Source organism: Schistocerca nitens, chromosome 6 (genome assembly GCF_023898315.1).
Source record: "Schistocerca nitens isolate TAMUIC-IGC-003100 chromosome 6, iqSchNite1.1, whole genome shotgun sequence".
NCBI classification, from domain to species: domain Eukaryota; kingdom Metazoa; phylum Arthropoda; class Insecta; order Orthoptera; family Acrididae; genus Schistocerca; species Schistocerca nitens.
The window spans coordinates 661,658,936-661,803,114 of NC_064619.1; the positions used below are offsets into that span (position 1 = coordinate 661,658,936).

Below are 144,179 nucleotides of genomic sequence, written 5' to 3' on the forward strand. Positions count from 1 at the left end.
CAGAGAAGCGCCAAGGCGGCGGCTGCGGGGGGGATAAAGATTATATAAAGCCAGCATCCATCAGAGATATCAATTAGACACCAGGAACGCCTGAAGATGGCAAGAAGTCGGCTTGCCAAAATATCGCGCGTATTGGATGACGCCACTCGGCTGTATACCGGAGAAATTTTCAAGATTTCCATACGCTGTGAAAACCTCAAATCAAACATCTTCATCCATTCGAGTCTGTGGGTCTTAAGGTGCGTTGTTATCAGCCTGATAACACGTAACTTTCTTTCGTCCGCCTTAAGCGGAAATTTCCATGAAAAAGTTTTGCATCTTTATGCACTCGGGAGAAGTTGCATTACCGAGAAAACACACACGTACGCACACACACACACACACACACACACACACACACACACATAAATATCCACACATAAACACACACTATTCGAAACACCTAATACTTCTACATACAGCAAGTGAATAATTTTGGTACTTCTCTCCTCTAGACTTATTATTTAGAAAATAAAGAAAAAGAACTTTAAACACTGAAAATAAAGAAAAAGAACTTTAAACACTGAAGAACGTCAAGCTCTGCTCGTGTTCTTATCCTACAGATCCATTACATGACATGCAATCTTTCAGGCGTGTATGAGCCAGCACTGGGCAGATAAAGAAAAGCTCATCACTTGGTGGAGTACGAGAAATCATTTAAGAATTTGTGAACCACACGTTGCTGGCAGTGACGAAACGTACAGTTTCGGGTTATGTAAACTTTGAGCTGTGAACAGGGCGGGGGCGAGAGGCAAAGAGAGGGCAACAGACAGAAAAAGAGAGAGAAAGTGAATGAAGAATAGAGAGAAATAGAAAGAGAGGAAAAGAGAAAGGAAGAGAATGAGGTGGAGAAATAAAAAGAAATCGAAAGGAACATTCACATCTATTCTTTCCACTAATTCAGTTGCTCTGACAAGTTTTGAACTTATCTATGTCCATCTCATTTCGGTCTTCAATTCTACCTGTGTTAACAAATACGAAATTCACAAAAAAGTGTCTGCTATCTTTTTTCTCGAGACAATAGTGAGTGTTTGGTTACCCTAGGTGTAATTCAACAAATCACAAAATTATTACAACGTGCAGTGCAAACTCAATTTGTTACGTCGATATGGATCCTGAGCGTGGTAGGAACTTGACCTCTCAAATTAGCTTCAGCAGAATTATTTACAGTCATGACAGAATTTACATTACACGGTTTTCGTATTGAATAACTGAACGCCATGAACAAGTATTTTACTCAGTTTTTGTTTCACTTTATTTTAATCATAAGGAAGTTTGTGTTTCCTACTTCATTCGCTACAACTGTAATTGAAATATTTTCGTTGAGTTTCTGTTGTAGATAAAACTGTAAAGTATGTGCGGCTGCTCCTCACTGTTGCAAAATGTCAGAATTTAAAAACTACTGCAGTGATAAAAGCTTATATGTTACTTCCAAAATATGCATGCAAAAATAGGAGCTGACTAGATACATGTGATAATGTTATCAGAATGCAAAATTCTTGTATTTCTTCTTTCGCCTTTGAAATAACTAGCTTTTCCGTTCCTTGTCGCTCTGTGTCCGATAGAGAAAGTTGAACAGCGTGTAAGACCCATTCAGCACCTGAAAGAACAAAACAAAATGCTAGTTCTACAATGAAATTACTATAAGACAAGTTAGTTTTGCAACAGCACACTGAACGGTAAGGAGCAGAGTATGTAAGATGTGAAAAAGTTATATGCATTCATCATTTGAACATATACTCATCAAATGGTATTCTGTGTTAAAGAGTAATAAAAGAGGACAGCTCATCAGTAGCCTAAAAAGCGAATAATCACAAAGGAGCTTTTTTTATATTGTAAGCACTATCTAGCAGTAATTTTCAAGAGCATCGTATGAGTATGTGTGACGAAATCCTGCCACATAATGCAACCCAAGTACAGAAAGTAAGTGTAGTGTATTTCTAACGGACGAAGGAATTTTGTTCGATGAAGTTGCTAGTAGACTACTGCATTCAAGAACAACGCATGGTGAGCTGAAAACTTGTTGTACTACCATGTTGAAATGAGCGTCTCTATTCCTACTCCTCCTAGATGGGAGCTGAGGAGCGTAATCCTGTTACTTTTTGCAAAGAGAAACGTGCAGCTCCAGATTTTTAACGGAATCGGAACTGTTTGTGGGTTGGTGTGATGAACCAAACTGAAGTGTAGAAATGGCGTCGTGCACTAAAATTTGGCAGAACGAATGTTCATGATGAAAAAATGAGTGCTCGTCCGTCAGGCATGACTGATGAGATGGTGAATGAGATCGAAGCAATGACTCGTGTCATCCGTTGACTGACTTCGGACGAGAAGGAAGTTCGTGTTTACAGAAATTCCAGATCTCTTCTGCATTATTACTGAAAGACTTGATTTCCGAAAATTGTATGCGAGATGGTAGAACCCGAACACTGTTTATAAAGTACTGAAAAAGTCAAAATATTGGTAAGTGGACCTTCGGTGGGATGAATTTTTGCCATATAAAAGGACTTCTTCGTACCCACAAGCTTCCTACTAAACAAAACAGAGCTTAACATTTTCTCATTTCCACTGAATGCCAAGCCTCCTGAAGTCATATAAACCTTAATTAAATTTAGCCCTACGTTCTATCACAAAGACCGTGCAACTGAAATTTCAATACCGGACTTCAGATTAACTGCTCACAGAATGAACTTCACTAAATGCTTCTTAGCATCTTTTTTTTACAGGGTAAATTAGGTAGATTAGGTTAATGACCACATGACGTGGAATGACGTGCTGGTATGCACGTCGGGGATACGTTTAACGGAATAAGTTGATTCCAAATTGACATTTATTCACAAAATGGAGCTTTGTCCTCAGCTTCAGTAAACATTTAATGCGTATAATATCCTGACACTCTGATCTTGTATGGGGAATATGTTTGTCATTATATTAATCATCGTAATTAAGCGAGCATTAGTTTAACTAAGGAAACCAACATCGATTCAAACATTCACAGAATAACCATATGGAAATCACCATTTTATAGTTAATGCAGAGTCGCGAAACCTAGAGTGTGACACACGAAACTTAGTCGGGGGATCGTGACCAGATAAAGAAGAAAGTTGATCCTAGTGGCATCTAGTTAAATGATAGCAAAGTTATCACTCAAGAGAACATCATAATGCTTCTGATAAATGCTTCAAAAATTATAGACAGTTCCCAACACAAAAATCTAAACTTTCTCCGATCCAAAATCACTTTCAAAGTGCGCACAGAAGTGGTACGTCATTCTCACCGGACGCCAGCACAGCGACTGAATAACTCTGCATAAAAACCAGCCTGCCTCGCTCTGTGAACAGAGACAGAAAGAAACTTGGAGGGGGCAAATTGGCTAATTAACAAGACGAATTTTTCAGTGGTACCAGGCGTCTCCTCCAATCAGATGACAGCGGGTCTGAAAAAGCGCTTATCTGGCAGAACCAGTCATGGAGCTGTGCTTTAAGAAAGTCCAGGCAGACAGATGCGACTCTTCGAAAAATTAAACTCAACGGCCTTTCCCAGGCCCTGCTACAATGATGAATCAAGAAAGTCCACCTGAATTTACCAACGTGTACTCGTTTGCAATCCATGTACAGGAAGGTTGATAAGGGTTCATAGGGTTCAGAATATCAAACGTAATAAGAATAAGATAAAAATCAAATCCAATAATGATATAGGCTGCAGCAATGAATCAAAACTTGTAGCAGTACTGAATCCGATCTCAGGTCTCCTACTTACAAGGCAAATATGCTAAACACCGTCACACCGTGGCACTAGACTTACCACACCTGCTCCGATTATCTTAATACATTTGCTTCCCTGATAAAAATTATAATTCATGCCTCAGCCCATTTCGGTCATCGGTAAGGTGCTATTGTAATATTTGAGAGCCTTTGCAATATGGATCAGAATTTAGAAGAGGAACAGTAACAAGCTGAGGCGTGAATGGGAATTTGTGTCAGCGAGGGAGACGTACTAGGATAATCCGTGCAGCTGTACTAGCTGCAGTGCCGATGTATTGCAGTGTTTAGCGCATCTGCCCAGTAACCAGGAGATCTGAGTTCGAATCCTGAATGGGTGCAAATTGTAATTCATTGCTTCAGCCCACATTATTAACGTAGATAAAGGTGACACAAAAATATGTCTCAGAAGCATTAACTGTAAATGATCGATATTTAATCACTTCGGTTCCCAGAGTGATCTTCCTCTCCCATCCATCGCCCAACCCCCAGGGGGTAAAAAGTATGAGACCACGTAAGCAGAGAAAAATCACGTGAAATGTGGATTGACTGCCGCCTTTGAGTGGGCGCCAAAACAGCTCACATATCAACAGAAACTCAACGGAAATGCATGTCCACAGGAATTCAAAATGGAAGGTGAACAGTTCCTTGACTTTTGTGTGACAGACGACTAAACGTGGATGGGCCACTACATCCCCGAGACGAAGAGTTAACGTGGTGACGACGTCCATATTCATTCTCAGCGAAAAAATTCAGACTGTTGTTTCCACCAGAAACATCATGGACTGTCTTTTGCGACAGTAAAGGGAATCTCATCAATGAATTTTTGCACCAGAGGAAAACAATTAATGCTAAGCAGTACAATGGAACCTTAAAAATCTGGAGCGCGATCTAGAACAAAAGAAGGGGGACATTAAGGAAGGGAATGTGCTTGTGGCATGGTAACGCTCTTTCCCACACAAGTACGCCAGAAAGTAGCTATCGGATTCATTCGGTTGGAACATCAACAACCACTCCGCCCCGAACTCTGACATGGCAATTTCAGCTTTTCATTTTTTTTTCACCTCTATGGATTTGTTTACGGGTGGAAAAACCTTCCCTACCGACTGTGAGATCAACAGTGTCATTAAACAGTAGGCCAAAGAGGTGACAGGAGACTTTTCTGAGTGCAGCATAAACAACAACTGAGGCGTCTAGGTCGAAAAACAGTGATGTACGCTTTTGAACTTTCAAATTGTTCATTAATACAGGGTGAATCAATTAAACCTTGCATCGCAGATATTGCGGGAATGTGAAGTGCTATTGATGTGTGGTTTTCACAGAATGGATTGATGGTCAAGGGCTACCACTATTATAATAAACAGACTGTAGTAATACTTAGAAACTGTATTTTCCTGCAAACATACTAAATGTAGGGTGTTTGTTGCAGGATTCCAGTGTGGGTCGTTTACGAGGTATTGTACACTCCTGGAAATGGAAAACAGAACACATTGACACCGGTGTGTCAGACCCACCATACTTGCTCCGGACACTGCGAGAGGGCTGTACAAGCAATGATCACACGCACGGCACAGCGGACACACCAGGAACCGCGGTGTTGGCCGTCGAATGGCGCTAGCTGCGCAGCATTTGTGCACCGCCGCCGTCAGTGTCAGCCAGTTTGCCGTGGCATACGCAGCTCCATCGCAGTCTTTAACACTGGTAGCATGCCGCGACAGCGTGGACGTGAACCGTATGTGCAGTTGACGGACTTTGAGCGAGGGCGTATAGTGGGCATGCGGGAGGCCGGGTGGACGTACCGCCGAATTGCTCAACACGTGGGGCGTGAGGTCTCCACAGTACATCGATGTTGTCGCCAGTGGTCGGCGGAAGGTGCACGTGCCCGTCGACCTGGGACCGGACCGCAGCGACGCACGGATGCACGCCAAGACCGTAGGATCCTACGCAGTGCCGTAGGGGACCGCACCGCCACTTCCCAGCAAATTAGGGACACTGTTGCTCCTGGGGTATCGGCGAGGACCATTCGCAACCGTCTCCATGAAGCTGGGCTACGGTCCCGCACACCGTTAGGCCGTCTTCCGCTCACGCCCCAACATCGTGCAGCCCGCCTCCAGTGGTGTCGCGACAGGCGTGAATGGAGGGACGAATGGAGACGCGTCGTCTTCAGCGATGAGAGTCGCTTCTGCCTTGGTGCCAATGATGGTCGTATGCGTGTTTGGCGCCGTGCAGGTGAGCGCCACAATCAGGACTGCATACGACCGAGGCACACAGGGCCAACACCCGGCATCATGGTGTGGGGAGCGATCTCCTACACTGGCCGTACACCACTGGTGATCGTCGAGGGGACACTGAATAGTGCACGGTACATCCAAACCGTCATCGAACCCATCGTTCTACCATTCCTAGACCGGCAAGGGAACTTGCTGTTCCAACAGGACAATGCACGTCCGCATGTATCCCGTGCCACCCAACGTGCTCTAGAAGGTGTAAGTCAACTACCCTGGCCAGCAAGATCTCCGGATCTGTCCCCCATTGAGCATGTTTGGGACTGGATGAAGCGTCGTCTCACGCGGTCTGCACGTCCAGCACGAACGCTGGTCCAACTGAGGCGCCAGGTGCAAATGGCATGGCAAGCCGTTCCACAGGACTACATCCAGCATCTCTACGATCGTCTCCATGGGAGAATAGCAGCCTGCATTGCTGCGAAAGGTGGATATACACTGTACTAGTGCTGACATTGTGCATGCTCTGTTGCCTGTGTCTATGTGCCTGTGGTTCTGTCAGTGTGATCATGTGATGTATCTGACCCCAGGAATGTGTCAATAAAGTTTCCCCTTCCTGGGACAATGAATTCACGGTGTTCTTATTTCAATTTCCAGGAGTGTATTTTGAAAAGTTTCCACAACCTGCGTTGTTGTTAGGTACGATGTTGCTATCTTTGCTGACATATTGTGCTTGTGTGTTTTATAAACGCATTGCCAGTTGTCAGTCGTTAGTGTGTGCCAGTCCAAGCAATAGGTCGTGTGTGGACGATGGGATTTACCAACGCGGCAAAAGCCGACATGGTCATGTTGTATGGATAGTGTAGGAAGAGCGCAGTTCGTTCTTGGACGATGTATGCGGGTATTCCAATAGACGTCAACCATCTTGGCAGTTATTTAAAAAGCGTCTTCAACTAGCTACTCGAAAGTGGTAGCGTGACACCTAGGCAACGTAACAGAAGGAAACACGTGACGACAGATGCAGTTTATCGGCACGTTAGCTCCCGCGCAATCGTACTAGGAAGTGGCATGACTCAGGAAAATGTCCTACGAATTCTCCATCGAAATAGGTTTCATTCCTATCACATTTCTCTTCATCAAGAGCTCCATGAAAATTATTATGAGAATCATGTGAACTTCCGTGCTGTATCATGTATCTTGTCGAGTGATGAAACCAAATTTACTAATCATGGCCAGGTAAACCGCCGAAACTTGCACTATTGGTCTGTTGACAGTTCTCGCTGGCTTTGTCAGGTGGAACGTCAGCGTCCGAGGAGTGTAAACGTGTAGTGCGGGATAATGAATCATCAGGTCATAGGCTCGTTTGTCAGAGACAGAACACTGAACGTGCACAAGTATCGCAACCTTCTGAAAGGCCGTCTTCCACGGATGCTCGCAGACGTTCTCTGCAGACTGGAAGGAACCTGTAGTACCAATATGATGGCTGCCCAGCCCATAGCGCACAATATGCTACAGCATGTCTTTACGAACTGTTTCCAAATCGTTGGATTGGACGCAAAGAACATGTACCTCGGCCGATCTGTTTACCGGATTTGGCGCCTGTAGACTTTTTTCTGTGGGGAACGCTGAAAGACGCTGTCTACAAGGACATACACCCGATGAGAGGCAGCAACTTATTCCTGTAGCCCTCTCGGACATCTCCACTGAAATGTAGCAGTCGTTCCGTACCGTCCTGGAAGCGTGTACTGGCGCTGCCGGTGGTCATTTTGGACACAACCTGTCAAGTTCAATTGTCTCTTTAGTCGCCAGAATCCAGATGATGTATGTATGCACTTGAGTTGTTTGCTACCACAGGTATTGTACAATGGTCGGTATGGGAACTTTTCAAAATACGACACGCTCCAGAATCCTGCAACAAACGCCCTACTTTATGTACGGCAATGTCAATAGGCATTGTTCCACGTAAAAAAGTGTATGTTTGCATAATACACTTTCTAATTATTATTACAATTTGTTGATTGGCTAACAATATGATTAAAAATGAATCACTTCGGTTCCCAGACTCCACTTCCTGCCCCCCTCCACCCGATCCCCCACCCCCCACCCCCGGGGTCTTTCCATCCTGTCAAAACCACACATCAATAGCGCTTTCAGTTGCCTCAATATTTGCGGCGTAAGTTTGAAAGTATACACACAGGGTAAATCAATTCAAGTTTTGTAAGAAAGAACATTGTGCCAGAGATGGTCAAAATGTGGCATCGATTGTGTAGTAGCGTCGCTGTTCAACAACGATCGCTGATGGGTAATGTGTTAGACTAACTTTATTTTGAGAGATGTATAGAGGACATCAAGTGTAAAGACGTATCTGATGTGTGCTGGATATATCCTTACTCGCTACGGGCAGCAACTAGTTTATTTGCAAGATATTATGCTGTTAGCTAACTGTAAAATGAATCTCAACGGAAGTTGGAAATAATTAAGGTAAAGAAAGTTGTTTTGTTACTAATGCAATGCGCGTATTCATAAGGGATTGATTAAGACAATGTATAGCACTCACATCCATTCATTTTGTAAAGCTAATTGTTAATGTACAATCAGTTTATTGACTCTGTCAATATTAAATGTTATTAATTTTCAAAGAACCAAAATACAAGTTTTAAAGGTGGTGCCACATTGTTACTAACCGAAAACCAATACCACTTCCCAGATCCATGTCATTTTTGATTAACTATTTCTCCGAAGAAGTTATTGTCTCAGCCATATTCGATTTAATTAAAATGTATGCTAAGCAACAGTCTTGTATAATAGCTGTTTGCTAACTACAAAATTTAAAGTACTAACAGAGAGCACTCCGAGGGGACACCATTCATTAAGCACAGGGACTATTATTTTACAAACTGATTAAGTTTTGTTTTATTTCCAGGGTCAATTTGAAGTCAATAGTGTTGCATCAGATTCAGTTTTGTATTACGTAAATTCATGCAGTTTTAGTTTCATTTAAAGTTATTGACAGTTAACAACTTTACACTTCGCAGCTAAATTAACTTCACATTCTCGTAGACATGAAAGTTCAGTACAGAGCGAAGTGACAAGATAAAATAAACGTTCACATGCCGTTCCTGTTCTAACGATTGTGTTTCAAATTACAGTCAGTAACGTAATTTCAGTCATATATGAAACGTACATGTTTCACGTTTTAGGTGACGCGCCGTGCTTAATGCTTTTTGAATTGAAAACTATTGAACACTCTTAACTTTTGGACACGCCTCGTATGACGACCGTTACTGTAATCGTAGAAGGCAGCTTACGGCAGCCGAATGCAGGGAAATGCTGGGAGTAGTGTGCGCCTCAGACCTGCACGAACGTGGGCTTGGACAGCACGCGCATCTTGCCCACGGTGATGCTGAGCGGCTGCGAGGCGCGGACCATCAGGATGGAGACCGTCCTCCGGAAGGAGGCGTCCGCGCCGGTCCACCCGCTGCTGTACACCGCCTCTGGCAGCTGCTCGCTCTGCACACGAGACACAGTACGTTACTGCTGGCCGCGTGCACTGACGAACCAAATCAGACACACACAGTGGTTACGGTTACTACTAGCCACACCACAAGTTGGGAAACGGGGCAAAATTCCTAGTAGTTTACTGTCGAGTTGAGATTTTTACAATTTTTTATTTGTATCTTACAGAAACTAGAAGTACGGCAATAAACAGCCTTTTAAACACGCCACTAACGGGAATCAAGTAATTTATAACAATACAACAATTAAAAATTATTTTTTTAAAAAGCACAGAAGCTAGCATTACGGCAATAAACAACCTTTTAAAACACGCCGCTAACGGCAATCAAGTAATTTATAGCAATACAACAGTTTAAAATTTAAAAAAAAACACAGAAGCTAGCATTACGGCAATAAACTACCTTTTAAAACACGCCGCTAACGCCAAAGAAGTAATTTATAGCAATACAACAATTAAAAAAATTAAAGAACGTTAGTAAACAGGCTACTAAAGTAAATACAGAACTTTGTTAATAAAGTACGGTGAGGTAGTGAAGTTACCAACACCGCCATTAAAAAAATTAAATAGGTCTCAGCACACACACGATTAATGGCAATAAAAGGAATTTACAGACTTGGAGGAATTTAAAAAAATTTTAAACAAAAGTGTCCTGGGATATCATTAGAACATAACAGATAGGACGGACCCGTGTAAGGCGGCCACAAATCACCCACTCAGGGATGCTCAGGCTAGACAGAATACTGACCAATTTAAATACGCCCGTAAACACAATTGCCACTCTCAGGCTGGTCACTGCACCGACTTTCAGCCAGCGAAAACTTGTTATAAGATGGCTTAACTTGCTGACAGAATTAGAGCTAACATCGTGCAAGGAAACATTACACCACACAGTCCTGAATGAGCGACCACATGATCAACCAACAAGAAGCATGAATTTGCTCATAACCCACGTCAGAATAGCGGAACAATTAAACTGCCCAAAACTACACCTCCCATCGGACAGTAACGAGAGGAGGAGGAAAGATCACTGTCTTCAATTACACCGGTGCCGGGGACAGGAAACCCGGTCGCCGGAGGCCACAAGGCAGAAGAGACGCTAGTTACATAAAATTATTACTTAATGATTGTGGTGCACCCCCAGACACCACACTTGCTAGGTGGTAGCCTTTAAATCGGCCGCGGTAAGTTAGTATACGTCGGACCCGCGAGTCGCCACTATCAGTGATTGCAGACCGAGCGCCGCCACAAGGCAGGTCTAGTCAAGAGAGATTCCCCAGCACTCGCCCCAGTTGTACAGCCGACTTTGCTAGCCATTGTTCACTGACTACATACGCTCTCATTTTCAGAGACGACAGTTTAGCAAAGCCTTCAGCTACGTCATTTGCTACGACCGAGCAAGGCGTCATATTCACTTACTATATGTCTTCTGAACAGATAATATTGTAAATCATGTACCGTAAAGAGCGACGTTCATCATTAATGGATTAAAGTTAAGTATCAAACTAATTATGTCCGCTTTCTGAATTCTAATTCCTTGTCATGTTCCAGACCTCACGCCAGTATAGTTCTTCCCTCCTCACGCCAGCCTGCGTGAGCTAAAACGCGTGCATTTCGGCCTCCTCTAGTAACACGGTGTTGGCTCTTCAGCCAACACAAGAATGATTGAACCTTCCACGAACTTAACTTGCAATTATGCTCGAACAGGCAGTACACGACCTCCGATGGCAAGGATCCACACATCCGACCGCGCACGCGTCGCCAGCGTACCCAACACGCCACGGTCACGCGACAACACGCTCTGTCACCGGAGTTCACATCTTCTCTGCCACGTTGACGGGTAGTGACCGCTCCTTCATGTTAGGTGTCTCCTTTTAAACTCCAGTATTGAAACGGAGGATTTAAAGAAGCTTGTTAACGTCCCACCAAGGCGAAATGAACAGCAACTAATCGTGGGGCGATTCTGTATACAACCAACATGCGGGGAGCTCTTCCGTCAACTCGACCCGCTCGTTACACACAACCGACATACATCACGTGGCGACTCGGTACAACCGACCACGTCTGCTTCGCGCTGGAGAGCCACACTGCCCTCCCGTGTCCACCACACTCTCACTGCGCGCAACCCCGTACTTCCGCGCCACCACACGAGGTTACCACCGGTCAAAGATTTCACTTCCTCCATAGCAGTTTCCCGAAGGCAAAAACGCATATATCGTTAGCAGAGGGAAAAGACAACAAAGCAGCCACTTAATGACAGACAACATATCAAATAAACATGTGAGGGGAAGAAAAGGAAAACAATGCAATCTAAACACAAGGTGTAGCACGAGTCGATACACGGCTGAAAATCATTGTGACCACTTTCCACCGCGGCTCTGGTGGCGTTGTGGCCGCAGTGTTGCCGACTCTCCAAAACGAAATATGCTGCGGTGACGAAAGTCATGGGATAGTGATAGGCACATATACACTGAAGAGCCAAAGAAGTAGTGCTGGAGGCAACTAAAACTATTAATTCTGCAGGGCTGCCTGTAAATCTGTGAGAGTATGAGGGGGTGGAGATCACTTTTGAACAGCACGTTTCAAGGCATCCCAGATATGCTCAGTGATGTTCACGTCTGGGGAGTTGGTGGCCAGATGAAGTGTTTAAACTCGGAAGAGTGTTCCTGGAGCTAATGTGATAAAATTCTGGATGTGTGGGGTGTCGCATTGTCTTGCTGGAATTGCCCAAGCCCGTCAGAGTGCACAATCGACATGAATGTTGTTGTTGTTTTTGGGGAAGGAGACCAGACAGCGAGGTCATCGGTCTCATCGGATTAGGGAAGGACGGGGAAGGAAGTCGGTCGTGCCCTTTGAAAGGAACCATCCCGTCATTTGCCTGGAGCGATTTACGGAAATCACGGAAAACCTAAATAAGGGTGGCGGACTCGACATGAATGGATGTAGGTGATCAGACAGGATGCTTAAGTACGTGTCACCTGTCAGAGTCGTATCTAGACGTATCAGGGGTCCCATATCACTCCAACTGCCCACACCCCACACTATTACAGAGATTCCATCAGCTTGAACAGTACCTTACTGGCATGCAGGGTCCATGGATTAATGAGGTTGTCTCCATACCCATACACGTCCATCCGCTCGATACAATTTGAAACGAGACTCGTCCGACCAGCAAGAATGTTCGTCATCAACAGTCCGATGCCAGTGTTGGCAGGCTCAGGCGAGGCGTAAAGCTTTATGTCGCGCAATCATCAAGGGTACAGGAGTGGGCCTTCGACTCCGAAAGCCCTTATCGATGATGTTTCATTGATTGATTCGCACGCTGACACTTGTTGACGGATCAGTGTTGAAACCTGCTGCAATTTGCCGAAGGGCTGCACTTCTGTCATTTTGAACGATTCTCTTCAGTCGTCGTTGGTCCCGTTCTTACAGGATCTTTTTCCGGCCGCAGCGATTTCGGAAATTTGATTTTCTATCAGATTCATGACATTCACACTACCCTCGTGAAATGGTCGTACAGGAAAATCCCCACTTCATCGGTACCTCGGAGATGCTGTGCCCCACTGCGCGTGCGCCGACTGTGCCACCACATTAAAACTCACTTAAATCTTGATAACGTTCCATTTTAGCAGCAGTAACCAATCTAAAAACCGCGCCAGACACTTGATGTCTTATACCGGTGTTGCCGATCGCAGCGCCGTATTCTGCCTGTTTACATATCTCTGTACTTGAATGCACATGCCTACACCAGTTTCTTTGGCGCTTCAGTATGCAAATAGCGGTAGTATCGCGTACGCAAGGTATAAAAGGACAGTACATTGGTGCAGCTGTCATTTGTGCTCAGGTGATTTGTGTAAAAATGTTTCCTACGTGATTTTGGCCACATGGCGTAAATTAACAGACTTGAACGCGGAATGGTTGTTGGTGCTAGACACATAATTTCGGAAATCCTTAGGGAGTTCACTGTTCTGAGATCCACTGTGTCAAGAGTGTGCCGAGGACACCACATTTCAGGCATGATCTGTGACCACGGAAAACACAGTTTCCGACAGCCTTCACTTGACGACCGAGAGCAGCGGTGTCTGCGTAGAGTTGTCAGTGCTTATAAACACGTAACACTGCGTGAAATAACCAAAGAATTCAATGCGGGACGTACGACGAACGTATCCCTTGGTGCCTTTGCTAACAGCTTGACATCATCTGCAGCGCCTTTCCCGGGCGTGTTACCATATCGGTTGGACCCTAGACGACTGGAAAACCATGGCATGGTCAGATGACTCCAAATTTCAGTTGGTAAGGGTTGATAGCAGGGTGCATGTGTGGCGCTGACTCGACGGAGCCACGGAGCCAAGTTCCCAACAAGATATTGTGAAAGTTGGTGGTGACTTCAGACTGGTATAGGCTGTGTTTACATGGAATGGACTCGATCCACTGGATGTTCGGCTACTTGGAGACCGTTTGAAGCCCTTCATGGATGTTATGTTCCGAAACGGAATTTTTGTAGATGACACTGTGCCATGTCACCGGGCCACAATTGTTCGCGATTGGTTTGAAGAATATTCTAGACAATTCGAGCGAATGGTTTGGCCATCCACACGGCTCGACATGAATCCCATCAAACATTAATGCGACATAATCCAGAGGTCAGTTCGTGCACAAAAAAAAAGTAAATGTCGTGTGACTATGGCCTCTCATCGGGTAGACCGTTCGCCTGGTGCAAGTCTTTCGATTTGACGCCACTTCGGTGACTTGCGCGTCGATGGCGATGAAATGATGATGATTAGGACAACACAACACCCAGTCACTGAGCGGAGAAAATCTCCGACCCAGCCGGGAATCGAACCCGGGCCCTTAGGATTGATATTCTGTCACGCTGACCACTTTTTTTTTTTTTTTTTTTTTTTTTTTAAAGAGTAGGTCAGGGGGCAGAGTGGGCAGGGGTCGTACTTGGAGGCCTGGCCACGGTGTCCCCATCTCCTGACAGGATAAGGGAGAGGCAGCAGGAAGGAAACATTGATATTGTATTTTTTTTAGTAACAATATTTTATTTATTCATTTAATTTTAATGTCCCAAAAGAAAAATCATATATAAAAAAGAAGGGAAATAAATATAGGGCCGAAGTGACATCCTCGTCACTTCACTGGGAGTAAATCCTATCCCTCGAAACAACGTAAACCTGGGACTCCCCACCGCTTCGGGGGGTTATGAAACATGCTGCCTAGAAAGTTCGCAAAATGCGTTTTATATTTAGAGTGGCGTCTGATGATTTCGTGTTGTTCTAGTAGATAATGCCAATAGTCCATGATCGATATCAAGGTCCGCGAAAGCACGTAGTGCGATGCGTGTCCTCCAATCCATCGGATTGCCGATGTTTTTTGTGAGGGGAAAAAGACAGGGTCAGGGAAAAATAAAACGTCCGTCGTCATCGTTGATTCGTCGGTGTGTCGGAGGAGGGCCATGATGCGTTGCGTCAGCCGCCAAACATCCTTTGCCTCACCGCACTGCAGAGAGTGTTCGTCGGTGTCCTGCATGCCACATCTAAGGCAGAGCGGGGAATCCACCATGCGAATGTCGTACAATCGTTGGCGGTTGACCGTCTTTCGGTTGATTAATGTATACCATGACGATCGCGCTGCTGTGGTGAGGAGTGGTGTGTGGACAGCTCGCCAAATCTGTCGCCAGTTTCGTGTTGGGTATTTAAGTTCGACAACATTGCGGCCATGATGACGCCGCAAGTATCGATATATCTCACGGGTAGTGGGGATTCTGGTAGAAGGTATCTGTAACTGAACATAACTAAAATCAACAAAAAATCGCGCGACGTGAGAAAACGAGGGCGAGATGGTGCCTACTGCTACCGGTGGTTCAAAGGACGTTGGAAGAAGCACATCCAGGATGGCCGACGTGATGGCGTGTTGCCGCTGGTTCCAAGTTCGTAGCGTCGCTCGCAGGTATAGAGCTAGAGCCTTGTTCCGCACATCCGTGAGGTTAAGTCCTCCAGAATGGTGTGGGAGAGTTAAAGTCTCGTATTTGATCTTAAACAACATTCCTTGGCTGACATAGTATCCAAAGGCCGCCATTAATCTGTCAGCGATACCATGTGGCATTGGCAGTACCTGTGCCAAGTGCGGCAGTCGCGAGGCCAGGTGAACATTAGTGTAGTCCACCCTTTGGAGCAGGTCATGCGTTCGGAGTGAATTGTTGCGTATGTGCAGTCGGACGTTCTGGAGGAGACGTCGATAGCTCACCGCCGCTGATTGGCGTAGCGATCGGGTGAACAAGACACCTAAACATCGCAAAATGTCCACCGTCGTAAACGGACTTCGCAGAGCGTCCAGCCCACGACCGATGTGCATGATCTTGGTTTTATTCGTGTTGACCCTGCTTCCCGCAGCTACCCCGTACGTATTAAGAAGGGTAACCACCTGACTGACTTCGTTCTCCGACCGGACGAGTATCATCAAGTCGTCGGCATATGCACGACACGTGAAGGAGCTCGCACGGAGTCGGACGCCTGTTAGAGTCCGTCTAAGAGTCTGCATCAATGGTTCGAGCGCTATTGTAAACAGTATCATCGACAAGGGACATCCTTGCCTAACTGAGCTGCGAACAGGAATCGTTCCTACCTCCCTGCCATTGACTCTCACCGTCGAAGAAGCGCCGCGAAGGAGGCGCATGAGGACGGTAATAAAATCCTGTGGTATCGCCATGCGTCTCATGGTCGAGTCAAGGAAATCATGGTTGATCCTGTCAAAGGCACGATCAAAATCCACCGATACGAACGCCGCTCGCATGCGACAAGCTTCCGTCAGGGAAATTACGTCACGGTATTCGCCGAGGATAGAATGTATGTTGCTCCGAACCCCTAGACAAGCCTGGTCTGGTGGTATTGTCTTGGATATTACAATCTTGAGCCTTGCCGCCAACATTCGCGCAAAGATCTTATAGTCAGTATTGAGCATCGTGAGCGGTCTAAATTGATGGGCGCTGTCACTCGCCGTCGATTTCGGTATTGGTATAAGCAGTCCCGCCATGAACTGCGACGGAACGTCCGTGTCAGGGCTCAATAACTCGTTATACATCAATACCAACTGGGACATCATTAAATCCGCAAATGCGCGCTAAAATTCGAGTGTCAACCCATCTGGCCCAGGGGATTTATGCACCGCACCCTTCGCGAGTGCGCCCCGGATGTCATCTTCCGTTAGGGGTTCCAATAGGGCCTCTGCATCCGGACCATCCACCTCCGTTTGCATCTGTCGCAAAATTTCTTCTTCTGTCCGATTGTCCGTCGGCGTCCCAGTGAAAAGGAGGCGGTAATGCTCCAGAAACTCAGCAGCAATGGCCTGTTGTGACGTCAAGGGCCGACCATCGTCATCATGGAGGACTGTGATTAGGGATCGGCGATTACGCGCATTTCCCTTGGACACATGATGCATGCCAATACGTTCTCCATCGACGTTGTCCAAGCACCGAGCACGGATCGAAAGTCCCTCCAGTCGACGTCTCGTGATCGATAAAATGCAGGCCTGAATGCGATGGACTTCCGCTTGACGTTCGGGCGATGGGGCCCTGGAGGACAGGTCGCGGAGCACCATGTAGTAATAGTCAAGTGTATCTCGGAGCCATTTCGCTTTTTCCTTGCCATACGTTATGAGAGCTCTTCGTATCGCCGGTTTTGCACACTGCAGCCACCACGAAAGAACCGTACGGTGCAGCGGCAGACGGCGAGTGCAAGTCTGCCATGTTTCTTCGATCCGCTGGCGACATTCGAGATCCACCAATAAGGAAGAATTAAGTTTCCAGGAACTACGACTCCGCCAGACCCGCTGCCGTGGGAGGGTTAACGTGCATAAATACGCAAGGTGATCCGTAAAAGCTGTGGGCCAACGTTCAGCAGCCAACACGTGATCTCTTAATCCGTCAGAAACATAAATCCGATCCAGCCTGCTCGCCGAGTGGCTAGTAAAATACGTGTAGCCCTCTCGCTGCCATTGGATCTTTTCCCACGTGTCCATAAGGGCCATGTCCCGGCAGATCGTGTTCAATGCGTGGCAGGAGCTGAAATTAGGAGTTTGATCCTTCGGTGTGAGTACACAGTTAAAATCCCCCCCTACCAAGATGTGGTCATACCTCCCATGGAATAGGGGGGCAATCTCCTCCGAGTAGAAGCGTGCACGCGCCTGTCGATTGTCAGATCCGGAGGGTGCATAGATGTTGACGATACGAATGCCGTTCACGGTCATAGCCAAACCCCGAGCCGAAGGAAGGTAATCGAGGTCACACATCGGAATCCCTTCCCGGACTAGTATCGCTGTGCCACGTCCTCCATCTGGAGTCTGCGCTAGATAAGTGGTGTTCCGTGCACGTCGGGAAAAGCAGCATTGAAGGTTTCCTGCATCAGCAGAATATCAACGTCTGTGGCGTAAATCATGTCCCGGAGAAGTTGCATCTTTGCAAGCGAACGTGCGGTGTTAATGTTCACTGTGCCCACCTTATATGCTTGGTTCGTTGGCGTTGTCATGCTCGTGTCATGTCATTGAGAACTCCAAGGGCTTTAGTCCACTATTCGTGCTCAGAGGGGTGCCCGCCAACGGGCTGCCCTCCTTCGTTGTCGTTCCGTGGTGTGCATCCTGTAGGTGGGTGGTCATCATTTGGGGGTGGCAATTCCTGTAGGTCTTCGACTGGTTCCGCCCAGTCGCAGTGGTCATCCATCCGAGAAACGTCCTCTGATGTATTTCGACGTGGCTGCCGGGACATTGGTGTCCCTGACTCCTTCGTCGGCAGTGCTGGGTCAGTCGGTGTCAATGAAGAGGGACCATCTGAAGGGCAGGACATCCGGTCACCATCGGACGGAATCCTGTCAGCGTCCTCTAAAGGCACGTGTTGTGTGTCAGACAGTTCTTCCGCTAGGATACCTTCCGTGTCCCCTAGGCTAGAGGGGGACGTGTCACCCGAACTATGGCGACGCTTTTTGCGACGCTTCGGCGATCGCTGTTTGCGTGCCCTGCCCTCTGCTGCCTCACTGTGTTCGTCGGTCGTTCGTTGGTCCGTTGCCGGCGCCACCGTCTGGACCTCCACTGCCACGTCGCGTGCTACATGTGAGTTTTCGGAAGGTTCCTCCCTCAACTGTCGTGACATGGGTGTAGGGACATTCTCCGAGTCACCTCCATGCTCCCGTAACTCGGTCTGCTCTTGCATAAACACGTCCTTGTCACGCTCCGAACTTGGCAACACTTCCCGGCGGGCCACCGACACGTACGTCATCGGCAGTTGCGTGGGAACTTCTCGCTGTGACGCGTCTCCATGTGGCAGTTGCACGACGCGGCGTTGTATGCACTCCGAGCGGATATGTCCTTCTCCACCACAGCCAGAACAGGTGCGTGGCTGGCCATCGTAGATCACAATAGCTCGACATCCGCCAATGTATAAATAAGACGGGATATGTTTAGTAAGGACGATCCGCACCTGTCGCACGCCGTTTAGCACAGGATAGGTATTAAAACTAGCCCAGCGTTCAGGCGTATGACTAAGTACCGTTACATATGGTCGCAGCGATTCAGTAACCATCGATTCTGGCACCTCAAACGGCAATTCAAAGATCCGAACGACCCTCACACCCAATCCTGAAGGAGCTACTGTTACATCGCTTATATGTCCATCAGAGTGTCGAAATTTAAATCCTCTTTGAGCAGCGGAGAGAGTTCTTTCACACGCAGCTTCATCGGTCATCTTTACGTACATTGTACTGCTTACAACGGACAGGTGTATTCCAATTATGTCTGCAGCAGGTAAACGAACTTCGTCCCTCAAAAAACGCTCTATTTCGAAAGCTTTGGGTCTGGCATATTCGTTGTCGAACGTAAATTGGAGCGTAGTCTTTCGAAAATTATGTGCCATGGCGATCGAGTCAGACAACAACAGCCCGCATCTCGTGGTCGTGCGGTAGCGTTCTTGCTTCCCACGCCCGGGTTCCCGGGTTCGATTCCCGGCGGGGTCAGGGATTTTCTCTGCCTCGTGATGGCTGGGTGTTGTGTGCTGTCCTTAGGTTAGTTAGGTTTAAGTAGTTCTAAGTTCTAGGGGACTTATGACCACAGCAGTTGAGTCCCATAGTGCTCAGAGCCATTTGAACCATTTGAATCAGACAACAACACGCGCGAGTACCGGCGGTGTAAACACTTCCTCGTTCACGCGCGCCCGCGGCCGGGACAGCAGGTCCGTGCCGCGCCACTGCCTAAAGCAGACTTCCACTCAGCTACCAGGGGCGGACAAAATCCTGCCCCGGCAACACTTCCGCAGTTATGGACGACTGTAGAGACAGCATGGATCAGTATTTCTGCAGGGGACTTCCAATGACTTGTTGAATCCATACCACGTGGAGTTGCTACACTATGCTGGACATGTATATTCTTACATGCCTCTAACTGTATGAAGAACAATTTGATCAAATTTTATATAGAGCCAAACACAGGCTATAGCGTATCGTACAGCCACCCCTCCATAACACCCTCCTCAAATTGTCCAATGAAATCTCTATAGGAAACAAATAACCGAAAATGACAGTATATTAAGTAAGACTTTCACTGGTATACAACAGTTAACCACCCTGAAGAGCGCCGCAGTAAATCGGTCGAAATATCGGCGGTTTAGTTGTTTTAGTAGTTACAATGACGCGACCCAATACCGAAAATTATTTGATCCAAAATGACATCGACTGTGGAAGCCTTCGAATTTATATAAGCTATAAAGTAATCAACACTGATATTATTTTGATGGTTATTTTTTTATTTAGAAATCGAGTTTTTGAAAAATAATGTGCTCAGGTATGTAGATTAATTTACAATACAGCTTCAGGAATAAGTGTTCTATGGGGTTTTACATCATATCTTAAACGCGTGCACGACGTTTCATTGTAATGGCTTTGATAGCTGGAGACAAAATGTACAGATGTTCAAAAATGTTAAGCTTCTGTAAAGCACTAAGAATAAAAATTTAGAGACGCGCCTTGTGAATCCCTTTAGAGAAATGATTTCTGGGTGCTCTTTCGCTTCGGATACAGATACAAATATCTGAAATCTTTTTTCTATGGTACGTGCATAAAAATATCAGACTATTTTTACAATTTCGATATTCTGACGCAAAAATTTGTTTAAATAAACATCTTCTTGTCAGTTTCTTTCGAATAACTTTCTTCTTCTCATAATAAAAATATGAATAATGTTTCTTCTAGGTACTTACAGGCCATACAAATGAAGAAACTTACGGGGCAGATTTCAGTATATCTGCTCTGTAAATTACATTTATTCTTATGCTTAGCAAACTACTGTAATGCATAGAAGTTCGCTGTTCCTCTCCTCTCCTGGAACATTGTTTATTGCAAATGTGAAATGGATGACTTCTGATTCATCCCAGTCAAATCAAAGTCTGCTTAGTTTAGAATAGCTGCCTGCCTTATTCTGAAGCTCCAATATTTGCCTAATGTCAGCAATGCTATAACAGCGTTTCCAGTTAGGCTCTTACTGTTTATATTTCGTAGTTATGTTTTTGGTGTTGTGTGTGTGTGTGTGTGTGTGTGTATTTGCGTGTTGATGACTACGGAGTACACACCTATGCAGCTTCCGTCTGCTTTGTTGTGCTTTTTAATTCAGACTAGCAAGCGCCAAAGACACTGGATAAGCATGCGTATTCAGATACAGAGATATGTAAACAGGCAAAATATGGCGCTGCGGTCGGCGACGCCTATACAAGTGTCTGTCGCAGTTGTTAGATCCGTTGCTGCTGCTACAATGGCAGGTTATCAAGATTTTAAATGGATTTCAACGTGGTGTTACAGTCGGTGCACGACTGATAGGACACATCATCTCTGGGGTAACGATGAAGTGGGGATTTTCCAGTACGACCATTTCACGAGTGTACCGTGAATGTCAGGAATCCGGTACAACAACAAATGTCCGACATCGCTGCGGCCGGAAAAAAACTCCTGCAACAACGGGACCAACGACGGCTGAATAGAATCGTTCAACGTGACAGAAAGGTGCAACCCTTTCGAAAATTTCTGCAGATTTCAATGCTGGGCCATCAACAGCGCCAGCGCGCGAACCATTCAACATACCATCATCGATATGGGCTTTCGGAGCCGAAGACCCACTCGTGTACCCTTGCTGGCTGCACGACGCAAAGCTTTACGCCTCGCCTGGGCCCATCAACACCAATATTGGACTGTTGATGACAGGAAACATGCTGCCTGGTCGGACGAGTTTCGTTTCAAATTGTATCGAGCGGACGGACGTGTACGGGTACGGAGACAACCTCATGAATCTATGGACCCTGCATGGCAGCAAGGGACTGTTCACGCAAGTGTACCAGTTTTTTTTGGATCTTCATTGTAGTAAGACACTGATCGCATTCGGAAACAAAGAGTTCGAAATGAAGTAATGTCTGATAGGTATACAACACACCTAACGTACCGATAACGCAGTTACTATCTTACTGACCGCGGCTACTCGCAAAACTGTCGTAGTTTACCATTACTTAGTCTACACTAGCCTACAGTAGTCTTAGACTCTACTTACGAACAATCATTCTTCGTAAGGTGGCTTGCTGATTATAGATGTAGACGTAAATGAACAGGGAGCCAGCTATCTCGCGAAACAGTCTCGCCCAATTGTTTCGCGAGCAAGTCTCATCCTTCAGAAACGTAGAATGCATTTTCGCGACAGGACATATGTACCCGTCTGCCTCTCTCTCTATATCTCTACCTCTGATTATAAAGTACGAGAAAAGAAACAAATAACAACAATTCAACATACCCACCTGGTCGATGATGGTGTGGCCGATGATGCAGTACAGAGCGATCCCACTGAGAAAGACGGCCAGACTGGAGGCCGTGGACACCACTACCGCCATCTCGTCGGTCTCCAGTAGCACCTGCGCAAGCAGGCGTCAGTTTGTATTTTTGATTTGGACTCAAGCGTGCTGAAGCTTTTCGTGCAGTTGGAGTCATTCTTTCTTCTTGTATGGCTAAAACATCTGGCGATTATTTTCTCTTTCTGTAATTTTTGTATTTTACAGTGGATTTATTGTTTCGATTTTTCTATGAACGTTCTAATTTTGTAGTTGTGGCCCAGTATACAGAGAGGTGACGAAATTCATGTGATATCTCCTAAATCGTATCGGTCCTCCTTTTGCCTGGCATTGTATTGTGTATTGTGTATTGAACCGGGGACCTAGAAACAATGGAGAGGCTTCGTCCCACCATAGCCCTCAGTGGTTCACAACCCCACAACAGGCCACAGCAGTCCACCCACCCCACTGCTGCCCCACACTGAACCCAGGGCTATTGTGCGGTTCAGACCCCAGTAGACATCCCCCCCCTACCCTCCCTCCCTCCCCCCCCCCCCCACACACACACCGGGAACGTCTCATAAGCCGCACGGGGTGGCCCCTGGTCTGAGGCGCCTTGTCAGGGTCTGTGCGGTTGCCCCCACTGGAGGTTCGAGTCCTTCCTTGGGCATGGCTGTGTGTGTTGTCTATAGCGTAAGTTAGTTTAAGTTAGATTAAGCAGTGAGTAGACTTAGGGACCCATGACCTCAGCAGTTTGGTCCCATACAACATTACGACAAATTTAAAAATAAAAGTCTCATACCAGACATGGGTATCACCAAATGTTTGCGTGGTAGAGTAATAATAGTCCACGCATAGGTGGAGACAGTGTTTGCGCAGCAATCACTGACATAATGTACCTGAGGCGGAATAAGGAGAACCAGGCTGCATTGGGTGAGGTAGATGGAAAACCGCCTTCAAAACCATCCACAGCCTGGCCGTCACACTGGACCTCAACAGTAATCCGCTGGGCTGGTTCGTGGAGTGGACCGGGATGCCATCCCGCTCGGGAAGCAGAGCGTTAAACTGCACTGCTAGCTGGGTGGGCATCATTGTCTTATTAGATTTCCCTTAAAAACCAGAAGCACTGAACTATCTAGAAACTAAGTAGGGATACATAAAGGGCTGCATAAGCTACGGAATATTTTCGCTCTACATAGTTATCCTCCGGTCTGCCTACAGCATTATGGGGCCACCACCAGTCTCTACAGTGCCTTGTTGACAACTTGGGTCCACGGCTTCGTGTGCTCTGAGCCACACTCGAAATGTACTGTCAGCTCTTACCAACTGAAATTGGAAGTCGTGTGTTTAGGCCACGATTTTGCAGTCGTCTAAGATTCAACCAATATGGTCACGAGCCCAGAAGAGGAGCTGCAGGCGATGTCGTCCTGTAAGCAAAGGCACTCACGTGGTTCGTCTTATACCATACCCCATTAGCCCCAGATTTCGCCGCACTGTCCTAATGGATACGTTCGGGGTGCCTCCCACTGTGATTTCTGTGGGTATTTCATGTACTGTTGCTTGTCTGTTATCACTGACAACTCTACGCAAACGGCGCTGTTCTCGGTCGTTAAGTGAAGTCCACTGGCTACTGCGTTGTCTGTGGTGAGACGTAATGCCTTAAATTTGGTATTCTCAGCACATGCTGGACACCGTGGGTCTCGGAATACTGAGTTGGCTAACGATTTCTGGAATGGAATGTCCAATGCGTCTAGCTCCAACTACCATTCCGCTCTGAAACTCTGTAAATTCCCGTCGTGCGGCCGTAATCATGGCGGACACTTTTTCACATGAATCACCTGAGTACAAATAAAAGCTCCACCAATGCACTGCCTTTTTATAATCCGTGTACGCGATACTACCGCCGTCCGTATACGTGCATATCGCTTTCCCATGACTTTTGTCACATCAGTGTATCGTATCAGAGGTGTACAAATTCTCCTTTCAGTCTGCCTGCTCCTCTTACCTCCTCCGCAACCTGTGAAGCGGCTGAACCTGCCACAACCTGAGGCACAGTGGTTACAGCACGCCAACTTGGGTTTCTGCAAGTGTGCCAAGCATCACAGGGCGCGTACAGCCTGCTGCACTTGATATCAGGTTGCGCTATCAATCTAACGTGAGTAAATAATAGCCAAATATATGTTTGCGTAGGAAGTTTCACTGCAGCTCAGCTATGTCAACGGCGGGAACAACAAAATGAACAAACCAAACTCAAAGAAGATTGAGGACAAATTAACATTTGGGAAATATATGCCAGTCACGAAACAGAGCCCAAGTTCAGCATAACAGAACGTTTCATGTGTTTATGAGGCATCTTCAAATAAGTAGGTCGGCGTCTCGCAATGCAAACTGTGTAAAAAGTTACTAAACACTCACTCGGGAACCTCAAGTATTTTACTACACGTTTTTAAATTTGACCATCAGTTTCCTCACTCAATAATTATTTCGAAAGAGAACGAAGACAAGTGTGTGGGAATGTCTTAAGGACCTGAGGCCATTTAGCAGTACACAGGCCTTGTAAATTCAGAGTAAACATTAATTCAAATATTTAAAAAAAATGGCTCAGTGGATATTAAAAACTACATTCTAATGGTATGCAACATAGTGCGAAGAAAGCCTAGTACGAAATAAAAGCTTCTTCTTTCAGCTAAGTACATTTTAGATTAACAGAACATGAAAAACGAACTTTGCGTTTGCTGAAACACATTTGGGGAATTTAGAATGAACTATTTTGGCCGCTGGATTCATATTTAGCTGAAAAACACTAAGATTAGAGAAACTACACTTTCAAAACCATACTTTAGTCGGCGTTGCAGTTTAACAGACATCTTGAGTTCCTATGTGCAAAGGATCTCGACTTTCAGAGATGCTTACTACAGAAAACATGTATTAAAGGTGATTGATAGTCGTTCAGAGTGAGAACAGCCCGTACTAGTCGAAACATGGTGAAGTTGCAGAGCAAACCGTTCATACAGAAATAAATAAATAAGCCCAAAATACGACGAGAAGGAGAAAAAGGACTCGTCTTGCGTTACTTGGGTAAAGAGTTAAGTTAAATTAATCTTGAGTTAAGTTAAATTAATCTTGAAGAATCAAGCTTTCCAAGAGTTCTGGCAATTCCTATTATTATGGCCATGTTCGACAGATCTACACTGTCATCATCGGTTCTGAAAGTTACAAAAACAACCATACCAAATGAAGCTCACTTGAAGATATACGATTTCATATAACCACTGTGTACACTGCTTCAATGTTAGAAAGTATCTTGTAACATTATTAGATGTACATGCTTGTTACAATACTAAAAGTCACATAGTGATGTTGCATCAAATACAACTTGGCAGGGAACATCAGCTTGTCACAAATAAAATAACAAACAGTTAAAACATACAACACGTTGTACTGATGTCTCTGCACTAATCACTTGACACCACAATGGCGACTTAGCTAGTATAATATTTTCACAGATAAGGAAGTACACAGTTGTTTATATAGTGGTGACCGATAATCAATAAACTTGCCACCCTGCAATTATGTCTTCTCTCCATTTCAATAAAATTATTTTCAAGATAATTTACATAACATTTTAAATTGAAACTCTAAAATACCATTGTCTTTGAAAATATACAGTTCCACTTTTTAAGAAGTAAAATATGCAATGCTCCAATAAAAAGCCCAGGAACTACACCACGAGCTCCACAATATTTTTCAATAATCCGCCTTGCGATTACACTGACAGGTTAACCTGTGATACTTTAATAAAGCCGCTGTACTTAGACCACAAGCACCACATCACTGGCGTATAAAAATAGAGTTGCTCATATTATATGGTGCAGAGAATTATGTGATCCTGATAGTATTTCATGGAGTCTTGTGTATGATGACCTCCTCTGTTAGGACTTTTGATATGAGTTTGTACTGATGAGCTATGATTATTGTATGCTATGTTTATTGTAAATTTATTTTTATAAAACGACAGTTTATTATATGTGTCCAATTATAGGTGAGAAAGTATATTTCGTTGTAAATTTTACTTTTTAAAAATGACACATATATTTTCAAAACACAATGTTCTTTTCAAGTTGCGATTTAAAACTATGTGAATTGTCTTGAAAACAATTTTAATGAGATTGGACAGAAGAATTAATTGCAGTGTGGCACATGTACCGAAATTTATCAATTGTCGGAGGCTACCTTTATTGCCACTGTGGTGTCGAGCGATTAGTGTATGCTGGGACTTCAGCACAACATGTTATATGTTTCAATTGTGTGTTATTTTATTTCTGGCAAGCTAATGTCCTCTGGCATGTTTTATTTGACATAATATTACTATGTGTCTTTTAATGTTGCAACAAGCACATACATCTAATAATGTTACAAAGTATGTTGTAGCATTGAAGTAGCATTCACAGCAGTTATAAGAAATCATGTAAGTTCAAGCCACCTTCCCTTGGGATGTCTGTTTCTGTAACTTTCAGATCCAATGATGACAGCGTAAATCTCTCAAAACCAGTCATAGTAACAAAAAGAATTGCTTGCCATATTGACAAACTTGGTTCTTCAAGAATAATACAATGTTTTCATGTTTACGTCACATGAATTTCAGCTCTCAAATATCAGTAAGCCAGAACACTTCAATGCAAGTCTCAAAATTCTAGAGAAAATGGACCATGAAGTTTTCCGAGCGTCTTAAATACCCTTATATAAGGTCGAGTTTTTGTGTCAGGCAGTATGGCTTCGGCACAGAATGCTCACTTACCGTATAGGTGTCCTGGGTTCGATCTCCAGCCAATGCGAACTGTTAAACTGCGGTGCATGTTCTACTAGCATTTTCGTGAAGCGTAGGACACATGAGGAAGGAAAAAAAAAATCAGTGCCGCTTGAAAGTATAATCGCTTGTTCGAGTCTCATTTCGAGCACTATTTTCATCGTTTTTTATCTTTTAGTTCGAATAATTGCGTCATTTAAATATAAAATTCATTAGAAATAGGCTATTTAACACATATCAAACGGTAATTATTACAAAATACAATTTTTGATCCTTAAGTGCTCTACGCTTCATGGAAATTCTTGTGGAACTTGTAGATATGTTTGAAACTTTTCCATTGCTGGATAACGAAGATGGCCTTCCTTTAGGGTATCAAAGTTGCTCAGAAAACTTCGAAGTCATTTTGCGTTGAATTATTTTGGTCGACTGATTTTTAAGTTCAAACTTAGAGGTGCCATAAATATAAAAGTGCCATAAATATAAAAAAAAATCCGAAAGCGCGATTTCCGTGTGGCCTCCTTGCAAGTAGTATTAAACAGATAAATAGATACACTGCTTTTATGGCAAAATTATAGCCATGAGTTGTGGAATTCAGGCGAAAGTGCTTCCATTTTAAATGATTTGTGTGGTTTGGAAAGCTAAATGGTTCTTAAAAGCTAAACAGTCTGTTTCTACACCATTCTCCTTACAACCATGCCTCCAAATGTCAGTCAGAATGGTACCAAACGTTGTCTGTCTACAGAGTATCAACCAATACACCAATATAGTTTGTGCTATGCATTGTCGTCTGGGAGAACATGCATAAACGGTAAGTAATATGTACCACATGACCTATGCAAGTAGGATGTTTTTGTATGTTCTGGGCCAATAAACCAATGTTACAAAAAATAAAATATTACTCGTTAACACTCGCATTTTTTATTTTCTATAAGATTGATCTAATGACCCAGAACATATAAAAACATCCTACTTTCCCTTTTACCAAATAATAATATAATATAATTATAGCTATAATGAAAATCATTTATTTTATATGCATTTCCCATAGGTGAATGTAATAAAATAAATAAAATGAATTAGTTATCAAAGTACATTATTTAAGAAAATCATATTGTGAATGTAAGTAAATAATTAAAATGTATTAGTGAATAAAAGTAAATTATATTAAAAATTTTATTGATTTTCAAAAACTGCAAAACATCCTCACAATGTCCTACACACATTTTTCTGTGTTTCAGACTCCTCTGACCCTATGTACACAGCGCTACATGAAGAATAAGTTCTGAATTAACCAAACTGCTCCTTTTGTTTGGGCTGTGTGTTGGATGTTTTAGCCAAATGGCTAGCACTCTTCACACAAATACGTTATAACGACATTTGATATGCGCACTATCATTGGTCAACGATTGAGTGAAGTTTGGCTGAAGTAAAGGAACTTGAAGAATGTATATATAGTACTGTTCTACTGACAAAGTATCTTCTAAAAATCAACTTCTTCATCAATTTATTTCAGGCCCAAATTCATTATTTTCTTTACATTATACCATTTTAAAATTGGAGAACAATCAGAACAATTGATGAATATGATTTTGAACAACAAAATTAAAAACAAGAATAGAGAAAATTACATCTAAAGTGAAGTATGTTCCCACATAAAAGTAAATAGAATTTACTTCAGTGCCTTCTGTTGACAGAAGTTAGAATCTAGGGAGTTCACACTAGCAATCATAGATGTCTATACTGTACTGAAAGTAGAGCTTGAAACATATAAAATACAAGTGGATAGCTTGAAACATATAAAATCCAACAAACCCAATTTTTTATTGTAAAATGCAAAACACCGAATTTTTTCTTCAAATACTTTCGTCCATAAACTACAGTAGGCCATATACCAAATTTCATCAAAATAATGTAATAAACAAAAAAGTTCATTTTCATGACTCAGCACTTTTTTGCTGTAGATTAAGTGACGATTTCTCAGTCAAATATTAATCGATTTTAAAAATTCAAATTGCTAACATAATGTACATTAAAAGAGCTATCCAGAAAAATATAATGAAACAAATCAGAAATCATTTAATAGGTAAGATACTAAAATTTTCAGTTTTAATTTTTTCTATCTTTCTTAAAATGTTTCAGAAATGTGTATAAGCATGAAGTTCACACTTTTATAATTTTTTTTTAGTTTTTCATTCATTTATATAGAAGCCAATTTTAATAATTAAAAATTTTCAGTAAGTAATCTATGTTCTAAATCATATGTAAGATTCTTTTTGCCATACATAATTACAGGAGCAAGTGTATCATTTGGAATTTTATCATTAAAAGTTGCACAAAGCTTCATAGTAGTTTTCTGTGTAGTTACAAGATACTTTCTATCAGTATCTGATTTTAGTAAAGTAATTCTTTAAAAATCTAGAAAAGCATCATATGCTTTCCAAAAATTATTTGGTGGATTAATATTCCACATTTCTTGAGAAAAAACTTCATTTCTATCATTTGGTGTTAAAAAAGGTGAATAAAAGCCAACTAGTGAAACATTAGTATAACTACCACATATTGGAATAGTTAATCTTCTTATAAGTATTGAAGATTTAGCACTAAGTTGAAATTATCTACTCATTTACTACTGAAAAAATAAATAAATGAACAAAACAGATTGGGAACCAAAAGTAAGAATTCCAGAAAATAAGTTAAAAAACAGACATGCAAAATTTTTACCACATTCTATTAGATGTGCAATAATTGGACCACGTGGTTGTGGAAGAACAGTATTAATGATTGATAATTATATTTTAGCTCCAGGATGGTTAAATTGGAATAAAATTAAACATTTATTTTTTTATTCAAAAAGTTTAGAACAACCAAAGTATCAAGAATTTATAAAACAATGTAAAAAAATAAAGATAAAATTAATGAAAACATTGTTAGTTTTATTGAAAATAATGAAGAAATTATTCCATTAGATGAATGTAAAGAAAATTCTGTTGTTGTATTTAATGATTTTTTTCTAGAAAATCAAGATGTTGTAAGACAATATTTTACTAGAGGAAGACATAAAGGAATAGACTGTTTTTACTTAGCTCAAACTTATTCAGAAATACATGAACGGTTAGTTAGAGACAATTTAATTTTTTAAAATATTTTTAGACAACATGATACAAATTAAAATCATATTTCCCATGAGTTTGTTGGTGGATATTTAAAGTTTGATAATTTTAAAGAAATGTGTAGCAAATGTTGGAAAGATGGGTTTGGATTTTTCACAATAGATATATCTTGAAAATCAAATGAAGGTAAAAACATAAATGTAAACATAAATGTAAATGTTAAACATAATGTAAATGTAAACATGAACATTAAACATCAATATAAATATAAACATAAACGTTAAACATAAACATAAACATAAAAAACATAAACATAAATGTTAAACATAGCTAATGTATTTTCTTCCTTAATAAATTTTTGCAAAGTATGATCAAGAAGTTGTTAAAAAAGGTAAACAAAATAGAAAGCAAGCTGAATAATTAAAAGAAAAATTTAAGCTTTGGAAAACCAACCAACCAGGAACAGAATATGAAAAATTTAAAAAGGAAAATCAACCTGTTATTGATGCTATCAAACAAGTAAAACAAGGAATTGAAGGTTTAGGTGATAATGTTTTGAAAGCGATTGCAGAACATAGAGAAGCAGAAAAACAAATGGTTCCTTATCACCATAAAGAAAGGATGATGATATTTTTCCTATTCCATCAACACCTTCAGAATTTTTAGCTGAAAAAAGTTTATTTAATACTGAAAGTCCATCACCACAAACATGAAAAAAACTTAAAGACATGCTGAAAAAAGTAGAAGAAAAGGAGAAATTAAAATTGAGTCGAAAACAGATTTTATCTCAAACGAATTATATTGGTCCAACAATAACAAAGTATATTAGTTCTATCAATGATAAAGTTTGGGATTCCGGTTTGAAAATGGCAAACACTATATAGGAGATTCTGAAGTTAAATTTAACAATGATAACATCTTAATCAATGGAAAAATTATAAAGCAACTCATGACTAAATGGAACTCTTGCCTGATGGTAATGTTGAAAATGAATATGAAGAAGATACATTAAACAACTATGAAGACATCTTAATATTAACAAATGCTATGTATCAAAATAATGATCCGAATTCTAAACAAGTAGAAGAGAGAAATTAAGAAAAATAGAATCCTAACAATATCGGTCAAGGGTTAGTTAAAAAGTATACAGATAAATCAATTGAATATGTTTGGATGAATGATGTTAGACAATTAATTGAGAGATTAGCAGTAATTCATAGTGAAGGATTAGCAGGAAATGGAAATTATCATAATGAAAAAGTTAGTATTGCACAAATGTTAACAAATAAATTTAGCGATTTTTATAATTGATAATCCAAAAGAATTCCATATTTATTTAGATTTTTAAATCGCCTTCCACATACATTTTGGAAAAGGGTTAGTAAATAATTTAATTAACAAATTACCATTTGGAATGCATCTTCCAGGTTATAATTATTGTGGTCCAGGCACAAAATTAGAAGACAAATTAGCAAGAGGAGATCAAGGAATAAATCCAATAGATGAAGCTTGTAAAAAACATGATATTGCTTACAGAGATAATAAAGATTTAGAAAAAGACATATAGCTGATAAAGAACTACAATTAGCTGCAAAAGAAAGATTTATGCAAATGATGCTTCATTCGGTGAAAAAGTTGCAGCAACAGCTGTTACAGGAATAGTGTATGGAAAACGAAAATTAGGAATGGGATTTGATGTTGATGGAAATGGTTGGTGATTATAAAAATCTTTAAACTTTATAAAAAACTTTATTAAATGTTTAACTACAGAAATGGATAACTTTACAATTGATCATACTTTGCTACCTAGTGCCAAAACAAACCAAAATCAATTAAATTAAAGTTAAATAATGAAAAATTAATGGCATTTTAACAGATGTTCAAAAAAGGAAAAACAAAAAGGAGGTTGGTGGGAATTTATTTGTTATGTTAGGTATTCTTGCTGTTAAAAAATTTTTGAATATCTAACAAAAAAGAAGGTAAAAGAATAACACAACATGAAAGAGATTTCTTCTGTTATTATTAGCTGCATTACCATATTTAGCAAGAATTGGTTCACTAGCTGGTGGATCTGTAGCAATTGCAAATGCAGTTATAAATAAGAGGACAGCTGATAAAAAATAAGAAGAACAAAAGGGACATAATTTGGAAATGGTGAAAAAGGCAGGGACTGGAATAAAGAAAACAAAATAAATTTCAAAAAGTAATTCATAAATAGCCTAATGCATTAGGTAATTTTGATATAGAAGAACTTACTAAACAATTAAAAATGAATAACTTTCGTAGTGTATATATGATTGATGAACTGCCAAATAAACCATTTGAAATTGAATGTGGTACAGTAAAGTTACATACATCTAATATTCCTGGTACACATTGGATTTGTTATTATAAAAATAAAAAGTTGTTTTTGATTCATTTGATGGTAATATACCAAAACAATTATTAATTATTTAGGAAAAGATGAATTATATTACAATGCAGAAAGAATACAAAATATTGATGTCGCCATTTATGTCTATTTGTTTTAAAATTGCTTTGTGAGAATTACAATTTTAATGATATTTTAGATTTAATAAATGGAGATTTTTGGAAATAAGATAGATCTACGAAATGAACAAGTAGTTAATACATCTACACTCGATTTAGAAAATATTGAAAGGAGGATTAAACTACAATCATCAATAGATCCAAAGATAACTAATGCAATTTAACACTTTCAAAAAGAATTTAATGTTATTTTTAAAATAACAATAGGTTTTAAAAATAGAAGACTTTACTACTGTAAATGATCCAATTGATCCAAAAGATGTAGTTAACAAACAATCCTTAGAAAAATAATATGTTGGAAAACTAGAATACAACAACATTTTAACACAATTTAATAATTATTTTACCAAAAAGGAAGTAGGAAAAACTTTTTCAGATTATTTCTCAAAGCAGATTGAAATCCATACTTACAACAGTGAAGTAATCTAATGAACTAGATAAACCAATTAGAAAGAATTTTAAAAGAAGAAATGTTTTTCTTTTAATATAGATGATTTATGGCAAGCTGATGTAGATCAAATGGATTCTGGTTATTTGAAGGTATTTTTAAAATAAATAAAGGTTATAAATATTAATATCTGTTATTGACGTGTTCTCAAAATTTGCTTGGGCTGTTCCTATTAAAGATAAAACAAGTAAGAATGTGGTTGACACTTTTCAAAAAAAATTATAGATAGAAAACCAAATAATTTACAAATGGATAATGGTATAGAATTCTATAACAAAGAATATAAATAATTAATGAGAAATTACAACAATAATCATTATTAAATTTTTTCAAAATTAGAAACATCTGTTGTTGAAAGATTTAACAAATCACTTAAAGTAAAGATGTGGAAGAAATTTGCTTTATAAGGATATTACAAATGGTTAAATTTAGTTAAAGATCTAATTGATGACTAACACACAGTTCAATGAACTATAAAAATGAAACCAATACAAATTAATGGGAAATATTTACAAATAAGTGTCATTGTATCTAATGAGAAAGCTAAATTTAAACATGAGATAAAGTTAGAATTTGTAAACATCAAGCTCTTTTTGAAAAAGGATATAAAACTAATTGATCAACAGAAATATTTGAAATTGAAGACGTTATTTACTCTAATCCAATTACACATAAATTGAAAAATATAAAAGGAAAGTTTTATGAACAAGACCTACAGAAAACAAAAAATCCAGATGTTTACTAAGTTGAAAAAGTTTTAAAAAAGAAAGATAATAAAGTTTATCTTAAATGGTTAGGTTTTGACAATTCACATAATAGTTGGGGAAATGAAGCTAAAGCTGTAGCAGACTAGTCTGCTTCAGCTGACGGTCATTTTATATAAGTTCAGATTGACGAAGCCTAATCATATCATTAACCAATTTTTCTTGTGTATAGTTATTTAAAATATTAAAATACTTCAGGTGACAGACAATCCTTAAATTGTCTTTCATTTGTATGTACAGATTCATTGAATTAGGATTATAATTCAATCTTAATATTTCTTCACAATTTGCATGTCTATCTTCGATTTTATATAGTTGTTCATGTAAATAATTTCGTTGTGTTCTAATGACATAATAGTTATATTCACATTCACCATCAAATAATTTTAAAACAATAAATGTTGGTTTTAATTTTTCATTAATTGTTTTAGGAATTGCAGCTGGTAATAAAGTATTTATTTCTTCATTTCCTTTACCTATCATTTCTGATGCAGTGTTAACTGTTTCTCTCAAATTTTCTATATCAATTCTATCATCTTTTAATTGAATTATTTTTGTGTTTGATTTATTCAATTCTTGTAGTTGTTCTATACAATAATGTTTGGGTTTTATTCGACCATTGTAAAAAGTTTTAATTTTATATTCCCCATGTCTTCTAATTGATGGTAAAACTTCATCAGAGACCCATCGTTTAAATAGTTTAGCTTCTTCTTTGTATGATTTTAAAATTAAAGAATTTAATCCAGATTCATTGATGGAAATAGTATGTTTATCAATACTTGAAGTGGGCTCACAAAACTCGATGCTCAAAATATTAGCAAAATGTGCTTTATTTTCTAAATAAACATGTTTAATCATGGCATCATTTGTGTTTTTGAATTCTAGAATCACAGCAATAACCTTAATTTAACTGAAATCTTGCTTATTGATGTAAGTAAGCTTATTGTTGACGATATCTACAATCAGTTTCATTTAAGAGCAATATTTTTTATTAGATTTGCACAAAATAAATAGTAGCTGAAATTTATGGTGTCTACTTATGATTAAATTTAATTGTAACTAAATAAACTTTTTGTATTATATTTTTTAATTCAATTTAAATGAAGATACTTCCATTGTTACTGTTTGTGAAAATAATAATAGCTGCACCAGGCTTACAACTGCAAAACAACAATGTTTCTACATATTTATTTGATTGTGGTTATTTAGATATTTCAGCAAAAACTGAAATAACCCAAGTTAGTGATGAATTATTAAGAGAATCATTAATGTTACTTCAAGTAACACACTAACTTGAGGTTACTGGTCAATTATGTGGAAAAATTTTACGTTTTATCAACAAACCTATATATATTGTGTAAAAGATTCATTTGATAATTATAGAACTAGTATGTCTAAATGGAATAAAAAGAATGTAAAGTGGAGATATAAAGAAGCAAAAAAAGAGTACAGGAATTAACAGATACAGCTTTTAGTTTATGTAGGAAATATAGTGGTATTCAATTTATTCATAATATCAACTATCCTGATATTTTAATTACAGGTAAAAGACGAATAAATTTATATGAATTTAATGGTCAACATTGTCCAAAGGAGTTAGATGGAAAAGGTAATGTGTAAGGTCATTCTTTTTTTCCTAATAGTAATAATGTTCCATTAGAGATATATATGGATAAAGATGAAAACTGCTATTAGGAAATTGACAAAAATTCATCAAACTATGAAACAAATCTATTTGAAATTTTGGCTCATGAAATTGGCCATGCATTAGGTTTAGAACATTCAGATGATTTCGAAACAATAATGTATCCTTATTATAATGATTCACATTTAGAATTATATCAAAATGATATTGATGCTATTAAAAGTTTATATGGAACCCAAACAAACATATCATCAACTACAACAACAACAACAATTACTACTACTGCTACTATATCACTAACACAAATTGAACCAATTGAATCATTATGTGAACTTAAGAAATTTGATCACCTACTATTTGCAAACGGAATTAATTATATATTTCATAATAACTGGGTTTCGAAAAATAAGAGTAAACCTAAATTAATAACTAATTGGATAACCTTTTTCCACAAGATTTACAAAAATATATGGAATATATGAAAGACAAAATGGTAAAATTGTAATATTTGTTGACAATTTGGTTTATATGGTACATTAACACACATTACAATTAATTTCAGGATATCCAAAGTCAATTAATAATATAGGATTACGAAAAAAAATTTTATTGAATAGTATAGTAAATACTTATTCGGGTAGAACATTTTTATTTTTTAACGAATATATCTATGTAGAGTTAGATGAATGCACTTCTACATATAAATCAAGGGGAAATATAACTAGTGAATTTCCAGGATTACCTTTAGATACACAAATGGTTTGTTGTATTTTTTCAGTGATGTTACATTCTAAGAACATAGTGAATTTACAGAAAAATAAGTTAGAGCTGGTACAACTGATTTATCTTTATTTGGTATTGATTGTTATAAAACACCTGACATAATTCCTAAAGTAATAAATATATTGAAAGATACAGTACGAAAGCTAGAGAATTTTACTTTTTTCTAGATCTCATAAAAATTTTTTTCGTATAAATGGCAAACTACACTAAAAGTAACTTATGTACTAATTAAGGTATGTGAAAAAAAATATTGATCTTTTATTTGTCTGAGTGATGAAAATAATCAATTTCTTAAAACAAGTTGAATTCATATTTTTCATAAAAAATGTATTGATGAATCCTTAAAGGAAAAAGAAAATTGTCCATTTTGTAGATCTATTATTAAAAAATAGTACCAGAAAAATTTGAAATAATTGATCTTAACTCTATGTTTGATGCTTTAAATGAAGCAGGATGTTATGGCGATTATGATGATTATTAATATACTTGTTTACAAGTAAAATAAATTTTATTGTATATAAATGGAGCAAGTTCAACAAGAATGTTCTGTGAAAATTAAATTTTGTAAATATTGTAGTACAGAGAAATCAATTGATAATTTTACTTTACAAAAATACACTAAACTTGGTTATAGAAATAAATGTAGGCCATATTTAAAGAACTAAAATGGAGAAAATTACCTAAAAAATCGAATTCCTTAAATAGGAAATATCAAATTTGTCAAGAAATGAAAGATTTAAATTGTTTTTATATAAATCCATCACATACAGATAAACATATTAATAAATGTAAGAAATTTACCTTATAATATATTAAGAATAAGGAAGCTTTAACATTAAATAATAATCCTTTATGTGTGAATATCTGTCCATCTATTAAATAATTATCATTTTATTAATAAAAATAATGTATACAAATTTTTGTAATACATAGGAGGGGAAAGGAATTGATCGTTAAACTAAGTAGTAAACTATTTTATAAACTAATTCATTTAAAAACTAAATGTTTAAAAACAAATTGTTTTAAAGATAAATAATAAACTAATTGTTTGTTAAATTAAAAGTATACTAGTTCATTTTTAAACTAAATATTACATTAATTCTCTTTTTGATTAATTATTTATTTAACAATAATCCTTGTCCATCTATTAAATAATTATCATTTTATTCCAAAAATATTGTTTACAAATCTAATAATTTTTTTGTAATAAATAGAAGAGAAAATGGGAAGCAACATTGCTGCTCAACTACAAAAATTAAATGTTGCTAGACATCGTGAATTTTTTTGAATAAGTAATTCACGATTATATTCAAGCTTTTGTAAATCTGATTTAATTACATTTATTATTAGTAGTCATTCAATTATTATTAGTAACCATACAAATATTGTTAGAAATAATACACCTGTAGTAAGTGAAAATAATACATCTAAAAATAATACAAATATTGTTAAAAATATTATGTCTACAATAAGTGAAAGTAATAATAATTATGTAACTGAAGTAAGTAAAATTTTTAAAAATTTTGTTATTATTTATATACCTGAACAAGATAATAGAAATATTGTTAAAAATTATAAACCTGATGTAACTTTGGAAAAAGTTACCATTTTGTGATATTTATGATGTTTTTCTACTAAAGAAGATACCCCATTGAAAGGCATATTTAAATTTTCTACAAATATATTTGAAAAACCAAGAGATAGAAAATGTGTTAAAGATTTCTTAGTTGAAAAAGAATTTGCAGATAGATTATAAACTATAAATTTAGAAAATAGTAGAGATATACGTGATCCTAAACATTTCATAGATGCAGTATAAACAAAATTTTTTAAAATTGTTAAAGGATATTTGTATGTACATTATGATTAAAGATAAATTTTAATTTCTATTCTGAATATAAATTACAAACAGATGGAATAAATAAAAAAGTTAAAGAATTTAGACAACAAACACCAAACTATACTATTTGAACAGAAAAAGATTTTTAAAAAATTAAAAAACATTAAAGACATAGTTTAGAAAAAATATTTAATTTTTAAGCAGAAGGATCAGGATGCTAATTAAATAGAATTATTGGGATATAACTAGCAATTAAAAATCTTATTTTGAATTATCAGATAAAATCAAGATTAAGAAAGCATGTGTAAATGTAAAAAATAATGATCGGATTTGTTTCCTGTGGCCTTTGTTTCCGGTAGATGATCAATTTGATAGAATAACAAAAAATAAAAATGTTTGTCTAAATCTTGATAAAAAACTTTAAGAAATGGTATTTTTCTCTACTATTCGATCATATTTCAAAAATAGGAAATAGAAATAATGTATCTATTAATGTTTATTCATTTGATGATGATAATGAGGAAAATTATCAAGTATATCCATTAAAAATAAGAAACTCGAAAAAAATGTAATTCTACTCTATCTAGACTTGTATTAAGTCAAATGACTAAACATACCGAAGTAAAATTTATTTGTGATTTATGTTTACTACATTTTGATACTAAAGGAAAATTAGATAATCATACAACAAACAGTTTAACTAATAAACCATTATAAGTTGAAATGCCAGGTGAAGGAGAATATGTTTATTTAAAAATTATCGATTTACATAAAAAGATCCATTTGTTATTTATGCTGATTTTGAAAGTTTACTTTTGAAAAGGGAGTATTAAGAACTAAATCCAGAAACACCATTTACACTGAAATATCAAAAATGTGAACCAAGTGGATTTTGGTATCATATTAAATATATATATATACATATGGAAATTATAAAGATGCTGTTGTTTATAGAGGACTAAATTGTCATAAAAAATTATAGAATGTTTCAAACAAGAAGTTGAAGAAATTGGATGAATATATTCTGAAACTGAAGAAATGAAACAACTTACAAATGACGAAAATAAAATACATAATAATTCTAAATATTTACATTATGTAAATGTCATTATAAAAAAACTAATAAAAAAGTTTGTTATAATGATCATTTAACTGGAAAATGTATTGCTCCATTATGCATTACATGTTATTTAATACAACAACATCTTGATTTTGTTCCTATTTGGTTACATAATATATCTTGTTATGATTCATACCTTTTTGTAGAAGAACTTATGATATTAAAGAAATAGAATATGTACAAAACAATAAAAATAAATATATTAATTTTGGTAAACATCCGAAAATTTTAAAATGAGGTTTGTTGATTCATTTAAATTTATGGCTTCTTCATTTGATAGACTTCCATCAAATTAAATAAAAAATCAATTAAGAAGTATTAAAATGTATCTTTCTCCACAAGTATTTAATCTAGTAATTAGAAAAGGTGTTTATCCATATGACTATATGGGTTCTTGGAAAAAATTTGAAGAAACACAAGTTCCAACAAAAGATAAATTTTATAGTTAATTAAATGGTTGTGACATAAGTGATGAAGATTATGAACATGCACCATTCGTTTGGGAAAAATTCAATGTTAAAGATCTTGGTGAATATCATGATTTATATCTTTAAGCTGATGTATTATTGATAAGTGATGTTTCTGAAAATTTTAGAAAAACACATATACAAACATAATATAGATCGTTCTTGGTAGTTTTCAGCACCAGGTTAATCTTAGGATGCAATGTTAAAAATTACTGATCAAAAACTTTTAATTATTATATGATTATGATATGCTTATAATGGTTGATAAAAGAATAAGATGTGGAATTTCACAAAATTGTACAAGATCTGTAAAAGGAAATAATAAATATTTCAAAGATTTTAATACTACAGAAATATCAAATTATATAATGTATCTAGATGCAAATAATTTATATGGTTATGCTCTGAACCAATATTTACCATATGGTCGATTTAAATGGGAGGAAGGAAATAATTTTAATTGTACAAAAATATATGAAATTTCAAACAATAGTTAAGATGGATATACAACGTATTACAAAAAGGTACAGCAAAATTTTCAGGAAACATTCCTCACACACAAATAAAGAAAAGATGTTATATGGACATATGTCAAGAAACGCTTAATTTCCATGTTAGAGCTCATTTTAGTTTCATCAGTATTTACTGTACTTCCTCGATTCACCACCAGTTGGCCCAATTGAAGGAAGGTAATGTTGACTTCGGTGGTTGTGTTGACATCCGACTCATTGCTCTACAGTGCTAGCACCAAGCACATCAGTACGTAGCATCAACAGGTTAGTGTTCATCACGAACATGGTTTTGCAGTCAGTGCAATGTTTACAAATGCAGAGTTGGCAGATGCCCATTTGATGTATGGATTAGCCCGGAGCAATAGCCGTGGTGCGGTACGTTTATATCGAGACAGATTTCCAGAACGAAGGTGTCCCGCCAGGAAGACGTTCAAAGAAATTGATCGGCGTCTTAGGGAGCACGGAACATTCCAGCCTATGACTCATGACTGGGGAAGACCTAGAATGACGAGGACACCTGCAATGGACGAGGCAATTCTTCGTGCAGTTGACAATAACTCTAATGTCAGCGTCAGAGAAGTTGCTGCTGTACAAATTAACATTGACCACGTCACTGTATTGAGAGTGCTACGGGAGAACCAGTTGTTTCTGTACCATGTACAATGTGTGCTGGCACTATCAGCAGCTGATTGGCCTCCACGGGTACACTTCTGCGAATGGTTCATCCAAAAATGTGTCAATCCTCATTTCAGTGCAAAAGTTCTCTTTACGGATGAGGCTTCATTCCAATGTGATCAAATTGTAAATTTTCACAATCAACATGTGTGGGCTGACTAGAATCCGCACGCAGTTGTGCAATCACGTCATCAACACAGATTTTCTTTGAACTTTTGGGCAGGCATTGTTGGTGATGTCTTGATTGGGGCCCATGTTCTTCCACCTACGCTCAATGGAGCACGTTATCATGATTTCATATGGGATACTCTACCTGTGCTGCTAGAACATATGGCTTTACAAGTACGACACAACATGTGGTTCATGCACGATGGAGCTCCTGCACATTTCAGTCGTAGTGTTCGTTTGCTTCTCAACAACAGTTTCGATGACCGATGGATTGGTAGAGGCGGACCAATTCCATGGCCTCTACGCTCTCCTGACCTCAACCCTCTTGACTTTCATTTATGGGGGCATTTGAAAGTTCTTGTCTACGCAACCCTGGTACCAAATGTAGAGACTCTTCGTGCTCGTATTGTGGATGGCTGTGATACAATATGCCATTCTCCAGGGCTGCATCAGCATATCAGGGATTCCATGCGATGGAGGGTGCATGCATGTGTCCTCGCTAACAGAGGACATTTTGAACATTTCCTGTAACAAAGTGTTTGAAGTCATGCTGGTACGTTCTGTTGCTGTGTGTTTCCATTCCATGATTAATGTGATTTGAAGAGAAGTAATAACATGAGCTCTAACATGGAAAGTAAGTGTTTCCGGTCACATCTCCACATAACATATTTTCTTTCTTTGTGTGTGAGGAATGTTTCCTGAAAGTTTGGCCATACCTTTTTGTAACACCCTGTAATTTTGTAGACAATATGTTATATTTCAAGCTAAAATTTATGAAAAGAAATTATTTTATTTTCATTGTTACAATAGATACGTACTATCTCTGAATGTACAATGAAATTTCTTTTAGAAACATTTGAAATTACGAAATATTTGGCACACTTAAAATTTTTATTATTGATGATGCAATCTAGTACGGTTTATTATGTTTATTTATGGATTCATTTACGAAATAATAATCTAACCTAATAGAAATTCATTTGTCAAGAAAAATGGTAAACCCTTGGAATATTGATATTACCGCAGTGAGGTAGTAGTAAGCATGCCCCTGATGTGATCGGACGTATTAATTTACTCTCGACGAACAATGTAATTTCGGCTTTGTTAATGTGAAAAACCAAAAGGCAGTGTGATATAGTAAAATGTGAGACCATAAATTATCGTAAAAACAAAAATCCTTCAACGACATTCTTGAAAATTATATGGATCAATTGAACCATGAGAACCTAAAATCTCAGAATTTCAGCTTCAAGAATCAGACCCCTAGACATGAAGAACTGGAGCTAACTGTGGGAGAGAAGATAAGTAAAGAATTTATTTTAAATCTTAGTACTCTAGGATCTTGTGAAAAGACTTTACCATAGTGGACAGCAGCATCAACAAAGAAGGGAGGGGTGGATTACAAGGCAATGAATCCATCTGGGAAACCTCTGGAGGTAACGTGTTCGTGGAAAGTTGCATTAGGCAAATCTTTCACTGCGAGAGCGACAGGTGTTGCACCATCTTCATGAAAGCAGAGGTTATCAAGCAGTTGTGCTCTTCCACAGCTGTGGTACAGCGAGCACAATGGCTCTTCATGCACAACATGCCGTATCCCGAATTCGGCTGTTCTGTGTATTCACCGCACCATGCAGTGTAAAATGCGCCTCGTAACTCCACAGAATATTGCCGGGTCACAAGTCATCAAGTTCGATCCGTGTCAGAAACTGAAGAACAAATTCAGAATGTTGCTGCGACCTATGAGTTTTCAGCTGCTGCACCCTCTGGGTCCTGTATGGGTACTGCTGCAAAACTTTGAGTGCTGTTCACCATGGGATGGACACTTATTGTGAGACTGCACGATCACTAGCGCTATCTGGGGCATGTGCTGCTTGTCAGTCACAGCAACAGCAACCTGCTCCGGAATAGGACGCCTTTTTCTTCCTGGTGGCACACCAAACTCAATCATGTATTAGATTCCTTAAAACATTTGATGGTATCAGGCATCTCGCCAGACTTTAGAATCGGCGATACTCTCTCAATGCAGCACTGTAATTGCTGCCGTTCATATAAAACAGTTTAGCAACAGTGCACTCTCTCTCTCTTCTCGATAGCCATACTCATCACTCACGTTATGGCTTGTCAAATGACAGCGCGGATGTCATAAAAACTGTGGACAGCGCCAGATTTGTACCTAGTGATCCAAATTGGAATAAATTTTTTTCCAGCGTATTTCGGTTCCGCGTTAACGCATTAGCATATCTACCAAGTTTCGCCACCACACTATAATTACAAAGCGCACTGGACCTCCACGAGTAGCTGCACTTTAATTATAACCATCCGATACTTCAAAATATTTCAAATTCTGGCCATAATGAAATTTTCACATTTGTAAGCAGATATGCTGTATTTAAATTTGTCGTGCAGTACCTACCACAGAAATGACGAAGATATGAGAGCAGACGTTAATCATGTTGACGAACAGGTGGATGTAGACTGAGGTGCTCATTATCTGCTCCAGCTCGCTCACTGCCCTGAAAAGTAAGCGAAGTTCTTATTTGGTAAAAAGAACTTTGCTGAAATACTTACTTATTGTAAATAAAATATGCGAATGAAAATTTACATAGGAAGGGGATAAGACGTAACTATTATTGTTAGATAGTAATGGATGGCTACCGTACTGATTAAGCTATAACATCCACTTACACATCATAGCTTACTGACATGTAAACAATGTGAGTCGCGTGAGAGGTACCACCCCTTTTATTTCGTGATTCGTTCAAGATATCGAAATGAAGTTTTTGATAAACGAAGTATGCAGAATAGCACACAATTTGCGTTACTAATCCTCTTAATCTGTGTATCAACCGAGATATTTAGCCAGGTATACTATTTTTAAATGAACGATGTACTCGGAAAGCTCTTTGAAAAAGACTGTGGTATTGTCTAAAGATCGTGGTGCCACACCAAAGTAGGCAACGCGAATCGGTGCCACAGACATTCCGCAGCAACCAATGGGAGGCACTTCAATATCGTGTCGTTCGCAAGTGCTCTGCCCAGATCGTGACGTCATCTGACGGAGTCAGCATCATACCGTAGGACTAACGAGATGTTAAAGTTTCTATGGAAATGTACTTTCGTAAATGTTGCACGTTATACTTCAAGAGAATCGTTTGTTAATTAGTGCATCAAGTGTTGCTTTAATGGTCACTTAAAGTTGTACATCGTCAAGCGCTCCTGTGTCAAAGAACCGTGACAAAGATAAGTAAATCTTTTATTCCTTTATGTTATAAAGTGAACTAATACTTCGTGTTTTCTAGTTTGATGAGCCTCCGGCCAGAAAAATCAAAGAACTCGCAGCTATGGCTGGACGAAAGTAGTTTCGTCCGGTCGCAACAAAGACGATCACAGTGACATAATGCTTAATGTTGGTGTTGAAACTTTTCACATAAGTACCGATATCCGAGAAATTATTAAAAATGAAGGCAGCTATCGCAGTGGAAACACCACCGAATGGGGCTCTAATGCCCGACTCCGCCGCTATATGAACCCAGAAGATAGGTCTACACTCTGAGAACTAATGTATTCGTTTCTTCTTGGCCCTACTTTGTACTATGTAGATACCAGATCAGCTAGGATGTGCTAACTATACGCTAATTTGTAGTGTACCCGAAGGGGTTTAGGCAAACTATATAAAATCTGTGTACATACTCGTGTTTAAGTGGACAGGTTTCGTGGAAACAAGTAAAAAGTCTAAATGCTTATTGCAACGACGGAGGCTGGCATGAAATGAAAGCAAGAGATATGTGCTAAAATTAAAAGGCGAGGCACCTGAAATCGGCTATTGCGATATAAAAAGGCGAAGCGCCTGAAATTGACTATTGCGATGTAAAGGCATTTACATCGCCTTCACATCGCAATAGTCGATTTCAGGTGCCTCGCCTTTTAATTTTAGCACATACCTCGGATACTTAAACGAAAAGTTTCGACGCCAATTTTAAGAAGCATCATATCACTGTATTCGTCTTTGGAAGAGTTTTCGATTGTCATCAAAATAAGTATATTGTTCAGTTAAATAACTATACTTTCTTAAATATCTAGGGTGATACAAGTGTTAAGACGGTTAAAAGTAAAACAAAATTGCGTGCCCCTCGATGTTGTATCATTTGCTGAAAACCTCGTTTCGATATCTTGAACCATTAAAGTAATAAAAGGAGTTTTTCTGAGTTACGACACTGCCCATGCCACCACTTGCAACAATCCATAGAACTTTCAAAGCTAGTTAAGATTCTCTCTGTATGTAGTTTTCCTCCGGGTGCATTTAAAATTCGAACGATTTCTTCAATTATTATACAAGTTTGGTAATTAATTGGTCTTCTGCCGTCTTATCATTCCATTTCTAACACACTGTGGGCTGGAGTAAGCGAACTTTTCTACGTGTATAACAATTCTTCTGTTGTAATAATTTCTCGTTTATGAGTGCATTTTTTATACAGATAATCCATTATTGTGGATTAATGGCTGCCAAAGCGAAAAGGCTGCTTCAGCTTTCAATCGTACTGAAGAATACGTTCAAATTATGCTAAAATTGTACTAAGTTGAGAGGTGGCATGAGCCCCCTCTCATGTTTCTATCTTACGACTCTCCTCTCTATTTGCATGCGGTGGAGGGCTGCTATTCCTTCACACGCAGACTTCCCACGCAGCGTCTCTCGTCACCCGGGTGGTCCGGTGACAGGCGGGTTAAGCCGACGTGTGTGAGGCAGTCGAGTGAATGCTTTGCAGACGCCGACATTGTCAAGAGACACGCCCGCTGGGGTGTGAAGTAGCGGCTGGGCTAGAGGTTCCGTTACTTCGGAGAAACTTAGCGAAAACACTTTCTGGCGGGCTACCAGCGAGGCGTGGGAATGACTTGTGTACCCAGGCAGTTGTGGCGGGAAAATTCCCGCACTTTCTGCAAAATAGTAACGGTGATTGGTTTGCTCAGGGCATAGCGCCGTGACGTAGCAAAATCAGCACAGAAATTGGCGCCAAGAATCTCCATTGGTGGAATGGTAGTGCTCCGGCAATGGAGTGGAATTTCCGCCGGTTTTCGAGTTGCTGATTGGAACGTTTAACCACGGCCACTGTCGTGGGGGCGGGAATGTTCTGTGTTCGGCCTGTACGGGTGCTCTTGTAGAGTCGGCAGTCGCCTTTTGGTCGAGGACGTCGAAGCAACCAGCCCTCGCCTGCGGTACGCCAGATCGTGTTCTAGCAGTTGATAAGGCAGTTTTGGTAATGTATGTCCGCAGCACCGGCAGATAGGGATTTTCCTAGGTGATAATCAGAGCTCAGCAGAGCGCGCCTGTTCGTCTTTTTCTAACTCTGTTCTGTCTTGAGTAGCAGCAATTACTGTTGGGTTAGCTGTGTGTCTCTCTTGAGATTTGAGTGGCAAGGAATTGGCTCCACATACCACTTCGTCTTAAACCTCACGATCTAAGTTAGGGACAACTTCACCTTTATAGTGTTTGTATGAATCTCCAATTTAGCCAATTTGATGTTTTATAAATATTTCCTGTATTTCTTTTACTATTCTGTGTTTAATCTTAATAAATCATATTGTTATTTTGGACAGAACTTTCATTCTGTTAATCGATAGAGCAACCCCATCATTCCTCCCTATGTTAATGAAACCTTTGTTTATTTAACTTATTTATCAAATTAAATTATTGCAGGTGCCAAACTCTGTTCTACTCCACTGGCAGGGTTGATTAGAATCAGTTCGCGTATTTTTTTTATCCTTGTGCAACAGCAAAAGTCGGAGTTAGAATAGGGGGGGCTTAGAGCATGATTTACATATGTGGATTCTAGTAAAATTTAGTGATAAATACACTGCTAGCCCCGGCACCTCGCAAAGTGTTTCTTGTTTGTTAACGTCCCGTCGGTATATTCATACAGCAAGATTTGGTTAGGAACACGTGCAGTAAGCTAAGAAGTCTGACGCTGTTACGGTTATCTCCTCTGGAGGTGAGATATTACTTACGTATGAGAAGCGAAGAAAGCAACACAAAAGCCGTCCTCTCACGGGACTTGAGAACGTACGTGGACTAGCAGCTGGCGACGTCATAGCGTGGAATTCCACTTATCACTGCACTGTGGAGCGAAAAATAAAGACCTGTCGTGTCAGATTTTTGCCTCGTGGAGAGGGACGTGGCCAGTGAGATGAGACATCGTTTTATTTTATAAACAGGACATGGGAGCCACCAAACTATATAGCGTTAAAGAATGTATTTGGTAGGTTTCTCTCTAACAGAGTCCGTGGTATAAATATTAGCTGTTTCAGAGCATCAGAAAACTGAGGATCTTTCGGAAACGCCTAGTTTTAGCTACGATTTTTTCTGATAAACTTACGGCAAACTACATATTCATAGGTAAAGGTTTCCTATAGTTGATGTTTTTAGTGTTAATAACTTGTGTGCTCCCTTTTTCTAGTCAGGTTTTGCCACAAATTTCTTTCCTCCAGGATTCTATTCAGTACTAATGTTAATAACTTGTGTGCTCCCTCTTTCTAGTCAGGTTTTTCCTCAAATTTCTTTCCTCCAGGATTCTATTCAGTACCTCCTCATTAGTTACTTCAATCTTCAGCATTTTTGAGTAGCACCACATTTGCTGTTTATCTTCCACGTATAACTTCCATACATGGCTACACTTCGGACAAATACTTTAAGAAAAGACCTCCTGTCATTTAAACCTATATTCGATGTTAACTAATTTCTCTTATTCAGGAACCCTTTTCTTTCCATTTCCAGCCTACATTTTATATCCTCTCTACATCACTCATCATCAGTTATTTTGTCGCCCAAATAGGAAAACTCAGCTACTACTTTAAGCGTCTCGTTTCCCAATCTAATGCCCAAAGTATAACTTGATTTAATTCTACTCAATTTCCTTATCGTTGATTTGCTATTGTTGTTCATTTTATATCCTCCTTTCAAGTCACTATCCATTCTATTCATCTGCTCTTTCAATTTCTTTGCTGTCTCTGGTAGAATTACAATCTCATCGGCAAACCTCAACGTTTTTATTTCTACTCCCTGGACTTTAATTCCTACTTCAAAGTTTCCTTTGATTTACTTTACTGCTTGCTCAACGTATAGATAGAATTACATCGGGGATAGGGTACAACCCTGCCTCACACCCTTCTCAATCACTGCATCCCTTTCATACCCTTCGACTCTTATAACTGCCGTTTGGTTTCTGTACAAGTTGTGAATAGCATTTCGATCCCTGTATTTTACTCCTGCTACCTTAATAATTTCAAAGAAAACATTCCAGTCAACATTGTCATAAGCTTTCTCTAAGTCTACAAACGCTATAAACGCAGGTTTGCATTTCCTTATCCTGTCTTCTAAGATAAGTCGTAGGGTCAATATTGCCTCGCATGTTCCTACATTTCTCCGGAATCCAAACTTATCTTCCCCGGGGTCAGCTTCTATCAATTTTTTCATCCTTTTGTAAAGAAATGGTGTTAGTATTTCATTTATTAAACTTCGGTAATATTCACACCCGTCATTACCTGCTTTCCTTGGAATTGGAATTATTATATTCTTCTTGAAGTCTGATGGTATTTCGTCTGTCTCATACATCGTGCACACCAGATGGATGAGTTTTGTGATGGCTGGTCCTCCGACGGCTATCACAGTTCTGACAATGTCATCTACTCCCCGGGCCTTGTTTCAACTTAGGTCTTTCAGTGTTCTCTCAAATTCTTCTTGCAGTATAATGTCTCCCATCTCGCCTTCATCTTCATCTTCTGTTTCTATAATATTGCCTGCAAATTCATCTCCGTTGTACAGACCCTCTACCTTCCACCTTTCAGCTTTCTCTTCTTTGCTTAGGACTGGTTTTCCATCGTAGCTCTTGATGTTCATACGGCTGCTTCTCTTTTCTTCAAAGGCGTCTTTGTATTCCTGTAGACGGTATCTATCTTCCCTCTAGTGATATATGCTTCTAAATTCTTACATTTGTCATCTAGCCATTCCTATTCAGCAAATTTGCACTTTCTGCAGATCAAATATTTTAGACGTTTGTATTCCTTTTCGCCTGCTTCACAACCGTATTTTTATGTTTTCTCCGATCGTCAGTTAAATTCAGTATCCCCTGTGTTATTCAAGGATTTCTGTTTGGCCTTGTCCTTTTATCTATTTGGTCCGTTGCTGTCTTCATTATTTCATTTCTCAAGGCCACGCAAGGTTCCCAGTGTTCAGCACACTGGACTCGCAGTGGGAAGGACGACGGTTCAAACCCGCGTCAGGCCATGCTGATTTAGGTTTTCCGTTATTTCCCTAAATCGCTTCAGGCAAATGCCGGGAAAGGGCACGGCCGATTTCCTTCCTCAACCCTCCAAAAATGGCTCTGAGCACTATAGGACTTAACATCTATGGTCATCAGTCCCCTAGAACTTAGAACTACTTAAACCTAACTAACCTAAGGACATCACACACATCCATACCCGAGGCAGGATTCGAACCTGCGACCGTAGCAGTCGCGCGGCTCCGGACTGAGCGCCTAGAACCGCTAGACATCCGCGGCCGGCTCTCAACCCTCCATAATACGAACTTGTGCTCCGTCTCTAATGACCTCGTTGTTGACGGGACGTTAAACACTCTTCCCATCCTCCTCTCTCAGAGCTTCCCATACGCCTTCTACTGTACTGGTTTCCCCTGTTCTTGTCAATCGTTCCCTAAAGCTCCCTCTGAAACCCTCTACAACCTCTGGTTCTTTCAATTTATCCAGATGCCATCTCCTTAATACACTGCCTGTTTGCAATTTCAGTTTTAATCTACAGTTCATAACCAATAAATTTTGGTCAGAATCCACGTCTGCTCCTGGGAATGTATTACAATTTTAAATTCAGTTCCCAAATCTCTGTCTTACCACTATTCAATCAACCTGAAACCTTCCGGTGTGCCCATGTCTCTTCCATGTGCAAAATTCTACCAAGCGGCTTCCTCTTTCATTCCTTTCCCCCAGTCAATATTCACCTACAATTTCTCCTTCTCTTCCTTTTCCTACTATTGAATTCCAGTCATTCATAACTATCAAATTTTCGTCTCTCTTAGCTTTCTGAATAATTGATTTTACCTCATCACACATTTCTTCAATCACTTCATCATCTGTGGAGTAATTTGGCATATAAACTTGTACTACTGTGGTGGCTGTTTTGACTACAATAATGCGTTCACTATGCTGTTTGTAGTAGCTTACCCGCATTCCCATTTTCTTATTCATTATTAAACCTACACCTGCATTACCCCTGTTTAATTGTGTATTTGTAATCCTGGATTCTTCTGACCAGAAGTCGTGTTCCACTTGCCTAACTTCATTAATTTCCACAACATCTAACTGTACCCTATCCATTTCCCTTTTTAAATTTTCTAACCTTCCTGCTCAATTAAGGGAATTCCACGCTCCAATCCGTAGATTGCCAGTTTTGTTTCTCCTGATGATAACATTTTCCTGAGCATTCGCCGACCGGAGGTCCAAATGGGTGACTATTTTACCTTCGGGATACTTTACCAAAGAGGATGCCATCACCATTTAACCATACAGTAAAGCAGCATGCCATCGGGAAAAACTACAGCTGTAGTCCCCCCTTGCTTTCAGCCCTTCGCAGTGCCAGCGCAGCAAGGCCGTTTCGATTGACGTTACAAGGCCAGATCAGTCAATCATCCAGACTGTTGCCCGTGCAATTACTGAAAAGGCTGCTGTCCCTCTTCAGGAACCATCTACATCTACATCTACATCTACATTTATACTCCGCAAGCCACACAACGGTGTGTGGCGGAGGGCACTTTACGTGCCACTGTCATTACCCCCCTTTTCTGTTTCAGTCGCGTATGGTTCGCGGGAAGAACAACTGCCGGAAAGCCTCCGTGCGCGCTCGAATCTCTCTAATTTTTCATTCGTGATCTCCTCAGGAGGAATAAGTAGGGGGAAGCAATATATTCGATACCTCATCCAGAAACGCACCCTCTCGAAACCTGGACAGCAAGCTACACCGCGATGCACAGCGCCTCTCTTGCAGAGTCTGCCACTTGAGTTTGCTAAACATCTCCGTAACGCTATCACGGTTACCAAATAACCCTGTGACGAAACGCACCACTCGTCTTTGGATCTTCTCTATCTCCTCCGTCAACCCGATCTGGTACGGATCCCACACTGATGAGCAATACTCAAGTATAGGTCGAACGAGTATTTTGTAAGCTACCTCCTTTGTTGATGGACTACATTTTCTAAGGACTCTCCCAATGAATCTCAACCTGGTACCCGCGTTACCAACAATTAATTTTATATGATAGTTCCACTTCAAATCGTTCCGCACGCATACTCCCAGATATTTTACAGAAGTAACTGCTACCAGTGTTTGTTCCACTATCATGTAATCATGCAATAAAGGATCCTTCTTTCTATGTATTCGCAATACATTACATTTGTCTATGTTAAGGGTCAGTTGCCAATCCCTGCATCAAGTGCCTATCCGCTGCAGATCTTCCTGCATTTCGCTACAATTTTCTAATGCTGCAACTTCTCTGTATACTACAGCATCATCCGCGAAAAGCCGCATGGGACATCCGACACTATCTGCTAGGTCATTTATATATATTGTGAAAAGCAGTGGTCCCATAACACTCCCCTGTGGCACGCCAGAGGTTACTTTAACGTCTGTAGACGTCTCTCCATTGAGAACAACATGCTGTGTTCTGTTTGCTAAAAACTCTTCACTCCAGCCATACAGCTGGTCTGATATTCCGTAGACTCTAACTTTGTTTATCAGGCGACAGTACGGAACTGTATCGAACGCCTTCCGGAAGTGAAGGAAAATAGCATCTACCTGGGAGCCTGTATCTAATATTTTCTGGGTCTCATGAACAAATAAAGCGAGTTGGGTCTCACACGATCGCTGTTTCCGGAATCCATGTTGATTCCTACAGAGTAGATTCTGGGTTTCCAGAAACGACATGATACGTGAGCAAAAAACATGTTCTAAAATTCTACAACAGATCGACGTCAGAAATATAGGTCTATAGTTTTGCGCATCTGCTCGACGACCCTTCTTGAAGACTGGGACTACCTGTGCTCTTTTCCAATCATTTGGAACCTTCCGTTCCTCTAGAGACTTGCGGTACACGGCTGCTAGAAGGGGGGCAAGTTCTTCAGCGTACTCTGTGTAGAATCGAATTGGTATCCCGTCAGGTCCAGTGGACTTTCCTCTGTTGAGTGATTCCAGTTGCTTTTCTATTCCTTGGACACTTATTTCGATGTCAGCCATTTTTTCGTTTGTGCGAGGATTTAGAGAAGGAACTGCAGTGCGGTCTTCCTCTGTGAAACAGCTTTGGAAAAAGGTGTTTAGTATTTCAGCTCTACGCGGGTCATCCTCTGTTTCAATGCCATCATCATCCCGGAGTCTCTGGATATACTGTTTCGAGCCACTTACTGATTTAACGTAAGACCAGAACTTCCTAGGATTTTCTGTCAAGTCGGTACATAGAATTTTACTTTCGAATTCACTGAACGCTTCACGCATAGCCCTCCTTACGCTAACTTTGACATCGTTTAGCTTCTGTTTGCCTGAGAGGTTTTGGCTGCGTTTAAACTTGCAGTGAAGCTCTCTTTGCTTTCGTAGTAGTTTCCTAACTTTGTTGTTGAACCACGGTGGGTTTTTCCCGTCCCTCACAGTTTTACTCGGCACGTACCTGTCTAAAACGCATTTTACGATTGCCTTGAACTTTTTCCATAAACACTCAATATTGTCAGTGTTGGAACAGAAATTTTCGTTTTGAGCTGTTAGGTAGTCTGAAATCTGCCTTCTATTACTCTTTCTAAACAGATAAACCTTCCTTCCTTTTTTATATTCCTATTTACTTCCATCTTCAGGGATGCTGCAACGGCCTTATGATCGCTGATTCCCTGTTCTGCGCTTACAGAGTCGAAAAGTTCGGGTCTGTTTGTTATCAGTAGGTCCAAGATGTTATCTCCACGAGTCGGTTCTCTGTTTAATTGCTCGAGGTAATTTTCGGATTGTGCACTCAGTATAATGTCACTCGATGCTCTGTCCCTACCACCCGTCCTAAACATCTGAGTGTTCCAGTCTATATCTGGTAAATTGAAATCTCCACCTAAGGTTATAACATGCTGAGAAAATTTATGTGAAATGTATTCCAGATTTTCTCTTAGTTGTTCTGCCACTAATGCTGCTGAGTCGGGAGGTCGGTAAAAGGAGTCAATTATTAACCTAGCTCGGTTGTTGAGTATAACCTGCACCCATAATAATTCACAGGAACTATCCACTTCTACTTCACTACAGGATAAACTACTACTAACAGCAACAAACACGCCACCACCGGTTGCATGCAATCCAACCTTTCTAAACATCGTCTGTGTCTTTGTAAAAATTTCGGCAGAATTTATCTCTGGCTTCAGCCAGCTTTCCGTACCTATAACGATTCCAGCTTCGATGCTTTCTATCAGCGCTTGAAGTTCCGGTACTTTACCAATGCAGCTTCGACAGTTTACAATTACAATACCGATTGCTGCTTGGTCCCGGCATGTCCTGACTTTGCCCCGCACCTTTTGAGGCTGTTGCCCTTTCTGTACTTGTCCGAGGCCATCTAACCCGAAAAACCGCCCAGTTCACGCCACACAACCCCTTCTACCCGTGTAGCCGCCTGCTGCGTGTAGTGGACTCCTGACCTATCCAGCGGAACCCGAAACCCCACCACCCTAGCGCAAGTCGAGGAATCTGCAGCCCACACGGTCGCAGAACCGTGTCAGCCTCTGATTCAGACCCCCCACTTGTCTCTGTACAAAAGGTTCGCAGTCAGTCCTGTCGACGATGCTGCAGGTGGTGAGCTCTGCTTTCATCCCGCTAGTGAGACTGGCAGTCTTCACCAAATCAGATAGCCGCCGGAAGCCAGAGAGGATTTCCTCCGATCCATAGCGACACACATCATTGGTGCCGACATGAGCGACCACTTGCAGATGGGTGCACCCTGTACCCTTCATGACACCCGGAAGGACCCTTTCCACATCTGGAATGACTCCCCTCGGTATGCACACGGAGTGCAGATTGGTTTTCTTTCCCTCTCTTGCTGCCATATAACCTAAGGGGCCCCATTACGCGCCTGACGTTGGAGCTCCCAACTACCAGTAAGCCCACCCTCTGCGACCGCCCGGATCTTGCAGACTGAGGGGCAACTTCTGGAACAGGACAAGCAGCCATGTCCAGCTGAAGATCAGTATCAGCCGGAGACAGAGCCTGAAACCGGTTCGTCAAACTGGAGAGGCCTTCCGTTCAGCCCTCCGGAATGTCTTTCGCCTCCTGGCACCCCTCGAGACGACCTCCCACTCTACCATGGGTGAGGGGTCAGCCTCAATGTGGGCAGTATCCCGGGCAGCCACAGCCGTAGTCCGATCGGGGGATGCATGGGACGAGCTGGCCGTCCCCGACAAACCCCCATCCGGACCCCCACAATGATGCCCATTGGCAACAGCCTCAAGCTGTGTGACCGAAGCCAACAGTGCCTGAAGATGGGAGCGAAGGGATGCCAACTCAGCCCGCATCCGAACATAGCAGTTGCAGTCCCTACCCATGCTAAAAACTGTAGTGCAAAGAACGTCTGAACTAATCTACAGAGAGTACAAACAATTCGAGACAAAATTTAAACGGTTATTAAAACACAAGATTACCTAATAAATGTAGTAATGCTGCTACTTGCGTACTGCTGACACACTGTTCCGCGGCGGAAGGAGACTACGCGGGTTTACACTATTCAGGTACTAAAACGCGATGCAACAACTCTCAAATACTATAATTCGCCAGAAATTTATGAATTAAACAATGCAAGTACCCAAAAACACGCAAAGAAATTAAGAATTAAACTACGTAACAAATAAGTGAGCTAAGAGTATACGACTTGCTGCTGGCAGATGCTTATTCAACGGCGGCAGGGAGCACCATACGCTTGTCCGGCCCCTCAACAGATAACACTGCATTGTGGTTGCACTTGTCTATCCGTATAGCTATCTGTATAGCTGAGACACACGAGTCTTTCCATCAACGGCAAGGATCGTAGTTTGCCCAGTGGCCAGAAATGTTAACGTGACAACCATCCGACATCTGGAAGTAAACACCCAGCGATATATATACAGGGTGAGTCACCTAACGTTACCGCTGGATATATTTCGTAAACCACATCAAATACTGACGAACCGATTCCACAGACCGAACGTTAGGAGAGGGGCTAGTGTAATTGTTTAATACAAACCATACAAAAATGCACGGAAGTATGTTTTTTAACACAAACCTACGTTTTTTTAAAATGGAACCACGTTAGTTTTGCTAGCACATCTGAACATATAAACAAATACGTAATCAGTGCCGTTTGTTGCATTGTAAAATGTTAATTACATCCGGAGATATTGTAACCTAAAGTTGACGCTTGAAACCTCCGACGTTCAGTTGCGTGTTGTAACGAACACGGGCCACGGTCGGCGAGCAGCATCTTCATGGACATGTTTACGATGACGACCGTGTTTCTCCTGATCTTACACTGTGGACTTCTTTCTGTGGGGTACGTTAAAGGAGAATGTGTACCGTGACGTGCCTACAACCCCAAAGGATATGAAACAACGTATTGTGGCAGCCTGCGGCGACATTACACCAGATGTACTGCGGCGTGTACGACATTCATTACGCCAGAGATTGCAATAGTGTGCAGCAAATGATGGCCACCACATTGAACATCTATTGGTCTGACATGTCGGGACACACTCTGTTCCACTCCGTAATTGAAAACAGAAACCACGTGTGTACGTGTACCTCAGCCCTCATGGTAATGTACATGTGCGTCAGTGAAAAAGACCAATAAAAAGGTGTTAGCATGTGGAAGTAATGTGCTGTTCCAGTCTCTTCTGTACCTAAGGTCCATCACCGTTCCCTTTGGATCCCTACGTAATTCGGGGCTCTCCGATACACACGATCGAACAGCGGAGGAGTGGTACTCAAGCGTCAACTTTAGGTTACAATATCTCCGGATGTAATTAACATTTTACAATACAACAAACGGCACTGATTACGTATTTGTTCATATGTTCAGATGTGCTAACAAAACTAAGGGGGTTCCATTTAAAAAAACGTAGGTTTGTGTTAAAAAACATACTTCCGTGCGTTTTTGTATGGTTTGTATTAAACAATTACACTAGCCCCTCTCCTCACGTTCGGTCTGTGGAATCGGTTAGTCAGTATTTGATGTGGTTTACGAAATATATCCAGCGGTTACGTTAGGTGACTCACCATATATATATATATATATATATATATATATATATATATATATATATATATATATATCGCTGGGTTTTTGGCTTGGTTCATATTTGCATCTTGTGAGTAAATATCTTTTTCAGTGATGGTGTACTGTTTCGAAAATATCTTTTCTTCCGTTCAAATAAAATTACGAAACTAATCTAGATCTTGAGTTCTATGTAATGAAGTACGTTATTTCAAAGTGTCGGTAATCAGTGCAACATCGAGAAATGGATATTATGCATGCTCAAACTGACGTTAGACACTATACCTTTCTTATATTCAATTTAAAACCGAAAATGGGATAAAAATCCAGTTGAGTTAACGAATGACTTCTACTATCAGAGTTGCCCAGGAAGTAACGCACCGCACTTTTTTCTCAGCGGAAAACAATGCTGCGAATGCGAAGCGTGACGTATGTAATTTTTGAAGCCCCTGAGTGAGCGCGCCAAGTTTCCGTCACTGCCGAAAGATGGCATAGCTTCAGGACAGTTTCAAAATGGAGTCTGTAGGTGATGTACGTTACAAGCAACGTGCCGTCATTGAATTTATCACTGCAAGGAAGGAAACAGTGGGGAATATTCACAGACCTTTGTGCAAAGTCTACGGAGCATCTGCTGTCGGCAGAAGTACAGTTAGTCGCCGGGCAAGGAGGGTGAGGTCATCAGAAGGCGGTTCGGCGGACCTCCACGATTTGCAGTGGTCGGGGAGACCATCCACGGCTGTCACACCTGACAGCACTGACTTAGCCCCCTCCGACTTTCACTTGTGTGGGTTATTAAAGGATGCTATTCGTGGAAGACATTTTGAGAACGGGGTTGGTAGCGACATGGCATACACGCCCTTGTTTCGCGCTGGAGGAAGGCCATAGAACGGGATGGAGATTACGTGGAAAAATAGTATGTGTAGGAAAAACACCATTCTTTCGTGTGTGTAATTCTCATGTTCAATAAAAAATTGTTGAAGAAAAAAATGCGGTGCATTACTTTCTGAGCAACCTTCGTAATATGTATCTCAGATCGTTGTACAACATGATGTAGTGTTCTTCACCCAACAAGCCATCGACAAGTCCAGAATCTCCTTCGTGATTTTCTCCGTTCTTATTCGACAATCGCTAACAGAATTAACGCAGCTATTTTGCGCGGCTCCATTTTCGTAAAGAAACTGTGCGGTTTGCGAGCCAAACAAATGTGGCCACGGTCGCTGGGGAGCGCTGAGAGCGCAAATCACGTTAGCTAGTTCGTCCCGTGTGTCGTCGGTGCTGTCTCTCGTGAGGTCGGATGGCCCATCCGCGTCTACCTCAACGTTAGCTGCCTCGTTCAGTGCAACGATGGCTTTAGGGAAAGACTACAGCCAAGATTTACAACTAGGTCAAATGCTCGTCACTAGCGGTTACAGATGATGCTGGTACTTAAGTCCGAGGAGTTTTTGTTTTGCATGTTGGTATTCCGGTTGCTATGGGTTTGTTTATCGATTACCATGTTTATTTGTAGTAGATTGTCGATATCTGAGTTTACATACCGTCATTTTGTCATTTGGAGATAGTGAGTGGAGATGTGGACGTTCGGAAATGGAGTGCTAAATGGAGAAATCGGAACATTTCCGACATCGTCTTCTGTTTGAGTACAATAGAGGGATGACAGCAGCGGAGGCAGAAGGAAACATTTGCGCCGTGTACGGGGACAATGCCACTGGACACAGCATGCTATTAAAATGGTTTTCTCGTTTCCGGTAGGATCATTTTGATATTAGTGACTCTCGACGTTCACGAACATCTTCGCAGTCTGATGAAGCTCATTAAAACGCATTTATCCACAATGATTCACATAATTCTGCTCGAAAAGTGGCAGATGTGATGAACTGTCATCATTCCACCATCGCGCGACATTTTAATTCAATGGTGAAGGTTCAAAACTATGGTGTATGGGTAGCGCATGCTCTATGCCAAATCACAAATATCGGCGGGTGGCCATTTGTGCTTGCTCCTCATCAACTGCATCGTGAAAAACACTGTATCGCTACTCGTGACGAGAAATGGTGTCTTTATGTTAACATATTGGAAAGAAAGGAATGATGGAGTCCAAACAAAGCAGCAACTCTCCGTTCAAAGAGTTGCGCGCATCCGCAAAAGAAAATGTTATGCATCTGGTGGAACGGCGATGGTGTGGTGCAGTACGAATTGCTTCCCCGAGGTGTAACCATCATCTGTTGTCAACAACTGAGACGTCTTGCAGACGCAATTCAAGAACAACGGTCAAAAAAATGTTCAAATGTGTGTGAACTCTTATGGGACTTCTGCTAAGGTTATCAGTCCCTAAGCTTACACACTACTTAAGTTATCCTAAGGACAAACACACACACACCCATGCCCGAGGGAAGACTCGAACCTTCGCCGGGACCAGCCGCACAGCCCAGAACTGCAGCGCCCTACACCGCTCGGCTAACCCCGAGCGGCAACAACGATCGGGAAGACTGCGTGAAGTCATGGTACTCAAGGATAATGCCCGCTCGCATTATGCTAGAGTGGCACAAAATACTAAACAGGAGTTTGGTCGGGAAGTCATACCGCATCCACCTTATACACCTGTGCTCCCTGCCGCCGTTGGATAAGCAGCTGCAGCAGCAAGTCGTATACCCCTAGCTTACTTATTTGTTACATAGTTTAATTCTTAATTTCCTTGCGTTTTTTGGGTACTTGCATTGTTTAATTCATAAATTTCGGGCGTATTATAGTATTTGAGAGTTGTAGCATCGCGCTTTAGTGTTTACTTCGTAGACTCTTACTTAAATTGCGTGTGAGTTTCGTATAGGAGTTGTAATTTCGAGTTTTAGTTACTGTAATCGTAAATTCAGGCAGATTGTAGCGCAGTCGTTAGACATTTGTACAGGTTAGTTAATACATTCTTTGCGTGTTTCCCCTGCGTTATCTAGGCACGGACTCGTGTTTCAGTAACTGTTGTTCAACATCGATTAGAATGGACAGGGACTGTGATTGCTGTGTTCGGATGAGGGCTGAGTTGGCATCCCTTCGCTCACAGCTGCAAGCGGCGCTGACTTCGGTCGCGCAGCTTGAGGCTGTTGCCAATGGGCACCACTGTGGGGAGCCGGACTTGGGTATCACGGGGATGTCAACCTCGTCCCGCCTGTCCCCAGATCGGTCTGCCGCTGTGGTTGCCCCGGTTGCTGCCCGCAGTGGGGCTGAGCCCTCGCCTGTGGTTGATTGGGAGGTCGTTCCAAGGCGTGGCAGGCAGCGAAAGACGTCCCCGGAGGCTGATCAGAAAGCCTCCCCGGTGCGTCTGACAAACAGGTTTCAGGCACTGTCTCTGGCTGAGCCAGATGCAGCTGCCTGCTCTGTTTCAGAGGATGATTCTCAGCCTTCAAGGTCCGGGCAATCACAGAGGGTGGGCTTATTGGTAGTTGGGAGCTCCAATGTTAGGCGCGTAATGGGGCCCCTTAGGGGTATGGCGGCTAAGGAGGGGAAGAAATCCAGTGTGCACTCCGTGTGCATTCCGGGCGGAGTCATTCCTGATGTGGAAAGGGTCCTTCCGGATGCCATGAAGAGCACAGGGTGCAGCCAGCTGCAGGTGGTGGCACATGTCGGCACTAATGACGTGTGTCGCTTTGGATCTGAGGAAATTCTCTCTGGATTCCAGAGGCTATCTGATTTGGTGAAGGCTGCCGGTCTTGCTTACGAGATGAAGGCAGAGCTCACCATCTGCAGCATCGTTGACAGAACCGACTGCGGACCTTTGGTGCAGAGCCGGGTGGAGGGTCTGAATCAGAGGCTCAGACGGTTTTGCGACCGTGTTGGCTGCAGATTCCTTGACTTGCGCCATAGGCTGGTGGGGTTTCGGGTTCCGCTGAATAGGTCAGGAGTTCACTACACTCAGCTGGCGGCTACACGGGTAGCGGAGGCTGTGTGGCGTGGACTGGGCGGTTTTTTTAGGTTAGAAGGCATCGGGAAAGTACGGGGTAGGCTGCAATCTCAAAGGGTGCATGGCAAATACAGGACGTGCTTGGATCAACGAACAGTCGGAATTGTAGTTTTAAATTGTTGTAGTTGTGCTGGGAAAGTCCCTGAGCTTCAAGCGCTAATAGAAAGCACAGAAGCTGAAATCGTTATAGCTAGAGAAAGCTGGCTAAAGCCTGAAATAAGTTCTGCAAAAATTTTTACGAAGTCTCAGACGGTGTTCAGGAAAGATAGATTAGGCAGAATTGGTGGTGGAGTGTTTGTGTCTGTCAGTAGTGGTTTATCTTGTAGTGATGTTGTTGTGGCGTAACAAGCTAGCTACGCCACACTGAGAAGTAGCCGAAAGGGCACGCGTCAACTCACGCCGTCTTGCGTTAAGTCTGAAACAGGATTCGTAATGAATGTAATAAAGAAAAGAACGTAGCTACTAGAACACTTAACTTTTATATCGTCCTTTGGTATACAGCATTCTTGATGATACAAGTGAGACTATCTTGAGATACATGCAATGGTACAAATGGCGCCTTGCTAGGGCGTAGCCATTAACTTAGCTGAAGGCTATTCTAACTGTCTCTCGGCAAATGAGAGAAAGGCTTCGTCAGTGTAGTCGCTAGCAGCGTCGTCGTACAACTGGGGCGAGTGATAGTCCGTCTCTCGAGACCTGCCTTGTGGTGGCGCTCGGTCTGCGATCCTGCCAGTGGCGACACGCGAGTCCGACATGTACTAATGGACCGCGGCCGATTTAAAGCTACCACCTAGCAAGTGTGGTGTCTGGCGGTGACACCACAGAAGTCGAAGTAGATACTCCGTGCGAATTGGTATGGGTGGAGGTTATACTTAACAGCCGAACTATGTTAATAATTGGCCCCTTCTACCGACCCCCAGACTCCGATGATATAGTTGTTGAACAGTTCAGAGAAAATTTGAGTCTCGTAACAAATAAATACCCCACTCATACGGTTATAGTTGGTGGGGACTTCAACCTTCCCTCGATATGTTTGCAAAAATACTTGTTCAAAACCGGTGGTAGGCAGAAAATATCTTCAGAGATTGTCCTAAATACTTTCTCCGAAAATTATTTTGAGCATTTAGTCCACGAACCCACGCGAATTGTAAATGGTTGCGAAAACACACTTGACCTCTTAGCCACAAACAATCCAGAGCTGATAGCATCATGACTGATACAGGAATTAATGATCAAAAGGTCGTTGTAGCTAGGCTCAATACCGTTTCTTCCAAATCCACCAGAAACAAACGCAAAATAATTTTATTTAAAAAAGCGGATAAAGTGTCACTAGAAGCCTTCCTAAGAGACAATCTCCATTCCTTCCGAACTGACTATGCAAATGTAGACGAGATGTGGCTCAAATTCAAAGATATAGTAGCAACAGCAATTGAGAGATTCATACCTCATAAATTGGTAAGAGATGGAACTGATCCCCCGTGGTACACAAAACAGGTCCGAACGCTGTTGCAGAGGCAACGGAAAAAGCATGCGAAGTTCAGAAGAACGCGAAATCTCGAAGATTGGCTAAAATTTACAGACGCGCGAAATTTGGCACGGACTTCAATGCGAGATGCCTTTAATAGGTTCCACAACGAAACATTGTCTCGAAATTTGGTAGAAAATCCGAAGAAATTCTGGTCGTATGTAAAGTACACAAGCGGCAAGACGCAGTCAATACCTTCGCTGCGCAGTGCCGATGGTACTGTTACCGACGACTGTGCCGCTAAGCGGAGTTATTGAACGCAGTTTTCCGAAATTCCTTCACCAGGGAAGACGAATGGAATATTCCAGAATTTGAAACACGAACAGCTGCTACCATGAGTTTCTTAGAAGTAGATACCTTAGGGGTTGCGAAGCAACTCAAATCGCTTGATACAGGCAAGTCTTCAGGTCCAGATTGTATACCGATTAGGTTCCTTTCAGATTACGCTGATACAATAGCTCCCTACTTAACAATTATATACAACCGCTCGCTAACCGATAGATCTGTACCTACAGATTGGAAAATTGCGCAGGTCGCACCAGTGTTTAGGAAAGGTAGTAGGAGTAATCCATCGAACTACATACCTATATCATTGACGTCGGTTTGCAGTAGGGTTTTGGAACATATGCTGTATTCAAACATTATGAATCACCTCGAAGGGAACGATCTATTGATACGTAATCAGCGTGGTTTCAGAAAACATCATTCTTGGCCGCTATCGACAAGGGATCTCAAGTTGATTCCGTATTTCTAGATTTCCGGAAAGCTTTTGGCACCGTTCCTCACAAGCGACTTCTAATCAAGCTGCGGGCCTATGGGGTATCGTCTCAGTTGTGCGACTGGATTCGTGGTTTCCTGTCAGGAAGGTCGCATTTCGTAGTAATAGACGGGAAGCGTCCTGGGACCTCTGCTGTTCCAGATCTATATAAATGACATGGGTGACAATCTGAGCAGTTCTCTTAGGTTGTTCGCAGATGATGCTGTAATTTACCGTCTAGTAAGGTCATCCGAAGACCAGTATCAGTTGCAAAGCGATTTAGAAAAGATTGCTGTATGGTGTGGCAGGTGGCAGTTGACGCTAAATAACGAAAAGTGTGAGGTGATCCACATGAGTTCCAAAAGAAATCCGTTGGAATTCGATTACTCGATAAATAGTACAATTCTCGAGGCTATCAATTCAACTAAGTACCTGGGTGTTAAAATTACGAACAACTTCAGTTGGAAAGACCACATAGATAATATTGTGGGGAAGGCGAGCCAAAGGTTGCGTTTCATTGGCAGGACACTTAGAAGATGCAACAAGTCCACTAAAGAGACAGCTTACACTACACTCGTTCGTCCTCTGTTAGAATATTGCTGCGCGGTGTGGGATCCTTACCAGGTGGGATTGACGGAGGACATCGAAAGGGTGCAAAAAAGGGCAGCTAGTTTTGTATTATCACGTAATAGGGGAGAGAGTGTGGGAGATATTATACGCGAATTGGGATGGAAGTCATTAAAGGAAAGACGTTTTTCGTCGCGGCGAGATCTATTTACGAAATTTCAGTCACCAACTTTTTCTTCCGAATGCGAAAATATTTTGTTGAGCCCAACCTACATAGGTAGGAATGATCATCAAAATAAAATAAGAGAAATCAGAGCTCGAACAGAAAGGTTTAGGTGTTCGTTTTTCCCGCGCGCTGTTCGGGAGTGGAATGGTAGAGACATAGTATGATTGTGGTTCGATGAACCCTCTGCCAAACACTTAAATGTGAATTGCAGAGTAATCATGTAGATGTAGATGTAGATCTTGCGCTGTCTGATTTTCACCTTTTTCCGGTCTCTTGTCGCACAGCCTTCAATGAACTTCCTTCGCGGATGAAAATACGCTGCGAACATGGCACGACGAACTCTTCGCCTCAAAACCACGTGATTTCTACAGTCACGGAATCGAAAAGTCACCCCAGCGTTGACTGTTGTACATAGTGAAGGGGACTATGCAAGGTATTTCAAAAAGAATTATCTGATTTCAAAACTGCGTGTTTATTGACAAAAACATATTACGAACATGGGATGGATTGCAAAATACTCACAAAAACTTAAATTTTTAGCTTTTCTGTTACAAATGCTCTAAGTGTCCACCAGTAACAGCATGAACAACGTCTAGACGATAGCTAAATCCGTCATAAAATTCACAAAATGTATCTCCTTTTACAGAAGTTATGGCAGGTTTTGTTCCGTTGTTCACTTGTTCTATATCACACGGTAAAGGAGAGATGAACAGAATTTCTTTCACATACTTCCGCAAGGAAAAATCGCATGCGGTCATGTCTGGCGAGATAGGAGGCCAAGAATGCAGGGCACATTTTCGGGGTTCCATGCGCCCTATCCAGTGTTGAGGCAGAGAGTGACCCAGAAACTGAGGTACGATGTTGTGCCAGTGTGCTGAGACTTCCCGAAGTTGTGGAAAAGGCCAGTTCTGCAGTATTTGAAGGTAGCTGAACGCTGGATAGGGTACACTGGACCCCGAGACACTGCCCTTCATTCTTGGCCTCCTAGGTTGCCAGACATGACCCTATGCGATGTTTTCTTGTGGGGACATGTGAAGCAAAGTGTGCTCATCTCCCCTTTACCTCCTCGAGTAGAAAAAGTGAAGAACAGAAAAACAGCCGCCATAACTTCTGTAAAAGCAGAGACATTGCGCAAAGTTTATGACGAATCTAGCTGTTGTTCATGCTGCTACTGGTGGACATATAAAGCACTTGTAATAGTAAAGCTAAAACTTTTAACATTTTATGAGTGTGTATTTTGCTGTTCACCCATGTTTGTAGTATGCTTTTATCAATAAATAAGGAGTTTTGAAATCAGATCATTCTTTTTGTAACACACTGTATTTTTTATTACTAAAGTCTGTGTTATATGTATTGTTATGACTTCCTTTGCACGCTGTGGGTTCTTTAATGGCTACAGTATCGGGGAACAGATGCTGTTCATGAACAGAGAATCCAGGTATTAATTTATTCTGCATCTAAAATCAAATAGGAACAATAATACATAGATTTGTTGCTGTTTTCCAGTTGCTAATAGTAGGTCTGAATGTAGAAATATATACAGATACAAAAGATTTATAAATCTGTCACCGTTCAGTACAACGTCTATTCAGAAGATGTCGAGCCCTGGCCACTATGGAAGTCTGTAAATGTTATTCAACTGGAAGAACACACGGCTGCTTTCTGTGACGATGTTGCTGGAAAGTTTGTACAACGCCACGAATAATGCCTAAGTCAAAGCGGCGACTATTTAGAGAGGTAGCTGGAAGGTGTGGCTAACTGACGTGAATAAAAAACTTTTGATTTTCACTGTGGTTTTCATTTATCGACCAGTCGGATCTTATTTTCCGAGCAGCCCTCGTATGAGTGTCAATTCGAGCCTGCACGCGGCCCTTTTCCGTCACAGTAGGCCATCTTTGCACTGGAACTGTAATTTACAATTATTTTCTCCCCAAAAATCTGAGACGACTACATTCATACGTCCCAGAGTGTGCTACGAGTGTAGGTGGCTACACATGTCTAACGTGAGAAATAACCTTAAGTAAGCTTTTCGGGAGAGCGGCGTCCAACAGCAGCGGTGCGATACGTTTAGGCTACAGCTTCGTGTCGCTACCGTTTGATCACATTGCATTATACAAGTAAAATTATTAAACGTAGGCATAGCTGGACAGTCCTGAATGCTTATATACGAGGGCAGTTCAATAAGTAATGCAACACTTTTTTTTTCTCGGCCAATTTTGGTTGAAAAAACCGGAAATTTCTTGTGGAATATTTTCAAACATTCCCGCTTCGTCTCGTATAGTTTCATTGACTTCCGACAGGTGGCAGCGCTGTACGGAGCTGTTAAAATGGCGTCTGTAACGGATGTGCGTTGCAAACAACGGGCAGTGATCGAGTTTCTTTTGGCGGAAAACCAGGGCATCTCAGATATTCATAGGCGCTTGCAGAATGTCTACGGTGATCTGGCAGTGGACAAAAGCACGGTGAGTCGTTGGGCAAAGCGTGTGTCATCATCGCCGCAAGGTCAAGCAAGACTGTCTGATCTCCCGCGTGCGGGCCGGCCGTGCACAGCTGTGACTCCTGCAATGGCGGAGCGTGCGAACACACTCGTTCGAGATGATCGACGAATCACCATCAAACAACTCAGTGCTCAACTTGACATCTCTGTTGGTAGTGCTGTCACAATTGTTCACCAGTTGGGATATTCAAAGGTTTATTCCCGCTGGGTCCCTCGTTGTCTAACCGAACACCATAAAGAGCAAAGGAGAACCATCTGTGCGGAATTGCTTGCTCATCATGTGGCTGAGGGTGACAATTTCTTGTCAAAGATTGTTACAGGCGATGAAACATGGGTTAATCACTTCGAACCTGAAACAAAACGGCAATCAATGGAGTGGCGCCACACCCACTCCCCTACCAAGAAAAAGTTTAAAGCCATACCCTCAGCCGTTAAAGTCACGGTTACAGTCTTCTGGGACGCTGAAGGGGTTATTCTGTTCGATGTCCTTCCCCATGGTCAAACGATCAACTCTGAAGTGTATTGTGCTACTCTTCAGAAATTGAAGAAACGACTTCAGCGTGTTCGTAGGCACAAAAATCTGAACGAACTTCTTCTTCTTCATGACAACGCAAGACCTCACACAAGTCTTCGCACCCTAGAGGAGCTCACAAAACTTCAGTGGACTGTTCTTCCTCATGCACCCTACAGCCCCGATCTCGCACCGTCGGATTTCCATATGTTTGGCCCAATGAAGGACGCAATCCGTGGGAGGCACTACGCGGATGATGAAGAAGTTATTGATGCAGTACGACGTTGGCTCCGACATCGACCAGTGGAATGGTACCGTGCAGGCATACAGGCCCTCATTTCAAGGTGGCGTAAGGCCGTAGCATTGAATGGAGATTACGTTGAAAAATAGTGTTGTGTAGCTAAAAGATCGGGGAATAACCCGGTGTATTTCAATGCTGAATAAAACAACCCCTGTTTCAGAAAAAAAATGTGTTGCATTACTTATTGAACTGCCCTCGTACATTTAAAGTCACTCTTAATAATGAAGGAAACCTTGTTTGTGAAGCACACTAACATTTGACATTTTCTGTTGCCACATAAAAGCACGCATCGGTGCAAAGTATTCCACGCCTTTGAGTTATGCACACAGGGGGGAGGCGCCTCCCCATACCAGAGGACGACACTCGTACCTCTGCTTGCGTGTTGGGCGAGCACAGTCGCGCGGCGACTACCCGCATGACGCGCAGGTGCAAACAAACGCACCTTGATGGCCAGTTTCCACGTAGGGTACAACGTTCAGAGTGTGTTCCGACTACGCTCCGACTGCGTCTTGGGGAGTGGGATCGCGACTGAACTCGTCCTGTTCGCTTTACAAATGCGCCAAGTACCTCATTTCGGCAAAGTGTGCTGTGTAGCTGCCGTGTCCAATACATGCGGTTGTCATACTGTAGGCTATCCGTCGGCAGAGCAAATGCACGACTGGTGACAGGTGCGCAGCGGCTACACAGTGCGTCATGTGGAAACTACATCAAAGCGATGGTACGTCGCCTCTTGGCGGGCGTTTGGTTTTCGGCTCATTCCGGTTTTCCCCAAACTCCTACGAATCGCCAGCCGTTGTGGCCCAGCGGTTCTAGGCACTTCAGTCTGGAACCGCGCGACCGCTACAGTCGCAGGTTCGAATCCCGCCTCGGGCATGGATGTGTGTTATGTCTTTAGGTTAGTTAGGTTTAAGTAGTTCTAAGTCAAGGGGACTGATGACCTCAGATGTTGAGTCCCATAGTGCTCAGAGCCACTTGAACCAATCCTACGAATCTCCCTCGAATGCACAGGTCCTGTCTCACCTCACACTAGCCTCTCCGGATTTTTCGTAAGCTTGGGAGAGCAGCTGGTAATACTTCTGCAGCATCATACGGAACTCCACGATGTGTCGCATAAAGAGTACGACAATACTCTTGTCGAAGACTATATATAGAGGGAGATCGGTGAGAAGCTTAACAAATCCAGAAAGTATAAGTTCTGTTCGTCTTACTTTTTGTTATACTTGCTGAAGGTAACAGTGATAATATTTTCCACATTCAGCTACATTTCTGCTTACTTGTAGAAGCAATAGGTCATATTTTATTGGAGCTCTTGCCAGACGCAAAACCATCTCTGGCAGATTCCAAAGAAAAAGTGGAGACTTTTACTAACGTTTAAAGTTCCCTATATTATGTTTTAAATTGAGAAGAAAACGAGGACGATGAGGTAGGTCCATCCTCGGTCGATTACAGTACTTCCTCTCTAAGTTCTACAACAGTAAGATGTGATGACCATATAAACAAAGGCCAAGAGTTCTTTGATTTCGCCTGGCAGCGCTGATAACAATATGGGAAGTGCATTGTCTGATTTTGTAACAACCACGAGTGATCTCTTGCAACTGCTCCAAGTGTCCGAGAAGTAAAGAAAGAAAAGTCGTGACATTGTTTGCGGTTTTCATTAACATGGACAAGGAACTTGCAATATTTGTTGAGCAGCATTCAGAGCTCATTTTACACTGAAAGGCCAAAGAAAGGTATAGGCACGCATATTCAAATAGAGAAATATGTAAACAGGTAGAATACGGCGCTGTGGTCGCCAACGCCTATGTAAGACAACAAGCGTCTGGCGCAGTTGTTAGATCGGTTCGTGCTGCTACAATGGCAGGTTATCAAGATTTAAGTGACTTTGAACGTGGTGTCGGCTCACGACCGATGGCATACAGCATCTCCGAGGTAGTGTGAAGTGGGGAAACATCATCAATATGGGCTTTCGGAGCCAAAGGCCCACTCGTGTACCGTTGGTGACTGTACGACAGGCCGGCCGGTGTGGCCGCGCGCTTCTAGGCGCTTCAGTCTGGAACCGCGCGACCGCTACAGTCGCAGGTTCGAATCGTGCCTCAGGGATGGATGTGTGTGATTTCCTTAGGTTACTTAGGTTTAAGTAGTTCTAGGGGACGGATGACCACAGATGTTAAGTCCCATAGTACTCAGAGCCATTTGAACCATTTTTGAACCCGACATAAAAGTTTTCTGGGTTTGGTACCGCGTCATAATGTGAAAACTATTGCTGCTATAGAAAAACCGACGTTTCGGCCACGATTGCAGCGGCCTTCTTCTGGGTCTAATGGTGCGTTATAGCTATGCAGTGTCCTTCATATTTTGTTGTTAGTGTTCACTGCGCATGCCATTACGTCATAATTTAAAAAAAAAGGTAGTTAGTTTCATTGGTCACTTAAGGAAGAAGGAGCGGGAACTTTATTCTAATAGGTAATTGCGGTGGAGGGAGAACGTGACCTCTGTTGTCTATTGGCTCTTGTTATGTACCACGATTGGTGGCCACCGTCGAATGAGAAGTTGGCTGCTGTTTACCAACTGCTGGACGTCGGCCGCGCGGCGGCAGTTACTCGCCGGTGGTGCTCGTGCCTCGTGTTGACAGTGCGGTCTGTTGGGCTCTGATTGCTGGCAGCCAAGATGGGGCAAGCCTGAGTCCATCCTCCCTGTTCATGTTGTTAGGGTGTTTAAGTATTTCGATGGCCTCTCTGATTTTGCGTTTCGTCATAATTGGCTGCTTGGCCAACACACAGGCTTCACTGAATTTTATTTCTTTTCCGCAGTCATGGTGATGTTCTGCCACTGAGGATTTGTTGTGTTACCCTAGACGAATATAACCGCTCGTGCTCCCGAATGCGCGTTGCTATTGGCCTACCAGTCTCGCCGATGTATGCCTCTCCACATTCGCATTCCACCTTGTAAACGCCTGCAGTGTGTAATGCATCCACCTTGTCCTTGGTGGGGGCTAGCACGTCCTGGACCACTATAGAAGACAGGCTGCCCCTCAACGCGGCGAAGGTGTTTGCCTATTCGGTCAGTAACGTTTTTCACATAGGGTAAGCGTACTGTTGGCTGCAGTTTGTCTATTTCCTGTTTATCTTTCTTGCTTGTGTTCGTCGACAAGGCTGTGTTTATCGACTTATGGCTGTAGCCATTGGCTAGAAACATTGTGCGTAACCTTTTAAGTTCAGGTGCGATGTTTTGAACATCACTTAGGTGCTGTGCACGGATTGCCAAAGAGCAATCTTCTGCGCTGGGTGGTGGTAGGATTGGGCGTGCAGGTACCTGTCAGTATGTGTAGGCTTACGATATAATCTGTGCCCCAGTGTTCCCTCCGTTCTCCTGTACACTTCGACGTCTAGAAGTGGGATAGCACCATTCCTTTCTACTTCCAGCGTGAATTCTATCTTCCCGTGCATATTGTTCAAATATTCGTGGAACTTGTGTAGCTCCGTTCCACCATGAGGTCATATAGCGAACGTGTCGTCCACGTATCTAAACGTGGGCGTAAAGAAGCTGAACCGAGGGCCGTTGCTTCAAAGGCTTGAATGAATGAATGACTAACCCCGTGCCTTGCCACGGTTCGCGAAGCTCCCCCCCCCCCCCCCCCCCCTTCGTCGGAGGTTGAGTTCTCCCTGGGGCATTGGTGTGTGTCTTGTCCCTAGCGCAAGTTAGTTTCAGTTAGATTAAGGAGTGTGTAGGCCTAAGGACCGAAGACCTCAGCAGTTTGGTCTCAGATTCCAAATTTTCTTCTTCTCAATAAAACCAAATAAGTCTCGAGAGCCACAACAACATCCTCGTCTATTTTCGCGGTTGGTGACTGAACGCAGCTCGCACACGGTCCGTGATGTGGGAGTGCGCGCGGAGCGTCACGGCAGGGACACAGTCGAAGGACTGTCTGAACACGGCGCCCTATGAGGAAACCGGCCTTGAGAGAGTCGCGCGGCGGCCCAGAGATGCGACTCGACCTCACCGTATGATGAGCTGGTGGTGGCGGACGTTGTCTTCCAGCAGGCGGTTCTCCGGCGCGGCGGCGAATTCGCGGTCGACGGCGTGTCGTTCGTCGTGGAGGGCCGCCTCCTTGGGGGGCCGCCGCCAGCCCACGACGGCCACGTTGTCGCGCAGGATGGCGAGCTCGGCGGCGAGGTGCAGCATGAGCGCGAAGTAGCAGATGTTGAGGCAGAGCGAGATCTGCGGCGCGAGCAGCAGGCTCAGCGCCTGGCCCGCGTACACCGCCTCGTAGTAGGGCGACGCCGTCGCGTCGAACGGCAGCCACGCGGGCAGCGGCAGCCGGCGGTCGGCGCCCGAGATCAGCGGCTGCACCGACCACGCCAGCGCCGCCGCCACCGCGTTCACCTGCCGGCACGAGGCGAAAGCACGTCTGTGTCTGACACCCGGGATAGCGCCAACAGTTGCTTAACAGTGGTGGGGATTATTGCTACAGTCGATCACAAGAAGTGCTTTAGGTTTACATTCATTGTTGTGTTATAGCGATTGTTGTAACTGGAGGTGTAGCAGCTCAATAATCGCCACCGCAGTCAACCGGTAAACAGTGTGACGAGTTTAAGCATACTGACAGAATGTAAAAAAAGGGGAAATAGACAGATGAGGAAAGAAGGAAGTTGCTTGAGAATTAATACAGTGAATTTAGTTGGGGAACTATGCGAAAGGTCAATCAGTGAAACTTGTAATGGTACTTGAATTACGTAACCATTACGACACCTCACCTGAACCTCTCGATACCAGCAATACTACTGTGTTTCTGTAAAGTAGTTAACATATTTCTGAGAGGTACTTTGATACATCGATGTGTTTATATTGCAATGATGTTATTCGTATGTGTATTCTTTCTTTTGTTACTACGATCTTTGATGTACTTGTAACTCTTGGTTTTTGGGCGCGTAAGCAGTTAGTTGTTAGAGAGTAGGACCTTTAGAGAGTCAAGTCTTGGACGTCATGTTGGAAAGACGCATATTGTCGTCAGCCTATAAAACGTGAACTTTAACAAAAATGGTTCAAATGGCTCTGAGCATTATGGGACTTAACTTCTAAGGTCATCAGTCCCCTAGAACTTAGAACTACTTAAACCTAACTAACCTAAGGACATCACACACATCCATGCTCGAGGCAGGATTCGAACCTGCGACCGTAGCAGTCGCGCGGTTCCGGACTGCGCGCCTAGAACCGCGAGACCACCGCGGCCGGCGAACTTTAACAGTGGGGTTGATATCAACAACCATGTCACCCGGTCGTGAAAGCGTTTTCAAGTATGTTTTGTATCGTGATGTTCTTTGTGTTACGTGCCATTGCAACAAAAGCAATAAAAAAGAAGTGTAACTTAAATTCGGAGTGCTGATTACTTTTTTACATCACCATTGTCCCGCAAAAGTGTAACCTTCAAGAATGTTTTGTGAAACACATCTATAAAACTTTTGAATATCGCATAATGAGACCTAGGCCTCTTCGCATCCGAGCTTGGAATCATCACCACCCAAATTTTCGACGATTGAGCCATGATTTTACAAGACCAACGTGGGAAACACGAAAAGATGAGTGCCTAGTTTATTCATTATTACATGAAATGAATTTATTAACTGTGCTCTAATGACACCTGCCACATAATAACTTTGTTGTTGCCCGAAAATGCAGTATTTAGCAGCGTGAGCAACACCACAATCATTATTAAATTTTGATCTTTGTTGTGGTAGGGTTGTTAGAAACTGGAGGTGTGGTCGTGGAAATTCCAGATCAAGAAGTTTCTGACAGCAGCGAGTTGGATGAAAATGAACAGGGTATGTATTGATTTTTATTACTTTTTGCAGATATTTTGGAATATGTAAGGATGTCTGTCTCGGTAGATGAGTGTCTTGTGTTCTAGTGTTCGGTTCTGCACTCACATTTTTATAGATATTCAAGCAACAAGAAAGCCGAAGCACAAATTGATCACCTTGAAAAAGACATGGCGGCCCATCAGGTATGATATGGAAGAGAGATTCTTACGTAAACCAGAGGATGTGGTCTGCTGTTAACGTAATGAGGACCCCATAAGGAGCTAGGCTGGGGATAAAACCTGACACAACAGGTAAAGCTTTTCTCATGAACCTTGATGATAACATCTTGGATAACATTTTGATGTATCCGAACCATAAGCTAGGCAGTCTTTGGGGAATCATCTGAAGATATTTTCGTGAAAAATTCGAAAGCATTTTAAACGGAAGAAATTGTGTCAGCAATTGGAATTGTTTTGAACTGTGGAGTCCATAGACACAACAAGGACAGTTTATGTTCATACAGTTCTCCGTCCTGTTTCTCTAAAAAAGGTTACTCCAGGAACGGTCCGGTTTGCCTGTAGTGATGATGTCACTTTAGTCAGTAACGTGCCTAAGAATGGAAAGGTTGTTGCATTATTGTCAACTCAACATCACGACATGAATGTGCGGAACAGAAGCCAGACATCATCCTGTTCTACAACTGTACAATGTCTGGAGTGGATACATTCCATAAGCGTGCAAGAATGCACAGCTGTCGTCGAGCAATTGTAGTATATAATTCGTATGTTGTACTTGAAGATACACACAAGTTATGGGCAAAGAATCACCTGACAAAGAGTTCTGGAAGAAGGCAGTACCTGAAAAATCTAGCTCAGGAACTTTGCGATCTCAACATGAAAAGACACACTCAAAATGCTGTAGGCCTACACTCAAAATAAACTACAGCGTTATCGGCTGTTGTCTATGAGTGTAACCAATCCAAGGTGCTGTAAGCAGAGGAAAGAAACATCATTACAGAGCTTTGACAGAAAGTGACACATGCAGCTGTGCATAATCTGCCAAAGAAAGGACGCTGTTAGTTATGTGCCAGAAGCAAATACCGTAATTACATACCTCTTGGAATAGGTATATCTCCACTGCACACATCAAGAACGAAGAAGTAGTTCATATGTAAAGTGTTCTGAGTGTGAATTTGAGTAACACTTGTAATTGTAAAATTAATATAAATAAATGTAAAATCATTTTTTTATAATTTATTTAAACATTTTTATAAGGAATTCTTTTATAAAAACAAGTCCCAGTAACCCTCACTCAGTAATAATAATCAACATTTGTAACTTCTAGTTTACCAAAAATAATGAAATGCGCAAGTCATATGATTTATCTTAGAGAAAGTTTAATGGTAGAGGGATCAATCGCTGACTCCTCCTATGGGCGTTGGCCAGTGCAACATAGAGCAATGGTATGCAACTGTTAAAGAAATTATAGAGGTTCGAGTGAAGAAGGCCGCAGTCAGAAGGATCGTTTCGTGCTTCGCAGATTGCTTTACTACGGGTTTCTGCCGAGATTCATTACAAGCGGTGGCAGAGTGGTTGAGGCATCCAGTGGCCTCCTGCGTGTGAATGCGGGACGTGCACAATGTTGACGGAGTGCGGCGTGACCGAGAGGTGGCGTAACGCCACTGCTCAGTAGGCGACGTCCCATGGATTCTGCAGCTAAGGCGGCGACGGTCGAGCCGTGACCGATGTCCGTTAGGGAATTCAATATTCCGATGTCCGTGGCCTGGTGGCAACAGCTGACACAGCGACCGCCACCCACTGCTGTAGCGTGGTGCCTGCCCTGCTACACTGAGGCGACAAAGGTCATGGGATAGCGACATGCACGTATACAGATGGCGGTAGTATCATCTACAAGGTACAAAAAGGCAGTGTATGGGCCGAGCTGTCATTTGTGCCCCGGAGATTCACGCGAAGAAGTTTCCGATGTGATTATGGCTACACGGAGAGAATTAAGACTTTGATCATGGAATGGTGGTTGGTGCTAGACACTTGGAACATTTCACTTCGGAAATCGTTAGGGAATTCAATATTCCGAGATTCACGGGGTCAAGAGTGCGTCGAGTATTCCGAATTTTAGGCAGTACCTCTCAGTACGGACAATGCAGTGGCCGACGGCGATCACTTAACGACCGAGAGCAGCAACGTTTGCATAAAGTTGTCGGTGCTAACAGACCTGCACCACTGCGTGAAATAACCGCAGAAATCAATGTGGGACATACGACGAATGTATCCTAAAGGACGGTGTGGCGAAAATTTGGCGTTCACTAGTCATGACACCAGTCGACCGACGCGAATGCCTTTGCTAACAGCACGACATCGCCTGCAGCATCTCTCCTGGACTCTTGACCACATCGGTTGGACCCTGGACGTCATGCAAGTTGTGGCAGTTTTTCACGTATGGTATTCTTTATGACGTCATATCTCCAGAATTATGTGGTATACGATGATATTATATGCAGTTACATTCAATGGTGTACGAGCATACGGTCTGCAAAATGCGTCGCCAATTCAGTTAGAACGACGAGCGGAAAAGTAGGAAGCGATTGACTTTTCTCCTTTCATAATATTGTCGGGGTTCTTAGCGAGAAAAAATTTCGTAAAGCTTTGAAGTTATGTGTGAAGTTTGTTACAAGTCACTAAGTGCTCTCATATTCAAATAGTGGATGAATGTAGGCTGAGAATACACGTGTTGGTGCCTGACAGTAACGTAAATGTGTACTAAGCTTGGCTGAAACCAGTCCAGTGTATAGAAGGATATGTGGAACATAGACACACACACACACACACACACACACACACACATATATATATATATATATATATATATATATATATATATATATATATATATATATATATATATATATATATATATATAGGGGGGTCCATTGATCGTGACTGGGCCAAATATCTCACGAAATAAGCGTCAAACGAAAAAACTACAAAGAACGAAACTTGACTAGCTTGAAGGGGGAAACCAGATGGCGCTATGGTTGGCCCGCTAGATGGCGCTGTCATAGGTCAAACGGATATCAACTGCGTTTTTTTAAATAGGAACCCCCATTTTTTATTACATATTCGTCTAGTACGTAAAGAAATATGAATGTATTCTGTGTATGAGTTCTGGGTAAACTGTAACATTGTCTGGCAGCAGAAGACAAAATATTTTAGTACAAAACTCAAACTGATGCAGACATTTTGATTAAATTGGTGAACAGTAATATAAATGAAAATTCTTTTCAGTGAACAGATGGTACTTTTCCAGTTGTATTTACATTGCATAGAATACACTAAATTAAGCAAAGATGGGGTTTTAGGAGCTGCAAGTGCAAAAAACATACGAGAATAATAACGCTGCCGATAGCGGCAAATTTTATAGAAAATTGTAATCATATTTATATTAAGTAGACATTATGTATGTGAGTCTATCTGTCTGTCTGTGACTGTGTCTGTGAGTGTTTGATAATTTAGGCTGCTGTTCAAAACAGAAATGATTCTGTTTGCTTTGGTGATTGTATATTTCAGGCACTTCAAGTATGTACAGTAATTCGACTTTCTATTGTATATGTAGAATGCCGATACTGTGCTATTAACGTGGTCTAAAAGTTAACAGATCCAGCCACACACCTGTAGTTGTACTCCCTATCAGCTAAAGTGTATATCTGTCTTATATTAGTTGTAGACATAATCAGTTTGCTACCTCAGCCATTTCTTAGGTATATCCTGGAACAGATGTAAGTTTAATGATCAATAAATATAAATAAATACAAGCCACACTACTAAATACATTTCCGCATCATCACCTTTACAATCAGGATTCCCTCATCACCACTTTTGTGTACCGTGCGCCCCGATAGCTGAGTGATCAGTGCGATGGAGTGCCATGCAAAGGGGTCTGGGTTCGATTCCCGGCTGGCTTGAAGATTTTCTCCGTTCAAAGACTGGTTGTTGTGTTGTAATCATCATCATCTCATATCCATCGACACACAAGTCGCCAAAGCGGCGTCAACTCAAAAGACTTGCACCGCACGACCGGTCTACCGATGGAAGGCCCTAGCCACACTACATTTCCATTTTACTTATGTGTACCAAATACTGCACATAGTTTTATTACAGACAAATTGCCAAATTGCAGGAGACATTAAAAAACGAAGACTGAAATTTTATGGTCACGATCAGAGACGCCCAACAATGACGCTTCCACACAAGATTACGACATATATTGGAAAATTAAAGAATTTACCATTCTAAAAACAAGTAAAAATGCATCTCTAGAAGCAGTGAAAGTAGTAGACAGGAATGTGTTCAGTCAAAACAAAAACTGTTTGCTAGGACAGCGAGAGAATGAGATTCCAAAGAAAATAGGAACTAGTTGGCTGAAGAAAGAAAGTAGAGGACAGAGAGATGAGAGCCATAGGGAAGATCAGTAGAATGAGCCTGAAAGCATTGCCTGATTCAACAGGTTTAATCCCCAAATTAATCAGAATCCACAACCAAACTTTGAGAGGTTGTCTAGGTTGGCTCTGAGCACTATGGGACTTTTAGGTTGTTTGGGTGTATCTTCTGAGTACCATCAAAGGCAAATAAATAAATAAATAAATAAATAAATAAAGCGACGCACCACGAAGCAATTATCGGAATGATACTGAAATCACTGGAAATGATGTACATATACAGACAAACAAATTACTACACTTTCAGAAAAATTGGATGATTTAATCAAGAAAAAGAGCTTTACAATTGAGCAAGTATGGTCCTTATGCAAGCTGTTACTTGGATTGGCGTTTACTGAGAGGTTTGCTGCATGTCCTCCTAATGGATACAGTGCAAAATTCTGTCCAAATGGAGCGTTAGATCGTTGGTTTAGCAAGCACGAAGAAAGCAGTAGGATCTCTTGCTGAAATGTAAGCCCAGAACTGCTTTCCGTGAAATGCAACAAAATGATGTACAGAATATCGTCGACGTACTGATAAGCTGTAAGGTTGCCGCAGATGACAGGCAAAGGGGTCCTGCTATGGAAAGAAATGGCACCCCTGACCATCACTGACATCACAGAACCGTATGGCGGGATCACGAAGTGTGGGTGCCACTGCTGTCGTTGGCATCTCGAAACACGTCTTTACCCTCGGATCTCATTGACTAGAGTAGAACAGTCCTCAGCGATGAGTCCCTCTTCGGACTGAGCCCCGATGATCAGCGAGGGCGTGTCTGGAGACGCTCCATACAGCGGTGGGATACCAAACCTGACTGTCGCCTGCTATACGGCCTGACAGCCAGGAGTGATGGGCTGGGACGCCATTTCATTTTCTAGCAGGACCACTTTAGTGCCATCAGCGGCACCCTTACAGCACAGCAGTACATCACAGTATTCTACACCCCATTTTGTTCCCTTCGTGCCAAGCCATCCTGGGCTTTCATTTCAGCAAGATAATGCCCGCCCGCACACGGAGAGAGTTCTTTGTCTTCGTGCTTGCTAAGCCCTACCTTGGCCAGAAAGGTCACTCGGTCTCTCCCCAACTGAGAACGTTTGGAGCATTGTGGGCACGGCCCTCCAACCACCTCGAGATTTTGACATCTATCGCGGCAATTGGACATGATTTGCCTCGACATCCTTCAGGAGGACATCCATCAACGCTGTCAATCAATGCCAAGCCGAATAACTACTTTCATGGGGGCGAGAGGTGGATCAACGCATTACTGACTTGCTCAGTTTGCGAATCTCTTTCTCTTGGAAAGACGACGGACCAATCCCACGTCCGGCCATTCTGGTTTAGGTTGTCCGTGATTTCCCTAAATCACTCCAGGCAAATGCCGGGATGGTTCCTTTGAAAGAGCACGGCCGACTTCCTTCCCTGTCCTTCGCCGGCGCCGGCCGCGGTGGTCTCGCGGTTCTAGGCGCGCAGTCCGGAACCGTGCGACTGCTACGGTCGCAGGTTCGAATCCTGCCTCGAGCATGGATGTGTGTGATGTCCTTAGGTTAGTTAGGTTTAAGTAGTTCTAAGTTCTAGGGGACTGATGACCTTAGAAGTTAAGTCCCATAGTGCTCAGAGCCATTTGAACCATTTTGAACCTTCGCCGGCCGCGGTGGCCGTGCGGTTCTGGCGCTGCAGTCCGGAACCGCGGGACCGCTACGGTCGCAGGTTCGAATCCTGCCTCGGGCATGGGTGTGTGTGATGTCCTTAGGTTAGTTACGTTTAAGTAGTTCTAAGTTCTAGGGGACTTATGACCTAAGATGTTGAGTCCCATAGTGCTCAGAGCCATTTGAACCATTTGAACTTCCCTATCCTTCCCTAATCCAATGAGACCGATGACCTCACTGTCTCGTCCCCCAAACAACCCCACCCCCTCTTTCTCTTGAATAAATCATCCAATTTTTCTGCTATTGTAATAATTTGTTTGTTTGCACACATAAATCTACGGATTTCCGGTGAATTCAGATTATTCCTTCGTGGTGCGTCATGTTCTTCGTCTTAGAGCATATCTGGATGCAAGAGACCCACGGGTCCGGGGGCTCATTACAGAGTTATTTATTACATTCCGTTTGGTTTCTTGCGCCAGTTAGCTTTGTATCTGTGTTGCTGCAGAATTAGTGCGTAACAGTGAAAATGTTGACGGTTACGCTGTGTGTCTTGAGTCCTTTTACTTGCGATACCTGCTGTTGACGACAGGTACGTCCTCCTTACTCATTCCCCTCAAGTCTGCATTCAGTACTGCTCTGTTCTGTCAAGGGTTTTGTTTTTTCCGATAATGTTAGTTGTGCGTCAACACTGACACACAGTAGTTTTTATATTTTTCCTGATGAAGAGTTGGCCGACGTGCACCTCGTCTGTGTGTTCACTGAATGCAATGGAAGAGCGGCACAACGACGCTGTTCCCGAAGCGACGGTAACGGCATCACTGTGCGCTGTGTCGCCTCTGCAGTGTTTCGCCTCTGGGTTGTTGCATTACTCTGTGTTGTGTGGTGTACGTTTTGGTTACTGAATACCACAGGATTCTTCGCTGTTGCGAAGCTATTTTCACAGAACGTAAGGTACGATTGGGCGCGAAATGAAAACCGCAGTGAAAACCCGCCAAACTTTTGCATAGATGTGCCGGGCAGTGGCTCTAGCGTGTCAAATCACGCCGCTCTTTTCAGTTCTGAGCGGGCAATGAGCACGTGAAGACGCCTAGAAAATAGCGCTTCCCGAGAAGTGTGAGAGCCTGCTGAGAGATTTTCACTGATGTTATGAAGCGCATATGACATAACTGCTATGTGTTTCCTCCCACATGAGACAATTCTCGGGCGCTCTTGCAGGGGCAATGAAGATGCTCTTGCAGCGTTTTCGATGGGAATTGTTTGATCCTTCACAATACAGCCTGTAATTGGCTCCACCTGAGTTTCATCTCTTGGTCACATGAACCACTGGCTATAAAAATAACATTTTGGCACAGACAGTGATCTGTAGACTAGTGTGAGCAGCGACTATATAGAGAAGTAACTTGAAGGTGTAGCTATTTGTTGCAAATAAAACATTATCGATTTTCACAGTGGTTTCTATTTCACTACCGATCGGACCTTACTTTTCGTGGTATTCTGAGTCATATTCTTGGCATCTTATACAAACTCTCCTCTCTCTCTCTCTCTCTCACTCTCTCTCTCTCTCTCTCTCTGTCACACACACACACACACACACACACATTGTAAGATGGCAACAACTATGCCCCTTACATGAAGTCATTAAAGATCACCTAACTCACATTGAGCGAACAGTAGGGCTGAACAAAAATGATTTGCAAGGCACAATGCATCTTGTAGAGGGTATAGTATGGACGTATTGGAATAATTAATGTCAGGTGATGGTTTTAAAGTAATTAACATGGCATGAAAATGCGTCGATTTACTGGAGGCTAGTTTATCCCAGGGAAGTAAACAGAGTTGACCGCGGCATGCGGCTGGGGAGTGGCGAAGGGAAGCGACAACAGGCAGCTTAGGGCCGCTCAAGCTCTTAGAAAGCGGTAACGGGGCGCGGCCTCCAGCTGCCTTAAGATAAGTGACAGTGAGTAGGTGGTTGACCCCATGCTGGTGTATCGGGAAGCAGACGGAGAACTTGTACGCCTGTTGATAAATGTCCGTCTTCCCGTTTTCAGTGAAGCATGCGAGTAAGCCGCGCAAAGCTATGGTGGAGCGGTCAACAGAGGCCAAAATATGTGTGTTCGTGACTATAGCAACTTCACGCTGAATTCACGGTCCGCAGAGTCTGAAGTAAATTAGGTGAAGAGCGACAGAATGAAATACGCCGGCCTCCGATGGGAACGTAGGACTGAGGAATTTGAAGTACTTTCCTGGGAGTCAGAATTCCGAAAAAATTGGTGTTTTGTGTAGACGCTAACCTTCATGGATGGCCTGGTAGGAGCTAAATTCCAGAAGTTGAGAGGAAGGGAAATTTTGTTGGAATTTGTTCACGTCCTAGAGCAGGCATTGGTCAGCGCTGGGAAGCGACGCATAATTAACGCGACTGGCGCTGCAATTGGCGTAAGTGATTTTGCTGGAGGGGAAACCGAGGTGAAGAGCGGACTGGCAGAAGTCCCCGTAGAGGTCTTCCATTCCGAGTTTGCCTAGAGTGCGGACGTGGCGTTCTTTACTCAGCTTGCCTGAGAAAGAGTGAGCATCTCTGCAGTGTAGGACTTAGCAAATGGGACGATTGAGCTTGGAGATAGGAAGTTTTGGTTCAGCTATGTACTGAGCAAGGTAGCTAGGAGTGAATAGACGAGCGCAGCCTTGCAGCACCACGAGGTCGGCCGACGTCCGCACAACGACACCGCTCCGCCATGCTGTATTCGGTGATATTGCGCCCGCTCCGGCCACTGATTAATTTGTTGGAACACGTTGGCAAAGTTTCCACGAGAGTTTCATGGGCCGTGTATTGTAGAATTCTTCTCGCACTTCGCATTACGCCTGGGTCAGTCGATAGGAATTGCTTTTGATTTATCGCGCTTTACTCCACGCAAACGCAATTTATTACCACTGCCTGTTAGGAGAGTCACGTAATGTGATGATTGAAGGTCGTGAGTTAAAATAAATCTGTGCTAATCGACTGCATCTGTTTTCAATCAAGTAGTTGAAATCCCAAGGCACTTTCTTAATTAATATTATGTTCAACATTTGCATCTGGTGTTCAATAGCTGAATATAACATCAATGTGTACCCCCTTTAATTAAAAGGGATCAATTCTGAATCAATGAGTGTCAACACTGCCACCGTAGTTCAATCAGTTCAATCAGGAGTCACAGGGCCTTATTACTTTCTTTGCATTATGCGACATTCGGGCAGTTTTGCACTCTCTGTTGATCTGTTAGTCAATTACCTGGGGTGAACACACACCAAAACCAGATAAGTGACGGGTGGAGTGTTACAACACACACACACACACACAAACTAACATGAACTCAACTTAATACCTTAACCCTGGGTTACATACCACTCGTTAAATTTACGATTCTAATACGGTATAAAACAGAAAATTCTGCAGTTAATCTGGTACGGAGATCCAATAAATGTAATTAATTAATGTATAACCTGTAGATTATGTCTTCCGCTGACTAAATTTTTGGAGTAGTAATAATTACCGTACTGGTCATTTTTTTTAATCTTATGGGACTTAACTGCTAAAGTCATCAGTCCCTAAGCTTACACACTACATCATCATCATCATCATCATCATCATTTAAGACTGATTATGCCTTTCGTTAAGTCTGGAGCATAGCCCCCTTATAAAATTCCTCCATGCTCCCCTATTCAGTGCTAACATTGGTGCCTCTTCTGATGTTAAACCTATTACTTCAAAATAATTCTTAACCGAATCCAGGTACCTTCTTCTTGGTCTAGCGCGACTCCTCTTACCCTCTTCTGCTGAACCCATGAGTCTCTTGGGTAACCTTGCTTCTCCCATGCGTGTAACATGACCCCACCATCTAAGCCTGTTCGCCCTGACTGCTACATCTATAGAGTTCATTCCCAGTTTTTCTTTGATTTCCTCATTGTGGACACCCTCCTGCCATTGTTCCCATCTACTAGTACCTGCAATCATCCTAGCTACTTTCATATCCGTAACCTCAACCTTGTTGATAAGGTAACCTGAATCCACCCAGCTTTCGCTCCCATACAACAAAGTTGGTCGAAAGATTGAACGGTGCACAGATAGCTTAGTCTTGGTACTGACTTCCTTCTTGCAGAAGAGAGTAGATCGTAGCTGAGCGCTCACTGCATTAGCTTTGCTACACCTCGCTTCCAGTTCTTTCACTATGTTGCCATCCTGTGAGAATATGCATCCTAAGTACTTGAAACCGCCCACCTGTTCTAACTTTGTTCCTCCTATTTGGCACTTAATCTGTTTATATTTCTTTCCCATTGACATTACTTTCGTTTTGGAGATGCTAATCTTCATACCATAGTCCTTACATTTCTGATCTAGCTCTGAAATATTACTTTGGAAACTTTCAATCGAATCTGCCATCACAACTAAGTCATCCGCATATGCAAGACTGCTTATTTTGTGTTCACATATCTTAATCTCACCCAGCCAGTCTGTTGTTTTCAACATACGATCCATAAATAATATGAACAACAGTGGAGACAGGTTGCAGCCTTGTCTTACCCCCGAAACCACTCTGAACCATGAACTCAATTTACTGTCAACTCTAATTGCTGCCTGACTATCCATGTAAAGACCTTTAATTGCTTGCAAAAGTTTGCCTCCTATTCCATAATCTCGTAGAACAGACAATAACTTCCTCCTAGGAACCCGGTCATATGCCTTTTCTAGATCTATAAAGCATAGATACAATTCCCTGTTCCACTCATAACACTTCTCCATTATTTGCCGCAAGCTAAATATCTGGTCCTGACAACCCCTAAGAGGCCTAAACCCACACTGATTTTCATCCAATTGGTCCTCAACTAATACTCGCACTTTCCTTTCAACAATACCTGAGAAGATTTTACCCACAACGCTGATTAAAGAGATACCTCTGTAGTTGTTACAATCTTTTCTGTTTCCATATTTAAAGATTGGTGTGATTACTGCTTTTGTCCAATCTGATGGAACCTGTCCCGACTCCCAGGCCATTTCAATTATCCTGTGTAGCCATTTAAGACCTGACATTCCACTGTATTTCATGAGTTCCGACATAATTTCATCCACCCCAGCTGCTTTATTGCACTGCAATCTATTGACCATTTTCTCCACTTCCTCAAATGTGATCCTATTTCCATCATCATTCCTATCCCATTCTACCTCTAAATCTGAAACATTACTGATCGTATTTTCATCTACATTGAGCAACTCTTCAAAATATTCCCTCCGTCTGCCCAAGGCATCCACAGGATTCACCAGCAGTTTTCCTGACCTGTCCAAAATACTTGTCATTTCCTTCTTACCTCCCTTTCGAAGACTGCTAATTACACTCCAGAATGGTTTTCCAGCAGCTTGACCCATATTCTCCAACCTGTTTCCAAAGTCTTCCCAAGATTTCTTCTCGGATGCTGCAATTATCTGTTTGGCTTTGTTTCTTTCTTCAACATAACTTTCTCTGTCTACCTGAGTTCAAGTATGTAGCCATTTTTGATACGCCTTCTTTTTCCTTTTACAGGCTGCCTTGACTGTGTAATTCCACCAAGCTGTTTGCTTCATCCTACTTTTACGCACTACTGTTCCAAGACATTCTTTAGCCACTTCTAGTACTGTGTCCCTGTACCTTGTCCATTCCTTTTCCAATGACTGTAATTGACTACATTCAACTAATTGGTACCTTTCTGAGATCGCTGATATGTACTTGTGCCTGATTTCCTTATCCTGAAGTTTCTCCACTCTTATCCTCCTACATATGGACCTGACCTCCTGCACTTTCGGCCTCACAATCCCAATTTCACTGCAGATTAAATAATGATCAGTGGCATCAAAGAATCCCCTGAATACACGCGTGTCCCTCACAGCCTTCCTGAATTCCTGATCTGTTATTACATAGTCAATGACAGATCTGGTTCCCCTGCCTTCCCAAGTATACCGGTGAATGTTCTTATGTTTAAAAAAGGAGTTTGTGATTACTAAGCCCATATTGGCACAGAAATCCAGGAGTTGTTTCCCGTTCCTGTTGGCCTCCATATCCTCTCCAAATTTACCCATAACCTTTTCATACCCTTCTGTTCGATTTCCAACCCTGGTTTACACACTACTTAACCTAATTTATCTTACGGACAAACACACACACTCATGCTCGAGGGAGGACTCGAACCTCCTCCGGGACCAGCCGCACAGTCCATGTCTGCAGCGCCCTAGACCGCTCGGCTAATCGCGCGCGGCGACTGGCCTTAATGCTTGCTACACCAAGAAGAAATGCAAATGATAAACAGGCATTCATTGGACAAATATATTATACTAGACCTGACATCTGATTACATTTTCACGCAATTTGGGTGCATAGATGGTGAGAAATCAGTACCCAGAACAACCGCTTCTGGCCGTAATAACGGCCTTGATACGCATGGGCATTGAGTCAAACTGAGCTTGGATGGCGTGTACAGGTACAGCTGCCCATGCAGCTTCAACACGATACCACAGTTCATCAAGAGTAGTGACTGGCCTATTCTGACGAGCCAGTTGCTCGACCACCATTGACCAGACGTTTTCAATTGGTGAAAGATCTGGAGAATGTGCTGGACAGGGAGCAGCTGAACATTTTCTGTATCCAGAAAGGCCTGCACAGGACCTGCAACATGCGGTCGTGCATTAGCCTGCTGGAATGTAGGGTTTCGCTGGGATCGAATGAAGGGCAGAGCCACAGGTCGTAACACACCTGTTCAATGTGCCGTCAATGCGAACAAGAGGTGACCGAGACGTGTAACCAATGGCACCCCATACCATAACGCCGGGTGATACGCCAGTATAGCGATGAAGAATACACGCTTCCAATGTGTGTTCAGCGCGATGTCGCCAAACACGGATGCGACCATCATGATCCTGTAAACAGAACCTGGATTCATCCGAAACAATGAGGTTTTGGCATTCGTGCACCCAGGTTCGTCGTTAAGTACACCGTCGCAGGCGCTCCTGTCTGTGATGCAGCGTCAAGGGTAACCGCAACTATGGTCTCCGAGCTGATAGTCCATGCTGCTGCAAACGTCGTCGAACTGTTCGTGCAGATGGTTATTGTCTAGCAAACGTCGCCATCTGTCGACTCAGGGATCGAGACGTGGCAGCACGATCCGTTACAGCCATGCGGATAAGATGACTGTCTTCTCGACTGCTAGTGATACGAGGCCGTTGGGATCCAGCACGGCGTTCCGTATTACCCTCCTGAACCCACCGATTCCATATTCTGCCAACAGTCATTGGATGTCGACCAACGCGAGCAGCAATGTCGGGATACGATAAACCGCAATCGCGATAGGCTATACAATCCGACCTTTATCAAAGTCGGAAACGTGATGGTACGCATTTCTGCTCCTTACACTAGGCATCACAACAACGTTTCACCAGGTGACGCCGGTCAACTGCTGTTTGTGTATGAGAAATCGGTTGGAAACTTCCCTCATGTCAGCACGTTGTAGGTGTCGCCATCGGCGCAATCCTTGTGTGAATGCTCTGAAAAGCATCATTTGCATGTCACAGCATCTTCTTCCTGTCGGTTAAATTTCGCGTCTGTAGCACGTCATCTTTGTGGTGTAGCAATTTTAATGGCCAGTAGTGTACAATGGTTTAGTAGCAATGTACATTTTCTCCTCTTTAGCGTTCTAGTGTTAACAATGACTACAACTGTCATGTAAAATTTGCTACTGTTATCAACATCATTATTCATACATGTTCTTTGCATCTGTTAACTCCTAATACCACATCTTTGCTTAGTTCAGGATATAGTGTGTAATGTAAACAGGACTGGAGAAGGAGCGCCTGACCACTGAAAGGGATTTGAGTTTATATTATTCCTCACCTATGCACTTAAAACGTTCATAATTTTGAGCTTCTTTTGTCGTCTGCTCCCAGACTTTTACCCAAAAGTTGTACATATAATACATCCATGCCTTTTTAACTGACATAAATCTACCAGGTGATGTAATCTCCTGAACTACACAGTAGAAAGTATAATTTAACAAATGTAACAGGTTACAGAAATTTGTATTTTAAATTGCTACTCGTAATAGTGATGGTAAAGCTCACCTAAAATATTAACATTTAAAAATAAGAAATCCCTAAGTTCTTCTCATATTGCATGGGAGGACAAAACATCTGGATAATATTACCTAAAGGAGGACAAGTCTTCGTCATAAAGAGGGAGCCATGGAGTGCAAACATCGTAGGTGAACACAGAGGTTGGAACATACACTACAAATATTTAAGGATGTTCGGTGCAAGTACCACTCTGAGACGAAGAGATTAGCACAGATGAGAAATATCAAGCTGCCACAAAGCAGATGAAGGAAAGAAATTGACAGAGCTAAGAAACGATAGCAAGGTGAACAATGCGACACTGATGCTTCAATTATTGCTGTCATGTTGTGATGGTGATGGAGAAGACTACAGACAAAGTATTTGGACCTGTATGTGGGAGTGGAGAAGATTTTACATGAAATTGTGAGGTGTGTGTGTGTAACAAGGGGTGGGGGGGTCGGAGGCAGGGTGGATATATGGTAGACCGGGGGCAGGCTCCTTTTAACAAGGCAGCAAACAAAGCCTCCTCATAAAAGCTTTGACAAGGCACAACCATAGAATCATGTTCCTATGTTTGTTCCTCTGTACCTGCCTAATTCTAAGTGTTTATAGATCCAAGGGAGAAACAAATATGGCGTCCTAGGGATCAGAGCATGAAATGTCAGATTCCTTAATCGGGTAGGTAGATAGAAAATTTAAAAAGAAAAATGGATAGGTTAAAGTTAGATATAATGGGAATTAGTGAAGTTCGGTAACAGGAGGAACAAATCTTCTAGTCAGGTCAATATAGGGTTATAAATACAAAATACAAGGGTAATACGCAAGTAGGTTTAATAATGAATAAAAAACAGGAACGCGGATAAGCTACTATGCAGAGAATAGTAAACGCATTATTATAGCCAAGATAGACACGAAGCTCACGCCTACCACACTAGTATACGTGTATATCGAAATTAGTTCCGCAGCTGATGAAGAGCCTGAAGAAATGTATGATGCGATATGTTGTGGCTTCGCAAGACAGCCAAGCCACTATGAGGAAGCCGAAAGGCACGCGTTTAAGCTCACGCAGGCTGGCGTGAGGTCTGGAAAATGACAAGGAATTGAGACTGGCAAAAAAAAAAAAAAAAAAAAAAAAGTTACGTAGCTTCTGGAATACTCAACTTTAATCCATAATTGGTGAACATCGGTCTGACGGTACATGCATCACAAGATAAATAGCAAATGATAATGGCGCCTTGCTAGGTCGTAGCAAATGACGTAGCTGAAGGCTATGCTAACTATCGTCTGGGCAAATGAGAGCGTAATCTGTCAGTGAACCATCGCTAGCAAAGTCGGCTGTACAACTGGGGCGAGTGCTAGGAAGTCTCTCTAGACCTGCCGTGTGGCGGCGCTCGGTCTGCAATCACTGACAGTGGCGACACGCGGGTCCGACGTATACTAACGGACCGCGGCCGATTTAAAGGCTACCACCTAGCAAGTGTGGTGTCTGGCGGTGACACCACACGATAAAAGGAATTATTCAGATAGTTAAGGGGGACGAAAATTTAATAGTCATAGCGGACTGGAATTCGATAGTAGGAAAAGGAAGAGAAAGAAAAGTAATAGGTGAATATGGACTGGGTGTAAGGAATGAAAGAGGAAGCCACCTGGTAGAATTTTGCACAGAGCACAATTTAATCATAGCTAACACTTGGTTTAAGAATCCTGAAAGAAGATTGTATACGTGGAAGAGGCCTGGAGACACTGGGAGGTTTCAGATAGATTGTATAATGGTAAGACAGAGATTTAGGGACCAGGTTTTAAATTTTAAGACATTTCCAGGGGCAAATGTAGACTCTGATCCTAATTTACTGGTTATGAACTGTACATTAAAACTGAAGAAACCGCAAAAAGGTAGAAATTTAAGAAGATGGGAGCTGGATAAATTGAAAGACCTAGAGGTTATAGAGAGCTTCAGAGAGAGCATTAGGGAACGATTGACAAGAACAGGGGAAAGAAATACAAAGAAGAAGAAGGGGTAGTTTTGAGAGATGAAACAGTGAAGGCAGCAGAGTATCAAGTAGGTAAAAAAACGAGGGCTAGTAAATATGTTTGGGTAACAGAAGCGATATTGAATTTAATTGATGAAAGGAGAAAATATAGAAATGGAGTAAACGATGCAGGCAAAAAGGAATACAAACGCCTCATAAATGAGGTCGACAGGAAGTGAAAAATGGCTAAGCAGGGAAGGCTAGAGGAAAAATGTAAGGATGTAGGGGCATATATCACTCGGGGTAAGGTAGATACTGCCTACAGGAAAATTAAAGAGACTTTTGGAGGAAAGAGAACCACCTGTATGAATATCAAGAGCTCAGTGCCAAGTAAAGAGGGGAAAGCAGAAAGGTGGAAGGAGTATATAGAGGGTGTATACAAGGGCGATGTACTTGAGAGGAATATTATGGAAATGGAAGAGGACGTAGATGAGGATGAAATGGGAGATACCGCGTGAAGAAATTGACAGAGCACTGAAAGACCTGAGTCGAAATAAGGCCCAGGGCGTAGACAACATTTCATTAGAACTACTTATAGCCTTGGGTGAGCCAGCCATGGTGAGCAAGATGTATGAGACAGGTGAAACACCCCCAGACTTCGATAAGAATATAATAATGCCAATCCCAAAGCAAGCACGTGTTGACAGGTGTGAAAATTACCGATCTATCAGTTTAATATGCTACGGTTGCAAAATACTAACACGAATTGTTTACAAACGAATGGAAAAACTGGTAGAAGCCGGCCTCGGGGAAGATGTGTTAGGCTCTATAGAAATGATGGAACACGGGGAGCAATACTGACCTTATGACTTCCCAAAGAAGATATGTTAAGGAAAGGCAAACCTACGTTTCTAGCATTTTTAGACTTAGGGGAAGCTTTTGACAGTATCGACTGGAATACCCTCTTTCAAATTCTAAAGATGGCGGGGATAAAATACAGGGAGCGAAAGGCTATCTACAATTTGTACAGAAACCAAATGGCAGTTATAAGAGTCGAGGGACATGAAAGGGAAGCAGTGGTTGGGAAGGGAGTGGGACAGGGTTGTAGCCTTTCCCCGATGCTATTCAATCTGTATATTGAGCAAGCAGTAAAGGAAACAAAAGAAAAGTTCGGAGTAGGTATTAAAATCCATGGAGAAGAAATAAAATGGCTCTGAGCACTATGGGACTCAACTTCTGAGTTCATCAATCCCCTAGAACTTAGAACTACTTAAACCTAAGTAACCTAAGAACATCACACACATCCATGCCCGAGGCAGGATTCGAACCTGCGACCGTAGCGGTCCCGCGGTTCCAGACTGTAGCGCCTAGAGCCGCACGGCCACTCCAGCCGGCAAGAAATAAAAGCTTTGAGGTTTGCCAACGACATTATAATTCTGTCAGAAACTGTAAAGGACCTGGAAAAGCAGTTGAAAGGAACGGACAGTGGCTTGAAAGGAGGATTATGATGAACATCAACAAATGCAAAACAAGGATAATGGAATGTAGTCGAATTAAATCAGATGACGCTGAGGGAATTAGATTAGGAAATGAGACACTTAGATGAGTTTTGTTAACTGGGAAGCAAAATAACTAATGATGGTAGAAAGGATACAAAATGTAGACCGGATATGGCAAGGAAAGCGGTTTTGAAGAAGAGAAATTTGTTAACATTGAATACAGACATATGTGTCGCGAAGTCCTTTCTGAAAGTATTTGTATGGATTGTAACTATGTATGGAAGTGAAACATGGACGATAAATAGTTTAGACAAGAAGAGAATAGAAGCTTTCGAAATGTGGTGCTACAGAAGAATGTTGACGATTAGATGGTTAGATCACGTAACTAATGAGGAGGTAGTGTATAGAATTGGCGAGAAGAGGAATTTGTTTCACAACTTGGCTCTAAGAATGAATAGGTTCGTAGGACACGTTGTGAGGCATCAAGGGATCACCAATTTAGTGTGGGAGGGAGGGAGACCAAGAGATCAGAAAGATGTAGACTTCAGTAGTTACTCAGAGATGAAGAGGCTGGCACAGGATAGAGTGGCTTGGAGATCTGCATCAAACCAGTCTCTGAACTGAAGACCACAACAACAACGTGGGTCCAAGATCAACCACAATAGTTTTCTGTAATCCTCATCGTCCTAAACCTGGTTCTAGTGAGAGCCTTTTAGATTGCACTCCACAGCACTCCTCCATCGATCGCGTTCCACAGCCAGCTGTCACTCAGCACGTGAAACAATTGATTATTTAATGGAAAAAAGCAAGGAATTAATGTGTTGATGCGCATATTCACGTTATTTATTGCGTAACATTTTATTTTATTCCCTTAAGCTGACCAAAGAATGCATGTACAGCAATTTTCCTCATCGTAAATAGTTGTCAAATGCTTTCAAAGCTACATTTTTGAATTACAGAGAACAGAGCGAAAAAAAAGTTTTTAGAACCGGTTTGTGTAAGTGCATAAATATTAAAAGATAATATTTTTGAAAAGAATGAAACAGCTGGTAACAAAAAATAGTTTCTTCTCTTTGTTTTTGTAAAAATTTAAACGTAAAAACTGTCTTTTTGCAGTCGCTTTGTGTGAGACGTCTGCTGATGGGAATGTCTGTGAAGTCGATAGAGAATATTACAAATTTCCTTTACTTCGCGTCAATGGTCACAATTTTTATTTATTTATTTTTGTTTTTCATGAGACTGTCGGTTTCCGTCCACAATGACCACCTTCAGATCTGCAGAAAAATATGGAAAGAAACACAAATACAGTAACAGATTGTCTACAGTTTAAAACAATAAAATAGACCATAATGAAAAGTACTACATACATTCCGGGCGGAGTAGCCGAGCGGTTCTAGGCACTACAGTCTGGCACCGCGAGACCGTTACGATCGCAGGTTCGAATCCTGCCTCGTGCATGGATGTGTGTGATGTCCTTAGGTTAGTTAGGTTTAAGTAGTTCTAAGTTCTACGGGACTCATGACCCCAGAAGTTAAGTCCCATAGTGCTCAGAGCCATTTGAACAATTTTTTTTTTACTGCATACATGTGCATTTGTGCGCTTTAAATATGAAGAGGCACACCTGTTTTATAAAAACATGTTCCAATATAGTGCCATAGTGAGATTGTCTAATGCTAAACACAAAATCAGCACCATCATCGTCAAATATATATAAATAATAGCATATGCAAGAATCATCTTGACAGCAGTACTACTGTTCAAAACAAAGTGCAGTACAGTAGCCAAAAATGTTTGTGTTGCAAGTTCACCAGATGTAGATGTTATAGGCACACGCATATTCTTCAGTGATTAATTGTACCACCTAAAATAAAGGGAGATGGAACCGGTAAAGTCTGTAATTGGCTTATAAGGTGTAAGGTGGAACGTGTAAGCCGATTACATTGAAGAATATGTGTATATACCTACAGTAGCGACATCTGATGAATTTGCAGCACAAAAATTTTGTGGCTACTGTACGGCAGTTTGTTTTAAACAGTAGTACTGCTGACAAGATGACTCTTGCATATGCTGTTATTTACTTGTATTTGACGATGCTGGTGCTGATTTCGTGTTTATCATTTGACGATGCCACTATGGCACTATATTAGGACATGTTTTTATAAAACAGGTATGCCTCTTCATATTTAAAATGCATATGCATATGTATGTCATTAGTACTTGTCATTGTACCTATTTTATTGTTTTAAGCTGTAGACAATCTACTAGCGTATTTGTGTTTTTCCCCATATTTTGCTGCAGATCTGAAGATGGCGATTGTAAACTGAAACCGGTAGTCTGATGGAAAAAACATTTGTGACTATATACGTGAAGTAAAAGAAATTTATTGTATATTCGGCTCATTGTTTTATTCGCAACAGTGTCGTAGCTTGTAGAACTTGCCAGGGTAGCCGAGAGTGCTAACGCGCTGCTTCCTGGACTCAGGTAGACGCGCCGGCTCCGGATCGAAACCGCCCGGCGGATTAACGACGAGGGCCGATGTGCCGGCCAGCTTGGATGTGGTTTTTAGGCGGTTTTCCACATCCCGCTAGATGAATACCGGGCTGGTCCCCATGTTCCGCCTCAGTTACATCTGAACACTTTCGCACAATTCCACGGATTACACTCGACGCAGTCAGTTGGGGGTACACTAATTCCGTCCCGGGAGATATGGGGTGGCAGCAGGAAGGGCATCCGGCCACTCCTTAAACATTAACCTGCCAAATCCGATTAATGATGGCTGACCCTGAGTAACTGCGGGACAAGGCTCAAGCGATAGATAGTGTCGTAGCTTGTAGGGAATATATCTTCATACGTCCTATAACACTAATACTACTAATCAATAAAGTGCAGTCTTACATCAGAAGAACATCAACAACAGGTAATACCACTGGATCTAACGTTGTCATCAAATTAAATACTACTGCATAGCCTGGAAAGAGCAGTGAGTAGTGTGCGCCTAGCGAGCCGAGGTGGCTTGTGGCGCCCCACCTGGAGAATGTAGAAGAGCGTGACGCCGTTGGACTGTGCCCGCGGGCGGGCGCCCCTGGAGTCTCGCTGGTAGCGGCGCCGCATCTCCAGCAGGAGGCCGAGCAGCAGCTGCATGCGGCCGCGCTGCCCCATGAACGACCAGATCTGCAAGGCAGCCCACACTCGGGTGAGACTAGCACGTCTAGTGATAGCCTACTGCACAACACCGGCACAGGTCCCTCTACCGCGTCTGATCAGCTTCCCAATCTGCACGACTGGTGTCGTCATGGAAAACACGTACGTAAGTTATATGAAAGCGTGGTGACATTTCTTTTGTACATGTCCGAAAGAACAGACACCACACATTCATCTAATTGATTCACCTCGATGGGCAATGAATCCACAACATTCAGGGCGGATGCAAAATATCGTTCGACCTCCTAGCGGGCACAGAGGATACGGACGGATACGGTGGTTAGGTGGCTATAGGTGGGAATGTGGGTCGGACTGGGAGCGTGCCGAGACAGTCGGTGCATTTGCGATGAACACCGTGTCTGGAAGGCGCAGTGGTTAACACAACTGGCTAGTAAGCAGGAGATCTTGAGTTCGAGTCCCCGACCAGTAGATTTTTTTCTCTCCTCGCCGCCGATTCCGCACAAAGTCCTAATGCAGCTCCACCTTCAATTTACATAATAAGCAAAGAGGCACCATGTTTGAACTAAACTTTGTGGCAGATTGAAACTGTGTACCAGACTGGGACCCTTACCTTTTGCAGGTAAGTGCTCTACTGACTGAACTATCAGAGCATGGCTCGCCACCCACCTGCACAGCTTTACTTCAGCCAGTACCTTTCCTCCTACGGGCGATAGTCAAAATAATGTCAACAAGTGGTAGCAATGGGGTATTTGTGTTTGACGGTCAGCAACGTAGGTAAGGCACATGCTCGCTGGACTGTACTTGTTCAGTACAGACTAGGCAGCAGTGCAGGTTGTTTACGAGTAGTGCGCACTTCGTTCAAATGGTTCAAATGGCTCTGAGCACTATGGGACTTAAATACTGAGGTCATCAGCCCCCTAGAACTTAGAACTACTTAAACCTAACGACATCGCACACAACCATGCCCGAGGCAGGATTCGAACCTGCGAATGTAGGGGTCGCGCCGTTACAGACTGTAGCGCCTAGAACCGCTCGGCCACTCCGGCCGGCGCACACTTCATATTTGCATTCAGAGGCCGTGGTAGACGGGCTACGGAAGGCCTAACAGAGGGCGAAGACGGCAGATTGTGGGGCCCGGTTAGCTGGAGCATCAGTAATCAAGGTAGCCACCTTATTGAATGTTTCAAGAGCAACTGTTTCAACAGCCATGACTGCCTACACAAAACATGGAAATACAGAGTCGTCTAAACGTAATAGTAGGCGCAAATCAGAACTACATGACAGAGATCGTCGTACGATAACGCGAATTGTGTCAAAACAACACAAAACAACGGCGAGACCACGTATCTATCGACAATGTCCACCGAGAACTCCATAAAGCGAATATTCGTGGTCGAGCTGCTATACCGAAACCATTAGTGACGACAACCAACCCAAAGAAGCGTAAAACATGGTGTCAGGGCCGGCCGGGGTGGCCGAGCGGTTCTAGGCGCTACAGACTTGAACCGTGCGACCGCTACGGTCGCAGGTTCGAATCCTGCCTCGGGCATGGGTGTGTGTGATGTCCTTAGGTTAGTTAGGTTTAATTAGTTCTAAGTTCTAGGGGACTGATGACCTCAGAAGTTAAGTCCCATACTGCTCAGAGACATTTGAACCATCGTGGCAGGAGCATAAATCATGGACGGCTGAGTAGTGGACACACGTCATACAGTCCAAGGAGTCACCGTTTTCGTTATTTCCAACACCAGGCCGGGTTTGCTTTAGGAGAACGCCAAAAGAAGCCTACAATCTTGATTGCTTGAGTCCAAAGCTTAAGGATGGATGGGGAAGTGTGATGGTGTGGGCAGCCATATCATGATATTCATTACTCTCGAAGGATGTTTTACACTCAACTATTATGTGGACCCCATCATTCAAATATTTTCCCCCAGCAATGGTGCCATATTTCAGGCGATAATGCACCAATTCACACAGCCAGGACAGTACAATCGTGGTATGAGGAGCATGCAACTGAACTGCAGCGTCTTCCCTGGCCAGCATAGTCCCTGGAGTTGAACATTATCGAACTTACAAGAGTTAGAAGAGGTTCTGATAGTAGAGTGGCATAACATTCCACCATTATATGTGTGATTTCGCTAAATCACTCCAGGCAAATGCCGAGATGGTTCCTCTGAAAGGGCACGGCCGACTTCCTTCCCAATCCTTCCCTAATCCGACGAGACCGATGACCACGCTGTCTGGTCTCCTTCCCCAAACCAACCAACCAACCATTATATGCCAGTATTCCAAGAAGAATCGCAGCTGTATTATGGGCAAATGAAGGTCAAAGCTTTTATGAGGAGGCTTTGTTTGCTGCCTTGTTAAAAGGAGCCTGCCCCCGGTCTACCATATATCCACCCTGCCTCCGACCCCCCACCCCTTGTTACACATACACACCTCACAATTTCATGTAAAATCTTCTCCACTGCCACATACAGGTCCAAATACTTTGTCTGTAGTCTTCTCCATCACCATCACAACATGACAGACAATAATTGAAGCATCAGTGTCGCATTGTTCACCTTGTTATCGTTTCATAGCTCTGTCAATTTTTTTCCTTCATCTGCTTTGTGGCAGCTTGATATTTCTCATCTGTGCTAATCTCTTCGTCTCAGAGTGGTACTTGCACCGAACATCCTTAAATATTTGTAGTGTATGTTCCAACCTCTGTGTTCATCTACAATGTTTGCACTCCATGGCTCCCTCTTTATGACGAAGACTTGTCCTCCTTTAAGTAATATTATCCAGATGTTTTGTCCTCCCATGCAATATGAGAAGAACTTAGGGATGTGGTAATAAACCGTTCCCAAGTAAGTACATTTGTTCACATTATTTTGCCTATCCCCTGTACCTTCTTCATAATATCCTTTCTTCCAGGAGTATTAGGCTCACAAGGTATGTAACCCAACTTTTGTGAATTGAAAGGTAGGAAAATAGGTGCCAGTGAAAGTCAAGCTTTTCTTCCAGGAGTATTAGGCTCACAAGGTATGTAACCCAACTTTTGTGAATTGAAAGGTAGGAAAATAGGTGCCAGTGAAAGTCAAGCTGAGGGTAGGTCGTGAATCATAACTGGATAACTCAGTGAGAAGAGGACTTGGCTGTGAAAAGCAAAGGTCCCAGGTTCCAATCCCAGCCTGAGGCTCAGTTTTAATCTGGCAGTAACTTTCAAATCGGTCCGCATACTGCTGCTGGAAACTAGTTTTAATGTCAGGTGCTGCGATTGCTCTCAAAAATGGTGCGAATGCCGGTTCTTGAGTGGGAATTATACACGAGGCATGGACACACGAGTGAAAGATTTGGAAGTCACAATCCCTGTTTGCATATGGTGCACTGGTAAGGCTCTGGTGAATCTTATTGTGATTGTGAGTGTTAATTCCGTGACTGTGGAATCCAGCGGACCAAGATCTGATTTTTACAGTGCAAACACGATCAGCATCTACCTCTACTTTCAAATCTCTGCCTTTTCGCTCTATGGTTGCACCTACCACGCTGCATGAAACATGTAAAATAATATCGGCAGGTACTAGAAGAACACAAAGAGATCCTCCAGGCTTCCATCCGAGAAGAAATAATGTTAAGTCTACTGAAAAATCAATCTATTAATTCTATCTCACGCAACGTAAAATACATTTCTGTTGCTACCTTCTCGTAAGCCCTATAACTATCCTAGTCCGCTACTGTAAGCACTAAACCGGATAAGCAACGAATTGTTTATGAGATGAGCAGACCATGAAACATCATCGTGGCAATGTTGTGAATTATCGGAGTGAAAACCAGGTTGCGTCGCAGGCCACGAGACCTCACAACAAGTGTTTTGTGTGACCAGTGTCCTCTCCTGACCCACTCACATAACGAGTGACATGTCTCCCAATCCGGGTGCAATTGTCAGCGATTCAGGGAGCGGGACTATGTACTCTCTGTCACAACCGGCGGCGCCGCATACTTACAGCAGGCAGCCCGCACTCAGCAACTATCTTGAGGCGCACCCCCCCCCCCCCTTCCCCGCCACTCCCCCCTACCGCCTTCCAATGGTCTTCAGAAGAACAATAAAGATGCTCATTTTGGGACAACAAGGCAGTGTAGTATTCATCCCTGCATGATTAGCGGGTACATGCCCAGTATCATTATACTGGCAACCTATGCTGTGGACTTGGCCTAAGTTCGATGTTTGTTTTTCATTGGGTTTCTCACAGCGTTACGACTGACTTGGACCCTTCACCAAGACTTTCAGGTACTTCACAGTGTCCATCCTTAGCTGCGCCACAGCCAGCCAGAAGCTTCTATTGTGAATCTAACTTCTAATGCGTACAGAACATACAGCTATAGGCCGATTAAAATTACTTGATAGCCGAAGTCTGTCACCATTACAGTGTTGCCAAAAACGGTTGCCGCTCAGTTAAAGGTGACACGCGAATACAGTTGGTCACGTCAAAAACGCTGAAGGTCCGTTCATGTAACGCTGTGCTATGTTGGAAGCGGCTGCAGTCGGATACGGCGGGAACGCCAACTGATTTCCAGTGACCAATCACTGAACTGCAGCATACGAGGTGTTTCTTAGCCTTGAATTTAGACTCATGCCCTAACCTTATTACAACCTTGTGATGTGAAATGTATCTGAGAAAACAGCATTCAACAACTTGTGGCAGAACTATTAATCACGCTCGCTTTGTTGATGGCATGCGTTTAAAGCAGACCTCTACGAGCAAACAAAAGACAGAAAATTTTCAGTTTCAGCGCTAAAAGCGAACTGTTCTCGCTTTCATCAGTTATCTGAAACTACCCTCATACTGGCTATACGAGGTGACGCTATACCAACCAATGAGTCCTGATTAGCACTCGGTTACAGGTTATAGGCGACACAGGTACATTCCAAACGAGAAAAGAATGATAGAAAGAAAAAATAAGAGCAAATAAAAATGATGAAAATGGTGTGACAAAAGATTAAAAATGAAAAACTACATTTAAGCCAGCGAATTGGAAATAATAATAACCAGACTCGATTTGATAAAGATTCTTTAATACAAAAAAGAAAAATAATAAAGGCGTTGAAGAGATTAGAACCCACGATTTTCCGCATAGGAGGCTTGTTACTTAACTTTTGCACTACTTCAGTAAGTAGAGTAATAGTCTTATAATAATTACCCTACAGAACGAGTTGCCTCGATGATTTGCTGCCGTCAAAACGTTTGGCCTCATGTCATGTCTAATGATGCTTATCTGCTGTCGGCCAATCTCTGTGATGTGTGTTGTTTTTGGAGTGGTTATCATGACTGATGAAATGCGTAATAAAAGGACTCGGTATCCAATCACAGCAACAACAAAAGCCAGACAAGGAATTGGAAGTGAACTGACCGTTGGTTGTGGCCGCCTGGCAACGGCAAACAATTCGGTGACGTTGAGCACTGTGATTGGAGGAAGACAGCTCCAACGCGTGGAGTGTCAACTGTCAAGTTATTTTATTCACACTGTATATAGTGTTCTTGTTCAAACAAAGGGAACTGCAACACCAATGAAACACAGTGATCGGTACTTCCCTCCACATTAAATGTTCTTGTAATGTAATTTGTATTGCGCTTTGGGATTTTTTTTTTAAATAATAATCTTGCCACGTCATTTTGAGGAAGACGGAAACTCTTTGCCCACTTGTCTTGAATTAAAGAAGCACATGTTTTAAAAAGAAGGGACGTACACAAATTAGAAGCAAGGCTATGATTCGAGCGCTGGGCTTTGGAGAAAACTGCTGCTTTTTAGGCGCGCAGTATGTATTCAACTGTCTCGACCTTCGCCACAGGAGAGCAACAGTTTTTGCTGCCGCACACCACACGGGGTCTGGGTCTCTATTCCAGGCTGCATATCCATGCATGGCTGACGCCTGTTCGTGACTGGTCGATATTATCAGCTTCTTAACCATTTAGAACGACCGCAGCACCTGATATTAAAACATCTGGTCTCGTTAGGTATGTATTTTGTTCCATTACGATATATAGGATCTACGAAGCGATACCGACAATATTTTAAATACTGTGAAGGGTGCGCTGGGGGAAAAAAACAGGACAGCAACCATCGTCCGGAATCGACGCTACTGAGAGTAATGTTCGTACGGACTAACGGCTGTCTCTAGGCCATACAAGTACGAGTTTCTGGCAGAAGTGACAAACTTTCTTCCAGCCTGCCTGGCTCTGTCTCCACCGCAACCACTTCACGGGAGCCGTTCAACTGGCTGCAACTGACAACAGGTTGCGCTATCAATCCAACGTATCCATGTCAGTCCAGAATGGCCAAGTGTATGATCGCACCCGGAGTTTCTCTGCAACTCGTTTATCATAACGGTGGAAACAGCAAAATGAACAAACCAAACTTAAAGGAGAGTGAGGAGAAATTAAGAATTGTGGAACATGTACCAGCCACGAAAAAGGGGCGAAGTCCAGCTGCGGAAATGTTGTAGTGTGTTTATGAGACAGCTTCAGACAAATCAGGAGGTGTCTCGCAAAGCAAATCCTGTAAAAAGTTACTAAATACTCATTCGGGAACCTCGAGTATGTTAAGACATGTTTGTAAATTTGACCAGCAGTTTCCTCACTCCATAAATATTTTGAAAGAGGACAAAGACGTAATGGCTGGCTAGTGTGTGGAAATATGTGCTTAGGACTTACGGTCATTTAAGAGTACATGGGCATTGTACATTTAGGGCAAACATTGACTGAAAAAGAAAAGAAAATGTGGCTCAGTGGTTATTAAAAACCACCTTCAGGTGGTATGCAACGAAGCGCGAAGAAAGCTTAGTATGAAAGAAAAGCTTCTTCTTTCAGACAGGTACTTTTTAGATCAACATAATCTGAAAAATGAAATTTGTGTTTGCAAAAACGCATTTGGGGAATTTAGAATGATCTGGGTTGGGCACAGCTTGGCTTGGATGTAAGTAAACCAGCCTGCCCCTTCTGTTGATAACGTGCCTGGCTAACAGGCAAGCATGGACACGTTAAACGTATGTAGTCACTTTATAATGTTTTCATCTTCCTGTAAAAATAAACTTCGCGGGGCTGCACCAACGGAGTACATTTTGGAAAAATTCCTTTAATACCGCACTTTGGCAGAACCATTCTATCTTGAAAAATTTCGTCGTACAAAACCGGGTTCGTTTGCTCTCCCCATGAATCGAGCAGCAAAAGAAATTGTTCTTCTCTCACGTACGACTTCAAGATGTCAATTAGAAATTTCCCATGTAGATAGTAATGTCATGAGTTTTCCGGACTTTGAAGTTGTTATCATAACGTTTTTGTATTTGTGTCCATATTCATCAGCTACTTTTTGTGCCCTTGTTCCAAATGAGCCAGTGGTCTCCTGGAAGCAAACGAATACCGTTGGTAGTAACTTTCCAGATACGGTGCCAGCCTACTGTACAGTGTACAAATGTCTCACCTTGTGCACATCCTTTCGCTGCACAAGAAACACCTCTGTTCCGCATTCGGCGAGAGTTCGGTCATAAGATTATTGATATTGGGAGACTAGAACGAACATTCATAAATTAGTATGGCATGGTTTATAATAATGCTAGTACAACTGATGTAAATCGAGCAGGTATTTTTGTGTGTAACACCGGTTTGATGAATGTTAATAACAAAATCCTTGTCGTGGTTTGGTATGAGGGCTCGAGTCTGCATTCGGAAATTTGTTGCTGCACCAACGAATTGCTGCAGTGAATCGCTTTTCCTCTTGGATTCTACTCTGGTGATTTTCCTCTGACGAATCCGATGTCTTCATTTGAACAGTACGACCCACGAGTCAGATGCTTCAAAATTTAAATCAGGAAATTGTCTAGCATCAGCAGCAGCCCATTGCTAGGGGCTTCTCGTCGTCACCTGCTGATCTCACTCTTGAGCTTCTATGAAACGATCACAGGCCCACGAATTAATTGCTTTTAAGTTGTCCATGCCTTGTTCCACCTTGTTTTATATGTTCTTCCCATCTTTGCAAACATTTCATGTTTCTGAGACGTGAAGCTCCCCTTCTAAGAAGAGTGGCCAAACTCCAGCCTGGATGCTCTCTTCAAGATTGACGACCCTAATCTTGTAGTTCTGCGGAACGTAATCGCTGTCCATTTTCGACTGCTTCTCTTCAGCCTAGTAATCGTCTTGGTGCGCAATTACTTCGTCTTGTACGACGACTTGTTTCTCCGCTAGCATTTCGAAAATTGTGCGAAATATTTCTTCTTCAATTTCCATGTGTTCTTGTGTCATTGCTGCATAAGGTTTCGAAGCGATCAGATTGTTTTGGAGAAGGAGCTGTTCATTGTACACAAGTACCGTTTTTAATCGTACTTTTGAAACTTCAAGGCTTCACTATCAGTATCACGTTCTCTTGCTGTTGAAGTACCAGGCGCATCAAACATTTACTCGTAAAACCGAACATGTAGCGTTGGCATGGAGTTACCTCTGGGGTAACAAACAAATGAAATATTCTTCGTGATCGTAAACATGTTCCCTTTCTCCTTCCACGAACCGAAAGCTGTTGGTGCACATGCAACTGTCTCTGGTGATTCAAAACTAACTGCAACATTACAGGGAAAATGTGTTCATACGGTGAGTCGCACCGTATCTGTACCTATACCGGACGAATAGGCTCGTGGTGGATTGAAACGTACCTGCAGGGATACGGTATTAATGGTAAACTACTTCCAAAATGTTCGAGAAAAACCCAAATTTTCAAGGTGAAGATTATGTTGCCAATAAATGATTGCTTAGATACTGATAATTTGCCCAATCATAATGAACCTGTTACTAGAATTACATGGGAACGCAGAAAAAAAGTGTCAGCAGCGAGAGTCGATCCAGAGTCTTCCATCTTATGAAGCCGTGCGATTACTTTTTTTTATTTTTTCATCTAACGAACCTCTGCGCAAGCAGGACAGCGGGTATGGCAGGGGTCGACACCCGAGGCACTGCCATCCCGTCGTCACCCCCACACAACGTGCTCTAGGATCAGAGAGAGGATTAAGCATGTTTATTTATTTTTTTTTATTAACAAAAGATCTTACGACTTCCGCAGCGAGCGTCCGAGTCATCTCCTTTGTTGGTAGGGGTTCCCCCTTATTCCGTCCGTAGGGGATCAACATGCTCTAGGACTCTTCTTCAGTAACAGCGTCTCATACTCCCTAATGAGCAGGAGGGTTCGCATCAAGTGAACCTAAATAATTAGGGAAGTGGGTCCTGTACCTCGGGTGGCGGCTGAAAGCGGCATGTGTCGTCATCAGTAGGGACCAAACGTCGAGTGTACCTTCGTGTGTGTGATGAAGTAAAGGTCCATGCCTCTCCGCCAGTCAACGGCATTCGTCCTGGATAGTGGAAAATACACTCCGTCGGGGTGCAATATATCGTCAGCGAAGACAGGCTCTGACAATCGCCGCAAAAGTAATACCAGCATGCGTTGCGTGAGCAGCCAGCAGTCGCTGGTCGCGTCACAAGTCAGGCGGTGCACATCCGAATTAGCGGCTCAGCATCTCGGACACAAGTGGTCGTACGTCAGGTAAACGCAGTGTTGCCGCTGACGAGTAGCGAACTTCCCGTTCACAGACGTGTACCACAATGAATGCACCGCCACAGGTAGAAAAGGCGTGTGTACTGCTCGCCACAACGTGTTCCAGTGAACTTTTGGGTGCCAGTCTGCGGCCGTATAGACGGGTTGTTGCTGTTAGTAAGGGCGATAATAGTCTTTCGTGCGGGGCATTCGTGTCGACTGGAGGCCCGCTGAGGTCAATTAAGAACCCTGCAATGTGGGCGAGTGCCGGTGAAATGTGACCCACAGAAACCAGTGGTTGTAGAGAGCGTGCTGCCACTTCAGTTATCAGGGTGGCCCTCAGATTGGCGTGGGCAGAGGCCCACGTTCGACGCATAGTATTGAGATAGAGCGATTGCACACGGTTATAGACATGAATTAAATCGATACCGCCCGCCCGCTGCGGCAGTGTCAGGGTGACGTAACGGGCTTTAAAAACGTGACCAGCGCCCACGAAATGTCCATATGCTACTTGAAATCTGTCGGCCATTGCAAAAATCAAGGGATGTGCGCGAAATAGTTCAGTTTTGAGACGAGATAGGTGCTGACACAGCGTGTTCGACACTGTATCAGAGCATGTGTCTGGTGTAGTAGTCGATGGTACGTAGCTGCCACTGTGCGGCGAACATAGCTAGGAAACCGCACCTCCAAACATCTGAGTGCAGGCACTTCGTCAAAAGACACCGCCGTTGTTCCAGTAAGCCCTCCTCCGACGTTTATGTATTTATTTTTCTTCAGACTGATGATGCTCCCAGCGACCACCCCGTACTGGCGTAGCCCCTGAAGCGCCATGTGTATTTCATCCTCTGATCTGGCCTGGAACGAGATATCACGGGGGAATGCACCACAACGAATGGTCACGTCCCATACGCAGATGACTGCCAAATGTCGTCATACACCATGGAAAGCTGGTTCGAGCGCTGCTGCAAATACACTACTGGCCATTAAAATTACTACACCAAGAAGAAATGCAGATTATAAACGGGTATTCATTGGACAAATATATTATACCAGGGCTGACATGTGATTACATTTTCACGTAAAAATGGTTCAAATGGCTCTGAGCACTATGGGACTAAACATCTGAGGTCATCAGTCCCCTAGAACTTAGAACTACTTAAACCTAACTAACCTAAGGATATCACACACATCCATGCCCGAGGCAGGATTCGAACCTGCGACCGTAGCGGTCGCCCGGTTCCAGACTGAAGCGCCTAGAACCGCTCGGCCACAATGGCCGGCCATTTTCACGTAATTTGGGTGGATAGATCCTGAGAAATCAGTACCTAGAACAATCATATCTGGCCGTAATAACGGCTTTGATACGCTTGGTCATTGAGTCAAACAGAGCTTGGATGGCGTGTACAGGTACAGGTGCCCATGCAGCTTCAACATGATACCACAGTTCATCAAGAGTAGTGACTGGCGTATTGTGACGAGCCACTTGCTCGGCCACCATTGACCAGTCGTTTTCAATTGGTGAGACATCTGGAGAATGTGCTGGCAAGGACAGCAGTCGAAAATTTTCTGTATCCAGAAAGGCCTGCACAGGACCTGCAACATGCGGTCGTGCATTATCCTGCTGAAATGTAGGGTTTCGCAGGGATTGAATGAAGGACAGAGTCACGGGTCACAACACAACTGAAATGTAACATCCACTGTTCAAAGTGCCGTCAATGCGAACAAGAGGTGACCGAGATGTGTAACCAATGGCACCCCATACCAACACGCCAAGTGATACGCCAACATGCCGATGACGAATACACGCTTCCGATGTGAGTTCACCGCGATGTCGCCAAACACGGATGCGACCATCACGATGCTGTAAACAGAACCTGGATTCATCCGAAAAAATGACGTTTTGCCATTCGTGCACCGAGGTTTGTCGTTGAGTACACCATCGCAGGCGCTCCTGTCTGTGATGCAGCGTCTAGGGTAACCGCAGCCATAGTCTCCGAGCTGATAGTCCATGCTGCTCTAAACGTCGTCGAACTGTTCGTGCAGATGGTTGTTGTCTTGCAAACGTCCCCATCTGTTGACTCAGGGATCGAGACGTGGCTGCACGATCCGTTACAGCCAAGCGGATAAGATGCCTGTCATCTCGACTGCTAGTGATACGAGGCCGTTGGGAAGCAGCACGGCGTTCCGTATTACCCTCATGAACCCACCGATTCCATATTCTGCTAACAGTCATCGGATCTCGACCAACGCGAGCAGCAATGTCGCGATATGGTAAACCGCAATCGCGATAGGCTACAATCCGACCTTTATCAAAGTCGGAAACGTGATGGTACGCATTTCTCCTCCTTACACGAGGCATCACACAACGTTTCACCAGGCAACGCCGGTCAACTGCTGTTTGTGTATGAGAAATCGGTTGGAAACTTTCCTCATGTTAGCACGTTGTAGGTGTCGTCACCGGCGCCAACCTTGTGTGAATGCTCTGGAAAGCTAATCAGTGGCATATTGCAGCATCTTCTTCCTGTTGGTTAAATTTCGCGTCTGTAGCACGTCATCTTCGTGGTGTAGCAATTTTAATGGCCAGTAGTGTAATATGCCCGACAAGGGGCATCATATTCACACTGACCATCCAGAACGATGTGACCAGACTGCTAACTGTTGACCATCATGTCAGAACACGCCCTGTGGATCAATTGAGTGACCACCGCCGAAGACTCCGGAGAGAGGCTCATGCATTCCAAAACTGCACATAGGAATCCGTCGTCGACTGAGTCTAATGCATGGCTGAAATCGACAGCGACAATGGCGCCCCATATTCTGTAAGCCTTCACCAACGTTATAGCGTCGCATTATGCTCCTAACGCTTTATGGATGTTTCTGACACCACCTAAACAGGTCTTATCGGTATGGATTGTTTTCCCGATAGCTGGGTGGAGACGCGCACGGAGGATGTGGGCAAAGATCTTGTAGTCGACGATGAGGAGCCTGAATGGGCGAAAGTCCTGCTACTTACAACTACTATTCGGTTTAATACGTCAAAGGTCCGCCTCAGTTGCGAAAAGCTACTGGTCTTTGCCCAGGTTTCAGCTAATCAAGCCTTCAGAAGCATAAAATAAACTAATACATGCCAGAATAAGGCATGGTTAAACATAGAAAGCTAAAGTACCGTAGTACCATGTCAAGCTACGGTACTTAGCTGAGGAACAGCCCCGAGCCCACTTCATGGAAAGCGGTCGGTTAGCCGCGGACGCTGCGTTGGAACTGACTGTCGCACGCGGATATGCACTGAGTCAGATGGCGGATCACGCGCATGCGCGCACGGGAAGTCAAAAGTGCCTAGTATTGGCTGTCTTTATGTTATGTACTGGGAAATTACATATAATATTAACCCATAAATTTGTTAGACAACAAGGCACTAAGTAGATAGAATCCCGATGAGCGTTAACTATAAATTGAGACCATATTAACAGACAAGAAAATTTACTTAGACAATAAGTTCAGTTTGTTAGATTAAAAACCTCAGATGGTCACCACTAAGTCATATGGTTCTGCACGATCTCATGCGGGGGATGAACAAGGTTATACACTCCTGGAAATTGAAATAAGAACACCGTGAATTCATTGTCCCAGGAAGGGGAAACTTTATTGACACATTCCTGGGGTCAGATACATCACATGATCACACTGACAGAACCACAGGCACATAGACACAGGCAACAGAGCATGCACAATGTCGGCACTAGTACAGTGTATATCCACCTTTCGCAGCAATGCAGGCTGCTATTCTCCCATGGAGACGATCGTAGAGATGCTGGATGTAGTCCTGTGGAACGGCTTGCCATGCCATTTCCACCTGGCGCCTCAGTTGAACCAGCGTTCGTGCTGGACGTGCAGACCGCGTGAGACGACGCTTCATCCAGTCCCAAACGTGCTCAATGGGGGACAGATCCGGAGATCTTGCTGGCCAGGGTAGTTGACTTACACCTTCTAGGGCACGTTGGGTGGCACGGGATACATGCGGACGTGCATTGTCCTGTTGGAACAGCAAGTTCCCTTGCCAGTCTAGGAATGGTAGAACGATGGGTTCGATGACGGTTTGGATGTACCGTGCACTATTCAGTGTCCCCTCGACGATCACCAGTGGTGTACGGCCAGTGTAGGAGATCGCTCCCCACACCATGATGCCGGGTGTTGGCCCTGTGTGCCTCGGTCGTATGCAGTCCTGATTGTGGCGCTCACCCGCACGGCGCCAAACACGCATACGACCATCATTGGCACCAAGGCAGAAGCGACTCTCATCGCTGAAGACGACACGTCTCCATTCGTCCCTCCATTCACGCCTGTCGCGACACCACTGGAGGCAGGCTGCACGATGTTGGGGCGTGAGCGGAAGACGGCCTAACGGTGTGCGGGACCGTAGCCCAGCTTCATGGAGACGGTTGCGAATGGTCCTCGCCGATACCCCAGGAGCAACAGTGTCCCTAATTTGCTGGGAAGTGGCGGTGCGGTCCCCTACGGCACTGCGTAGGATCCTACGGTCTTGGCGTGCATCCGTGCGTCGCTGCGGTCCGGTCCCAGGTCGACGGGCACGTGCACCTTCCGCCGACCACTGGCGACAACATCGATGTACTGTGGAGACCTCACGCCCCACGTGTTGAGCAATTCGGCGGTACGTCTACCCGGCCTCCCGCATGCCCACTATACGCCCTCGCTCAAAGTCCGTCAACTGCACATACGGTTCACGTCCACTCTGTCGCGGCATGCTACCAGTGTTAAAGACTGCGATGGAGCTCCGTATGCCACGGCAAACTGGCTGACACTGACGGCGGCGGTGCACAAATGCTGCGCAGCTAGCGCCATTCGACGGCCAACACCGCGGTTCCTGGTGTGTCCGCTGTGCCGTGCGTGTGATCATTGCTTGTACAGCCCTCTCGCAGTGTCCGGAGCAAGTATGGTGGGTCTGACACACCGGTGTCAATGTGTTCTTTTTTCCATTTCCAGGAGTGTATGTCCGTATGCGATAACTTCTCAGGATTAGGAGAAGGTGAAAATAAAATAATTTCCATTATACATGGACTAAACGTCGATTTCCTACCGCGAAATTTGACTAACGTTATGTTATGGCACTACATAACTACGCATTTTAGATTGACTGGGTGTGTAAAGCTTAGATCAAAATGTATGACTTTATGCACAGATGGTCAACGTAGTGTTTAACAATGTAGAAACTTAACGAAACATACACTAATTGTGATTACGGCCATTGCTTGTAACCTCCCATGTGTGACCTATGCTTGTTTCCGATGCATAACAAATCGATTACTGTAACTCTCCAACCCTCACATTGACGATGCAACACAGAAATTGCGTCACGATAAAATACTAAAGGGTCCATGGCGACATCCCTCCACCGGGCTCGAGTGATTACGGCCACTGCTTGTAACCTCCCCTGTGTGACCTAGGCTTGTCTCTGATGCATAACAAATCGATTACTGTAACTCTCGAACGCTCATATTGACGATGCAACACAGAAATTGCGTCGCGATAAAACACTACAGGGTCCATGTTGACTTCTCTCCATGGGTCTCGAGTGATTACGACCACTGCTTGTAACCTCCGCTGTGTGACCTAGGCTTGTTTCCGATGAATAACAAATCGATTACTGTAACCCACGAACGCTCATATTGACGATGCAACACAGAAATTGCGTCGCGATAAAATACTACAGGGTCCATCTTGACTTCTCTCCATGGGACACGAGTGATTACGGCCACTGCTTGTATCCTCCCCTCTGTGACCTAGGCTTGTTTCTGATGCATAACAAACCGATTACTGTAACTCTCCGAACCTCATATTGACGATGCAACATAGAAATTGCGTCGCGATAAAATACTACAGGGTCCATGTTGAATTCTCTCCATGGGACTCGAGTGATTACGACCACTGCTTGTAACATCCCCTGTGTGACCTAGGCTTGTTTCCGATGCACAACAAATCGATTACTGTAACCCACGAACGCTCATATTGACGATGCAACACAGAAATTGCGTCGCGATAAAATACTACAGGGTCCGTGGCGACTTCTCTCCATCGGACTCGAGTGATTACGGCTCTGCTTGCAACCTCCCCTGTGTGACCTAGGCTTGTTTCCGATGCATTACAAATCGATTACTGTAACTCTCGAACCCTCATATTGACGATGCAACACAGAAGTTGCGTCGCGATAAAATACTACAGGGTCCATGGCGACTTCCCTCCATGGGACTCGAGTGATTACGGCCACTGCTTGTACACTCACCTGTGTGACCTAGGCTACTTTCCGATGCATAATAAATCGATTACTGTAACTCTCGGACGCTCATATTGACGATGCAACACAGAAATTGCGTCGCGGTAAAATACTACAGGGTCCATGTTCACTTCTCTCCATCGGACTCGAGTGATTACGACCACTGCTTGTAACCTCCCCTGTGTGACCTAGGCTTGTTTCTGATGCACAACAAACCGACTACTGTAACCCACGAACGCTCATATTGACGATGCAACACAGAAATTGCGTCGCGATAAAATACTACAGGGTCCGTGGCGACTTCACTCCATGGGACTTGAGTGATTACGGCCTCTGCTTGTAACCTCCCCAGTGTGACCTAGGCTTGTTTCCGATGCATTACAAATCGATTACTGTAACTCTCGAAAGCTCATATTGACGATGCAACACAGAAGTTGCGACGCGATAAAATACTACAGCGTCCATGGCGACTTCTCTCCAAGGGACTCGAGTGATTATGGCCACTGCTTCTACCCTCACCTGCGTGACCTAGGCTTGTTTTCGATGCATAACAAATCGATTACTGTAACTCTCGGACGCTCATATTGACGATGCAACACAGAAATTGCGTCGCGGTAAAATACTACAGGGTCAATGGCGTCTTCTCTCCAAGGGACTCGAGTGATTACGGCCACTGCTTATAACCTCCCCTGTGTGACCTAGTCTTGTTTCCGAAGCATAACAAATCGATTACTATTGAGAGGCACCCACATGCCATGCTCATACTGTGGCATCAAGCAGTCAGGCCTGCAAGATGAGTTGTCTGCTAAGCGAGTGGATTCATTCTTAATTTATCGAGTAACATGAACTCTCGTATCTTACTATTTAGTTACAAATTATCCTCCTGTATGAATAATAGGCAACGGAAACACGCATCTGACTATCAGTAATTTACAGAACTCTGACTGTACACTACGCACTGTCAATACCACATTTACTTTTTGTCTTTTATTTAACGGCTTTTGTCAACACGTGGCCACCGCACTGAATATGAATGGCGCACACATTATAAATTCGGGACATTATGACAACATACAATTCAATGGAAAAGACCACCAATCTTTTTCTTTTCACTATCTTATTTATTCCGATAAATTCTCTAACCTAAACACACAAATTCTACAACCTACAACAATAACACACGAGAAATTCCGCCCAGTGGGCATGGCTTTACATTAGTGAATCTCTATATTATGGTCTCGTAATTATTTAACGCTACAGTGCACTTTCTGGATAGGATGGTGGATCTTTTATTATTTCTCACACTTCGACTCTCACAATCATCATCACGAAACTTTCCTCCAGACCGAGCGGTACAGAAGGAACAAGCATAACCCATTAATCTTTTGAAACTACCTCGCTACTCTCCCATGCAAACCACACATACCCAAATTACATGACATACACCACACAACAATATGAAATACTACACAGAGAATGGTTACAACATTATCACTTTCAGCTTTCCCACTTCAATTAATATTTATCCCAGTTTCACACGACACTGCCCCACTTTGTAATTCTACTTTCCTACTGTGAACTCTGGAGATATATGCACGTCTTCCTGTGCAATGCAAGCCAAGTGGCGTTGCTGGATAGACGGCCGACTCACCTTGATTCTCTCTCAGAGTTTAAATCTAGCGTCACACGGAATCATATCACGCAATTTAGCATTAAGAACATAATCATCACACACGCGAGTCCTCAACTGATACCATGGACGAGTACTTCTCTTTATCCTTTGTCTCATACACAGATTGAGACTCACACAGTACTCACCACGTGGAAGTACTTGTCTCTAATTTCAAGTCCTGCACACGCCATTTCTTAAATATTTCAGCTTATGGTACACACGCTATTTCTTAAATATTTCAACTTATTGTACACACGCTAGTAATTCAGCTTAACTTAAGCACACGGAAGTATTTCAACTTATTGCTACACGTGGTATCATTGCGACTGTTGGTCACTTCTGAAGATTACTACAATCCCATTAATATTACCTGCCTGACATTTAATTCTCCCCACAAAAGTTCCTGAGAGAGAGAAATTATTATTTCAAACTACTCTTAAATATTCCACATGCATACCATGTCTCCACTCTTTCGTCATCACGGAGCACAACTAAAACTGGTCTTAACAGCACAAGATCCAGCGGCAGAGTGCTGAAACATGGCCGTATTCAGGTTCTCTCGCACCTCTGTCGAAGTGGGGGAAGCACCTTGCTATCGTATTGGTCAGCCACATTTCAGGTGCTCAAAGCTCTGGTAAATTTCATCTCTTTAGTCCCACCAAAGGTGGCCAAAGGATCGTCTCAAAGATGATCATATATTCACATTCACTATCTGCGGTTAGCAGACGACCATACATTCATTCATTTCACAGATCTCACCAAACTGGATGTAGGGATTTACTTTGTGGGAGTGCACATGTGATCAATTAAATAAATAAATTGTCATTCTTTCCCACACTGGTATCCGGCTTCGCTGAATTAATTGAAACTGAGTTAGTTTTACAAAAAAAAGTGTTGTTCTGACAAAAATAATGAAGTATTTCGTACCTATTTTCAATGTCGGGCGGTACTGTACCCTTTCACCACCGGCTACCCACGCAGAAAAAAATGGCACGGTACTATCCTTGCAATGCGAGTGTAGTTCCGAACATTTTTTTACGAGAACTGTATTAGAACAAACGTAGCAAGTCATCAAAATAACCAGGAGGAGACCTTAGCCCCTGGTGACCTCAAATTGACGACTAAATGTTGTTACTTTACCAAATTATTGACACAGTTGTTGCATTATTGTACTCTCCACAATGCGGAGTAACGTACACATACAAATTTACAACAATCCACATGACAAATAAAACATTACATCATACAAATAAAAAATAATGGTGAGATAAAAAATTGCTTAGTTACCGGGATCTCCGTTATTTTTAGGAGTAATCCAAACTTCAATAATTCTAAAACAGATGAAAAATACTAATTGTACTTATGAAATTTTAAATAGCTCACCGTCCAAACACAGAGCAAGTAATCTGACATTCATAAATTGCGTTGTAATAATCTTTACACGGCAATGTCTAAATACAAAACAAAATCAACAAAAGAAAATAATTTCGTACACTAGTTGCACGTAGAAGTCAGGCTCCAGATCAATACACGCAATAAATAGTTAGCAATAAGTGCTTGAATCCACCAGTAGCTCTCGTATCTTACTCTACTGCTCATTTCTCTGTTGTCACACATTTAGACGACAAGAACTTGCATTTCGACTAGCCTTCGTTACACTTTAATGTGAAATATCACCACTGTGATAATGAAAATAAGTGGCTTCAGTCAAACACATCAACAAGATCATTACTGTCCATGACATCAAAATGCATCAATTAATTCCGATATTTGTTGTGCAAAGCAAACTCTTCTCCCCTGTGACAACCTTACTGATCAATGCTACAAGAGCCGCTACGTTAGTATTACGCCACTGGCTAATAATTAAAGCATCATTGTACCAAATATTCTAATAAACATGCTATGTGAACTTGATAACCCAGAACAAACAAAAACAAACACTAACTATTCTAAACACAAATGTTAATGAAATACAATTACACTTGCTGTCCCTTCAGGAATGAAACATATAAAAAAATTTACACAATTACAAATACAAATACATTATTCCCTATCTTGCGAGTCACATGGAATCATTTCATTCTGTGATTTCCTTGGGGTCTAAAAAGTTGCTGACAGGTTCCCTAGAAACACTGTCTCGGTGTCAAAGCTCTCCCATGGTTACCCGGACGAAAGTCTTTAAGTCACTCAAATCGGCATTTTGAACACGCACTGAACAGTAAACTGTATCTCACATTAAACACAAATGTCATAGTCACTGTCAGAGTACCATCCACATGAATCTGTTCGTCCAAAAATGGCCCTACAACTACTATTACCCACGGTTCTGTCCTTTCAGTTCATGGTGTAATTAAAAGTCGTAAGTTCCAACAAACAGTTCTTATTCCCGCACCAATTCAAGAAATGTCTCCTACTACAGACGCAAATGTCAACGTCCCACTCTAGTTTCTTGCGTTCATACAATAATTAGTCACCAAACGACAACTGTCCTCTTTAAGTATACCAAGCGTCCCACATGCAATTCACAAAGCACACTTAACAAGTCACTGCCAAAAGTTTATGGATCCCACCGTTCAGTAGTCAAGACAAAACAAAACGATCGTCCTGTCTGTTAAAGACAAAATCTTTTCCATCACTCACAACGTGGAAACACCAGTCCTTCACTTTCCACCTTATGGAGACATACAAGCAGTCATCTTGTTTCACGGCTCCACAGTCCAGTACTAGTCAATAGTTGCTGGTAACAAATGCCCGCCGGGCTCTGCCGCGCGTCGTTCATTCTGCCGTGGCGCCGCTGCGCGCGCCGTTGAGCAGAAGAAACCACCCGCTGTTGCCTCCGCGGGATACTTTCCCCAGTCGTAAGGGTGGCGGAACTTATGAATGGCCAGTGCTACGTGCGTGTCGCCCCAGGCCGTTGACCTGCTGATGCGGGCGCGTGGAGTGTACCCCGACCTGCAGCGGAGTGGGGAGTGCCGCGGCTCTGTCGCCCGTCGCCATGGCGACGTCAGCTCGGCCTACTAGCGGTATGGGCGTTACGACACCAAATCAGTCAGACCCTTCCGTGCATCTCGCAACATTACAGACAAAAGGATATTCTTACAGTATTTAAATACTCATTGATTACACGCATGATCTATTAGATACATTGGTAATAAAAGAATCTTTGTTCTAAAAACATAAAATCATACACCCTAGTTTTCTACACATACAACATCAACATTTATCTCTTTTCTATATACAGCCCACACTTGTGCTATTGATTGTACCTGTCATCCCTCATACAAAACATGAAAGTGTAAAATAAAAAACAAAAGGAATAAGAAATAATCTTTACAACTCATAATTACAGTATAAAATAGTAAACTACTCTAACATCCTATCACAGTGAAAATATTAGAAACTGTTTATTCTAAAGCTACAATATACAATGAACCTTTGTGCTTGTGACAGACTGAAATTAAAACCCCTTGAAAGTGTTCTAACAAAAAATGAGAAAATAATCTACACAGCTCACTATTACCTACCACATGTTATTAAATATTAAACTACTTTAACATTCTAACACAATAAACAGTTTAGAAACTGATGACTCTAAATCTACAACATACAATGCACCTTTGTGCTTGTGACAGACTGAAATTAGTATTGAAAGTGTTCTAACAAAAAATGAGAAAATAATCTACACAGCTCACTATTACCTACCACATGTTATTAAATATTAAAGTACTTTAACATTCTAACACAATAAACAGTTTAGAAACTGATGACTCTAAATCTACAACATACAATGCACCTTTGTGCTTGTGACAGACTGAAATTAGTATCTCTTTATACATTTTACATTTTATTATATATAACAACATTTATAGGACATGTATGAACCATCCACATGATGTCAGATCCTGACCTGCCATCGAGGTTCATCCAAATCAAACAATACACAATAATGTTTTAGTTATGGATCGGTAGCATTGATCACACTACTCTACGACTCTCACTCACCAGACATCACATTTTCCTTCTCATTCAATCCATTAATACACTAACAGAATAGGTCTAGAAGTCAGCTAACCTTAAGACCACCACACTCACGACAACATACCATACCTTTTCTCCCTTATAACACCACCACACTCACAACATACCATACCTTTGCTCCCTTATACTCAACCACATAACACATGAAGCTGTTTCGGAGATAGCTTTCCAGTCTCCGAATTCGTCCTTTCACTCTGGCACCTCTCTCCATCGGCTTACCTCTCCATTTTATGCTAAATATCAACTTAGAATTGCGACATTTCATCTAAGAACAAAAAATACACAAATTATTCATCCTGAAAAATAACTGTACACATTCTTGGTACCGTTTTGATTAGTTATACTGGTACCAGGCTTCAACAACAACAACAAAATTATTTTTGCCAAATAGCAAATCTTATGGTAAGAATTAGATCTACACTTTTATTACATCTTACGTCAGTATTCCACAACGTTCACCATCTGGATCTCATACTCCCTTTATGTCCTTTCACATTGTGCAGTTGTCCTCATCTCTTCATTCGTATTTCGGCTCTCCGTCCGTCCATTACTCCATCATTTCCTGCTCTTCCTTCGCCATTGGCATCAATCTCTATTGCAGCATACACAGGCCTATCTGTAACATACATCTAAGACATCTCCACATTATTAATTCTACTCACCTTTATTTACCACTGTTTCATCACGTCGAATCTCTCTTTATTAGTCACATTGCTTCATGTCGCTTCTCTTCTTATATATCACCTTTATCCACTACTATTTATCACGTCGCTTCTCTATCTACCATCTTTATCCACTCATTAATCATCACGTCGTTTCTGCTTGATCCTTATTCATACGACAAAAAATACGTACATACGCCACTCTGTCGACTCCTGTTCATGACTCATTCGACCAGTCTATTCCGTCATACTTCCTGACATCCCGCCTGAAAATTCTTATGTTCGATTTGACCCTGCACAACGTTACACACCACAAATAAATACACTGACTATATACCATAAATCGCCTACTTTAGATCTATCCTTAACTTTTCCATAATTTGATGTTAGAAATGTGATGAAGCCTACGAGATTGTTTTCCCTTGATCGTCTCATTCAGTACAGCATTTTCATGGACAATCCGCCTCACTCTGAATGGTCCACTATACACAGTAAAGAATTTGCTAGTTAGGAATCTAAGCTTACATGAAAATTAAATGTGTGCAGAGAATATACAAGCTGGGAGAAATGGGCAACTCAAGTGTTAGTAACTTTGGTGCTAGTGGCCTCTTTCCCTAACACCAGATTCCGAACAACCATACACAGCACTTCATTATAACTGTCACCACGACAATGACATCAGATGGCATCTAATTTAAAAACTTCGATCACGATGTTGACTTTTTTTACATTACGTGTTAAGTATCTACAATAGTCAAGTCACACTAATTAAACTGGACTCATTGGCATTATTACATAACATTTTAGCAACTGGTTTCTTTGAGAAAACAGGCCTTTTACTTTACTGTTCGAAATAAAAATTTGCAAATTTTTCTCTGAGAGACCAGCCTAACAGATGCCATTACTGGTGTTTTATTCTCTGATCAGAAGTATGGTATTTGCATTCCTACATAGCAGTAGAGTATGCTACATAGACAATTTTCAGTGCCAGCTGCATGTGTTTTAGAGCAAGATATTAAGGGCTAATATGTTGGATTAGTTTCTCCTATCCTTCAATCCATTACGACAAGAATGAAATGCCAGGATTCCATGCTCTCCTGTCATTCTGATAGTTTCTGCCGTTCCTATCCTCGACTCTGTCTGACCTATGAGTCGTGTCTCCGTTCACGATTTTCCTCTCATTACCCAGTCCTTGTAACAAGTGCTGAAATGACGCAGAATCGTCTACGCCTCTGCCTGTTATCGCTATATCTCTGCCCAATCTCACTGGCAACTTCGTTATACAGATCCTAATGTGCTCCTCAGTTTCGTATGGCACATCCAAATACCTACTTCGTCTCAGCATTTCCTGATAGCACGACACTGGATATCTTATACCACCTTCGTTACAATTTGGCATCATCAATATGCTTTGCGTAACCTGGTCCTGCTTACTTTTCGACCAGAATTCATTTAAAAACTTTTCACAAAATATCTTGTAGCTACTACAGTCTTTAATAGCTTCCTGCATTTTCGCTCTAGCCTCGTCCCTCAAATGGTTACACACAAACTTCATTTTGAGGGGCAGTCCCCACGATGAAGGTAATGAATCTTGAAATTGAGACAGCCTTGGACTATACCCAGTTGGGTTTGCCCCGTTTTATCCGACACAACCGTTCCTCTGACTCTGTGAATTCGTCTTCCTCTTTCTGCCTATTTTCGTTTTTCGAATTTATCTCACTCTCCCTCTGCAATCTACCTGATGGTGTGTCACCTGCGCTACTGCACGCTAATTGCAACTGTGCGAGTTCTTCCCTATGTTTCCTACTGGTTTCTAATTGTGCCTCTTTAAACTGTAACAGTGATTGTATATCCTCCTGGTCGGCATAAACCTCTCGCTGCGTACTGTCAGAACCTGTCTCGCCTCTTTTACTGATCTTTTCTACATCTGCACTAATCGTATTCATTCTGACCACTACCTCTTTGATTCGCTCATCCGGCAAGACGTCCATACACTCAGTAGTATCACTCTCTATTGCAAATGCTTGTACCTCCAAATTATTAGCTTTTTCTTTCACGGCGTCACATACTTCCTTCAACGCACCCAGATTCTTCTCCCCCTCATCTAACCGATTATTAACTGCGGGCAGACGCTCATCGATAACTGTGTGTAGCTTCCTCATTGCCTCTTTATTTCCCTTATCCATTGCCTCCAATCTTTCCTTATTTGCTTCCTATCTTTCCTTACTCTCCCTATCTCTCTCCTTAGTCTCCCTATCTCTCTCCTTATTATCTCTATCCATCGCTTCCAATCTTTCCTTAGTTGCTTCAAATCTTTCCTTATTCTCCCTATCTCTCCTTATTATCTCTATTCATCGCTTCTAATCTTTCGTTAGTTGCTTCAAATCTTTCCTTATTCTCCCTATCTCTCTCCTTATTATCTCTATCAAATCTTTCCTTATTCTCCCTATCTCTCTCCTTAATATCTCTATCCATCCTCTGTAAAAACTGCAGTATCACATTGTCATTTGCTACTTTCGACGTGCTCACCTCGTTCGACTGAGAAACCGTAGCTTCGCTATGGGTAGCTGCACTTTCACTGCATACCTGACCTAGTCCCGGCTCGCCCACATCGTCGGTAAAAGCCCGTGTTTGTGGACAAAGCACGCCGCATAAAGGATCACCCAGCAGCGGTCCACTGAACAATTCAGCCCCTTTGGAGTGTTTGTCTTTCTCGCTCATTAACCCATGGTCAACAGCTACTTCCTGCTGCACTGCTACGTTCACGCCAGAATCGCTATTCTCCATGATGACTACACTTTTCGACTCCGACCTAGTTACCACGGACATTACGCAAAACAAATTACACAATGATCTTGCAGCCTTGGGCGATATAGCAATTAATTACATAAAAAATAAAAGATCCTCACCAATCCTGAAAGAAATTGCAAACAGAAAAAATTTTACTTCTTAGTGCTATCACAATACATTCCATAAAAAAAATCTTAACAGCAAACCCTAACAGCAAAATATCCTGGCAAAAAATATCCTGAAAAAGGAATCCTGGCAGCAAAAGGAATCCTGGCAAAAAAATATCCCGGAAGCAAAAAATCCTGGCAGGGTCGAAATTATGAGAGGCACCTACATGCCTTGCTCATACTGTGGCATCAAGCAGTCAGGCCTGCAAGATGAGTGGTCTGCCAAGCGAGTGGATTCATTCTTAATTTATCGAGTAACATGAACTCTCGTATCTTACTATTTAGTTACAAATTATCCTCCTGTATGAATAATAGGCAACGGAAACACGCATCTGACTATCAGTAATTTACAGAACTCTGACTGTACACTACGCACTGTCAATACCACATTTACTTTTTGTCTTTTATTTAACGGCTTTTGTCAACACGTGGCCACCGCACTGAATATGAATGGCGCGCACGTTATAAATTCGGGACATTATGACAACATACAATTCAATGGAAAAGACCACCAATCTTTTTCTTTTCACTATCTTATTTATTCCGATAAATTCTCTAACCTAAACACACAAATTCTACAACCTACAACAATAACACACGAGAAATTCCGCCCAGTGGGCATGGCTTTACATTAGTGAATCTCTATATTATGGTCTCGTAATTATTTAACGCTACAGTGCACTTTCTGGATAGGATGGTGGATCTTTTATTATTTCTCACACTTCGACTCTCACAATCATCATCACGAAACTTTCCTCCAGACCGAGCGGTACAGAAGGAACAAGCATAACCCATTAATCTTTTGAAACTACCTCGCTACTCTCCCATGCAAACCACACATACCCAAATTACATGACATACACCACACAACAATATGAAATACTACACAGAGAATGGTTACAACATTATCACTTTCAGCTTTCCCACTTCAATTAATATTTATCCCAGTTTCACACGACACTGCCCCACTTTGTAATTCTACTTTCCTACTGTGAACTCTGGAGATATATGCACGTCTTCCTGTGCAATGCAAGCCAAGTGGCGTTGCTGGATAGACGGCCGACTCACCTTGATTCTCTCTCAGAGTTTAAATCTAGCGTCACACGGAATCATATCACGCAATTTAGCATTAAGAACATAATCATCACACACGCGAGTCCTCAACTGATACCATGGACGAGTACTTCTCTTTATCCTTTGTCTCATACACAGATTGAGACTCACACAGTACTCACCACGTGGAAGTACTTGTCTCTAATTTCAAGTCCTGCACACGCCATTTCTTAAATATTTCAGCTTATGGTACACACGCTATTTCTTAAATATTTCAACTTATTGTACACACGCTAGTAATTCAGCTTAACTTAAGCACACGGAAGTATTTCAACTTATTGCTACACGTGGTATCATTGTGACCGTTGGTCACTTCCGAAGATTACTACAATCCCATTAATACTACCTGTCTGACATTTAATTCTCCCCACAAAAGTTCCTGAGAGAGAGAAATTATTATTTCAAACTACTCTTAAATATTCCACATGCATACCATGTCTCCACTCTTTCGTCATCACGGAGCACAACTAAAACTGGTCTTAACAGCACAAGATCCAGCGGCAGAGTGCTGAAACATGGCCGTATTCAGGTTCTCTCGCACCTCTGACGAAGTGGGGGAAGCACCTTGCTATCATATTGGTCAGCCACATTTCAGGTGCTCAAAGCTCTGGTAAATTTCATCTCTTTGGTCCCACCAAAGGTGGCCAAAGGATCGTCTCAAAGATGATGATATATTCACATTCACTATCTGCGGTTAGTAGACGACCATACATTCATTCATTTCACAGATCTCAACAAACAGGATGTAGGGATTTACTTTGTGGGAGTGCACATGTGATCAATTAAATAAATAAATTGTCATTCTTTCCCACACTGGTATCCGGCTTCGCTGAATTAATTGAAACTGAGTTAGTTTTACAAAAAAAGTGTTGTTCTGACAAAAATAATGAAGTATTTCGTACCTATTTTCAATGTCGGGCGGTACTGTACCCTTTCACTATAGATCTCGAACGCTCATATTGACGATGCAACACAGAAATTGCGTCGCGATAATATACCACAGGGTCGATGTTGACTTCTGTCCATGGGACTCGAGTGATTATGGCCACTGCTTGTAACCTCCCCTGTGTGACCTACGCTTGTTTCCAAAGCATAACAAATTGGTTACTGTAACACTCGAACACTCATGTTGACGATGCAACACAGAAATTGCGTCGCGATAAAATGCTACAGGATCCATGGTGACTTCCCTCCATGGGACTCAAGTGATTATGGCCACTGCTTGTAACCTCCATTGTATGACCTTGGCTTGTTTCCGATGCATAACAAAACGATTACTGTAACTCTCGAACGCTCATATTGACGATGCAACACAGAAATTGCGTCGCGATAAAATACCACAGGGTCCATGTTGACTTCTGTCCATGGGACTCGAGTGATTACAGCCACTGCCTGTAACCTCCCCTGTGTCACCTAGGGTTGTTTCCGATGCAAAACAAATCGATTACTGTAACTCTCGAAAGCTCATATTGACGAAGCAACACCGAAATTGCGTCGCGATAAAGTACTACGGGGTCCATGTTGACTTCTCTCCATGGGACTCGAGTGATTACGGCCACTGCTTGTATCCTCCCAATGTGTGACCAAGGCTTGTTACCGATGCACAACAATTCGATTACTGTAACCCTCGAATGCTCATATTGTCGATGCAACAGAGAAATTGCATCGTGATAAATTAGTACAGTGTCCATGTTGACTTCTCTCCATGGGATTCGAGTGATTATGGGCACTGCTTGTATCCTCCCCTGTGTGACCTAGGCTTGTTTCTGATGCATAACAAAACGATTACTGAACTCTCCGAACCTCATATTGACGATGCAACGCAGGAATTGCGTCGCGAAAAAAGACGACAGGATCCGTGGCGACTTCTCTCCATGGGACTCGAGTAATTACGGCCATTGCTTGTAACCTCCCCTGTGTGACTTATACTTGTTTCCGATGCGTAACAAATCGATTACTGTAACTCTCGAACGCTTATATTGATGATGCAACACAGAAATTGCGTCGCGATAAAATACTACAGCCTCCATGGCGACATCTCTCCAAGAGACTCGAGGCATTACGGCCACTGCTTGTAACCTCTCCATGTGTGACCTAGGCTTGTTTCCGATGCACAACAAATCGATTACTGTAACTCTCGAACGCTGATATTGACTACGCAACACAGAAATTGCGTCGCGATAAAATACTGCAGGGTCCATGTTGACTTCCCTCCATGGGACTAGAGTGATTACGGCACTGCTTGTATCCTCCCCATGTAAGACCTAGGCTTGTTTCCGATGCACAACAAATCGATTACTGTAACCCTCGAAAGCTCATATTGTGGATGCAACACAGAAATTCCTTCGCGTTAAAATAGTACAGGGTCCATGTTGACCTCTCTCCATGGGACTCGAGTGATTACGGCCACTGCTTGTATCCTGCCCTGTGTGACCTAGGCTTGTTTCCGATGCACAACAAATCGATTACTGAAACCCTCGAACGCTCATATTGAAGATCCAACACAGAAATTGCGTCGCGATAAAATACTACACGGTCCATGTTGACTTCTCTCCACGGGACTCGAGTGATTACGGCCACTGCTTGTATCCTCCCCTGTGTGACCTAGACTTGTTTCTGGTGCATAACAAAACGATTACTGTAACTCTCCGAACCTCATATTGACGATGCAACACAGAAATTGCGTCGCGAAAAAAGACGACAGGATCCGTGGCGAATTCTCTCCATGGGACTCGAGTGATTACGGCCACTGCTTGTATCCTCCCCTGTGTGACCTAGGCATCCGATGCATAACAAATCGATTACTGTAACTCACGAACGCAGATATTGACGATGCAACACAGAAATTGCGTCTGGGTAAAATACTACAGGTTCCATGGCGACTTCCCTCCAAGGGACTCGAGTGATTACGGCCACTGCTTTTAACCTCCCCTGTGTGACCTAGTCTTGTTTCCGATGCATAACAAATCGATTACTATAACTCTCGAACGCTCATATTGAAGATGCAACACACAAATTGCGTCCCGATAAAATATTACAGTGTCCATGTTGACTTCTGTCCATGGGACTTGAGTGATTACGGGCACCGCTTGTAACCTCCCCTGTGTGACTTATACTTGTTTCCGATGCGTAACAAATCGATTACTGTAACTCTCGAACGCTCATATGGACGATGCACCACAGAAATTGCGTCGCGATTAAATACTACAGCCTCCATGGCGACTTCTCTCCAAGAGACTCGAGTGATTACGGCCACTGCTTGTAACCTCCCCTGTGTGACCTAGGCATCCGATGCATAACAAATCGATTACTGTAACTCTCGAACGCTCATATTGTCAATGCAAAACACAAATTGGGTCGCGATAAAATACTACAGGGTCCATGTTGACTTCTCTCCACGGGACTCGAGTGATTACGGCCACTGCTTGTATCCTCCCCTGTGTGACCTAGACTTGTTTCTGGTGCATAACAAAACGATTACTGTAACTCTCCGAACCTCATATTGACGATGCAACACAGAAATTGCGTCGCGATAAAATACTATTGGGTCCATGATGACTTCTCTCCATGGGACTCGAGTGATTACGGCCACTGCTTGCATCCACCCTGTTTGACCTAGGCTTGCTTCTGATGCACAACAAATCGATTACTGTAGCTCTGCGAACCTCATATTGAAGATGCAACACAGAAATTGTGTCGCGATAAAATACTGTAGGGTCCATGTTGACTTCTCTCCATGGGACTCGAGTGATTACGGCCACTTCTTGTAAAATCCACTATGTGACCTATGCTCGTTTCCGTAGCATAACAAATCGAATACTATAACTCTCGAACGCTCTTGTTGACGATGCAACACAGAAATTGCGTCGCGATAAAATACTACAGGACCCATTGTGACTTCTCTCCATGGGACTCGAGTGATTACGGCCACTGGTAGTAACCTCCCCTGTGTGACCAAGGGTTTTTTCCGATGCATAACAATTCGATTACCGTAACTCTCGAACCCTCATATTGACGATGCAACACAGAAATTTCGTCGCGATAAATTACAACAGGGTCCATGGCGACTACCCTTCATGGGACTCGAGTGATTACGACCAATGCCTCTAATCTCCCCTGTGTGACCTAGGCTTGTTTCCGATGCGCAACAAATCGATTATTGTAACTCTCGAACGTTCATATTGACGATGCAACACAGAAATTGCGTCGCGATAAAATACAACACAGTCCGTAGCGACTACTCTCCATGGGACTGGAGTGATTACGGCCACTGCTTGTAACCTCCCCTGTGTGACCTAGGCTTGTTTCCGATGCATAACAAATCAATTACTGTAACTCTCGAACGCTCATATTGACGAAGCAATACAGAAATTGCGTCGCGATATAATACTACAGGGTCCATGTTGACTTCTCTCCATGGGACTCGAATGATAACGGCCACTGCTTGTCCCCTCATCTGTGTGACCTAGGCTGGTTTCCGATGCATAAAAAATCGATAACTGTAACTCGCGGATGCTCATATTGACGAGGCAACACAGAAATTGCGTCGCGATAAAATACTACAGGGTCCATGTTAATATCTCTATATGGGACTCGAGTGATTACGACCACTGCTTGTAACCTCCCGTGTATGACCTAGGCTTGATTCTGATGCACAACAAATCGATTACTGTAACTCTCAAACTCTCATATTGACGATGCAACACAGAAATTGCGTCCCGAGAAAATATCACAGGGTCAATCTTGACTTCTCTCCATGGGACTCCTGTGATTACGGCCACTGCTAGTAACCTCCCCTGTGTGAACGAGGGTTTTTCCCAATGCATAACAAATCGATTACTGTAACTCTCGTACCCTCATATTGACGATGCAACACATAAATTGCGTCGCGATAAAATACTACAGGTTCAAAGGCGACATCGCTCCAATGGACTCGAGTGATTACGGCCACTGGTTGTAAACTCTCCTGTGTGGCCTAGGCTTGTTTCTGATGATAACAAATCGATTACTGTAACTCTCAAACGCAGATATTGACGATGCAACACAGTAATTGCGTCGCGATAAAATACTACAGGATCCATTGCGACTGCACTCCATGGGACTCAAGTGATTACGGCCACTGCTTGTAACCTCCCCTGGGAGAACTAGGCTTGTTTGTGATGCACAACAAAACGATTACTGTAACTCTCGAACGCTCATATTGACCATGCCGCACAGAAATTGCGTCGCGATAAAATACTAGAGGGTCCATGGGGACTTCTCTCCATGAGACTCGAGTGAATATGGCATCTGCTTGTAACCTCCCCTGTGTGACCTAGGCATGTTTCCTATGCATAACAAATCGATTACTGTAACTCTCGAACGCTCATATTGACGCGGCAACACAGAAATTGCGTCGCGATAAGATACTACAGGGTCCATGGCGACTTCCCTAGATGGGACTCGAGTGATTACGACCACTGCTAGTAACCTCCACTGTGTGATCTAGGGTTGTTTCCGCAGCATAACAAATCGATAACTGAAACTCTCGAACCCTCATATTGACGATGCAACAAAGAAAATGCGTCGTGATAAAATACCACAGAGTCCATGGCGACATCCCTATAGGGGGACTCAAGTGATTACGGCCACTGCTTGTATCCTCCTCTGTGTGACCTAGGCTTGTTTCCGATGCAGAACAAATCGGTTACTGTAACACTCGAACGCTCATATTGTCGAAGCAACACAGAAATTGCGTCGCGATAAAGTACTACAGGGTCCATGTTGACTTTTCTCCATGGGAATCTAGTGATTACGGCCACTGCTTGTATCCTCCCCTGTGTGACCTAGGCTTGTTTCCGATGCACAACAAATCGATTACTGTAACACTCGAACGCTCATATTGTCGATGCAACACAGAAATTGCGTCGCGATAAAATACTACAGGGTCCATGTTGACTTCTCTCCATGGGACTCGTGTGATTACGGCCACTGCTTGTATCCCCCTCTGTGTGACCTAGGCTTGTTTCCAATGCACAACAAACCGATTACTGTAACACTCGAACGCTCATATTGTCGATGCAACACAGAAATTGCGTCGCGATAAAATGCTACAGGGTCCGTGGCGACTTCTCTGTAAGGCACTCGAGTGATTACGGCCACTGCTTGTATCCTCCACTGTGTGACCTAGGCTTCTTTTTGATGCATAACAAACCGATTACTGTAACTCTCCAACCCCCATATTGACGATGCAACACAAAAATTGAGTCGCGATAAAGTACCACAGGGGCCATGTTGACATCTCTCCATGGGACTCGAGTGATTACGGCACTTCTTGTAACCTCCCCTGTGTGACCTAGGCTTGTTTCCGATGCACAACAAATCGATTACTGTAACCCTCGAACCCTTATATTGACGATGCAACAAAGAAAATGCGTCGTGCTAAAATACCACAGAGTCCATGGCGACATCCCTCCATGAGACTCGAGTGATTACGGCCATTGCTTGTAACCTCCCCTGTGTGACCAAGGTTTGTTTCCGATGCATAACATATCGATTACTGTAACTCTCAGCCGCTCATCTTGACGATGCAACACATTAATTGCGTCGCGATAAAATACTACAGAGTCCATGTAGACTTCTCTCCATGGGACTCGAGTGATTACGGCCACTGCTTGTATCCTCCCCTGTGTGACGTAGGCTTGTTTTAAGATGCACAACAAATCGATTACTGTAACTCTCCGAACCTCATATTGACGATGCAACACAGAAATTGCGTCGCGATAAAATACTACAGGTTCCATGTTGTCTTCTCTCCATGGGACTCGAGTGATTATAGATACTGCTTGTATCCTCCCCTGTGTGACCTAGGGTTGTTTGTGATGCATAACAAACCGTTTACTGTAACTCTCCGAACCTCATATTGACAATGCAACACGGAAATTGCGTCGCGATAAAATACTGCAGGGTCCATGTTGACTTCTCTCCATGGGACTCGAGTGATTACCGCCATTGCTTGTATCCTCCCCGGTGTGACCTAGGCTTGTTTCCGATGCACAACAAATCGATTACTGTAACCCTCGAACGCTCATATTGAGGATGCAACATTGCGTCGCGACAAAATACGGCAGGGTCCATTTTGACTTCTCTCCATGGGACTCGAGTGATTACGGCCACTGCATTTATCCTCCCCTGTGTGAACTAGGCTTGTTTCCGAAGCACAACAAACCGATTACTGTAACTCTCGGACGCTCATATTGACGATGCAACACAGAAATTGCGTCGCGATAAAATACTACAGGGTCCATGTTGACTTCTCTCCATGGGACTCGAGTGATTACGGCCACTTCTTGCACCCTCCCCTGTGTTACCTACACTTGTTTCCGATGCACAACAAATCGATTACTGTAACCCTCGACGGTCATATTGACGATGCAACACAGAAATTGCGTCGCGACATAATACTACAGGGTCCATGTTGACTTCTCTCTATGGGACTCGAGTGATTACGGCCACTGCTTGTATCCTCCCCTGTATGACCTAGGCTTGTTTCTGATACATAACAAACCGATAACTGTAACTCTCCGAACCTCATATTGACGATGCAACACAGAAATTGCGTCGCGATAAAATACTACAGGGTCCATGTTGACTTCTCTCCATGGGACTCGAGTGTTTGCGGCCACTTCTTGTATCCTCCCCTGTGTGACCTAGGCTTGCTTGCGATGCACAGCAAATCGATTACTGTAACCCTCGAACGCTCATATTGACGATGCAACACGGAAATTGCGTCGCGATAAAATACAATAGGGTCCATGTTGACTTCTCTCTATGGGACTCGAGTGATTACGGCCACTGCTTGTATCCTCCCCTGTATGACCTAGGCTTGTTTCTGATACATAACAAACCGATAACTGTAACTCTCCGAACCTCATATTGACGATGCAACACAGAAATTGCGTCGCGATAAAATACTACAGGGTCCATGTTGACTTCTCTCCATGGGACTCGAGTGATTACGGCCACTTCTTGCACCCTCCCCTGTGTTACCTACACTTGTTTCCGATGCACAACAAATCGATTACTGTAACCCTCGACGGTCATATTGACGATGCAACACAGAAATTGCGTCGCGACATAATACTACAGGGTCCATGTTGACTTCTCTCTATGGGACTCGAGTGATTACGGCCACTGCTTGTATCCTCTCCTGTGTGACCTAGGCTTGTTTCTGATACATAACAAACCGATTACTGTAACTCTCCGAACCTCATATTGACGATGCAACACAGAAATTGCGTCGCGATAAAATACTACAGGGTCCATGTTGACTTCTCTCCATGGGAATCGAGTAATTATGGCCACTGCTTGTATCCTCCCCTGTGTGACCTAGGCTTGTTTCCGATGCACAACAAATCGATTACTGTAACCTTCGAACGCTCATATTGACGATGCAACCCAGAAATTTCTCTCGATAATATACTACAGGGTCCGTGGCGATTTCTCTCCATGGGACTCGAGTGATTACGGCCACTTCTTGTATCCTCCCCTGTGTGACCTAGGCTTGCTTCCGATGCACAACAAATCGATTACATTAACCCTCGAACGCACATATTGACGATGCAACACGGAAATTGCGTCGCGATAAAATACAATAGGGTCCATGTTGACTTCTCTCCATGGGACTCGAGTTTTTACGGCCAATGTTTGTATCCTCCCCTGTGTGAACTAGGCTTGTTTCCGTTGCACAACGAATCTATTACTGTAACCCTCGTACCCTCATATTGATGATGCAACACAGAAATTGCGGCGCAATAAAATACTACAGGGTCCATGTTGACTTCTCTCCATGGGAATCGAGTAATTATGGCCACTGCTTGTATCCTCCCCTGTGTGACCTAGGCTTGTTTCTGATGCATAACAAACCGATTACTGTAATTCTCCGAACCCCATATTAACGATGCAACACAGAAATTGCGTCGCGATAAAAGACGACAGTATCAGCGGCGACTTCTCTCCATGGTCTCGAGTGATTACGGCCACTGCTTGTATCCTCCTCTGTGTGACCTAGGCTTGTTTAAAATGCACCACAATTCGATTACTGTAACCCTCGAACGCTCATATTGACGATGCAACACAGAAATTGCGTCCTGGCAAAATACTACAGGTTCCATGTTGACATCTCTCCATGGGACTAGAGTGATTACGGCCACTGCTTATAACCTCCCCTGTCTGACCTAGGCTTGTTTCCGATGCAGAAAAAATCGGTTACTGTAACACTCGAACGCTCATATTGTCGATGCAACACAGAAATTGCGTCGCGATAAAGTACTACAGGGTCCATGTTGACTTTTCTCCATGGGAATCTAGTGATTACGGCCACTGCTTGTATCCTCCCCTGTGTGACCTAGGCTTGTTTTCGATGCACAACAAATCGATTACTGTAACACTCGAACGCTCATATTGTCGATGCAACACAGAAATTGCGTCGCGATAAAATACTACAGCGTCCATGTTGACTTCTCTCCATGGGACTCGTGTGATTACGGCCACTGCTTGTATCCTCCTCTGTGTGACCTAGGCTTGTTTCCAATGCACAACAAACCGATTAGTGTAACACTCGAACGCTCATATTGTCGATGCAACACAGAAATTGCGTCGCGATAAAATACTACAGGGTCCGTGGCGACTTCTCTGTAAGGCACTCGAGTGATTACGGCCACTGCTTGTATCCTCCACTGTGTGACCTAGGCTTCTTTTTGATGCATAACAAACCGATTACTGTAACTCTCCAACCCTCATATTGACGATGCAACTCAAAAATTGAGTCGCGATAAAGTACCACAGGGTCCATGTTGACATCTCTCCATGGGACTCGAGTGATTACGGCACTGCTTGTAACCTCCCCTGTGTGACCTAGGCTTGTTTCCGATGCACAACAAATCGATTACTGTAACTCTCGGACGCTCATATTGACGATGCAACACAGAAATTGCGTCGCAGTAAAATACTACATTGTCCATGGCGACTTCTCTGCAAGGGACTCGAGTGATTACGGCCACTGCTTCTAACCTCCCCTGTGTGACCTAGTCTTGTTTCCGATGCATAACAAATCAATTACCGTAACTCTCGAACGCTCATATTGACGATGCAACACAGAAATTGAGTCGCGATAAAATACCACAGGGTCCATGTTGACATCTCTCCATGGGACTCGAGTGATTACGGCCACTGCTTGTATCAACCCCATGTGTGACCTATGCTTGTTTCTGATGCATAACAAACCGATTACTGTAACTCTCCTAACCTCATATCGACGATGCAACACAGAAATTGCGTCGCGATAAAAGACTACAGGATCCGTGGCGACTTCTCTCCATGGGACTCGAGTGACTACGGCATCTGCTTCTAACCTCCCCTATGTGACCTAGGCTTGTTTCCTATGCATAACAAAACGATTACTGTAAGTCTCGAACGCTCATATTGACGAGGCAATACAGAAATTGCGTCGCGATAAAATACTACATGGTCCATGTTGACATCTCGATATGGACTCGAGTGATTATGGTCACTGCTTGTAACCTCCCCTGTGTGACTTATACTTGTTTCCGATGCATAACAAATCGATTACTGTAACTCTCGAACGCTCATATTGACGATGCAACACAGAAATTGTGTCGGGATAAAATACTACAGCCTCCATGGCGACATCTCTCCAAGAGACTCGAGTGATTACAGCCACTGCATGTAATCTCCCCTGTGTGACCTTGGCATCGGATGCATAAAAAATCGATTACCTTAGCTCTCGAACGCAGATATTGACGATGCAACACTTAAATTGCGTCGCGATAAAATATCACAGGGTCAATCTTGACTAATCTCCATGGGACTCGTGTGATTACGGCCACTGCTTGTAATCTCCCCGGTGTAACCTAGTCTTGTTTCCGATGCAGAACAAATCGATTACTGTAACTCTCAGTCGCTCATATTCACGATGCAACACAGAAATTGGGTCGCGATAAAATACTACAGAGTCCATGTTGACTTCTCTCCATGAGAGTCGAGTGATTACGGCTACTGCTTGTAACCTTCCCTGAGTGACCTAGGCTTGTTTCCGATACAAAACGAATCGATTACTGTAACTTTCCAACCCTCATATGGACGATGCAACACAGAAATTTCGTCGCGATAAAATACTACACGGTCCGTGGCGACTTCACTCTATGGGACTCGAGTGATTACGGCCACTGCTAGTAACCTCCCCTGGGTGACCGAGGGTTGTTTCCGATGCATAAAAAATCGATTACAGTAACTTTCGAACGCTCATATTTACGAGGCAACACAGAAAGTGCGACGCGATAAAATACTACAGGGTCCATGTTGACTTCTGTCCCTGGGACTCGAATGATTACGGCCACTGCTTGTCCACTCACCTGTGTAACCTAGGCTAGTTTCCGATGCATAACAAATCGATTACTGTAACTCTCGGACGCTCGAATTGACGATGCAACACAGAAATTGCCTCGGGATAAAATACTACAGATTGCATGTTGACTTCTCTCCATGGGACTCGAGTGATTACGGACACTGCTTGTATCCTCCCCTGTGTCACCTTGGCTTGTTTTGAGATGAACAACAAATCTATTACTGTAACTCTAAAAACTTCAAATTGACGATGCAACAGAGAAATTGCGTCGGGATAAAATACTATAGGTTCCATGTTGACCTCTCTCCACGGGACTCGAGTGATTACGGCCATTGCTTGTATTCTCCCCTGCGTGACCTAGGCTTGTTTCTGATGCATAACAAACCGATAACTGTAACTCTCCGAACCTCATATTGACGATGCAACACAGATATTGCGTCGCGATAAAATACTACAGCGTCCATCGCGACTTCTCTCCATGGGACTCGAGTGATTATGGTCACTGCTTGTACCAACACCTGTGTGACCTAGGCTAGTTTCTGATGCATAACAAATCGATTACTGTAACTCTCCGAACCTCATATTGACGATGCAACACAGAAATTGCGCCGCGATAGAAGACGACAGGATCCATGGCAACTTCTCTCCATGGGGATTGAGTGATTACGGCCTCTGCGTGTAACCTCCCCTGTGTAACCTAGGCTTGTTTCCGATGCATAACAAATCGATTACTGTAACCCTCGAGCGCTCATATTGAGGATGCAACACAGAAATCGCGTCGCGATAAAATACTACAGCGACCATTTAGACTTCTCTCCATGGGACTCGAGTGATTACGGCCACTGCTTGTATCCTCCCCAGTGTGACCTATGCTTGTTTCTGATGCATAACAAACGGATTACTGTAACTCTCCGAACCTCATATTGACGATGCAACACAGAAATTGCGTCGCGATAAAAGACGACAGGATCCGTGGCGACTTCTCTCCTTGGGACTCTAGTGATTACGGCCTCTGCTTGTAACCTACCCTGTGTGACCTAGGCTTCTTTCCGATGCATAACAAATCGGTTACTGTAACTCTCGAATGCTCATATTGACGATGCAACAGAGAAATTGTGTCGCGATAAAATACTATTTGGTCCATGTTGACTTCTCTCCATGGGACTCGAGTGATTACGGCCACTGCTTGTATGCTCCCCTGCGTGACCTAGGCTTGTTTCTGATGCATAACAAACCGATTACTGTAAGTCTCCGAACCTCATATTGACGATGCAACACAGAAATTGCGTCGCGATAAAGTACTACAGTGTCCATGTTGACTTCTCTCCATGGGACTTGAGTGATTACAGCCACTGCTTGTATCCTCCCCGGTGTGACCTAGGCTAGTTTCAGATGCACAACACATCGATTACTGTAACCCTCGAACGCTCATATTGACGAAGCAACACAGAAATAGCGTCGCGATGAATACTACAGGGTCCATGTTGACTTCTCTCCATGGGACTCGAGTGATTACGGCCACTACCTGCATCCTCCCCTGTGTGACCTAGGCTTTTTTCCGATGCACAACAAATCGATTACTGAAACCCTCGAACGCTCATTTTGACGATGCAACACAGAAATTGCGTCGCGTTAAAATACTACAGGGTCCATGTTGACTTCTCTCCATGGGACTCGAGTGATTACGGCCACTGCTTGTATCATCCCCTGCGTGACCTAGGCTTGTTTCTGATGCATAACAAACCGATTACTGTAACTCTCCGAACTTCATATTGACGATGCAACACAGAAATTGCGTCGCGATAAAATACTACAGGGTCCATGTTGTCTTCTCTCCATGGGACTCGAGTTATTACGGCCACTGCTTGTATGCTCCCCTGCGTGACCTAGGCTTGTTTCTGATGCATAACAAACCGATTACTGTAACTCTCCGAACCTCATATTGACGATGCAACACAGAAATTGCGTCGCGATGAATACTACAGGGTCCATGTTGACCTCTCTCCATGGGACTCGAGTGATTACGGCCACTACTTGCATCCTCCCCTGTGTGACCTAGGCTTTTTTCCGATGCACAACAAATCGATTACTGAAACCCTCGAACGCTCATATTGACGATGCAACACAGAAATTGCGTCGCGTTAAAATACTACAGGGTCCATGTTGACTTCTCTCCATGGGACTCGAGTGATTACGGCCACTGCTTGTATCCTCCCCTGCGTGACCTAGGCTTGTTTCTGATGCATAACAAACCGATTACTGTAACTCTCCGAACTTCATATTGACGATGCAACACAGAAATTGCGTCGCGATAAAATACTACAGGGTCCATGTTGTCTTCTCTCCATGGGACTCGAGTGATTACGGCCACTGCTTGTATGCTCCCCTGCGTGACCTAGGCTTGTTTCTGATGCATAACAAACCGATTACTGTAACTCTCCGAACCTCATATTGACGATGCAACACAGAAATTGCGTCGCGATAGAATACTACAGTGTCCATGTTGACTTCTCTCCATGGGACTCGAGTGATTACGGCCACTGCTTGTATCCTCCCCTGCGTGACCTAGGCCTGTTTCTGATGCATAACAAACCGATTACTGTAACTCTCCGAACCTCATATTGACGATGCAACACAGAAATTGCGTCGCGATAAAATACTACAGTGTCCATGTTGACTTCTCTCCATGGGACTCGACTGATTACGGCCACTGCTTGTATCCTCCCCTGCGTGACCTAGGCCTGTTTCTGATGCATAACAAACCGATTACTGTAACTCTCCGAACCTCATATTGACGATGCAACACAGAAACTGCGACGCGATAAAATACTTCAGGGTCCATATTGACTTCTCTCCATGGGACTCGAATGATTACGGCCACTGCTTGTATCCTGCCCTGTGTGACCTAGACTTGTTTCTGATGCATAACAAACCGATTACTGTAACTCTCTGAACCTCATATTGACGATGCAACACAGAAATTGCGTCGCGATAAAATACTACAGAGCCATGTTGACTTCTCCCCATGGGACTCGAGTGTTTGCGGCCACTGCTTGTATCCTGCCCTGTGTGACCTAGCCTTGTTTCCGATGCACAACAAATCAATTATTGTAACCCTCGAACGCGATTATTGTCGATGCAACAAAAAAATTGCGCCGCGATAAAATACTACATGGTCCATGTTGACATCTCGATATGGGACTCGAGTGATTATGGTCACTGCTTGTAACCTCCCCTGTGTGACTTATACTTGTTTCCGATGCACAAAAAATCGATTACTGTAACCCTCGAACGCTCATATTGACGATGCAACACAGAAATTGCGCCGCAATAAAAGACGACAGGATCCGTGGGGACTTCTCTCCTTGGGAGTCGAGTGATTACGGCCTCTGCTTGTAACCTCCCCTGTGTGACCTAGGCGTGATTCCGATGCATAACAAATCGGTTACTGTAACACTCGAACGCTCATATGGACGATGCAACAGAGAAATTGTGCCGCGATAAAATACTACAAGGGTCCATGTTGACTTCTCTCCATGGGACGCGAGTGATTACGGCCACTGCTTGTATCCCCTCTGTGTGACCTAGTCTTGTTTCTGATGCACAACAATTCGATTACTGTAGCTCTGTGAACTTCATATTGAAGATGCAACACAGAAATTGCGTCGCTATAAAATAGCACAGGTTCCATGTTGACTTCTCTCCATGGAACTCGAGTGATTATGGCGTCTGCTTGCACCCTCCCCTGTGTGACCTAGGCTTGTTTCCGATGCATAACAAATCGGTTACTGTAACCCTCAAACGCTCATATTGACGATGCAACACAGAAATTTCGTCGCGATAAAATACTACAGGGTCCATGTTGACTTCTCTCCATGGGACTCGAGTGATTACGGCCACTCCTTGTATCCTCCCCTGTGTGACCTAGGCTTGTTTTGAGATGCACAACAAATCGATTACTGTAACCCTCGAACGCTCATATTGACGATGCAACACAGAAATTGCGTCGCAATAAAATACTACAGGGTCCATGTTGACTTCTCTCCATGGGACTCGAGTGTTTGCGGCTACTGCTTGTATCCTCCCCTGTGTGACCTAGGCTTGTTTCCGATGCACAACAAATCAATTACTGTAACCCTTGAACGCTCATATTGACGATGCAACACACAAATTCCGTCGCGGCAAAATACTACAGAGTCCATGTTGACTTATCTCCATGGGACTCGAGTGATTACGGCCACTTCTTGTATCCTCCCCTGTGTAACCTAGGCTTGTTTCTGATGCATAACAAAACCGATTACCGTAACTCTCCAAACCTCATATTGCCGATGCAACACAGATATTGCGTCGTGATAAAATACTACAGGGTCCATGTTGACTTCTATACATGGGACTCGAGAGATTACGGCCACTGCTTGTATCCTCCCCTGTGTGACCTAGGCTTGTTTCTGATGCATAACAAGCCAATTACTGTAACTCTCCGAACCTCATATTGACGATGCAACACAGAAATTGCGTCGCGATAAAATACTACAGGGTCCATGTTGACTTCTCTCCATGGGACTCGAGTGATTACGGCACTGCTTGTAACCTCCCCTGTCTGACCTAGGCTTGTTTCCATTGCATAACAAATGGAATAGTGTAACTCTCGTACGCTCATATTGACGATGCAACAGAGAAATTGTGTGGCGATAAAATACTATTGGGTCCATGTTGACTTCTCTCCATGGGACTCGAGTGATTACGGCCACTGCTTGTATCCCCCCTGTTTGACCTAGGCTTGTTTCTGATGCACAACAAATCGATTACTGTAACTCTGCGAACCTCATATTGAAGATGCAACACAGAAATTGCGTCGCGATAAAATACCACAGGGTCCATGTTGACTTCTCTCCATGGGACTCGAGTGATTACGGCCTCTGCTTGTAACCTGTCCTGTGTGACCTAGGCATGATTCCGATGCATAACAAATCGGTTACTGTAACCCTCAAACGCTCATATTGAAGATGCAACACAGAAATTGCGTCGCGATAAAATTCTACACGGTCCATGTTGACTTCTCTCCACGGGACTCGAGTGATTAAGGCCACTGCTTGTATCCTCCCCTGTGTGACCTAGGCTTGTTTCTGACGCATAACAAACCGATTACTGTAACTCTCCGAACCTCATATTGACGATGCAACACACAAATTGCGTCGCGATAAAAGACGACAGAATCCATGTTGACTTATCTCCGTGGGACTCGAGTGATTATGGCCACTGCTTGTATCCTCCCCCGTGTGTGACCTAGGCTTGTTTTAGATGCACAACAAATCGATTACTGTAACTCTCGGACGGTCATATTGACGATGAACACAGAAATTGCGTCGCGATAAAATACTACAATGTCCATGTTGACTTCACTCCATGAGACTTGAGTGATTACGGCCACGGCTATTACCCTCCCCTGTGTGACCTAGGCTTGTTTCCGATGCACAACAAATCGATTACTGTCACCCACGAACGCTCATATTGACGATGCAACACAGAGATTGCGTCGCGATAAAAGACGACAGGATCCGTGGCGACTTCTCACCATAGGACTCGAGTGATTATGGCCACTGCTTGTATCCTCCTCTGTGTGACCTAGGCTTGTTTCCGATGCACCACAAATCGATTACTGTAACCCTCGAACGCTCATATTGACGATGCCACACAGAAATTGCGTCACGATTAAATACTACAGGGTCCGTGGTGACTTCTCTGTAAGGCACTCGAGTGATTACGGCCACTGCTTGTATCCTCCCCTGTGTGACCTAGGCTTGTTTCTGATGCATAACAAACCGATACCTGTAACTCTCCAACCCTCATATTGACGATGCAACACTTAAATTGGGTCGCGATAAAATGCCAGAGGGCCATCTTGACTTCTCTCCATGGGACTCGAGTGATAACAACCACAGCTTGTAACCTCCCCAATGTGACTTTTGCTTGTTTCCGATGCATAAGTAATCGATTACTGTAAGTCTCGAACGCTCATATTGACGATGCAACACAGAAATTGAGTCGCGATAAAATACAACATTGGCCATGGCACTTACCTCCATGGGACTCGAGTGATTAACGGCACTGCTTGTAACCTCCCCTGTGTGACCTAGGCTTGTTTCAAATGCAATACAAATCGATTACTGTAATTCTCGAACCCCCATATTGACGATGCAACACAGAAATTGCGTCGCGATAAAATACTACAGGGCCCATGTTGACATCTCTCCATGGGACTCGAGTGTGTACGGCCACTGCTTGTAACCTCCCCTGTGTGACCTAGGCTTGTTTCCGATGCATAACAAATCGATTACTGTAACTCTCGGACCCTCATATTGACGATGCAACACAGAAATTGCGTCGTGATAAAATTCTACAGGGTCCATGGCTTCTTCCCTCCATGGGACTCGAGTGATTACGGCCAATGCTTGTAACCTCCACTGTGTGACCTCAGGTTGTTTCCGATGTATAACAAACGGAAAACTGTATCTCTCGAACGCTCGTATTGACGATACAACACAGAAATAGCGTCGCAATAAAGTACTACACAGTCCATGTTGACTTCTCTCCATGGGACTCGAGTGATTAGGGCCACTGCTTCTATTCTCCCCTGTGTTACCTAGGCTTGTTTCCGATGCACAACAAACCGATTACTGTAACTCTACAACGCTCATATTGACGATGCAACACAGAAATTGATTCGCGATACAGGGGCCATGGCGACTTACCTCCATGGGACTCGAGTGATTAAGGCCACTGCTTGTAACCTCCCCTGTGTGACCTAGGCTTGTTTCCGATGCATAACACATCGGTTACTGTAACTCTCGAACGCTCATATTGACGATGCAACTCAGAAATTGCGACGCGATAAAATACTACAGGGTCCATGTTGACTACTCTCCATTGGACTCGAGTGATTACGACCACTGCTTGTTACCTCCCCTGTGTGACCTAGGCTTCTTCCCGATGCATAACAAATCGATTACTGTAACTCTCGGACGCTCATATTGACGATGCTACACAGAAATAGCGTCGCAGTAAAATACTACATTGTCCATTGCGACTTCTCTGCAAGGGACTCGAGTGATTGCGGCCACTGCTTGTAACCTCCCCTGTGTGACCTAGTCTTGTTTGCGATGCATAACAAATCAATTACTGTAACTCTCGGACGCTCATACTGACGATGCAACACAGAAATTACGTCGCGATAAAATACTACAGGGTACGTGGCGACTTTTATACATGGGACTCGAGTGATTACGGCCTCTGCTTGTAACCTCCCCTGTGGGACCTAGGCTTGTTCCCATACATAACAAATCGATTACTGTAATTCTCGTACCCTCATATTGACGATGCAACACAGAAATTGCATCGCGATAAAATAAAACAGGGCCCATGTTGACATCTCCCCATGGGACTCGAGTGATTACGTTCACTGCTTGTAACCTACCCTGTGTGACCTAGGCTTGTTTCTGATGCATAACAAATGGAAAACTGTAACTCTCGAACGCTCATATTGACGATGCGACACAGAAATAGCGTCGCAATAAAATACTACACGGTCCATGTTGACTTCTTTCCATGGGACTCGAGTGACTACGGCCACTGGTTGTATCCTCCACAGAGTGACCTATGCTTGTTTCCGATGCACAACAAACCGATTACTGTAACTCTCCGAACCTCATATTGACGATGCAACACAGAAATTGCGTCGCGATAGAAGACTACAGGATCCGTGGCGACTTCTCTCTATGGGACTCTAGTGATTACGGGCTCTGCTTGTAACCTCCCCTGTGTGACCTAGGCTTGTTTCCGATGCATAGCAAATTGGTTACTGTTACTCTCGAACGCTCATATTGACGATGCAAGACAGAAATTGCGTCGCGATAAAATACTACAGGGTCCATGTTGACTTCTCTCCATTGGACTCGAGTGATTACGACCACTGCTTGTAACCTCACCTGTGTGACCTAGGCTTGTTTCCGATGCACAACCAATCGATTACTGTAACCATCGAACCGTCATATTGACGATGCAACATAGAAATTGCGTCGCGATAATATAGTATAGGGTCTGTGGCGATTTCTCTCCATGGGACTCGAGTGATTACGGCCTCTGCTTGTAACCTCCCCTGTGTGACCTAGGCTTGTTTCCGATGCAAAAAAATCGATTACTGTAACTCTCGAACGCTCATATTGACAATGCAACACAGAATTAGCGTCGCAATAAAATACTACAGGGTCCATGTTGTCTTCTCTCCATGGGACTCGAGTGATTACGGCCACTGCTTGTATCCTCCCCAGTGTGACCTAGGCTAGCTTCCGATGCATAACAAATCGATTACTATAACTCTCGGAGGCTGATATTGACGATGCAACACAGAAATTGCGTCGCGGTAAATACTACAGGGTCCATGGTGACTTCCCTGCAAGGGACTCGAGTGATTACGACCACTGCTTGTAACCTCCCCTGCGTGACCTGGTCTTGTTTCCGATGCATGACAAATCGATTACTGTAACTCTCGAACGCTCATATTGACGATGCAACACAGAAATTGCATCGCGATAAAATACTACAGGGTCCGTGGTAACTTCCCTCCACGGGACTCGTGTGATTAAAGCCACTGAAAATGCTATAGTCTCTTTTCTCTGTGAGGTTTTGGACGGATTAAATAAAAGGTTGCGAACGTTAGGTGTTTTCTTTGATTTAACGAAGGCTTTTGACTGTGTTGACCACAAAATATTACTGCAGAAGTTGGAACATTATGGAGTAAGGGGAGTAGCTTACAATTGGTTCGCCTCCTACTTTAAGAACAGAAAGCAGAAGGTAATCGTCCGCAATATTGAAAGTGGTAATGATGTTCAGTCCCAATGGGGCACTGTTAAATGGGGCGTTACCCAAGGGTCGGTGCTGGGGCCACTGCTGTTTCTTATTTATATAAATGATATGCCTTCTAGTATTACAGGTGATTCAAGAATATTTCTGTTTGCTGATGACACCACCTTGGTAGTGAAGGATCTTGTGTGTAATATTGAAACATTATCAAATAATGTAGTTCATGATATAAGTTCGTGGTTTGTGGAAAATAATTTGATGCTAAATCACAGTAAGACTCAGTTTTTACAGTTTCTAACTCACAATTCAACAAGAACTGACATTTTAATCAGACAGAATGGGCATGTTATAAGCGAGACGGAACAGTTCAAGTTCCTAGGCGTATGGATAGATAGTAAGTTGTTGTAGAAAGCCCATGTTCAGGATCTTGTTCAGAAACTAAATGCCGCTTTATTTACCATTAGAACAGTATCTGAAATAAGTGACATTTCAACACGAAAAGTAGTATACTTCGCATATTTTCATACGCTTATGTCATATGGTATTATCTTTTGGGATAATTCTTCTGATTCAAAAAGGGTATTTTTGGCTCAAAAACGGGCTGTTCGAGCTATGTATGGTGTAAGTTCGAAAACCTCTTGTCGACCCCTATTCAATAGTCTGGGAATTTTGACATTGCCCTCACAGTATGTATTTTCTTTAATGTCGTTTGTTGTTAGCAATATTAGCTTATTCCCAAGAGTTAGCAGCTTTCACTCAGTTAATACTAGGCAGAAATCAAATCTGCATGTGGATTGCACTTCCTTGACTCTTGTGCAGAAAGGAGTGCAGTATTCTGCTGCATCCATTTTCAATAAGCTACCACAAGAACTCAAAAACCTTAGCAGTAGCCCAAACACTTTTAAGTCTAAACTGAAGAGTTTCCTCATGGCTCACTCCTTCTATTCTGTCGAGGAGCTCCTGGAAGAGCTAAAAAATTAAGCAAATTCCAGTGTTACATTCTTGATTTTCTTTATTTAAACTGACGACTTGTCGCCTGAACATGTTTCTTATATTTCATTTCATTCTGTTTCTTTAATCGTGTTATAATTTCATGTATTGACTCGTTCCATGACCATGGAGACTTCTCCTAAATGTGGTCCCACGGAACAATAAATAAATAAATAAATAAATAAATAACCTCCCCTGTGTGTCCTATGCTTGTTTCCGATGCATAATATATGCTTTACTGTATCTCTCGTACGCTCATATTGACGATGCAACACAGATATTGCGTCGCGATAATATACTACAGGGTCCATGTTGACTTCTCTCCCTGTGAGTCGAGTGATTACGGCCTCTGCTTGTAAGTTCCCCTGTGTGACTTTTGCATGTTTCCGATGCATAAGAAATCGATTACTGTAACTCTCGAACGTTCACATAGACGATGCAACACAGAAATTGCGTCGCGATAGAAGACTGCAGGTTACATGGCGACTTCCCTTCATGGGACTCGAGTGATTACGGCCACTGCTTGTAACCTCCCCTGTGTGACCTAGGATTGTTTCCGATGCATAACAAATCAATTACTGTAACTCTCGAACGCTCATATTGACGATGCAACACAGAAATTGCGTCGCGATGAAATACTACAGGGTCCATGGCGACTTACCTCCATGGGACTCGAGTGATTATGGCCACTGCTTGTAACCTCCGCTGCATGACCTAGGTTTGTTTCCGATGCATAACAAATCGATTACTGTAACTCTCGAACGCTCATATTGACGATGCAACACAGAAATGCGTCGCGATAAAATACTACAGGGTCCATGGCGACTTCCCTTCATGGGACTTGAGTGATTACGAACACTGCTCGTAACCTCCCCTGTGTGACCTACGCTTTTTTCCGATGCACATCAACTCGATTACTGTAATTCTCGAACGCTCATATTGGCGATGCAACACTGAAATTGCGTCGCGATAAAAAACTACAGGGTCCGTGGCGACTTCTCTCCATGGGACTCGAGTGATTACGGCCTCTGATTGTAACCTCCCCTGTGCGACGTAGGCTTGTTTCCGATACATAACAAATCGATTACTGTAACTCTCGAACGCTCATATTGACGATGCAACACAGAAATTGCGTCGCGATAAAATACTACAGGGTCCATGTTGACTTCTCTCCATGGGACTCGAGTTATTACGGCCACTGCTTGTAACCTCCCCTGTGTGACCTAGGCTTATTTCTGATGCATAACTAATCGATTACTGTAAGTCTCCGAACCTCATATTGACGATGCGACACAGAAATGGCGTCGCGATAAAATGCTTCTGGGTCCATGTTGACTTCTCTCCATGAGACTCGAGTGATTACGACCAATGCTTGTAACCTCCCCTGTGTGACCTAGGATTGTGTCCGATGCATAACAAATCGACTATTGCAACTCTCGAACCCTCATATTGATGATGCAACACAGAAATTGCGTCGCGGTAAAATACGAGGTGCATTCAAGTTCTAAGGCCTCCAATTTTTTTTCTAATCGATGAAACTGGCGTTACTTCTCGACGTAATCGCCCTGCAGACGTACACATTTTTTCACACCGCTGACGCCATGATTCAATGGCAGCGGCGAAGGCTTCTTTAGTTGTCTGTTTTGACTACTGGAAAATCTCTGGGGCAGTAGCTGCATGGCTGGTGAATGTGCGGCCACCGAGAGTGTCTTTCATTTTTGGAAAAAGCCAAAAGTCACTAGGGGCCAGGTCAGGTGAGTAGGGAGCATGAGGAATCACTTCAAAGTTGTTACCACGAAGAAACTGTTGCGTAACGTTAGCTCGATGTGCGGGTGCGTTGACTTGGTGAAACAGCACACGCGCAGTCCTTCCCGGACATTTTTGTTGCAGTGCAGGAATGAATTTGTTCTTCAAAACAGTTTCGTAGGATGCACCTGTTACCGTAGTGCTCTTTGGAACGCAATGGTTAAGGATTACGCCCTCGCTGTCCAAGAACATGGACACCATCATTTTTTCAGCAATGGCAGTTACCCGAAATTTTTTTGGTGGTGGTGAATCTGTGTGCTTCCATTGAGCTGACTGGCGCTTTGTTTCTGGATTGAAAAATGGCATCCACGTCAAATCCATTGTCACAACCGATGAAAAGAATGTCCCATTCATGCTGTCGTTGCGTGTCAACATTGCTTGGCAACATGCCACACGGGCAGCCATGCGGTCGTCCGTCAGCATTCATGGCCCCCACCTGGATGACACTTTTCGCATTTTCAGGTAGTCATGTAGGATTGTGTGCACAGAACCCACAGAAATGCCAACTCTGGAGCCGATCTGTTCAACAGTCATTCGGCGGTCTCCCAAAACAATTCTCTCCTCTTACTCAATCATGTCGTCATTCCGGCTTGTGCGAGCCCGAGGTTGTTATGGTTTGTTGTCACATGATGTTCTGCCTTCATTAAACTGTCGCACCCATGAACGCACATTCGACACATCCATAACTCCATCACCACATGTCTCCTTCAACTGTCAATGAATTTCAATTGGTTACACACCACGCAAATTCATAAAACGAATGATTGCACGCTGTTCAAGTAAGGAAAACGTCGATATTTTAAGTATTTAAAACAGTTCTCATTCTCGTCGCTGGCGGTAAAATTAAATCTGCCGTACAGTGTTATCCATCTCTGGGACGTATTGACAATGATGGCGGCCTCATTTTAAAACAATGCGCATGTTTCTATCTCTTTCCAGTCCGGAAAAAAAAGTCGGAGGCCTTAGATCTTGAATGCACCTCGTACTACATGGTCCATGGCGACTACCCTCCATGGGACTCGAGTGATTACGGCCACTGCTTGTAACCTCCCTTGTGTGACCTAGGCTTGTTTCCGATGCACAACAAACCGATTGCTGTAACTCTCGAACGCTCATATTGACGATGCAACACAGAAATTGCGTCGCGATACAATACTACAGATTCCATTTTGACTTCTCCCTATGGGACTCGAGTGATTACGGCCACTGCTTGTAACCTCCCCTGTGTGACCTAGGCTTGTTTCCGATGCATAACGA

The 144,179-nt window shown here is 42.9% G+C and overlaps 1 protein-coding gene across 1 annotated transcript; it reads right to left on the reverse strand.

Moving 5' to 3' along the window:
* Window positions 1–1,401: 1,401 nt before the first annotated feature.
* Window positions 1,402–93,577, reverse strand: LOC126263560 (putative odorant receptor 71a). Its single transcript, XM_049960653.1, has 6 exons — window positions 93,446–93,577; window positions 70,910–71,292; window positions 43,680–43,779; window positions 22,348–22,461; window positions 9,374–9,529; window positions 1,402–1,639 (listed from the first exon to the last, which is right to left on the reverse strand). The coding sequence occupies exons 1-6, from the start codon at window positions 93,575–93,577 to the stop codon at window positions 1,568–1,570; spliced, it is 957 nt and encodes a 318-aa protein (XP_049816610.1). The 3' UTR covers window positions 1,402–1,567.
* Between the last annotated feature and the right edge of the window lie 50,602 nt (window positions 93,578–144,179).

Bases quoted from the DNA above. Each gene is read 5' to 3' on its own strand.
- LOC126263560 (XM_049960653.1), bottom strand. From the start codon at position 93,577: ATGGGGCAGCGCGGCCGCATGCAGCTGCTGCTCGGCCTCCTGCTGGAG. The intron at 71,293-93,445 runs GTGGGGCGCCAC...TCGTGCCGGCAG, and splicing joins CGCTCTTCTACATTCTCCAG to GTGAACGCGGTGGCGGCGGC. The intron at 43,780-70,909 runs GTGAGGTCGAGT...CTTACTTTTCAG, and splicing joins CACCACCAGCTCATCATACG to GGCAGTGAGCGAGCTGGAGC.